This window comes from Nerophis ophidion, linkage group LG22 (genome assembly GCF_033978795.1).
Source record: "Nerophis ophidion isolate RoL-2023_Sa linkage group LG22, RoL_Noph_v1.0, whole genome shotgun sequence".
In the NCBI taxonomy this organism is placed as follows: Eukaryota; Metazoa; Chordata; class Actinopteri; order Syngnathiformes; family Syngnathidae; genus Nerophis; species Nerophis ophidion.
The window spans coordinates 10,177,833-10,299,015 of record NC_084632.1 but is presented as its reverse complement, the minus strand read 5'-3'; the positions used below and the strand labels follow the sequence as shown (position 1 = coordinate 10,299,015).

At 41.2% G+C, this 121,183-nt stretch overlaps 1 protein-coding gene across 4 annotated transcripts; it reads right to left on the bottom strand.

Annotated features, from left to right (window-relative positions):
* Positions 1–8,183: 8,183 nt before the first annotated feature.
* Positions 8,184–104,635, bottom strand: tpm4a (tropomyosin 4a). 4 transcript variants are annotated; one of them, XM_061883236.1, is made up of 9 exons: positions 104,374–104,635; positions 97,980–98,105; positions 34,013–34,146; positions 31,734–31,851; positions 31,596–31,666; positions 25,178–25,253; positions 21,338–21,400; positions 17,761–17,830; positions 8,184–10,318 (listed from the first exon to the last, which is right to left on the bottom strand). In XM_061883236.1, exons 1-9 carry the CDS (start codon positions 104,485–104,487, stop codon positions 10,236–10,238), a joined length of 855 nt encoding a protein of 284 aa, XP_061739220.1. In that variant the 5' UTR covers positions 104,488–104,635; the 3' UTR covers positions 8,184–10,235. The 4 variants fall into 4 exon arrangements, with proteins under 4 accessions (XP_061739220.1, XP_061739223.1, XP_061739219.1 ...); XM_061883235.1 differs by lacking the exon at positions 8,184–10,318 and adding an exon at positions 14,641–14,769 and having other exon boundaries at positions 104,374–104,634; XM_061883239.1 differs by lacking the exons at positions 97,980–98,105; positions 104,374–104,635 and adding an exon at positions 75,558–75,975.
* Positions 104,636–121,183: the final 16,548 nt, after the last annotated feature.

The following is a 121,183-nucleotide window of genomic DNA, read 5'->3' as shown; positions in this document are numbered from 1 at the left end:
AATGTTAACCAAATCAGTTTGGAAGTGATCAACTCGTGCAAATAAGTGATGAACATAATAGTTCTACATTCCTTAAATAGGCTCCACTGTCACCATCACTGGTGGAAACTATTATTACATTCTGGTATGTTCTTTTATTTTTGTTTACCTTCTTTTTTGCCATTATACTTGTCCTCTCTGAGTGCTGGCTCCCTCACCTGTCCCAGGTTGGCAATCAGGATGCATAGGATGTGGCGAGATCATTTTGGCTTTGTTCCTTAAGATGCAGAGCTTCCCCTATGCTTCCTGTGCACTTCCTTGCTGCACTATCGTCTTGTTTTTTTGTCCACAAGTACATTCTCCCTGCACTCCGCCTGCTGTCGTAACATCCACTTCTGCAGATGATGTCATACCTAGAAGGGTATGGAGTCTGGCAATGGAAAAGCAATTGCAGTTAGGTAGGTGATTAGGCAGGAAGTCACTGTGACTACTGTAACTGTACAGCAACTTATCAAGTACATTTGGATCCAAACACCAGGCTGCTACCAGATCATCACCGTCTTGTGCTTTTCACAGGCATGTGATTTTTCCGTCCAACGTCGGAATTCCGTCTTTTTTAATCTAGGGGAAAAAAAAAAAATCTTCCGTTTTTTTCCCGACCCTAAGTCAAGATTCGTTTACTTGTTGATTCGTCTTTTGTAATCGAGACGTAGCTTATATTACGCCGTAGTTGATTGGTCGATACAGTTGTGATCAAAATTTTTCAACCCCCACACAATTTTGGTGTTTTAGCAAGTTGGACATTTAAGTCTCACCTTAAAACTCATCTGTATACTCTAGCCTTTAAATAGACCTCCTTTTTAGACCAGTTGATCTGCCGCTTCTTTTCTTTCTCCTATGTCCCCCCCTCCCTTGTGGAGGGGGTCCGGTCCGATGACCATGGATGAAGTACTGGCTGTCCAGAGTCGAGACCCAGGATGGACCGCTCGCCTGTATCGGTTGGGGACATCTCTACGCTGCTGATCCGCCTCCGCTTGAGATGGTCTCCTGTGGACGGGACTCTCGCTGCTGTCTTGGATCCGCTTGAACTGAACTCTCGCGGCTGTGTTGGAGCCACTATGGATTGAACTTTCACAGTATCATGTTAGACCCGCTCGACATCCATTGCTTTCGGTCCCCTAGAGGGGGGGGGGTTGCCCACATCTGAGGTCCTCTCCAAGGTTTCTCATAGTCAGCATTGTCACTGGCGTCCCACTGGATGTGAATTCTCCCTGCCCACTGGGTGTGAGTTTTCCTTGCCCTTTTGTGGGTTCTTCCAAGGATGTTGTAGTCGTAATGATTTGTGCAGTCCTTTGAGACATTTGTGATTTGGGGCTATATAAATAAACATTGATTGATTGATTCCGTATTTTGTTTATAGTCATATCTAATAAAGATGTGTCAAATAGACAAATGCAACTTAAATTGTAACACTGTATTTTACAAAATACCAAAAAAGGACATTTTTCTTAATATCTCATTGACAAAAATGATTCAACCCCCTAGTTACATGCATCTTTAGTACTTAGTAGAACACCCTTTGGCAGTAATGACATCCTTCAAAGGTGACACAAGCTTCTTGCAACCATCTACAGGTATTTTAGCCCATTCCTCTTGGGCAAATGCCTCCAGTTCATTCATATTCTTGGGCTTGCGTGCTGCAACTGCCTTCTTCAAGTCCCACCACAGGTTTTCTACAGGATTTAGGTCTGGCGACTGTGAAGGCCACTCCAGAGTCTTCCAGCCCTTCTTCTGCAACCACTCTGATGTTGATTTGGAGGTATGCTTGGGATCGTTGTCCTGTTGGAAGGTCCAAAGTCTCCCAAGCCTCAGCTTCGTCACTGACTTCATGACATTTGCAGCTGATATATCCTGCTAGGAAATAGAATTCATAATGCCTTTAACGCGCTGGAGATTCCCGGTACCTGAGGCAGAGAAACAGCCCCAGAGCATGATTGACCCCCCACCATGCTTAACAGTAGGCAAGGTGTTCTTCTCTTTGTAAGCTTCATTTTTTCTCCTCCAGAAATAACGTTGATTCATAAGCCCAAAGAGTTCCAGTTGTGTCTCATCACTCCATAGAACAGTTTCCCAAAACCTTTGGGGTTTGTCCAGATAATTTTTGGCATACTGGAGTCTGTTTTTCTTGTGCCTGGTAGTCATAAGTGGGGTGCGCCTGGGAGTTCTGGCATGGAGGCCTTCATCTCGCCTTATTGTCTGGGACGAAACCTGCGTTTCCCCCTCTGCAAAGTCCTGTTGTAGTTCCTCAGCTGTTACCCGGGGGTTTTTATCCACTGTACGCTTCAAATACCGGACAGCAGTTGCACACAGCATCCTCTTTCTACCACGCCCAGGTAGTGTTTCCATTGTGCTTTTAGCTTTAAACTTGCAAATTATGCTCCTAACTGTGTCTCTTGGAATATGTAATGTCTTTGCTATTTTCTTATATCCATATCCTTTCTTATGAAGAGAAATTACCTCCTCTCTTGACTTCTTTGACCACTCCCTGGACTTCACCATGTTGCAAATACACCATTGACCATCTACAAGAAGCTGAGCGTCACAGTCTTTTTCAATCAGTTTAATTGTTGCTCGTTATGGTTCTAATCACATCTACAGGTGTTTTCAACACCTGATTGAAAAGACCTTATTCAAATTCTGTTCTTAAGAGTTATGATCTTCAAGGGGTTAAATGATTTTGTCAATGAGATATTAAGAGAAATTACAATGTTTGGTATGTTACAAAATATAATGTTGTAATTCAAGTTGCATTTGTCTATTTAACGCATCTTTATTTGATATGACTATAAACAAAATACGGAATAAATGTCCAACTTGCTAAAACACCAAAATTGTGTGGGGGTTGAATCATTTTGATCACAACTGTATGTTCCTTGTGACCAATCAGGACATCTGTTATGAATGATGACGTTATTACCGACATTTTTCAAATGTAAACAATGTCGGTTTTCGAGAGAAAGGACGCTTCATGAGTAAAAGAAATTGATAAAATTGTCAAAAATAAGTTTCGATGGGACTGGATGGAAAGGGAAATCACTGGTACTGTTGGGAAGAAGGAAGTTACGACTTTGTTCGGCGGTTTTATTCGGAAAATCGATCGTCCCGGAAAAAGTTTTGATAATATTGACTATGGATCACAAGGTTTCAAGGCTTTGGAAGTACATGCGAAACGGCAAAAACATATGAAACAACTTGAAGCAAGGAAAACTAACTTTTCACTAGCTGGTACTTTTGGATGTCAACCGAAAGTGAGCAAACCTTACGGACTTTCATCCTTTGTTTACATCGACCACTGCCGTAGACATCGAGAGGAAAGATCCACCCAAACAACCCACTTCAGTTGCAGACAGGGTAGTTAATAATGAGGTAAGCTAAAAGATATCTGCTTGCGAAATACGCATGTTTGTTTTAAATATTAACTAATTATTCCTTGCTAGACCTACTCAGTGGCCTGGTGGTTGGAGTGTCCGCCCTGAGATCGGTAGGTCGTGAGTTCAAATCCCGGCCGAGTCATACCAAAGACTATAAAAATGGGACCCATTAACTCCCTGCTTGGCACTCAGCATTAAGGGTTGGAATTGGGGGTTAAATCACAATCACCATAAATTATTCCCGGGCGCGGCATTGCTGATGCCCACTGCTCCCCTCACCTCCCAGGGGGTGATCAAGGGTGATGGGTCAAATGCAGAGAATAATTTCGCCACATGTAGTATATGTGTGACAATCATTGGTACTTTAATTTTTTAACTTTAACTTTGCGAAATATAAATGTTTTTTTCTAAAAATAAAAAGCCACGTGAAAATATATTATGAAATTACAGAAATTCAAAGAGTCGCATTATTGATTCCAAATTGGCCTTCGTCCCCCAGGCCCCTGGAAATTTTTTCAGTCTTTTTCATTGTGGTCAAATCAAATGTATGTTTGCAAACCAACCACAGGTGACACTGCATGACATCAGGTTGACTGCTAGGCTAACGTGCTTGAAAAAAATGATGATTCCTGTAAGCTACGGGTGTCAAACTCTGGCCCGCGGGCCAAATTTGGCCCGCCGTGTAATTTAATTTGGCCCTTGAGGCTATATCAAATCAACATTAGATCTGGCCCGCCGGTATTATACAGCGGCGGTGCTGCTAATACTCATACTTGCCAACCCTCACGATTTACCCGGGAGACTACCAAATTTCAGTGCCCCTCCCGAAAATCTCCGGGGGCAATCATTCTCCTGAATTTCTCCCGATTTGCACCCGGTACTGCTTTTAACATGCTCTACAACCTGTCATCACATCTGCTTTTCCTCTTTACAAACAGCGTTCCTGCCCAATCACGTAATATACGCGGCTACTACACTCACATAAGTGAATGCAAGCATACTTGGTCAACAGCCATAAAGGTCACACTGAGGGTGGCCCTATAAACAACTTTAACACTGTTACGAATATGCGCCACACTGTGAACCCACACCAAACAAGATTGACAAACACATTTCGGGAGAACATCCGCACCGTAGCACAACATAAACACAACAGAACAAATACCCAGAACCCCTTGCAGCACTAACTCTTCCGGGATGCTACAATACACCCCCACCCCCAAAATGTATTAGCCTGTGGAAAAAGTTAATGTTGATATGTACCCCAGAAGGCTGCAAATAGAAAGGAGACATTACATTTTTTTATTTACATTTTATTTAATATACCATTGATGTTTTTTAATTTGTTTTTTGAAAGTTGATTTTGTACTATGAAGTTATATAAGCGTTGCTTGTTCCATTGTCAGTGTTAAAGCAAATCAGTGTAGCAAACTGAGCAATAATTAACATTTTATTCATGCATTTTATCTTGCTACTTCAAGGCTTGACTGTTTGATTCATTCATTATTGTTATTTTATTTTCAAATTTATTGTTAGCCTGTGGAAAAAGTTTATTTCGATATTTACCTCAGAAGGCTGCAAATAGAAAAGAGGCATTCAATTTTTTATTAAAATTGTATTTGATATGCCATTGATATTTTTTTATTATTAATAATATTATTTGAAACTCGATTTTGCATGTCACTATAAAGATATATAAGCCTTGCTTGTTCAATATTCATTGCAAAACTTGTTTGGGTCCCTATTAAAATGTTAATTTGTTCAACCTCGGCCTGCGACTTTGTTCAGTTTTAAATTTTGGCCAACTTTGTATTTGAGTTTGACACCCCTGCTGTAAATGCTAGTTGCACACCCGCGGCTGCAACGCTCACAAGCAGCCATATTTCTTCCATAATCAAACTCTAGTGCAGCAGGAAAGTTGGAAATACTTTTTGGGAAACACTGAGATTTTACGGGAATTAAATACAAATATATATGTCAATCAATCAATCAATGTTTATTTATATAGCCCCAAATCACAAATGTCTCAAAGGACTGCACAAATCATTACGACTACGACATCCTCGGGAAGAACCCACAAAAGGGCAAGGAAAACTCACACCCAGTGGGCAGGGAGAATTCACATCCAGTGGGACGCCAGTGACAATGCTGACTATGAGAAACCTTGGAGAGGACCTCAGATGTGGGCAACCCCCCCACTCTAGGGGACCGAAAGCAATGGATGTCGAGCGGGTCTAACATGATACTGTGAAAGTTCAATCCATAGTGGCTCCAACACAGCCGCGAGAGTTCAGTTCAAGCGGATCCAAGACATATGTGTGTATACAGTGTATACATATGTGAACATGGCATCAAAGTTTTTACACCCTAGAATCAATCAAGGAATGTGACAATAATCGTTTTAAAAAATGAAGAAAAGTTAGCATTTAGCGAAAAATAAACATTATGTTGATTAGTTTATTCATGTTATAAGTTAATAATAAACTACGAGGGATTTGAATCCTGCAACAACTCGATTCTTGCAATGTATTACATATATCGATGAGCTTGAAGAGGTAGTCATCTGAAATGATTTTCCAACAGTCTTGAAGGAGTTAGCTCACAGAGAGAATGCCAGGAGTGTGCAAAACAGTAATCAGAGCAAAGGGTGGCGATTTTGAAGAAACTAGAATATAAAACATGTTTTTACTTATTTTTGTCACGCTTAGCTGGCATCGTGGTGCGGGTTTTGTTCTCTCGTGGATGCAGTCGGAGAATGGACACAGCATGAAAGGTAAGAATGAAGATTTATTTAACAACAAAACAAACTAAGAATAGAAATACTTGCACAAAGGCAAGTATTTCTACCAACCGAGCTATACTGGGGCGGTATAGCTCGGTTGGTAGAGCCGCCGTGCCAGCAACTTGAGGGTTGCAGGTTCGATCCCCGCTTCCGCCATCCTAGTCCCTGCCGTTGTGTCCTTGGGCAAGACACTTTACCCACCTGCTCCCAGTGCCACCCACACTGGTTTAAATGTAAAAATTATATATTGGGTTTCACTATGTCAAGCGCTTTGAGTCATTAGAGAAAAAGCGCTATATAAATATAATTCACTTCACACTTCACTACAGAAAAAACCCAACATAACTAGCATGTGAGCTAGAAAGAACAAAAGATGCTAGCATGTGAGTTAGGGAAATAAACAAATGACGGAATAGCGTGGAAGCTAAAGTACAAAAAGAGTTTTACCACAGGCGCGGATAGCGACGTCACCTGTTGCATTGAATAGCAAATAAGAATCCGAGAGCGAGTAACGAAAAAGGCAGGCTTAAGTAGAGACAGAAATTAGGTGGCAAGTGCGTTGAAAACACAAGGCAGGTGACACTAATATGAAACTATGGCAACGGAACAAAACAGGAAGTGCCACCAGGAACTAAGGAAGTCAAATAACAACAAGACGAGATACAAAACAGAACCAAACCAGAACATGACATGATCCAAGTAGAGCAGGGGTGCCCACACTTTTTCTGCAGGCGAGCTACTTTTCAATTGACCAACTCGAGGGGGTCTACCTCATTTATATATATAATTTATATTAATTTATTTATGAAAGAGACATTTTTATAAACAAGTTAAATGTGTTTAATGATAATACAAGCATGTGTAACACATATAGATGTCTTTCTTTCATGAAGACAAGAATATAAGTTGGTGTATTACCTGATTCTGATGACTTGCATTGATTGGAATCAGACAGTAATGATGATAACGCCCACATTTTCAAATGGAGGAGAAAAAAAGTTGTCCTTTCTGTACAATACCACATGAAAGTGGTTGGTTTTTGGCATCTAATTCATCCAGCTTCCATACACTTTACAAGAAAAACATTGGCGGCAAATTCCGTAGCTTGCTTGATTGACATTCACGGCACCCGAGGGTCTTGTGAGATGACGCTGGCTGCTGCCAGTTCATTATTATGAAAAAATGACAGAGAGGAAGGCGAGAAACACTTTTTATTTCAACAGACTTTCGCGCCGTCCCTTCCGTCAAAACTCTAAAGGCCGACTGCACATTTCCTATCTTCACAATAAAAGCCCTGCTTCATGCCGCCTGCGCTAACAAAATAAGAGTCTCGGAAAGCTGGCGTGCACAAGTGATGTGCACGCCAGCTTTCTGAGGGATCGCTTGTGCACGCCAGTTTTCCGAGACTCTGTATTTAGTTAGCGCAGGCAGCATGAAGCAGGGCTTTTATTGTGAAGATAGGAAATGTGCAGTCGGCCTTTAGAGTTTTGACGGAAGGGACGGCGCGAGAGTCTGTTGAAATAAACAGTGTTTCTCGCCTTCCTCTCGGTCATATTTTCATAATAATGATCTTGCAGCAGCCAGCGTCATCTCACAAGACCCTCCGGTACCGTGAATGTCATTTAAGTGACGTCTTGGTGAAGATTGATGATCACTAATTTTTAGGTCTATTTTTTTTAAAAGCCTGGCTGGAGATCGACTGACACACCCCCCGCGGTCGACTGGTAGCTCGCGATCGACGTAATGGGCACCCCTGAAGTAGAGGATCATGACAATTTTTCCACATGTGTTCATTCATAGTTTTGATGTGACAATCTACAATGTAAATAGTCATGAAAATAAAGAGAAGGTGCGTCCAAACTTTTGGCCTGTACTGTATATTTTTGATATATATTTCAATAATGATGTTAATATGTTCCAAAAATGACACAAAAGTGAGATGGAAAGTATTGTTCACGTAAATTGAACACAAAAGTACACAAATCACTGCGTATTTCTGTAAAACATTTATTCGGTGACATTGAAGAACTTCATCGTAATGAGATGACATTAAAACTCGCTCAATTTGGTTCCCGACGCCCCGTAAAATATTACTAACCAACATTTTTATTGACATATATCAATAATGATGATGTTTTTTGTATCTTCCAGGAATGACACAAATGTCCATAATTGTGCAGGAAAGTAGTGTCCAGGCAAATGTTAATAACATCCTTAAGTGAACATAAAATGAACAATCAAGGGTCCAAAATCACCGTGCAATTCTGTAAACATTTATTACGAAAAAAAATTGGCAGCTTTATCGGAATAATGGCCTCGGCATGAGGTGACATCCAAAAAAAAATGTTCCAAATTAATTGCGCGAGTTTTCTTTGGTGTTGAAAGTCCCCCTGGCATCAAAAAGTAATAAAAAAAGACTCCAAAAAGCAAGATTATTCTGATATATACATGAAGTAAGGTTGAGGAAACTTGATTCCAGTTATTTGGGGAATGCTCACATTATAACAAAGTCATTAAAAAAAAGACTAAATTGTAGCAATTAAAAAAAAAAGTTGATCAAATAAGCTAACATGTATAAAATACAAATACTTTATTTCTTGAATTGTAGCAGGCCTTGGGGATTGATCATGAATTGATGAAGGAGGACCCCGACTTAAAGAAGTTGAAAAACTTATTGGGGTGTTACCATTTAGTGGTCAATTGTACGGAATATGTACTGTACTATCAATCAATCAATCAATCAAGTCACCACTGGGGGGCGCTGCAGGAGTTAAATCACCTTATTTTCCCTTTTTGTGAACTCTTGCCTCCTATGTTTCTGTTTTGTGGGCTTCATTATGGGGACACGTTGAATGGGGTTTGACTTCCGTTTTTTCAAAATAAAATAGACTCATTTAAAGGCCTACTGAAATTAGATTTTCTTATTCAAACGGGGATAGCAGGTCCATTCTATGTGTCATACTTGATCATTTTGCGATATTGCCATATTTTTGCTGAAAGGATTTAGTAGAGAACATCGACGATAAAGTTTGCAACTTTTGGTCGCTAATAAAAAAGCCTTGCCTGTACCGGAAGTAGCAGACGATGTGCGCGTGACGTCACCGGTGTGAGGTTTCCTCACATCCTCACATTGTTTATAATGTGAGCCTCCAGCAGCAAGAGCTATTTGGACCGAGAAAGCGACAATTTCCCCATTAATTTGAGCGAGGATGAAAGATTCGTTGATGAGGAAATTTAGAGTGAAGGACTAAAAAAAAAAAAAGCGATTGCATTGGGAGCCATTCAGATGTTTTTAGACACATTTACTAGGATAATTCTGGGAAATCCCTTATCTTTCTATTGTGTTGCTAGTGTTTTAGTGAGTTAAATAGTACCTGATAGTCGGAGGAGTGTGTCCACGGGTGTGTTGACGCCAGTCTCTGAGGGAAGTCACGAAGCTGCAGCAGGACATAAACTCCGCTGATCCCCGGTAAAAGGCGACTTTTTACCACAATTGTCTCACCGAAAACTGTGGTCGGGATCCATGTTCGCTTGACCGCTCTGATCCATAGTAAAGCTTCACCTCCGGGAATTTCAAACAATGAAACACCGTGTGTTTGTGTGGCTAAAGGCTAAAAGCTTCCAGCCTCCATCTTTCTACTTTGACTTCTCCATTATTAATTGAACAAATTGCAAAAGATTCAGCAACACAGATGTCCAAAATACTGTGTAATTGCGCGATGAAAAGAGACGACTTTTAGCCGTAAGTGGTGCTGTGCTAATATGTCCGCTACAACCAATAACGTCATTCAGCGACGTTTTCAACAAGAAACTCAGCGGGAAATTTAAAATTGTAATTTAGTAAACTAAAGCGGCCGTATTGGCATGTGTTGCTATTTTAATATTTCATCATTGATATATAAACTATCAGACTGCGTGGTCGGTAGTTGTGGGTTTCAGTAGGCCTTTAATTTAACCCCCCCCCCCCCCAAAAAAAAGATTCTACTTCTGGGAATGGAGTGGAACTTAAATGGAATGTTACATCTCATCTTTTGTGTCTGAGTTTATAAGCTGTTCAGTTCCTGCAGGGTCTGGTCCAGGACTTGATGCATACCCACATTCTCCTCTTTGGCGTGTGACAATTTCTCTGCAGAGAAGACAAGCAAATAGAAAGTGGTGAAGGACAAAAAACCGACATGTGTGATCAAACACAAAGTACACAACAGGGTCATGTTGTTGGGCTGCTTGAGTTGTGTAATGTGCAGACAATCTCGAAACTTGTATTAGTAGATTGCACAGTACAGTACATGTTCCCTACAATTGACCACTAAATGGTAAAACTCCAATATATTTTTCAACTTGTTTAAGTCGGGGTCCTAGTTCATCAATTCATCCAACCACGATGGTGCAAAACACCAGCAGACATATTTGGACTCCCACTTGTTAATCGACTCTGTCGGACAATGACAACAAATGCGCTGCAGCGGAACAAAATTTATGTCGACAACAAGTCAGCGTGCACAAGCTGATGGAGTCCCAGGAAGGTCAACATAGGCAGGTTGTGGACAAAAAGGTGTTCCCCCCCCCCCGTAGACAAATGTTGTATGAATAGACTACAGTAGCTATTCCTGCAAAATGCTACATTTGCTAATGCTAACCATTAGGGGTGTGGGAAAAAATCAGTTCGAATTTGAATCGCGATTCTCACGTTGTGCGATTCAGAATCGATTCTCATTTTTAAAAAATCGAATCTTTTTTTTTTTTAATCAATCCAACCAAACAATACACAACAATACCATAACATCCATCCATCCATCTTCTTCCGCTTATCCCAGGTCGGGTCGCGGGGGAAGCAGCCTAAGCAGGGAAGCCCAGACTTCCCTCTCCCCAGCCACTTCGTCTAGCTCTTCCCGGGGGATCCCGAGGCGTTCCCAGGCCAGCCGGGAGACATAGTCTTCCCAACGTGTCCTGGGTCTTCCCCGTGGCCTCCTACCGGTTGGACGTGCCCTAAACACCTCCCTAGGGAGGCGTTCGGGTGGCATCTTGACCAGATGCCTGAACCACCTCATCTGGCTCCTCTCGATATACAATACAATGCAATGCAATACCATAACAATGCAATCCAATTCCAAAACCAAACCTGACCCAGCAACACTCAGAACTGCAATAAAGACACAAACACGACACAGAACAAACCAAAAGTAGTGAAACAAAAATGAATATTATCAACAACAGTATCAATATTAGTTATAATTTCAGCATAGCAGTGATTAAAAGTCCCTCATTGACATTATCATTAGACATTTATAAAAAATAAAAAAAAGGAACAATAGTGTCACACTGTGTCCAAAATTATCACAAAGTCATAAGTCATAAGTCATATTTTGGTTCGTTTAATTGTTAAAACAAATAACAACACACAACAACAGCAGTAACGTTTTCATCTGCCGTAAAGCAGTTTGTCTGCCGTAAACAGCAATGTTGTGACACTCTTAAACAGGGCAATACTGCCATCTACAAGTAGTGAAACAAAAATGAATATTATCAACAACAAAATCAATATTAGTTTTAATTTCCTTATAGCAGTGATTAAAACTCCCTCATTGACATTATCCTTAGACTTTTATAAAAATAAAAAAAAGAACAATAGTGTCACAGTGGCTTACACTTGCATCGCATCTCATAAGCTTGACAACACACTGTGTCCAATATTTTCACAAAGATAAAATAATTCATATTTTTGGTTTGTTTAATAGTTCAAACAAATTTAAATTATTGCAATCAGTTGATAAAACATTGTCCTTCACATTTATAAAAGCTTTTTACAAAAATCTACTACTCTGCTAGCATGTCAGCAGACTGGGGTAGATCCTGCTGAAATCCTATGTATTGACTGAATAGAGAATCCTTTTAAATCGGGAAAAAAATTGTTTTTGAATCGAGAATCGTGTTCAATTGAAAAAAAAAATAGATTTGGAATCGAATCGTGACCCCTAGAATCGATATTGAATCGAATCGTGGGACACCCAAAGATTCACAGCCCTACTTACCACACATTTATGGTTATTGAGTCAGGGTTCATTAGGCATGGGTACCGTTCACATTTGAACCTATACGGTAGCAATTATCACTACAAGTGTGTGTGTTGATAAATATTATGGCTTTTAATAATAACATCAAATTTTTTTATTGCAACATTTAAAAATGAGCTGATGGTCATGACTGCTGTCTAATTGTTATATCTTGTTTTATTATTATCATTTGCAAGTATGAATTTAAGTTGTTAGATGTCAGTAGTGTTTATTATTTTTGGTTTTGTTGTTGCACCCTAAAAAGTGTTAATACTGTAATTATTGTATGTATTACGCAGCAGCTGTTTGATTGTATCGTGCATCTTAGTTTTCATGAACAAATTTGGAGGTGTTGAAATTGCTGTGTAAAATCGCTAATGCTAATCAGCAGCATGTCAATAGGAAAGCCAATGTATATTAGCATCAAGCTGGCGCATTTTTTTTGGAAAAGTGGAGTTTTAGTTGACTTTTTTGGGTCCGTTTCTTTGTTGGCATCGCAAATTGAAAAACGTATTCAGGTGTTACCATTCAGTGGTCAATTGTACGGAATATGTACTGAACTGTGCAATCTACTAATAAAAGTTTCAATCTATCAATACACAAAAAATTGTTATTGTACAAACCCTGTTTCCATTTGAGTTGGGAAATTCTGTTAGATGTAAATATAAACGGAATACAATGATTTGCAAATCCTTTTTAACCCATATTCAGTTGAATATGCTACAAAGACAACATATTTGATGTTCAAACTCATAAACTTTATTTTTTTTTGCAAATAATAATAAACTTAGATTTTCATGGCTGCAACACCTGCCAAAGTAGTTGGGAAAGGGCATGTTCACCACTGTGTTGCATCACCTTTTCTTTCAACAACACTCAATAAACGTTTGGGAACTGAGGAAACTAATTGTTGAAGCTTTGAAAGTGGAATTCTTTCCCATTCTTGTTTTATGTAGAGCTTCAGTCGTTCAACAGTCCGGGGTCTCCGCTGTCGTATTTTACGCTTCATAATGCGCCGCACATTTTTGATGGGATACAGGTCTGGACTGCAGGTGGGCCAAGAAAGTACCCGCACTCTTTTACTACGAAGCCACGCTGTTGTCACACGTGGGTTGGCATTGTCTTGCTGAAATAAGCGGGGGCGTCCATGATAACGTTGCTTGGATGACAACATATATTGCTCCAAAACCTGTATGGACCATTCAGCATTAATGGAGCCTTCACAGATGTGTAAGTTACCCATGCCTTGGGCACTAATACACCCCCATACCATCACAGATGCTGGCTTTTGAACTTTGCGCATATAACAATCCGGATGGTTATTTTCCTCTTTGTTCCGGAGGACACCACGTCCACAGTTTCCAAATATAATTTGAAATGTAGACTTGTTTTCAAAATATAATTTGAAATGTGGACTCGTCAGACCACAGAACACTTTTCCACTTCGCATCAGTCCATCTTAGCTGAGCTCGGGCACAGAGAAGCCGGCAGCGTTTCTGGGTGTCATTGATAAATGGCTTTCGCTTTGCATAGTAGAGTTTTAACTTGCACTTACAGATGTAGCGACCAACTGTAGTTACTGACAGTGGTTTTATGAAGTGTTCCTGAGCCATGTGGTGATATCTTTTACACGCTGATGTCGGTTTTTGATGCAGTACCGCCTGAGGGATCAAAGGTCCGTAATATCATCGCTTACGTGCAGTGATCTCTCCAGATTCTTTGAACCTTTTGATGATTTTACGGACCGTAGATGGTAAAATCCCTAAATTCCTTGCAATAGCTCGTTGAGAAATGTTGCTCTAAAACTGTTCGACAATTTGCTCAGAAATTGGTGACCCTCACCCTATACTTGTTTGTGAAGTACTTAGCATTTCATGGAAGCTGCTTTTATAGCCAATCATGGCACCCACCTGTTCCCAATTAGCCTGCACACCTGTCCGATGTTCCAAATAAGTGTTTGTCGAGCATTCCTCAACTTAATTAGTATTTATTGCCACCTTTCCCAACTTCTTTGTCACGTGTTGCTGGCATCAAATTCTAAAGTTAATGATTGTTTGCACAAAAAAAAAATGTTTATCAGTTTGAACATCCAATATATTGTCTTTGTAGCATATTCAACTGAATATGGGTTGAAAAGGATTTGCAAATCATTGTATTCTGTTTATATTTACATCTAACACAATTTCCCAACTCATATGGAAACGGGGTTTGTATGTATTAAATATGGCCATGTTTAGATGGCCAGATGACCTGACAGTGTCAAACATGCATTGTCGATGCATTAGTGATGAAATGTTTTTATTGGATGTCATGAGGTGTAAAGGCGGAGAATGAAGTAGTCTCACCTTGGACAAACTTGTGTACACTGCAGTAATATTGCAAGAAGCAGAGGAAGACATGAGGAAAGAGAAAGCGTTTAATGGACAGAAGGCACGTGATGGAAGCTACAGAGATGTCATGTCATTGAGGGCATGGTCCAGCTCCTCACTAATGGCTTTGTACTTCAGCTTCTGAGCGTAGAGCTCGTCTGGAGGTCAGAGGTCAGCGGCCACACGGACAAGGTGGAAAAGCGCGGCGAAGCAGAAGCAGACAGAGACGTAGCGGCAAGAAGGAGAGGAGAACAAAACAGGACAGGTCAGCCATTTTAGAGGAAAGCATGGATGGTGGAGGATATATACTTCATATACACTACATCAGGGGGCACCAACGTGGTGCCCGCTGGCCTGTTCTAAAAATAACTCAAATAGCAGCACTTACCAGTGAGCTGCCTCTAATTTTTTATTTATTTATTTATTTACTAGCAAGCTGGTCTCGCTTTGCTCGACATTTTTAATTCTAAGAAAGACAAAACTCAAATAGAATTTGAAAATCCAAGAAAATATTTTAAAGACTTGGTCTTTACTTGTTTAAATAAATTCATTTATTTTTTTTACTTTGCTTTTTATAACTTTCAGAAAGACATATGGAAACATAAATAAACACATATACCTTTTTACCTTTTAAATTCCTTCCTTTTCTTTCCTGACAATTTAAATCAATGTTCAAGTTTTTTTTTTTTATTGTAAAGAATAATGAATACATTTTAATTTAATTCTTCATTTTAGCTTCTGTTTCTTCGACGAAGAATATTTGTGAAATATTTCTTCAAACTTATTATGATTAAAATAAATCAAAAAATATTCTGGCAAATCTAGAAAATCTGTAGAATCAAATTTAAATTTTATTTCAAAACTCTTTTGAATTTCTTTTAAACATTTGGTCTGGAAAATCTAGAAGAAATAATGATTTGTCTTTGTTAGAAATATAGCTTGGTCCAATTTGTTATATATTCTAATAAAGTGCAGATTGGATTTTAAGTTATTTAAAACATGTCATCAAAATTCTAAAATTAATCTTAATCAGGAAAAATTACTAACGATGTTCCGTAAATTATTTTTTTAATTTTTTCAACAAGATTCGAATTGGCTAGTTTTTCTCTTCATGTTTTTCGGTTGAATTTTGAATTTTAAAGAGTCGAAATTGAAGAAAGACTATGTTTCAAAATTTAATTTTCATTTGTTTTGTGTTTTCTCCTCTTTTAAATCGTTCAATTAAGTGTTTTTTCTTCATTTATTCTCTACAAAAAACCTTCCGTAAAAGGAAAAAAATGTATGACGGAATGACGGACAGAAATACCCATTTTTTTAATATATATATATTTATTTATTAAAGGTAAATTGAGCAAATTGGCTATTTCTGGCAATTTAAGTGTGTATCAAACTGGTAGCCCTTCGCATTAATCAGTACCCAAGAAGTACCTCTTGGTTTCAAAAAGGTTGGTGACCCCTGCACTACATTATACGTCTGCAAAATACTACATTCATATCAAGCATCTGCATTCTCCTCCTCTAGACTGACATGCTCACATGTGTTAGCTTAATGGGACCAAATTCAATCATTAATTACATATTCAAATCATTACTTCAATGAATCACTATTTCATTATAATTGGAAGTGAATACATACATGTGGTATGAATTTATTTAATCTAAGAGTACATTTATTCATTCATTGTTTCAATAATGAATGTATCATTTAATTGACCATTAAAATTATTCATCTATAAATTTCAATACATGATAATACATATTTTAATGATTTTTTATATACATACATACCTATATATCTTGATTGGATTATCCAGAGAATAGTGCTCGATACCGTGGTAGAGCGCAATATGTAGGTGTGGAAAAATCACACAGAACTGTTTCATGAGGGGTTCCCTCAATCATCAGGAGATTTTTTTTTTCTCCTGATGATTGAGGGAACCCCTCATGAAACAGTTCTGTAGAGATGAAGTAGTCTTGTGATTTTTCCCACACCTACATACATACATATATATATATTTATAAATATATATATATATACATACATATATATATATACCGTATTTCCTTGAATTGCCGCCGGGGCGCTAATTAATTTAAAACCTCTTCTCACTCCTGCGCTTACCAATGTCATGCGGTAAAAGTAAGCATGCGCTAATTATTTTAAAACCTCTTCTCATTCCGGCACTTACCAAAGGTATGCAGTCAAAATTTTAGTGTGATGTAAGCTTGGACCTTAGATCCTACTGAATAGCTCTTGATCTTCTTCCCATTATACGATTTCAAATTACCGGTATTGAAATCAGCCTCCTCTATTTTGAAAATGATGACAGGGGAAATGTGCTTAGTATTACCAGGGGGTAATACTAAGCATGCGCTAATTATTTTGGGAATCGAGTTTGCCCTGTGGCAATTCAAGGAAATACGGCATATGCATATATATATATATATATATATATATATATATATATATATATATATATATATATATATATATATATATATATATATATATATATATATATATATACACACACCCCAGAGGGAATAAGCGGTAGGAAATGGATGGAAATATATATATATATACACACACACACACACGATTATATATATGTATATATAAATGTATATATATATAAATCATAGATGAATTTGTAGTTTTTTCATGATTCATTGAGATTAATTTAATGACTTCATTGATTAAATCCTGAAATAAGTAAATTTACATAATTACACCAATAATGTATTATCAATAATCATGATAAAATGTATTAAATCATAAATGATTAAATACATTAATCAATTTAATGATTTCAATTATTAAATTGTGACATACCTAATACATTGAAATCAATACTTAATGAAATGAATAAATAATGTACTCTCACATGAAATAAATAAATGACACATTTGTTAACACATTTATGTACTTATTTTCCCATTTAAATTAATTATTGACTCATTTAAGTAAATATTTAAAGATGTATTTTGACGCTCCTTGGATAGGTAGCAATGTTTGCAGAGATGATGAAATAGGGCGCCCCCTACTGGATGTCAGAAAAAGCTTTGCAGCGACGGCTTGCATGCGCACAACTGCTCACCTCGGCGCTTTTCACAGAAAATAATATTATTTGGGTACAGCAAATTCATACCTTCCAGGTCATCGATGGACTTTTCCAGTTTGGCAACGGACCTTTCTGCAAACTCTGCACGGGTCTCAGCCTGATAGTTCAAACACAGCACACGTACAGTTAGATAGATAGAAAGGGACAAGCGGTAGAAAATGGATGGATGGATGGATGGATGGATAGTACTTTATTGATTCCTTCAGTTACTACAACGTTTATCTTGTGCTATGTGGGATATTTATTTGACACAAATGATGAAGGTATGGTCAACCAGGACCACTGATGAGAGTGCATGTTTAAATATGACAACAAAAGGGACAAGCGGTAGAAAATGGATGGATGGAGGACTGAACAGTCGTTTACTGGATGACACAAAACATTGACTGGCTCATAAGTTGACGAAATGAAAGCAGTGTGAACACACAAAATGTGGCTAGGCTTCTACTCATAAATAGCCACTTTCTCTGCTTTGTGAGTGACGGGAAGAAAAGCTTTACCCTGCCTAATGCTAAACCTGGCGACCTCAGGCTTTTTTCTTCCCCACATCTAATAGCATTTTTGGATCTATGTGGGACATGTATTTTTTTAAATCATTGCTTATTGCATAACAATATGAAGTGAAGTGAATTATATTTATATAGCGCTTTTCTCTAGTGACTCAAAGCGCTTTACATAGTGAAACCCAATATCTAAGTTACATTTAAACCAGTGTGGGTGGCACTGGGAGCCGGTGGGTAAAGTGTCTTCCCCAAGGACACAACGGTACTGACTAGGATGGTGGAAGCGGGGATCGAACCTGGAACCCTCGGGATGCAGGCAAGGACGCTCTACCAGCCGAGCTATACCGTAACTAACATAGGCTGTCCAGTTGATAGCCCGCACTTTTAGCTCGGTAGTTAGCACGTTCACCTTTCATGCCGGTGACCAGCAGGAAAAACACAACGCAGCCGAAAGAGAGACTACACAACTGTCAGGCTTGCCACTGACAGTTTGTTTGTGTTTTAGTTTTTCCTCTGTGTGTTTAGTATTTCCTGTCCTTAGTTCCTATCAGCACTCTTATTTTGGTTCAGCTTCCTGTTTGTCTCCTTGAGTGCTTTGTTTCCCCTCAGCTGCGGCTGATTGGCACCTGGCCACACCTGGTGTCAATCAGCCCGTCCTATTTGTACCTGCTTTATCTTCCAGTCAGTGCTAGATTATTGATTTGTCTTGTCGATGACTTCCATATTGTTGCTCCTGTCGTGTCGTTTCATGTCGAGTCATTGCAGCGTAGCGGTAAGCTATCTTTCGGTATCTATTTGTAGCTTACTGTTTTTTGTTCCCTGCTTCCGTTTTGTTTTCACACTACAAGTAACGACTTATGTTTTCTTGTTTGCTACCCGCAAGCTTCCACGCTAGGCCCCTTTTTGTTTCTTGCTAGCTTCCATGCTAAAGACTATTTTAGTTTGTTATCCGCCTCATGCGCGTCCTTTGTTAGTACCCTTTTGTTTGCCTATTTCTGCCTCCTTCTCTGCATCTTGGGGTTCGTCACAAACTAACTCTGACAACAACCGCTAGAATGGCATCTACTTGAATGTAATAAGCCCACAGAGCACCTTTGCCGATCCTGAAAAAGTATTTGAAGGACCAACGCTAAATATTGCCTTTCAATTCCGATCAGAAAGAAGCATACTGACGCTGTATTTAAGTCTGATCCGCCAGCTAACTGAGGTAATAATCTTCCATTGCTGCAACTAAAGTATATTATCACTGGAGGATGAGGTTAAACATATTACACACTGAGTAAGAGGAGACAAGAAGGCATGCTAACTGCTAAGCTAGCTGCTAGGCCTTGTAAATGGAAGCGCATCCGAACAGGAAGTAATCGGCTAGTAACAGGTTTGTACCAGCGAGAGGAGGGAAGGTCAATCCATATATCGGTGCCGATATCAAGGTGATCCATATCAGATTAGATCAGGGGTCACCAACACGGTGCCAGCTGGCACCAGGTCGCCCGTAAGGACCAGATGAGTCGCCCGCTGGCCTGTTCTAAAAATAAATCAAATAGCAGCACTTACCAGTGAGCTGCCTCTATTTTTTTTTATTTACTAGCAAGCTGGTCTCGCTTTGCTCGACATTTTTAATTCTAAGAGAGACAAAACTCAAATAGAATTTGAAAATCCAAGAAAATATTTTTAAGATTTGGTCTTCACTTGTTTAAATAAATTAATTTTTTTTTTTTACTTTGCTTCTTATAACTTTCAGAAAGACAATTTTAGAGAAAATACAACCTTAAAAATGATTTTAGGATTTTTAAACACATATACCTTTTAAATTCCTTCCTCTTCTTTCCTGACAATTTAAGTCAATGTTCAAGTTTTTTTTTTTTTTATTGTAAAGAATAATAAATACATTTTAATTTAATTCTTCAATTTAGCTTCTGTTTTTTCGATGAAGAATATTTGTGAAATATTTCTTCAAACTTATTATGATTAGAGTTCAAAAAAATTATTCTGGCAAATGTAGAACATTTGTAGAATCAAATTTAAATCTTATTTTAAAGTCTTTTGAATTTCTTTTAAAATTTTTGTTCTGGAAAATCTAGAAGAAATAATGATTTGTCTTTGTTAGAAATATAGCTTGGTCCAATTTGTTGTATATTCTAACAAAGTGCAGATGGGATTTTAACCTATTTAAAACATGCCATCAAAATTCAAAAATTAATCTTAATCAGGAAAAATTACTAATGATGTTCCATAATTTTTTTTTTTAATTTTTTCAAAAAGATTCTAATTAGCTATTTTTTCACTTCATTTTTTTCGGTTGAATTTTGAATTTTAAAGAGTCAAAATTGAAGATAAACTATGTTTCAAAATTTAATTTTCATTTTTTTCGTGTTTTCTTCTCTTTTAAACCGTATAATTAAGTGTTTTTTTCATCATTTGTTCTCTACAAAAAACCTTCCCCAAAAGGAAAAAAAATGTACGGCGGAATGACAGACAGAAATACCCATTTTTTTATATATTTATATTTGTTTATTAAAGGTAAATTGAGCAAATTGGCTATTTCTGGCAATTTATTTAAGTGTGTATCAAACTGGTAGCCTCTTCGCATTAATCAGTACCCAAGAAGTAGCTCTTGGTTTCAAAAATGTTGGTGACCCCTGAATTAGATCATGTTGCTATTTTCATGAAATCATTTTCTATTGGTTTTTCGAAACTTAGGGGAATAATTCCTTGAACACAGGAGAACTTTGAGGGCAAAACCCCCAATAATTTAAAAGAGCAGCAGATAATAGTTTTCGACTTTTCTTTGGTTTTTGCGTTCTAATGACTTTTTTCGATCAAGCGATTGTAAGTAATGAAAGAGAATAAGCAGCTAGTATCAATATTGTTACACAGTCAATAACACTCATCATAAATCAATAAAACAATGCACAGATAACACATGTGATCGCTATCGGTATCGGCCGATCTCACTGATTGGTGATCGGTATGGGAACGGGCAGCACAAAACCCTCGTATTTAGCCGTGTGGATATTTAAATGGTAAGTTGTATGTTACAGAAGGAATACTTATAAAGACTAAAATGTTCTTTATGAGAGTACTAATCAGAAGAAACTCACCTCCTTCAGCTTGTCAGTCAGAACTTTGATCTCCTCCTCGTACTTGTCCTCTTTTTCAGAGTACTGTTCACCAACACAACACGTACAAAAACCTATAACTCGACTACCACTGTATATTGTATCACACAGTTTACTATTATTCTAGACACAGCACAGGCCACACACCTTCTCCTCATTCAATGCATATTTTAATGACAATTTACATTGTAGTTTGTCACATCAAAACTATCAAGAGTTGTGTACTTACCGTATTTCCTTGAATTGCCGCCATGGCGCCAATTAATTTAAAACCTCTTCTCACTCCTGCGCTTACCAAAGGCATGCGGTAAAAGTAAGCATGCGCTAATTGTTTTAAAACCACGTGAAGTGAAGTGAATTATATTTATATAGCGCTTTTCTCAAGTGACTCAAAGCGCTTTACATAGTTACATTTAAACCAGTGTGGGTGGCACTGGAAGCAGGTGGGTAAAGTGTCTTGCCCAAGGACACAACGGCAGTAACTAGGATGGCACAAGCGGGAATCGAACCTGCAACCCTCAAGTTGCTGGCACGGCCACTCTACCAACCGAGCTATGCCGCCCCACGTCTCACTCCAGCACTTACCAAAGAAATGCAGTAAAAAAATTGAGTGTGATGTACTGTAATGATACACATTTAATAAAAAAAATGTTACTATGGTCTTCCCTTTACTTATAAATATAGTCCATGCCAGCTCCTTCTGATCAAAAGCATCGATAACTTGTTTATAGAAGTCTTCCTTATCTTTCTTCAGTTTTAAAAGTCTCGATGGAGATCTTCCTTTATTACCACCTCCAGCACATGTCACGTCACTCATTTCACTTCTTCTGGAGCTGACTATTCGCAAGAAGGATCACTAGCGCCCTCTACCACCAAGAGGCGGGAGTCATTTAATGACTCATATTTGACAGGCGCAGCTACGGTATTGTGACGGTCTCAAGCCGTCGTCTTGCGGGTTCCCAGGACCACCAAGGAAGGACATGGCTTGAGCAGTTTGACTTGGTTTATTTTTCAATAAAACGTCAGTCCAGGTCGCTTTTCTGCTCCTCCTCGCCGCCATCTCGGGCCGGGCTCCAGGTATATTAATAAAACTTACTGTTCTTTTTAGCATACCGGTATTCAATAGCTTGGACCTTAAATCCTACTGAATAGCTCTTAATCTTCTTCCCTTTATGCGATTTCAAATTACCGGTATTGAAATCAGCCTCCTCCATTTTGAAAATGATGACAGGGGAAGTGTCACTCGCGACGTCACGAGTTTGACCAGGCGGTAATTCAAGGCAGGTGCATACTATATGCCCGGCGACAATTCAAGGAAATACAGTAACAAAAAAAGGTGAAGTAACGGAAAACATGTTTTATGTGAAGTGAATTATATTTAAATGTGCGCTTTTTTAGGGACCGAATGTCTCTTTGGGACAGAGGACCCTATTGTATTTCTAAGGTTGTATTATTATTATACCGCCGCCTGTTTGAGCTGTAATTTGACTCCCTTAACATGCTTCAAAACTCACCAATTTTAACACACACATCAGGACGGGCAAAAATTGCAATATAATCAAAAAACCAAAACCCAAAATTGCACTCTAGCACCCCTTAGGAAAAAACAAAGACAAAACTGTTTGTAACTTCCGTTAGGAATGTCGTAGAGACATCAAACAAAAACCTCCATGCAGGTCTGACGTAGACCTAGATTTCATACACTGACTTCCTTCAGCAAAAATCAACAGGAATTTGGCAAAAAACCCTTCAAAACAAAATCTTCCTAAAAATGTAATTCTTGCCTCTTTGAGCTGTAATTTGACCTCCTTAAAATGCTTCAAAACTCACCAATTTTAACACACACATCAGGACTGGCGAAAATAGCGACGTAATCAAAAAAAACAAAACCCAAAATTGCACTCTAGCGCCCCCTAGGAAAAAACAAAGACAAAACTGCTTGTAACTTCCGTTAGGAATGTCGTAGAGACATGAAACAAAAACCTCTATGCAGGTCTGACTTAGAACTAGATTTCATACGCCGACCTCCTTCAGCAAAAATCAACAGGAAGTTGGCGAAAACCCCTTCAAAACAAAATGTTCCTAAAAACGTCATTTTTGCCTCTTTGAACTGTAATTTGACCTCCTTAAAATGCTTCAAAACTCACCAATTTTAACACACACATCAGGACTGGCGAAAATAACGACGTAATCAAAAAAACCAAAACCCAAAATTGCACTCTAGCGCCCCCTAGGAAAAAACAAAGACAAAACTGCTTGTAACTTCCGTTAGGAATGTCGTAGAGACATGAAACAAAAACCTCTATGCAGGTCTGACTTAGAACTAGATTTCATACGCCGACCTCCTTCAACAAAAATCAACAGGAAGTTGGCGAAAACCCCTACAAAACAAAATGTTCCTAAAAAGGTCATTTTTGCCTCTTTGAACTGTAATTCGACCCCCTTAAAATGCTTCAAAACTCACCAAACTGGACACAAACATCAGGGCTGGTGAAAATTGCGATCTAATAATAATAATAAAAATTAAAAAAACTCAAAATTGCGCTCTAGCGCCCCCTAGGAATAAAACGCAGACAAAACTACTCCTAGAAAGAAAACAGACAAAACTGCCAGTAAATTCAAGTAGGAATGTTGTAGAGACATGAAACCTCTATGTAGGTCTCACTTAGACCTACATGTCATTCATTCACATCCTTCCTCAAAAATCAACAGGAAGTTGCAATAATCCCGGGTATGTTTAATTCACCCTGCAAATTCGTTAATAAATATGCATGAACTGGACTCCCGACTGGACCTCACTTCATTGCAAAGTTTGCTGCTGCGTAGGATCACTCCCTCAAACCTGTTGCGTAGTGACAATAAATTTGAACATTTGAAGGTGAAGATTGCCACTACATCTGCAATTACCCCTTCAAAAGAAAAGTTTTGTAAAAACCCGTCACCTTTTTTCAAACATTAACTCCTCTGAGCGCGTTTGCTGTGTCGGCTTCAAACTCGCACAGGAAAGAGATTGAACCCTTGTGATTAAAAGTTGCGCAAAGAGTTTTTCTAACTGATCCGGTTTTGATTGTACGAGCCTTCGAAGAACTGCTGCGTTGCTGCCGTCTCAAGATGGCCGCTTAAAAGCAGGAAGCACCAGCGTGACCACACAATGCAGAGAAGGTAGGTAATGTGCGGGTAAAGATATGGTGTCTGGGTGATGGCAGGAAGCACCAGCATGTATGGGAGAAAGAAAGAAGCACCAATTTGACCCCGGGATGCAGGGAAGGTAGGTAAAGTGCAGGTAAAAATATGTTGAATGGGTAAAGGCAGGAAACAACAGCAAAAGTCGGTATTTCTTTAGAGACTCAAAGCACTTTTACATAGTGAAAGCCGACATCTAAGTTCCATTGAAAGCAGTGTTGGTGGCACTGGGAGCAGGTGGGTCAAGTGTCTTGCCCAAGGACACAACGGCTAGGATGGCAGAAGCGGGGATCGAACCTGGAACCCTCAAGTTGCTGGCATGGCCACTCTACCAACCGAGCTATACCGCCCATACCGTTTTTTAACTAGTTTCTTCAAAACAGCCACCCTTTGCTCTGATTACTGCTTTGCACACTCTTGGCATTCTCTCCATGAGCTTCAAGAGGTCGTCACCTGAAAGGGTTTTTACTTCCCAGGTGTCATAGTTTTGATGTGACAATCTACGACGCAAATAGTCATGAAAATAAAGAAACTACATTGAATGAGGAGAAGGTGTGTCCAAACGTTTGGCCCGCACTGTACATATTGTACATAAGTAGATTCTACTCTGCGTGTTTCATTCGGACGTAACTTCCTCACCTTTTCAGATTGGGCTTCTAAGGACTTCAGGTTGTTGGTCACATTTTTCAGCTCCTCCTCCAAGTCGCCGGCTTTACTGTGGAAACATTGAGAGTGAGGGCGGGGTCAAAGGTCAGCGGGCAGACAGCATTGATGGAAATGTGGTGACGTTTCAATGATGTCTACTGAGGTCACGCCCACACCAATACAAATATATGGAAAATATTTCGTCCAATCACATAGTGTCAGGCTTGCCACTGACAGTTTGGTTGTGTGTTAGTTTTTCCTGTCTTTAGTTCCTGTCAGCACTCTTGTTTTGTTTCTGTTTCCTGTTCCCCTCAGCTGTGGCTTATTGGCACCTGGCCACACCTGGTGTCAATCAGCCAGTCCCTATTTGAGCCTGTTTTTTCTTCCAGTCAGATGCTGGATTATTGTCGTGTCGTGTGGTGTCGTGTCGATGTCACCAGTACCTGTCTTGTCGCTTCTAGCTTTGTCTACTTCTGTTCACTCTGTTCATGCCGTAGTTCCGTCGTGTCACTGTAAGTGTTTTAGTTTTTCCTCTGTGTGTGTGTAGTATTTCCTGTCTTTAGTTCCTGTCAGCACTCTTATTTTGTTTCTGTTTCCTGTTTGTCTCCCTGAGTGCTTTGTCCCCTCAGCTGTGGCTGATTGGCAATTGGCCACACCTGGTGTCAATCAGCCAGTCCCTATTTGAGCCTGTTTTTTCCTCCAGTCAGATGCTGGATTATTGTCGTGTTGTGTTGATGTCACCACTACCTGTCTTGTCGCTTATAGCTTTGTCTACTTCTGTTCACTCTGTTCATGCCATAGTTCCGTCGTGTCACAGTAGGTGTTTTAGTTTTTCCTCTGTGTGTGTAGTATTTCCGGTTTTTAGTTCCTGTCAGCACCCTTATTTTGTTTCTGTTTCCTGTTTGTCTCCCTGAGTGCTGTGTCCCCTCAGCTGTGGCTGATTGGCAATTGGCCACACCTGGTGTCAATCAGCCAGTCCCTATTTGAGCCTGTTTTTTCCTCCAGTCAGATGCTGGATTATTGTCGTGTCGTGTCGATGTCACCACTACGTGTCTTGTCGCTTCTAGCTTTGTCTACTTCTGTTCACTCTGTTCATGCCATAGTTCCGTCGTGTCACAGTAGGTGTTTTAGTTTTTCCTCTTTGTGTGTGTAGTATTTCCTGTCTTTTGTTCCTGTCAGCACTCTTATTTTGTTTCTGTTTCCTGTTTGTCTCCCTGAGTGCTGTGTCCCCTCAGCTGTGGCTTATTGGCACCTGGCCACACCTGGTGTCAATCAGCCAGTCCCTATTTGAGCCTGTTTTTTCCTCCAGTCAGATGCTGGATTATTGTCGTGTCGTGTGGTGCCGTGTCGATGTCACCACTACCTGTCTTGTCGCTTGTAGCTTGGTCTACTTCTGTTCACTCTGTTCATGCCATAGTTCCGTCGTGTCACTGCAAGTGTTTTAGTTTTTCCTCTGTGTGTGTGTAGTATTTCCTGTCTTTAGTTCCTGTCAGCACTCTTATTTTGTTTCTGTTTCCTGTTTGTCTCCCTGAGTGCTGTGTCCCCTCAGCTGTGGCTGATTGGCACCTGGCCACACCTGGTGTCAATCAGCCAGGCACTATTTGAGCCTGTTTTTTCCTCCAGTCAGATCCTGGATTATTGTCATGTGGTGAGGTGTCGTGTCGATGTCACCACTACCTGTCTTGTCGCTTGTAGCTTGGTCTACTTCTGTTCATGCCATAGTTCCGTCGTGTCACAGTAAGTGTTTTAGTTTTTCCTCTGTGTGTGTGTGTAGTATTTCCTGTCTTTAGTTCCTGTCAGCACTCTTATTTTGTTTCTGTTTCCTGTTTGTCTCCCTGAGTGCTGTGTCCCCTCAGCTGTGGCTTATTGGCACCTGGCCACACCTGGTGTCAATCAGCCAGGCACTATTTGAGCCTGTTTTTTCCCTCCAGTCAGATGCTGGATTATTGTCGTGTCGTGTGGTGTCATGTCGATGTCACCACTACCTGTCTTGTCGCTTCTAGCTTTGTCTACTTCTGTTCATGCCATAGTTCCGTCGTGTCACAGTAAGTGTTTTAGTTTTTCCTCTGTGTGTGTGTAGTATTTCCTGTCTTTAGTTCCTGTCAGCACTTTTATTTTGTTTCTGTTTCCTGGTTGTCTCCCTAAGTGCTGTGTCCCCTCAGCTGTGGCTGATTGGCAATTGGCCACACCTGGTGTCAATCAGCCAGTCCCTATTTGAGCCTGTATTTTCCTCCAGTCAGATGCTGGATTATTGTCGTGTCGTGTGGTGTCGTGTCGATGTCACCACTACCCGTCTTGTCGCTTCTAGCTTGGTTTACTTCTGTTCACTCTGTTCATGCATAGTTCCATCGTGTCACAGTAAGTGTTTTAGTTTTTCCTCTGTCTGTGTGTGTAGTATTTCCTGTCTTTAGTTCCTGTCAGCACTTTTATTTTTTTTCCGTTTCCTGTTTGTCTCCCTGAGTCTTGTGTCCCCTCAGCTTTGACTGATTGGCAATTGGCCACACCTGGTGTCAATCAGCCAGCCCCTATTTGAGTCTGTTTTTTCCTCCAGTCAGATGCTGGATTATTGTCGTGTCGTGTTGTGTCGTGTCGAAGTCACCACTACCTGTCTTGTCGCTTGTAGCTTGGTCTACTTCTGTTCACTCTGTTCATGCCATAGTTCCGTCGTGTCACAGTAGGTGTTTTAGTTTTTCCTCTTTGTGTGTGTAGTATTTCCTGTCTTTTGTTCCTGTCAGCACTCTTATTTTGTTTCTGTTTCCTGTTTGTCTCCCTGAGTGCTGTGTCCCCTCAGCTGTGGCTTATTGGCACCTGGCCACACCTGGTGTCAATCAGCCAGTCCCTATTTGAGCCTGTTTTTTCCTCCAGTCAGATGCTGGATTATTGTCGTGTCGTGTGGTGCCGTGTCGATGTCACCACTACCTGTCTTGTCGCTTGTAGCTTGGTCTACTTCTGTTCACTCTGTTCATGCCATAGTTCCGTCGTGTCACTGCAAGTGTTTTAGTTTTTCCTCTGTGTGTGTGTAGTATTTCCTGTCTTTAGTTCCTGTCAGCACTCTTATTTTGTTTCTGTTTCCTGTTTGTCTCCCTGAGTGCTGTGTCCCCTCAGCTGTGGCTGATTGGCACCTGGCCACACCTGGTGTCAATCAGCCAGGCACTATTTGAGGCTGTTTTTTCCTCCAGTCAGATCCTGGATTATTGTCATGTGGTGAGGTGTCGTGTCGATGTCACCACTACCTGTCTTGTCGCTTGTAGCTTGGTCTACTTCTGTTCATGCCATAGTTCCGTCGTGTCACAGTAAGTGTTTTAGTTTTTCCTCTGTGTGTGTGTGTAGTATTTCCTGTCTTTAGTTCCTGTCAGCACTCTTATTTTGTTTCTGTTTCCTGTTTGTCTCCCTGAGTGCTGTGTCCCCTCAGCTGTGGCTTATTGGCACCTGGCCACACCTGGTGTCAATCAGCCAGGCACTATTTGAGCCTGTTTTTTCCCTCCAGTCAGATGCTGGATTATTGTCGTGTCGTGTGGTGTCATGTCGATGTCACCACTACCTGTCTTGTCGCTTCTAGCTTTGTCTACTTCTGTTCATGCCATAGTTCCGTCGTGTCACAGTAAGTGTTTTAGTTTTTCCTCTGTGTGTGTGTAGTATTTCCTGTCTTTAGTTCCTGTCAGCACTTTTATTTTGTTTCTGTTTCCTGGTTGTCTCCCTAAGTGCTGTGTCCCCTCAGCTGTGGCTGATTGGCAATTGGCCACACCTGGTGTCAATCAGCCAGTCCCTATTTGAGCCTGTATTTTCCTCCAGTCAGATGCTGGATTATTGTCGTGTCGTGTGGTGTCGTGTCGATGTCACCACTACCCGTCTTGTCGCTTCTAGCTTGGTTTACTTCTGTTCACTCTGTTCATGCATAGTTCCATCGTGTCACAGTAAGTGTTTTAGTTTTTCCTCTGTCTGTGTGTGTAGTATTTCCTGTCTTTAGTTCCTGTCAGCACTTTTATTTTTTTTCCGTTTCCTGTTTGTCTCCCTGAGTCTTGTGTCCCCTCAGCTTTGACTGATTGGCAATTGGCCACACCTGGTGTCAATCAGCCAGCCCCTATTTGAGTCTGTTTTTTCCTCCAGTCAGATGCTGGATTATTGTCGTGTCGTGTTGTGTCGTGTCGAAGTCACCACTACCTGTCTTGTCGCTTGTAGCTTGGTCTACTTCTGTTCACTCTGTTCATGCCATAATTCCGTCGTGTCACAGTAAGTGTTTTAGTTTTTCCTCTTTGTGTGTGTAGTATTTCCTGTCTTTTGTTCCTGTCAGCACTCTTATTTTGTTTCTGTTTCCTGTTTGTCTCCCTGAGTGCTGTGTCCCCTCAGCTGTGGCTTATTGGCACCTGGCCACACCTGGTGTCAATCAGCCAGTCCCTAATTGAGCCTGTTTTTTCCTCCAGTCAGATGCTGGATTATTGTCGTGTCGTGTGGTGCCGTGTTGATGTCACCACTACCTGTCTTGTCGCTTGTAGCTTGGTCTACTTCTGTTCACTCTGTTCATGCCATAGTTCCGTCGTGTCACTGCAAGTGTTTTAGTTTTTCCTCTGTGTGTGTGTAGTATTTCCTGTCTTTAGTTCCTGTCAGCACTCTTATTTTCTTTCTGTTTCCTGTTTGTCTCCCTGAGTGCTGTGTCCCCTCAGCTGTGGCTGATTGGCACCTGGCCACACCTGGTGTCAATCAGCCAGGCACTATTTGAGGCTGTTTTTTCCTCCAGTCAGATCCTGGATTATTGTCATGTGGTGAGGTGTCGTGTCGATGTCACCACTACCTGTCTTGTCGCTTGTAGCTTGGTCTACTTCTGTTCATGCCATAGTTCCGTCGTGTCACAGTAAGTGTTTTAGTTTTTCCTCTGTCTGTGTGTGTAGTATTTCCTGTCTTTAGTTCCTGTCAGCACTTTTATTTTTTTTCCGTTTCCTGTTTGTCTCCCTGAGTCTTGTGTCCCTTCAGCTTTGACTGATTGGCAATTGGCCACACCTGGTGTCAATCAGCCAGTCCTTATTTGAGCCTGTTTTTTCCTCCAGTCAGATGCTGGATTATTGTCGTGTCGTGTTGTGTCGTGTCGATGTCACCACTACCTGTCTTGTCGCTTGTAGCTTGGTCTACTTCTGTTCACTCTGTTCATGCCATAGTTCCGTCGTGTCACTGCAAGTGTTTTAGTTTTTCCTCTGTGTGTGTGTAGTATTTCCTGTCTTTAGTTCCTGTCAGCACTCTTATTTTGTTTCTGTTTCCTGTTTGTCTCCCTGAGTGCTTTGTCCCCTCAGCTGTGGCTGATTGGCAATTGGCCACACCTGGTGTCAATCAGCCAGTCCCTATTTGAGCCTGTTTTTTCCTCCAGTCAGATGCTGGATTATTGTCGTGTCGTGTGGTGTCGTGTCGATGTCACCACTACCTGTCTTGTCGCTTCTAGCTTTGTCTACTTCTGTTCACTCTGTTTGTGCCATAGTTCCGTCGTGTCACAGTAAGTGCTTTCGTTTTTCCTCTGTGTGTGTGTAGTATTTCCTGTCTTTAGTTCCTGTCAGCACTTTTATTTTTTTTCTGTTTCCTGTTTGTCTCCCTGAGTGCTGTGTCCCCTCAGCTGTGACTGATTGGCAATTGGCCATACCTGGTGTCAATCAGCCAGTCCCTATTTTTTGCAAATACCCAAAGGATTTGGGGTATTTGTTGTGTTACTGGGAGGATGTTCTCCCGAAATGTGTTTGTCTATGTTGTTTGGTGTGGCTTCACAGCGTGGCACACATTACTAAGAGTGTTAAAATTGTTTATATCACAACCATTAGTGTACTCTGTCATCCAGTATGCCTTGCAGTCGTGTGCGTCGTGATGCGGAAGCCACACACAACATGTTGCTGGACTGACAAACGGTTCGAACATGTTGTTGAAGGCGACAAAGCCAATGGCTTCATAGCACGTCCTAATATTTATTATCTGGGTGACTGCCGGCAGTCATTCTAGAGAATATTAGCATCTCCTATCGTCTTCTTCGCTTTGTGACACGGGTCTTATATGGCTCTTTGAATGGTAAAGGATTCCGATCCCAGAACCATGTATATCAAATATTTCCGGATGGTTCAACCGCCACCTGCCCGGATCTAATTAAACTCAATTTTTTTCGTCATGTCACCCGCCTGACCTGCGGTTTATCCGCGGACTCTGCGGATGAGACCGCAAACCGCGCATCTCTATTGGTTATGGTTTGAATTCATATCCAACAATTGCGAGAACTGCTTTTTAATGTCAATATCGGCTGCTAAGTTCTTAATTTTTAAAAATGTTTTCTGCTGGTGGTGTGCCTCTGGATTTTTTTCAATGAATAAAAATGTGCCCCGGCTCAGAAAAAGTTGAAAAACACTGGTCTATCGGACCAGTCTAGTTTGTATTTGAAGAGTTTTACCATTCTGAGAGCTCGGCCCGCTCCTCGGCTCTCTCCAAGTCTAACTCCAGGATCACCAGCTTGCGAGCCACCTGAAAGAAGAGTTCCGGGCATGTTGAGCAACTCCAACGACGCCTTCTGCTCCTATGCACTTTTTACCTCTTCATATTTACGGTCGGCCTCTTCTGCGATGTGCTTGGCCTCCTTCAACTGCATCTCCTGAATCTCCATCTTCTCCTCGTCCTTCATGGCTCGGGTTTCGATCACCTTCATTCCTCTGAAAGGGTGCAAGTCGGGTGGGAGGACCACAGGAAACATTTCATTAGGAGACAAAGGTGGTCTTACGTGGTTTAGTTTTTAACATCAGGACTACTCAACTACAGAGGGCCACAGTTTCAAAAACCCAAAGTCTCAGGGGCCAGACATCGAAATTAGGATGTTTATTTTGAAAGTGCCTTTGCAAGTTATCTAACTAACTAACTAACTTAGATTTATATCGCGCTTTTTCTAAACACTCAAAGCGCTCACAGAGACGTGGGACTCAACATTAATTCACACCTGGTGGTGGTAAGCTACATCAGTAGCCACAGCTGCCCTGGGTTAGACTGACTGAAGCTTGGTTATATTCCTTTGAGACTGTTTTTACTTAATTGCACTATCAATTAATCCCTTATTCTGCCCCCGCTACTTATTTCCAGCGTGTGCAGCTTGACAGATAGTTAACAGCATGAAGAAACGGAAACTACGCAAGTTTTGATGATGGATGTTTCTTCTTTTGTTCAAACCCCGTTTCCATATGAGTTGGGAAATTGTGTTGGATGTAAATATAAACAGAATACAATGATTTGCAAATCATTTTCAACCCATATTCAGTTGAATGCACTACAAAGACAAGATATTTGATGTTCAAACTCATAAACTTCATTTTTTTTGAAAATAATAATTAACTTAGAATTTCATAGCTGCAACACGTGCCAAAGTAGTTGGGAAAGGGCATGTTCACCACTGTGTTAAATCGCCTTTTCTTATAACGACACTCAATAAATGTTTGGGAACTGAAGAAACTAATTGTTGAAGCTTTGAAAGTGGAATTCTTTCCCATTCTTGTTTTATGTAGAGCTTCAGTCGTTCAACAGTCCGGGGTCTCCGCTGTCGTATTTTACGCTTTATAATGCGCCACACATTTTCGATGGGAGACATGTCTGGACTGCAGGCGGGCCAATTAAGTACCTGCACTCTTTTACTACGAAGCCACGCTGTTGGCTTGGCATTGTCTTGCTGAAATAAGCAGGGGCGTCCATGATAACGTTGCTTGGATGACAACATATGTTGCTCCAAAACCTGTATGGACCATTCAGCATTAATGGTGCCGTCACAGATGTGTAAGTTACCCATGGTTTGGGCACTAATACACCCCCATACCATCACAGATGCTGGCTTTGGAACTGTGCGCCTATAACAATCCGAATGGTTATTTTCCTCTTTGTTCCGGAGGACACCACGTCCACAGTTTCCAAATATAATTTGAAATGTGGACTCGTCAGACCACAGAACACCTTTCCACTTTGCATCAGTCCATCTTAGGTGAGTTCGGGCCCAGCAAAGCCGGCGGCGTTTCAGGGTATTGTTGATAAATGGGTTTGGCTTTGCATAGTAGAGTTTTAACTTGCACTTACAGATGTAGCGACCAAATGTAGTTACGGACAGTGGTTTTATGAAGTGCTCATGAGCCCATGTGGTGATATCCTTTACACACTGATTTCAGTTTTTGGAGCAGTACCGCCTGAGGGATCAAAGGTCCGTAATATCATGGCTTACGTGCAGTGATTTCTCCAGATTCTCTGAACTTTTTGATGATTTTACGGACCGTAGATGGTAAAATCTCTAAATTCCTTGCAATAGCTCGTTGAGAAATGTTGTTCTAAAACTGCTCAACAATTTGTTTACAAAGTGGTGACCCTCGCCCCATCCTTGTTTGTGAATTACATAGCATTTCATGGAAGCTACTTTTATACCCAATCATGGCACCCACCTGTTCCCAATTAGCCTGCACACCTGTGGCATGTTCCAAATAAGTGTTTGATGAGCATTCCTCAACTTTATCAGTATTTATTGCCACCTTTCCCAACTTCTTTGTCACGTGTTGCTGGCATCAAATTTTAAAGTTAATGATTATTTGCACACAAAAAAAAAGTTTATGAGTTTGAACATCAAATATGTTGTCTTTGTAGCATATTCAACTGAATATGGGTTGAAAATGATTAGCAAATCATTGTATTCTGTTTATATTTACATCTAACACAATTTTCCAACTCATATGGAAACGGGGTTTGCACTTGGAGTTGTGAAAAATGTCTCAAATATGTAGTTTTGCACAATCAAGGTAGTGTTTTTGGTGTGTAATAGTCTGGATGAAGTGCGGCACTTATGCGACTAACCTCTCGCTCTCGTCTGCAGCCTTTTCCGCCTCCTCCAGTTTCTGCAGCGCGGTGGCCAGCCTCTCCTGGGCCCGGTCCAGCTCCTCCTCCACCAGCTGGATGCGACGGTTCAAACCTGCAACATCACCCTCTGCCTGAAAGAAAATAGCACGTGGTGTCATTCCTGAAGCTGGTAAGAGTGAGCATGCTTCTGCTACAAACCCCGTTTCCATATGAGTTGGGAAATTGTGTTAGATGTAAATATAAACGGAATACAATGATTTGCAAATCATTTTCAACCCATATTCAGTTGAATATGCTACAAAGACAACATATTTGATGTTCAAACTGATAAACATTGATTTTTTTGCAAATAATCATTAACTTTAGAATTTGATGCCAGCAACACGTGACAAAGAAGTTGGGAAAGGTGGCAATAAATACTGATAAAGTTGAGGAATGCTCATCAAACACTTATTTGGAACATCCCACAGGTGTGCAGGCTAATTGGGAACAGGTGGGTGCCATGATTGGGTATAAAAGCAGCTTCCATGAAATGCTAAGTAATTCACAAACAAGGATGGGGCGAGGGTCACCAATTTGTAAGCAAATTGTCAAACAGTTTAAGAACAACATTTCTCAACGAGCTATTGCAAGGAATTTAGGGATTTGACCATCTACGGTCCGTAAAAGCATCAAAAGGTTCAGAAAATCTGGAGAAATCACTGCACATAAGCGATGATATTACAGACTTTTGATCCCTCAGGCGGTACTGCTCCAAAAACCGACATCAGTGTGTAAAGGATATCACCACATGGGCTCAGGAACACTTAATAAAACCACTGCCAGTAACTACAGTTGGTCGCTACATCTGTAAGTGCAAGTTAAAATTCTACTATGCAAAGCGAAAGCCTTTTATCAACAACACCCAGGAATTCCGCCGGCTTCGCTGGGCCCGAGCTCATCTAAGATGGACTGATGCAAAGTGGAAAAGTGTTATGTGGTCTGACGAGTCAACATTTCAAATTGTATTTGGAAACTGTGGACGTGGTGTCCTCCGGAAGAAAGAGGCAAATAACCATCCGGATTGTTATAGGCGCAAACTTCAAAAGCCAGCATGTGTGATGGTATGGGGGTGTATTAGTGCCCAAGGCATGGGTAACTTACACATCTGTGAAGGCACCATTGATGCTGAATGGTCCATACAGGTTTTGGAGCAACATATGTTGTCATCCAAGCAACGTTATCATGGACGCCCCTGCTTATTTCAGCAAAACAATGCCAAGCCACGTGTTACAACAGCGTGGCTTCGTAGTAAAAGAGTGCGGGTACTTTCCTGGCCCGCCTGCAGTCCAGACATGTCTCCCATCGAAAATGTGTGACGCATTATGAACAACTTCAGCTGTACATCAAGCAAGAATGGTTAATAATTCCAGTTTCAATGCTTCAACAAATTGTTTCCTCAGTTCCCAAACGTTTATTGAGTGTTGTTAAAAGAAAAGCTGATGTAACACAGTGGTGAACATGCCCTTTCCCAACTACTTTGGCACGTGTTGCAGCCATGAAATTCTAAGTTAATTATTATTTACCAAAAAAAAAAATTTATGAGTCTGAACATCAAATATCTTGTCTTTGTAGTGCATTCAACTGAATATGGGTTGAAAATGATTTGCGAATCATTGTATTCTGTTTATATTTACATCTAACACAATTTCCCAACTCATATGGAAACGGGGTTTGTACTTCTCCAGCCCATCAAAAAAAAGAGGGAAAGGGAAAAGAGCGAGTGGACGTTGGGAGGAAGACAAGACTAAAGGACAGCAGGAGGACATCTTGCTTTATTTTTATGTTCTGGACCGCATAGTCATTTCAATTTCCAGCACACACTTTTAGTGGATGTCGACATCTAAATGAGGAAATTGATAGTTTTGTAGCTTTCTGGTGCTTTTTTTTTTCCTCTCCTTCCATGACCAACCAGGAGAAAGTTCAACTTTTGGTTTCAATTAGTGACAGAATGATACTGGCGTAATCAGTTCACTGGGAAGGAATTGTGTGGGATTGATTACTGACCCATCATGTCTTGGAGCCACTGAGTCAAAATGGAATGCTCTACCAGCAACAAGAACAATATGACACTGACAGTGTATAATACAGGAGTTCAGAACTTTCAGAGAAAGCTTCTCCTATGCCACTGAAAAGTTGATATCTAAAAAAATAAACATCCGTATTTGAAATGAGGATTCAAATATGGAGTTACCACAAGTAGGGATAGGTAAGGAATTTGGAACTTTTTTAGGCAATGACTAATTTTCATTGGTAATCAAACGGTGCCACATTTGGTTATCTTTGTTGCTCGTGACTAAACACGGACTCAGCCAAACTCCCTCTAAGTTATGCAATTGCAAAATATTAACGCCACAAAGCAAGTACGCTTGGTAGAAAACACTCGAACGTAAACTGAGGCTCTACTCTTCCAAAATGCGCTAGCTTGGTGCTAATTTACAAACCCCGTTTCCATACGAGTTGGGAAATTGAGTTAGATGTAAATATAAACGGAATACAATGATTTGCAAATAATTTTCAACCCATATTCAGTTGAATATGCTACAAAGACAACATATTTAATATTCAAACTCATAAACTTTATTTTTTTTGCAAGTAATAATTAACTTAGAATTTAATGGCTGCAACACGTGCCAAAGTAGTTGGGAAAGGGCATGTTCACCACTGTGTTAAATCACCTTTTCTTTTAACAACACTCAATAAACGTTTGGGAACTGAGGAAACTAATTGTTGAAGCTTTGAAAGTGGAATTCTTTCCTATTCTTGTTTTATGTAGAGCTTCAGTCGTTCAACAGTCCGGGGTCTCCGCTGTTGTATTTTACGCTTCATAATGCACCACACATTTTCGATGGGAGACAGGTCTGGACTGCAGGGGGGACAGGAAAGTACCCGCACACTTTTTTTACGAAGCCACGCTGTTGTAACACGGGCTGAATTGGCTTGGCATTGTCTTGATGAAATAAGCAGGGGCGTCCATTAAAAGGACGACGCTGAAATGGCAGCATATGTTGTTCCAAAACCTGTATGGACCTTTCATCATTAATGGTGCCTTCACAGACGTGTAAGTTACCCATGCCTTGAACACTAATACACCCCCATACCATCACAGATGCTGGCTTTTCAACTTTGCGTCTGGATGGTTCGCTTCCCCTTTGGTCTGGATGACACGATGTCGAATATTTCCAAAAACAATTTGAAATGTGGACTCGTCAGACCACAGAACACTTTGCCACTTTGCATCAGTCCATCTTGGATGATCTCGGGCCCAGAGAAGCGGGCGACGTTTCTGGAATTTGTTGATAAATGGCTTTCGCTTTACATAGTAGAGCTTTAACTTGCACTTACAGATTTAGCGACAAACTGAATTTAGTGACACTGGTTTTCTGAAGTGTTTCTGAGCCCATGTGGTGATATCCTTTAGAGATTGATGTCGGTTTTTGATACAGTCTGACGGATGGAAGGTCACGGTCATTCAATGTTGGTTTCCGACCATGCCGCTTATGTGGAGTGATTTCTCCAGATTCTCGAAACCTTTTGATGATATTATGGACCTTAGATGTTGAAATCTCTAAATTTCTTGCAATTGCACTTTGAGAAACGTTGTTCTTAAACTGTTTGACTATTTGCTCATGCAGTTGTGGACAAAGGGGTGTACCTCGCCCCATCCTTTCTTGTGAAAGACTGAGCATTTTTGGGAAGCTGCTTTTATACCCAATCATGGCACCCACCTGTTCCCAATTAGCCTGCACACCTGTGGGTTTTTCCAAATAAGTGTTTGATGAGCATTCCTCAACATTATCAGTATTTTTTGCCACCTTTCCCAACTTCTTTGTCACGTGTTGCTGGCATCAAATTCTAAAGTTAATGCTTATTTGCAGAAAAAGAAATGTTTATCAGTTTGAACATCCAATATGTTGTGTTTGTAGCATATTCAATTGAATATGGGTTGAAAATGATTTGAAAATCAATGTATTCCGTTTATATTTACATCTAACACAATTTCCCAGCTCATATGGAAACGGGGTTTGTACATTGGATTTTCCAAAGTCAGGCTGCTATTAGCATCAGCATTTTTACATGGCGATTTCAACAGCTCCAAATTTGGTAATGCAAATTACAAATAGGATGAATTAATAATCGAACAGCTGGTCTGTAATAAGCACGGTACTTTCAGTATACACACTTTGTAGGGCGCAACATCACACATTCAACTTCACAGTAAAAGCTCTTCTTCATTTGAGAACATACTGCCACAAGCGGTGGAAAAGTGTTTTACAACTTAGCACCCCGGTGGCCTATACGGACCACCACTGAGAAACATCCATCCATCCATTTTCTACCGCTTGTCCTGTTCGGGGTCGTAGGGGGCGCTGGTGCCTATCCCGGCTGCATTTAGGGTACACCTTGGACAAGTCGCCACCTCATCGCAGGTGACAGACAACATTCCCACCAACATTCACATACTGGGGCCAAACATATATTTTTTTTAATAAATAGGGTCTGTCAAAACCTAAATGAATCTTCAATAAAGGATTTAAAGGTCTACTGAAATTAGATTTTCTTATTTAAACGGGGATAGCAGGTCCATTATATGTGTCATACTTGATCGTTTCGCGATATTGCCATATTTTTGCTGAAAGGATTTAGTAGAGAACATGGATGATAAAGTTCGCAACTTTTGGTCGCTAATAAAAAAGCCTTGCCTGTACCGGAAGTAGCAGACGATGTGCGCGTGACGTCACGGGTTGTGGAGCTCCTCACATCCTCACATTGTTTACAATCATAGCCAGCAGCAGCTAGAGCTATTTGGACCGAGAAAGCGACAATTTCCCCATTTATTTGAGCGAGGATGAAAGATTTTTGGATGAGGAAATTTAGAGTGAAGGACTAGAAAAAAAGGCGAGAGGGGGGGGTTGCCCACATCTGAGGTCCTCTCCAAGGTTTCTCATAGTCAGCATTGTCACTGGCGTCCCACTGGATGTAAATTCTCCCTGCCCACTGGGTGAGTTTTCCTTGCCCTTTTGTGGGTTCTTCCGAGGATGTCGTAGTCGTAATGATTTGTGCAGTCCTTTGAGACATTTGTGATTTGGAGCTATATAAAAAAACATTGATTGATTGATTGCAGTGGGAGCGATTCAGATGTTATTAGACACATTTACTAGGATAATTCTGGAAAATCCCTTATCTGCCTATTGTGTTACTAGTGTTTTAGTGAGATTAAATAGTACTTGAAGGTCGAAGGAGTGTGGCCACGGGTGTTTTGACGCCAGAGTCTATGAGGGAAGTCACGGCAGCAGCAGCAGGACGGGAGCTTCGCTGATTTCTCCGGTAAGAGCCGACTTATTACCACAATTTTCTCACCGAAAACTGCCGGTTGACATGGAGTCGGGATCCATGTTCGCTTGACCGCTCTGATCCATAGTAAAGCTTCATCTTCGGGAATTTTAAACAAGGAAACAACGACTGTGTTTGTGTGGCTAAAGGCTAAAAGCTTCCCACCTCCATCTTTCTACTTTGACTTCTCCATTATTAATTGAACAAATTGCAAAAGATTCAGCGACACAGACGTCCAGAATACTGTGTAATTATGCGATTAAAGCAGACTGCTTATAGCTTGGATCGGGCTGGAAAATAAAGTCCGCTACAACCCGAGACGTCAAACGCACGCGTCATTATACCACAACGTTTTCAACACGACACTTTGCGGGAAATTCAATTTAGTAAACTAAAAAGGCCGTATTGGACCGAGAAAGCGACGATTTCCCCATTAATTTGAGCGAGGATGAAAGATTTGTGGATGAGGAAAGTGAGAGTGAAGGACTAGGAAAAAAATAAAAATTAGACGGCAGAGCGATTCAGATGTTATTAGACACATTTACTAGGATAATTCTGGAAAATCCCTTATCTGCTTATTGTGTTAGTAGTATTTTAGTGAGATTATATGGTCGTACCTGTACAACCTGAAGTTTGGCCCTGCAACTTTCTTCAGCACGAGTCGACGGGTTTTGGCGATGCCCATCTCTGCCCTTCGCAAGGGACCCTCTTCGAAACACGATCTTTCGAAATGATTGCTACATAATAAATTGCACTTTGTGTGTGGTCCAATCCAACCGTGTTCGCTTGACCGCTCTGTTTTATAGTAAAGCTTCACCGTCATCTTTCGGTAATACAAACAATAAAACACCGGCCGTGTTTTTGTTGCTGAAGACGGCCGCAATACACCGCTTCCCACCTACAGCTTTCTTCTTTGACGTCTCCATTATTCATTGAACAAATTGCAAAATATTCAGCAACACAGAGTCCAGAATACTGTGGAATTATGCGATGAAAACAGACGACTTATAGCTTATACCACGACGTTTCAGCAGGATACTTCGGCGCGAAATTTAAAATTGCAATTTAGTAAACGAAAAAGGCCGTATTGGCATGTGTTGCAATGCATCATTGATATATAAACTATCAGACTGCGTGGTCGGTAGTAGTGGGTTTCAGTAGGCCTTTAAGGTACAAGTCATGTCAATTTCCGCCAACTTTGCACGTGCAATTAGAGGACAATGGACGTCTCCTTATCTTTCTCTCCTTCCAAAACAAAAGCAGGAGGAGGAAAAAGAAAGCAAATAAATTCAGGCATTTCCTCTCAGTTGTGCAGAGTATTTGTCAAGCCACCACCACCACTATCTTTTGGGGTGGGGGGTGGGCTGCCAACTGAGAACCATCAATGACTGCCCAGAAGGAGAGAGCGGGTCTTAAACACATCACTATTTCTGCAGAGAAATTGCTAGCTACTAAGAGCTCCAAGCACTACAAATGTACTTCAGACTGTGGACTGTGAAAAGAAGCAGCTTAGACAAACATGACTTTTTGTGTCGCGTTGCAGGGCGGCGGTTAGTAGGTCAGTGACTCATTAAGCTGCTCACAGAAGTCAGTCTGAAGCACACATCTGCAGCTTCGTCCTTCTTTCCACACTGATAGGAAGACGAAAGCAAACACTGCTCGACAGACCCCAACCTTCTTCCTCTATGTCAAGAAATACATGGATAGTACAAACCCCGTTTCCATATGAGTTGGGAAATTGAGTTAGATGTAAATCTAAACAGTGATTTGCAAATCCTTTTCAACCCATATTCAATTGAATGCGCTACAAAGACAAGATATTTGATGTTCAAACTCCTAAAACGGCTGCGAAGACGCACTGCGTGAGGCACCTGTTCTCCCGCCTCATGGTGATAGATCAGGGGTGCCCATTACATCGATCGCGAGCTACCAGTCGACCGCGGGGGGTGTGTCAGTCGATCTCCAGCCAGGCTTTTAAAAAAAATAGACCTAAAAATTAGTGATCATCAATCTTCACCAAGACGTCACTTAAATGACATTCACGGTACCGGAGGGTCTTGTGAGATGACGCTGGCTGCTGCAAGATCATTATTATTAAAATATGACAGAGAGGAAGGCGAGAAACACTTTTTATTTCAACAGACTCTCGCGCCGTACCTTCCGTCAAAACTCTAAAGGCCGACTGCACATTTCCTATCTTCACAATAAAAGCCCTGCTTCATGCTGCCCGCGCTAACTAAATACAGAGTCTCGGAAAACTGGCGTGCACAAGCGATCTCTCAGAAAGCTGGCGTGCACTTCATTTGTGCACGCCAGCTTTCCGGGACTCTGTATTTAGTTAGCGCAGGCAGCATGAAGCAGGGCTTTTATTGTGAAGACAGGAAATGTGCAGTCGGCCTTTAGAGTTTTGACGGAAGGGACGGCGCGAAAGTCTGTTGAAATAAAAAGTGTTTCTCGCCTTCCTCTCTGTCATTTTTTCATAATAATGAACTGGCAGCCGCCAGCGTCATCTCACAAGACCCTCGGGTGCCGTGAATGTCAATCAAGCAAGCTACGGAATTTGCCGCCAATGTTTTTCTTGTAAAGTGTATGGAAGCTGGATGAGTTAGATGCCAAAAACCAACCACTTTCATGTGGTATTGTACAGAAAGGACAACTTTTTTTCTCCTCCATTTGAAAATGTGGGCGTTATCATCATTACTGTCTGATTCCAATCAATGCAAGTCATCAGAATCAGGTAATACACCAACTTATATTCTTGTCTTCATGAAAGAAAGACATCTATATGTGTTACACATGCTTGTATTATCATTAAACACATTTAACTTGTTTACAAAAAAGTCTCTTCCATAAGTAAATAAATATAAATGATATATATAAATGATGTAGATCCCCTCGAGTTGGTCAATTGAAAAGTAGCTCGCCTGCAGAAAAAGTGTGGGCACCCCTGCCATAGATCATTCTTGCTATTACTCGGCTGCAGAATAAGTGACAGCAAAGCAAGTCAAGTGCAGCGGCAGCGATCGTTTATTTGTTCCTCTCTCCTGGACTTTTAACATGGAGGATTACCGTACATATCGAAAATAACACGGTTTTCTAAACTGGACTTTCAATCGAAGCAGGAGGTAAAAATTAAAGCATGGGTGTCAAACTCTGGCCATTTGGCCCTTGAGGTAATATCAAATTAACATTAGAGCTGGCCCGCCGGTAACACCACATTCACCGCTAATACTCATACTTGCCAACCCCGAAGTTTAGTGCCCTTCCCGAAAATCTCCCTGGGCAACCATTCTCCGGATTTCCACCCGGACAACATTATTGGGAGCGTGCCTTATTATAGGCACTGCCTTTAGCGTCCTCTACAACATGTCGTCACGTCCTCTTTTCCTCCATATAAACAGCGTGCCGGCCAAGTCACATAATATATGCGGCTTTCACAAACACATACTTGGTCAACAGCCATACAGGTCACACTGAGGGTGGCCGTATAAACAACTTTAACATTGTTACAAATATGCGCCGCACTGTGAACCCACACCAAACAAGAATGACAAAACACATTTAGGGAAAACACCCGCACCGTAACACAACATAAACACAACAGAACAAATACCCAGAACCCATTACAGCACTAACTCTTCCGGAATGCTACAACATACACCCCCCCGCTACCACCAAACCCCGCCCACCTAATTTTTATTTTATTTTCAAATTTATTAGCCTGTGGAAAAAGTTCATGTTGATATTTACCTCAGAAGGCTGCAAATAGAAAAGAGGCTTTCATTTTGTTTTATTACATTTTATTTAATATACCACTGATGTTTTTTCGTTTGTTTTTTGAAAGTTGATTTTGCACTATTACGTCATATAAGCTCTGCCTGTTCCATGGGAGGAAGCCCGAGTACCCGGAGGGAACCCACGCAGTCACGGGGAGAACATGCAAACTCCACACAGAAAGCTCCCGAGCAGATGCACTAACCCCTGTCCCACCGTGCTGCCATATTTAAGCCTTGCTTGTTCAATATTCATTGCAAAACTTGTTTGGGTCCCTATTAAAAGGTTAATTTGTCCAACCTTGGCCCGCGGCTTTGTTCAGTTTAAATTTTGGCCCACTCTTTATTTGAGTTTGACACCCCTGAATTAAAGGAAGACTAACGCCGGAGCTAAAATGTTTGCTTCAGAAAGTGATCTCCATCAAGACGGAGAGACTTTTAAAACTGAAGAAAGATAAGGAAGACTTCTATAAACAAGTTATTGATGCTTTTGTTCAGAGGAGCGGCGCATGGACTTCATTTATAAGTAGAAGTAAGACCATAACTAGGTTTTTTTTTTATTAAATGTGCTTTTTGTGTGCTACAGTTTGTATGTGTAAAGAATGCTGGTATGAGCTTTTAAACATAACCCGTTAACTGCTGCCAATCAAAAGGTGAATAAGATACTCTTAGGGTTTTTATGTTTATAAATCTGACTGTGATGAAGTCAGTGCCTCACCAGCCATGAACTTCACCGCACGTCACTGATATGTAGTTACTTTATATGAAGTCAGCTTTCAGCCCCCAAGTCAAAAAGTGGGTCCAATCACTTCTGCAATGTGGAATATTTCAGAAAGTAAAGACCTGGTTTCCTTCTAGGACAGGGGTAGGGAATCTATGGCTCTAGAGCCAGAAGTGGCTCTTTTGATGACTGCAGGCTCTTAGATTATTCTTATCTTACATTGCTTAACACAATAATCAATGAATAATTCCACTGGTAATCAGTGTTAAAAATAACGTTCAAAATGTAAAAAAATTCTCGTGCATTTTTATCCCTCCATCCGTTTTCTACCGCAGTGTTTTTCAACCTTTTTTGAGCCAAGGCACATTTTTTGCGTTTAAAATATCCGGAGGGACACCACCAGCAGAAATGTATTAAAAATGTAACTCAGTTGACAGTAAAAAGTCGTTGTCACAACTGTTGGAAACAAATTTAAAGCATAACCAAGCATGCATCAATATAGCTCTTGTCTCAAAGTAGATGTACTGTCACCACCTGTCACATCACGCCGTGACTTATTTTGAGTTGTTTGCTGTTTTCCGGTGTGTCGTGTTTTAGTTCTTGTTTTGTGCTCCTATTTTGGTTGCTTTTTCTCTTTTTTTTGGTATTTTCCTTTAGCAGTTTCATGTCTTGCTTAGAGCGCTTCTTCCCGCATTTACTTTGTTTTAACAATCAAGAATATTTCAGTCGTTTGTATCCTTCTTTGTGGGGACATTGTAGATTGTCATGTTCGGATGTACATTGTCTTTGCTCTACAGTAAGTCTTTGCTGTCGTCCAGCATTCTGTTTTTTGGTTTACTTTGTAGCCAGTTCATTTTTAGATTTGCTCTGCATAGCCTTCCCTAAGCTTTAATGCCTTTTCTTAGGGGCACTCACCTTTTGTTTATTTATGTTTTAAGCATTAAACACCTTTTTTTTTTTTTTTTTTTACCTGCACCCTGCCTCCCGCTGTTTCCGACATCTACAAAGCAATTAGCTCTAGACATCACCGACCACTCAACAACACCACATTATTTTCAGACTGTAATTACTAAATTTGCAAAAAATATTTTTAACCCATCCATCCATTTTCTACCGCTTATTTATCCCCTTTTGGGGTCGCGGGGGGCGCTGGCGCCTATCTCAGCTACAATTGGGCGGACTGTCCAGGGTGTACCCTTCCTTCCGCCCAATTGTAGCTGAGATTTTTAACCCATATAGGTGAAATTAGATAATCTCCCACGGCACACCAGACTGCATCTCACGGCACAGTGGTTGAAAAAGATTGTTCTACCGCACTTGTTCTAGAAGTCAAGAATGGTAAGAAGTATTTTATTCATTATTAGTTAGCTTCAAAAAAAAGTTATTAAAAAGAATAGCATACGTGTTATACCCTAATGTTGGTTTTACATAAAAATGCACACATTTAGTTGTATTTAGTGTTTAAAAAACATTATATGGCTCTCACGGAAATACATTTTAAAATATTTGGCTTCCATGGCTCTCTCAGCCAAAAAGGTTCCCGACCCCTGTTCTTAGGAGCAATTCATCCATCCGTGTTGTTTCAAAGAGCTTGTCTGTTTTGCAGCAAGTCAGTCCTTCCAACCTCACTTTGTCTTTTTCCAGCATTGAAAGGCCGGGCTGCAGCCCTGCCGGGGGAGACTAAGGCACCGGGCAGGAAACGTCTGTCCAAGCAGAGCCCACCTGTGTTAAACCGCTTAGAAGCTGATAAGCCACCCTGGGATGAATGAAAAGCCCTGAATGGGTTTCACATCTCCTGTGAAATCTGTGGACGGCACATCTGGCTGCTGAGGACAGAATGTGAACGGGAGCTGAAATAACAGAAATGAGCTACTATTTCCTGCTAGAGCGGCTAAGAATACCGTTGGCGCACAAAGGGACTAATCATGAGGTCAGCGAGAATGCACATCAGACTCATTAGACCAGGGGTCACCAACCTTTTTGAAACCAAGAGCTACTTCTTGGGTACTGATTAATGTGAAGGGCTACCAGTTTGATACACACTTAAATAAACTGCCAGAAATAGCCAATTTGCTCAATCTACATTTAATAAATAAATCTATGTATATAAAAAATGGGTATTTCTGTCCGTCATTCCGTCGTACATTGTTTTCCTTTTACGGAAGGTTTTTTGTAGGGAGTAAATGACGGAAAAAACACTTAATTCTTCCCCTCAGCTGCGGCTGATTGGCACTTGGCCACACCTGGTGTCAATCAGCCCGATTCCTATTTTTACCTGCTTTTGTCCTCCAGTCAGTGCTGGATTATTCCGTCAGAATTTGTTGTAGACGAACCCCAAGATGCAGAGATGGAGGCAGGCATGGAGTGAGAAAACGTGATTTAATAAAAATACTAAAACAAGAACAAACCAAAGGGGTACCACAAAAAGCGCGCACGAGGCGGATAACAAACAAAGAGAGCTAGCATGGAAACTAGAAAATAAACGGAGCTTAGCATGGAAGCTAGCAAAAACAAAAAGGCCTAGCGTGGAAGCTAGCAGGTATCGAGCAGGAAACAGAAGTCGTACATGTAATATGAAAACAAACTTGGAAGCAGGGAACAAAAGGCAGTAAGCTAAAAACCACAATCAAATATAGCTTACCGTAACGATGCATTGACAAGACATGATACGACACGACACGACAGGTAGCAACGACAAGAGCGAAAATAATCCAGCGCTGACTGGAAGTCAAAAGCAGGTAGAAATAGGACTGGGCTGATTGACACCAGGTGTGGCCAGGTATTTCTGTCTGTCATTCCGTCGTACATTTTTTTCCTTTTACGGAAGGTTTTTTGTAGGGAATAAATGACGAAAAAAACACTTAATTGAACGGTTTAAAAGAGGAGAAAAGGCGGAAAAAATGAAAATTAAATTTTGAAACATAGTTTATCTTCAATTTCGACTCTTTAAAAGTCAAAATTCAACCGAAAAATATGAAGAGAAAAACTAACTAATTCGAATCTTTTTGAAAAAATTTAAAAAAGAATTTATGAAACATCGTTACTAATTTTTCCTGATTAAGATTATTTTAAAAATTTTGATGACATGTTTTAAATAGGTTAAAATTCAAATCTGCACTTTGGTAGAATATATAACAAATTGGACCAAGCATTTAAGTCTCACCTTAAAACTCATTTGTGTACTCTAGCCTTTAAATAGACCTCCTTTTTAGACCAGTTGATCTACCGCTTCTTTTCTTTTTCTCCTCTGTCCCCCCCTCCCTTGTGGAGGAGGTCTGGTCCGATGGCCATGGATGAAGTACTGGCTGTTCAGAGTCGGGACCCAGGATGGACCGCTCGCTTGTGTATCGGTTGGGGACATCTCTACGCTGCTGATCCGACTCCGCTTGGGATGGTTTCCTGTGGACCGGACTCTCGCTGCTGTCTTGGATCCGCTTTGAACTGAACTCTCGCGGCTGTGTTGGAGCCACTATGGATTGAACTTTCACAGTATCAAGTTAGACCCGCTCGACATCCATTGCTTTCGGTCCCCTAGAGGGGGGGGTTGCCCACATCTGAGGTCCTCTCCAAGGTTCTCATAGTCATCATTGTCACTGGCGTCCCACTGGATGTGAGTTCTCTGTGCCCTTATGTGGGTTCTTCCGAGGATGTCGTAGTCGTAGTGGTTTGTACAGTCCTTTGAGACATTTGTGATTTTGGGCTATATTAATAAACATTGATTGATTGATTGATTGATATTTCTAACAAAGACAAATCATTATTTCTTCTAGATTTTCGAAGCAAAAATTTTCAAATAAATTCAAAAAACTTAGAAATAAGATTTAAGTTTGATTCTACAGATTTTCAAGATTTGGCAGAATAATTTTAATCATAAGTTTGAAGAAATATTTCACAAATATTCTTCGTCGAAAAAACGGAAGCTAAAATTAAGAATTAATTAAAATGTATTTATTATTCTTTACAATGAAACAAATAAATTTACTTGAACGTTGATTTAAATTTTTAGGAAAGAAGAGGAGGGTATTTAAAAGATAAAAAGGTATATGTGTTTAAAAATCCTAAAATAATTTTTAAGGTGTATTTTTTCTCTAAAATTGTCTTTTTGAAAGTTATAAGAAGCAAAGTAGAAAAGAAAAATGAAGTGAAGACCAACTCTTTAAAATATTTTCTTGGATTTTCAAATTCTATTTGAGTTTGGTCTCTCTTAGAATTAAAAATGTCGAGCAAAGCGAGACCAGCTTGCTAGTAAATAAATACAATTTAAAAAATAGAGGCAGCTCACTGGTAAGTGCTGCTGTTTGAGCTATTTTTAGAACAGGCCAGCGGGCGACTCATCTGGTCCTTACGGGCTACCTACGCGTTGGTAACCCCTGAATTAGACACTTGCACAGCCCAAACAAACACTCTTTCCGCCTCCCTCCAAGGCCAGCTGTGTCGCACGTCGTTAAACGTTGGTTGCCATGCACACACACGCTGACACCAACACAAAGAACAAACATCACCACGGTGGTGCATGACGTCACTAATTGCTGATAAGGTGTGTAAAAGAAAGAGAGGAGGAAGTTATGTGAAGAGATAAGACCTCCATACAAGCTGGACTATCTATTTGATCTGAGATTTATTGATCCCTCAGAACATTCCACAGACATTGTTGACAGCATTTGCCCAAAGTCCACCAACAAAAAGAGAAATGGACGAGAGAAGCTACTAAAGTAAGAAATGAGTCAGTCTTTCACTTCCTTATGTCGGTGGTTCTTTTTCTCAAACATGAGTCTTTCTGTGACCACGCCTTTTCCTCCGAAACCACGGTGTGCCCCACCGCCAAAAGTAGCAGGACTCTAATTGATATTACTATTTCTGAACTATAAAGCCCACCAAATTTAGAAGAACATTTTCCCCGCACATAATAGCCGAAAACCTGACTATAAGCTGCATGTATATACCGTTTTTTCTTTTATTTGCCCCTGAGGCGCTAATTAATTTAAAATCTCTTCTCACTCCGGCACTTACCAAAGGCATGCGGTAAATTTAGGTCTGCGCTTAAAAATTTGAGTGTGATGTAAGTATACCATCATGAAAAACACATTTAATTAAAAAAAACATTTTTATGGTTTTACCTTTACTTATAAATGAAGTCCATGTCCTGCTCCTTCTGATTTTATTTTCATCCATCCATCTTCTTCCGCTTATCCGAGGTCGGGTCGCGGGGGCAACAGCCTAAGCAGGGAAACCCAGACTTCCCTTTCCCCAGCCACTTCGTCTAGCTCTTCCCGGGGGATCCCAAGGCGTTCCCAGGCCAGCCGAGAGACATAGTCTTCCCAACGTGTCCTGGGTCTTCCCCGTGGCCTCCTACCGGTTGGACGTGCCCTAAACACCTCCCTAGGGAGGTGTTCGGGTGGCATCGTGACCAGATGCCCGAACCACCTCATCTGGCTCCTCTCGATGTGGAGGAGCAGCGGCTTTACTTTGAGTTCCTCCCGGATGACAGAGCTTCTCACCCTATCTCTAAGGGAGAGCCCCGACACACGGCGGAAGAAACTCATTTCGGCCGCTTGTACCCGTGATCTTATCCTTTCGGTCATGACCCAAAGCTCATGACCATAGGTGAGGATGGGAACGTAGATCGACCGGTAAATTGAGAGCTTTGCCTTCCGGCTCAGCTCCTTCTTCACCACAACGGATCGATACAGCGTCCGCATTACTGAATACGCCGCACCGATCCGCCTGTCGATCTCACGATCCACTCTTCCCTCACTCGTGAACAAGACTCCTAGGTACTTGAACTCCTCCATTTGGGGCAGGGGCTCCTCCCCAACCCGGAGATGGCACTGCACCCTTTTCCGGGCGAGAACCATGGACTCGGACTTGGAGGTGCTGATTCTCATTCCGGTCGCTTCACACTCGGCTGCAAAGCGATCCAGTGAGAGCTGAAGATCTCGGTCAGATGAAGCCATCAGGACCACATCATCTGCAAAAAGCAGAGACCTAATCCTGCGGTCACCAAACCGGAACCCTTCAACGCCTTAACTGCGCCTAGAAATTCTGTCCATAAAAGTTATGAACAGAATCGGTGACAAAGGACAGCCTTGGCGGAGTCCAACCCTCACTGGAAATGTGTTCGACTTACTGCCGGCAATGCGGACCAAGCTCTTATTTATTTTCACTCGCATACAAATCATTCTAACTTGGATTGTTTCCCTGGCTTCCGGACTCTCCCGAAGGACACTGTAGCGAAGACACAACAAACTCACTTCTTGTCTCTCATGGACACACACCTGTTGTTGTTGACTTTGGACGAGCGACTGCACAATACGTCAAGGCCGCGGAACAGAGACACACTACGGGCTCATACACACACACACACATCCACAAAAAAATATACGCCACGCATACACCCCCCCCAACCCAACGCCCTTGACGCAAATCCCATAGGGGTGATGAATGGATGATGGTCAGCGCTTGAGAGCTGCAGCCTACCACCATGACCTTGAACTACCTTCCTTCTGTTGCTAAATATCTCGAGATGTACGTTGTAATATGTATATGTGCTTTGCTATGGAGTTTTTTTCCCACTCCAGACTTGGCCCCCTTAGGAGCCCAGTCTAGATTGTATTTTTTTACTCATCCTTCCCCAGCGTTTACCTTTTTCCCATCTCTTACGGGGCGCCTTATGGCGACCCATCAGCGTTCTTGTTCTGTAACCCTGTACACTGTTTGTTTGTCTAATCTTGAACAGGTTTGTGCTGAAAACAAAGTTTTGTTGTACTTGTGCAATGACAATAAAGACCTATCCTATCCTAAAAGCATGGATAACTTGTTTATAGAAGTCTCCCTTATCTTTCTTCAGTTTTAAAATTATCTCTGTCTCGATGGAGATCTTCCTTTATTACCTCCTGCTTCGATTGAAAGTCCAGTTTAGAAAACTGTTTTATTTTAGATATGTAATCCCCCATGTTAAAAGTGCAAGCGAAAGGACAAAATAAACACACGCTGCTCACTCTTGCTGCTTGTTGTCACTTCTTCTGCAGCCGAGTAGTCGCAAGAAGATTCACTAGCGCCCTCTACCACCAGGAGGCGGGAGTCATTTAATGCCTAATATTTGACACACGCAGCTACGGTATATTAATAAAACATAGCTGTTTACTGTTCTTTTTAGCATACTCAATAGCTTGGACCTTAAATCCTACTGAATAGCTCTTAACCTTCTTCCCTTTATGCGATTTCAAATTATTGAAATCAGCCTCCTCCATTTTGAAAATGATGACAGGTTGTATTGGTTGATTAGTATGAAGTTTTAGGCATTGGCTTGAATAAAATAATGAACATCATTATTATACAGTAAACTTTACAGTACATCCTCCTGAGCAGGACAAATAACAGTAAAATGGATAAGAGGGGTACCATTCACATTTGAACCCATTAGGTACCAATATTTGTGAATCGATACCGGTACTCACTGGTACACATTTTTAGTACTTTTTTTTATATTATTTGTGAGTCTCAATTACAGTTGACAGTAAGGATGTCTACCAAGTACCAGTATTTTGGTTCCTAAAGAGTGAAGATTCTGGACTAAGGATACAGCTAACGGTATTTTTTGGTTCCAGCTGATCGACGTCGTTATGACACGCTGTCACATTCAGTTCAGCTGCCACTGCTATACATTAAAATCAGCTTGGAGTGATGACAAATAAGGGAGCAACACCACACCAAAGTTTGTAAGAATATTTCCTTCTCAAAAGTTCCTGGAAGTCACGCATTTTGTCAGTTTCAAGTAAACGCACTTTACTCACAACCGCGTATTATCAATATAGCTTCCGGTCCGTCACTCAAATACGTCTTGTGTGCAACATGAACACAAATAATTCCTATTGTTACAAAATGCACACCCACATGACATGCTAATTGATTGTAATGATCGATATGATACATGATGTAAAAAGTCTGTGTTTTGCACATCCATGTCTTAAATAAATATTATTTCCATCTGAGTGTAATTGTAATGAATAGAAAGAGAAATGGATTTGTGTGGTCTTCACCAAGAGATGATATAACTGCATTTCACATTGCACTGCACACATAGTCGACCACTTTAAGACTTCAAAAAGCAGCTGTTGATAAAAGACTCTGAGATGTCACATAGGGCTGGGCGATACGGCCTTTTTTTAATATCGCAATATTTTTAGGCCATATCGCGATACACGATATATATATCTCGATATTTTGCCTTAGCCTTGAATGAACACTTGATACATATAATTACAGCAGTATGATGATTCTATGTGTCTACATTCAAACATTCTTCTTCATACTGCATTCATATATGCTACTTTTAAACTTTCATGCAGAGAAGGAAATCACAACTAATAAAATCAAAATTTTTTTCATACGGTGTTGATCTAGAAATGTTTGCTTCGGTACTTTGATGGCCTGAGCGTGTGGTACCGAACGGAGATGTTGACATGCGGAGTAAGCACTCTTCATTCTCGAGCAGGTGACTTTTCAAATGATGCTACAAATTAGCAGTAATGCTGCTTTTTGTAGCAACGCTTTTCCCCCGCACTTCACAAATTACGGTTGTCTGTTCGACATCTTCCAACTCGAAGCCAAACCACCGCCAGACGATGGACCCCCTGCTGTTTTTCTTGGGAATCAATTCTTCCTTCATTTGTTAACAGATTGGCACCTTCTTTCTATCGCATTACCAATCGCATCACAGCTAAAGTTACCCATGCTGCTACCTCTCTGCTGGGCGAGGGCGTATACGTATGTGACGTATGATGTGACAGTATGTGACGTATGAGGTGACAGTATGTGACGTATGAGGTGACAGTATGTGACGTATGAGGTGACAGTATGTGACGTATGAGGTGACAGTATGTGACGTATGAGGTGACAGTATGTGACGTATGAGGTGACAGTATGTGACGTATGAGGTGACAGTATGTGACGTATGAGGTGACAGTATGTGACGTATGAGGTGACAGTATGTGACGTATGAGGTGACAGTATGTGACGTATGAGGTGACAGTATGTGACGTATGAGGTGACAGTATGTGACGTATGAGGTGACAGTATGTGACGAATGAGGTGAAAGTATGTGACGTATGAGGTGAAAGTATGTGACGTATGAGGTGACAGTATGTGACGTATCAGGTGACAGTATTTGACGTATGAAGTGACAGCATGTGACGTATGAGGTGACAGTATGTGACGTGTGAGGTGACAGTATGTGACAAATGACGTGACAGTATGTGATGTATGAGGTGACAGTATGTGATGTATGAGATGACAGTATGTGACGTACGAGGTGACAGTATGTGGCGTACAAAGTGACAGTAAGTGGCGTATGAAGTGACAGTATGTGACGTATGAGGTGACAGTATGTGACGTATGAGGTGACAGTATGTGATGTATGAGGTGACAGTATGTGACGTATGAGGTGACAGTATGTGACGTATGAGGTGACAGTATGTGACGTGTGAGGTGACAGTATGTGACAAATGAGGTGACAGTATGTGATGTATGAGGTGACAGTATGTGATGTATGAGATGACAGTATGTGACGTACGAGGTGACAGTATGTGGCGTACAAAGTGACAGTAAGTGGCGTATGAAGTGACAGTATGTGACGTATGAGGTGACAGTATGTGACGTATGAGGTGACAGTATGTGATGTATGAGGTGACAGTATGTGACGTATGAGGTGACAGTATGTGACGTATGAGGTGACAGTATGTGACGTATGAGGTGACAGTATGTGACGTATGAGGTGACAGTATGTGACAAATGACGAGACAGTATGTGACAAATTGTGTGACAGTATGTGACGTATGAGGTGACAGTATGTGACGTATGAGGTGACAGTATGTGACAAATGATGAGACAGTATGTGACAAATTATGTGACAGTATGTGACAAATTATGTGACAGTATGTTACGTATGAGGTGACAGTGTGTGACAAATGAAGTGACATTATGTGACGTATGAAGTGACAGTATGTGATGTATGAAGTGACAGTATGTGATGTATGAGATGACAGTATGTGACGTACGAGATGACAGTATGTGGCGTACAAAGTGACAGTAAGTGGCGTATGAAGTGACAGTATGTGACGTATATGGTGACAGTATGTGACGTATGAGGTGACAGTATGTGACGTGTGAGGTGACAGTATGTGACAAATGACGTGACAGTATGTGACAAATGACGTGACAGTATGTGATGTATGAGGTGACAGTATGTGATGTATGAGATGACAGTATGTGACGTACGAGGTGACAGTATGTGGCGTACAAAGTGACAGTGTGTGACGTGTGAGGTGACAGTATGTGACGTGTGAGGTGAGAGTATGTGACAAATGACGTGACAGTATGTGATGTATGAGGTGACAGTATGTGACATATGAGGTGACAGTATGTGACGTATGAGGTGACTGTATGTGACGTATGAGGTGACAGTATGTAATGATGACGTGACAGTATGTGATGTATGAGTCATTCATTACCATTACACATCTGTGTTATTCATCATAAGTTGTATGTGCAGCGTCACATTGTATTTCCATGTAAGTCATTCATTACCATTCTACTTCTGCGTTATTCATCATAAGTTGTATGCAAAGAGCCAGTTTGTATCTCCATTAAGTCATTCATTACCATTCTACATCTGTGTTATTCATCATAAATTGTATGCGAAGAGCCAGTTTGTATTTCCATGTAAGTCATACATTACCATTACACATCTGTGTTATTCATCATAAGTTCTATGTGAAGAGCCAGTTTGTATCTCCATTAAGTCATTCATTACAATTCTACATCTGTTATTCATCATAAGTTGTATGCAAAGAGCCAGTTTGTATCTCCATGTAAGTCATTCATTACCATTTTACATCTGTGTTATTCATCATAAATTGTATGTGAAGAGCTAGTTTGTATCTCAGATAAAGGGGAACATTATCACAATTTCAAAACGGTTAAAAACAATAAAAATCAGTTCCCAGTGGCTTGTTGTATTTTTTGAAGTTTTTCTCAGAATTTTACCGGTCTCGGAATATCCCTAAATAAAGCTTTAAAGTGCCTTATTTTCGGCTCTCTGCGAAGACACTGGCCATTTCCCTGTGACGTCATACAGTGCTGCCAATGTAAACAAACAATGGGAATACCACAGCAAGCTATAGCAACATTAGCTCGGATTCAAACTCGGATTTCAGCGACTTAAGCGATTCAACAGATTACACATGTATTGAAACAGATGGTTGGAGTATGAAAGTATTGGAAGAAGAAACTGAAGCTATTGAGCGAATAGCTATTGACGCTATTCATAGCCATAGCATGGCCGAATAGCTGCGTTAGCATCGCCGGTAAAATGTGCGGACCAAACGATCAGGACTTTCGCATCTTTTGACAGTGGAGCAACTTAAATCCGTCGATTGGTAAGTTTTTTTTTTCGCATTAAATGTGGGTGGAAGGAAACGTAATATAGTTGCAAATGCATCTGCAAGTTATCCATACATCTCTGTGCCATGTCTGCTTTAGCACCGCCGGTAAATAGCATGTTAGCATCGATTAGCGTAGCATGTTAGCATCAATTAGCTGGCAGTCAAAATCAACAAAACTCCCCTTTGTGATTTCGTTGACTATCGTTGCAAATGCATTTGCAGATTATCGATAAATCTCTGTGCCATGTCTGCTTTAGCATCGCCGGTCAAATGTGGAGACACTCCGGCACATTCAATGGGGGTCTGGCGCCAGACACTTTGGCATCTTCGGGCCAGTGGTGCAACTTGAATCCCTCCCTGTTAGTGTTGTTACACCCTCCGACAACACACCGACGTGGCATGATGTCTCCAAGGTTCCAAAAAATAGTCGAAAAAACGGAAAATAACAGAGCTGAGACCCGGTGTTTGTAATGTGTTGAAAATGAAAATGAAAATGGTGGGTGTGTTACCTCGGCGACGTCACATTCTGACGTCATCGCCTCCAGCGCGATAAACAGAAAGGCGTTTCATTCGCCCAAATTCACCCATTTAGAGTTCGGAAATCGGATAAAAAAATAGATGGTCTTTTTTCTGCACCATGAAGGTATATATTGACGCTTACATAGGTCTAGTGATAATGTTCCCCTTTAAGTCATACATTACCATTACACATCTGCGTTATTCATCATAAGTTGTATGCGAAGAGCCAGTTTGTATCTCCATTAAGTCATTCATTAACATTACACATCTGTGTTATTCATCATAAGTTGCATCTGATGAGTCAATGCGTATCTCCATGTAAGATGTGTCTCTGAAGAGTCAATTTGAGTCCACAGTCTCTGGTGGGCACAATCACGTCATTATTTGGCCACCACAAGCCACCGAGGTGGGAGTGTTCCCCAGAATGCCTTCCACTGAGGACGGCCGCCACAATGCTACGTTATATTTGGAAAGTGGAGCAAGTCCAAATGAGAACTTCCAAAGAAAACACCAGGAAGTCTTTCTTTTTTTTTTTCCACAGCATGCAAGAGGCTGACTGATGTACTCCTGTGGACACTTTCAAGTCCACGCAGTCAGGAAATGTCTGCTTGAAATGGAAAATGGCGTTTTTTTTTTGTTTGTTTTTTCCAGCCCACTTCTGCATATTTTGGGCGTAAATGATTGATAGTGGAACGAATAACTGGAATTGTTGAATAATTGCGCAAGAAGGCATGGAGTTATTGGACTTGAAATGCTCCCACTTTGTGATACGCGACAAATAATTCAAATAACGGCATACTTGGTGATCGGTCGATGCTAGAAGCTGAAGGAGCAGTGAGTGAAGATGAAGGTTGCTACCTTGTTTGTCATCGCAATCTTACGAGTCGTTTACCACTCAGGCGCTACGATTCCATTATAAATCAGTTATTTATTCAACTTTAAATTGCATGTGCAATTCTACACCATTTCTCAAGCTTTTTTTTTATTGCTAACATTCAGAGGTGGGTAGTAACACGCTACATTTACTCTGTTACTTTAGTAACTTTTGGGATAAATTGTAGTTCTAAGAGTAGTTTTAATGCAACATACTTTGACTTTTACTTACTTTTACTTTATCTACATTCAGCTCACTATTCGCTACCGATTTTTATCGATCTGTTAATGCACGCTTCGTTTTTTTTTGTCAGAAAGACCCTCAAGGTAGGATCCATCACATGCCCGCGTTTAACCAATCAAATGCAGTCACTGGTGACGTTTGACTCCGTTTCACCAATCAAACAGAGCCAGGCGGTCACATGATTAACTGCACTTTTTTTTTTAATAAAACTTTGTTTATAAATACTCCTCTCTGAGCTGCTACCTTACCGTGGTAGAGGAGTTTGCGTGTCCCAATGATCCTAGGAGCTATGTTGTCTGGGGGTTTTCATGCCCCCTGGTAGGGTCTCCCAAGACAAACAGGTCCTAGGTGAGTGATCAGACAAAGAGCAGCTCAAAGACTTCTATGGAATTACAACGAAATGAACCCAGATTTCCCTCGCCCGGACGTGGGTCACCGGGGCCCCGCTCTGGAGCCAGGCCCGGAGTTGGGGCACGATGGCGAGCGCCTGGTGGTCGGGCCTGTTCCCATGGGGCCCGGCCGGGCACAGCCCGAAGAGGCAACGTGGGTCATCCCTCCAATGGGCTCACCACTCATAGGAGGGGCCATAGAGGTCGGGTGCATTGTGAGCTGGGCGGCAGCCGAAGGCAGGGCACTTGGCGGTCCGATCCTCGGCTACAGAAGCTAGCTCTTGGGACGTGGAACGTCACCTCACTGGGGGGGAAGGAGCCTGAGCTAGTGCGCGAGGTAGAGAAGTTCCGGCTGGATATAGTCGGACTCACCTCGACGCACAGCAAGGGCTCTGGAACCAGTTCTCTCGAGAGGGACTGGACCCTCTTCCACTCTGGCGTTGCCGGCAGTGAGAGGCGACGGGCTGGGGTGGCAATTCTGGTTGCCCCCCGGCTCAAAGCCTGTACGTTTGAGTTCAACCCAGTGGACGAGAGGGTAGCTTCCCTTCGCCTTCGGGTGGGGGGACGGGTCCTGACTGTTGTTTGTGCTTACGCACCAAACAGCAGTTCAGAATACCCACCCTTTTTGGGTACACTCGAGGGAGTACTGGAAAGTGCTCCCCCGGGTGATTCCCTTGTCCTACTGGGAGACTTCAACGCTCATGTTGGCAACGACAATGAAACCTGGAGAGGCGTGATTGGGAAGAATGGTCGCCCGGATCTAAACCCGAGTGGTGTTTTGTTATTGGACTTTTGTGCTCGTCACAGTTTGTCGATAACAAACACCATGTTCAAACATAAGGGTGTCCATATGTGCACTTGGCACCAGGACACCCTAGGCCGCAGTTCCATGATCGACTTTGTAGTTGTGTCATCGGATTTGCGGCCTTATGTTTTGGACACTCGGGTGAAGAGAGGGGCGGAGCTTTCTACCGATCACCACCTGGTGGTGAGTTGGCTGCGATGGTGGGGGAGGATGCCGGACAGACCTGGCAGGCCCAAGCGCATTGTGAGGGTCTGCTGGGAACGTCTGGCAGAGTCTCCTGTCAGAGAGAGTTTCAATTCACACCTCCGGGAGAACTTTGAACATGTCACGAGGGAGGTGCGGGACATTGAGTCCGAGTGGACCATGTTCCGAACCTCTATTGTCGAGGCGGCTGATTGGAGCTGTGGCCGCAAGGTTGTTGGTGCCTGTCGTGGTGGTAATCCCAGAACCCGTTGGTGGACACCAGCAGTGAGGGATGCCGTCAAGCTGAAGAAGGAGTCCTATCGGGTTCTTTTGGCTCATAGGACTCCGGAGGCAGTGGACGGGTACCGACGGGCCAAGCGGTGTGCAGCTTTAGCGGTCGCGGAGGCAAAAACTCGGACATGGGAAGAGTTCGGGGAAGCCATGGAAAACGACTTCCGGACGGCTTCGAAGCAATTCTGGACCACCATACGGCGCCTCAGGAAGGGGAAGCAGTGCACTATCAACACCGTGTATGGTGCGGATGGTGTTCTGCTGACTTCGACTGCGGATGTTGTGGATCGGTGGAGGGAATACTTCGAAGACCTCCTCAATCCCACCAACACGTCTTTCTTTGAGGAAGCGGTGCCTGGGGAATCTGTAGTGGACTCTCCTATTTCTGGGGCTGAGGTCGCTGAGGTAGTTAAAAAGCTCCTCGGCGGCAAGGCCCCGGGGGTGGATGAGATCCGCCCGGAGTTCCTTAAGGCTCTGGATGCTGTGGGGCTGTCTTGGTTGACAAGACTCTGCAGCATCGCGTGGACATCGGGGGCGGTACCTCTGGATTGGCAGACCGGGGTGGTGGTCGCTCTCTTTAAGAAGGGGGACCGGAGGGTGTGTTCCAACTATCGTGGGATCACACTCCTCAGCCTTCCCGGTAAGGTTTATTCAGGTGTACTGGAGAGGAGGCTTCGCCGGATAGTCGAACCTCGGATTCAGGAGGAACAGTGTGGTTTTCGTCCTGGTCGTGGAACTGTGGACCAGCTCTATACTCTCGGCAGGGTTCTTGAGGGTGCATGGGAGTTTGCCCAACCAGTCTACATGTGCTTTGTGGACTTGGAGAAGGCATTCGACCGTGTCCCTCGGGAAGTCCTGTGGGGAGTGCTCAGAGAGTATGGGGTATCGGATTGTCTTATTGTGGCAGTCCGCTCCCTGTATGATCAGTGTCAGAGCTTGGTCCGCATTGCCGGCAGTAAGTCGGACACGTTTCCAGTGAAGGTTGGACTCCGCCAAGGCTGTCCTTTGTCACCGATTCTGTTCATAACTTTTATGGACAGAATTTCTAGGCGCAGTCAAGGCGTTGAGGGGTTCCGGTTTGGTGGCCACGGGATTAGGTCTCTGCTTTTTGCAGATGATGTAGTCCTGATGGCTTCATCTGGCCGGGATCTTCAGCTCTCACTGGATCGGTTCGCAGCCGAGTGTGAAGCGACCGGAATGAGAATCAGCACCTCCAAGTCCGAGTCCATGGTTCTCGCCCGGAAAAGGGTGGAGTGCCATCTCCGGGTTGGGGAGGAGACCCTGCCCCAAGTGGAGGAGTTCAAGTACCTAGGAGTCTTGTTCACGAGTGGGGGAAGAGTGGATCGTGAGATCGACAGGCGGATCGGTGCGGCGTCTTCAGTAATGCGGACGTTGTATCGATCCGTTGTGGTGAAGAAGGAGCTGAGCCGGAAGGCAAAGCTCTCAATTTACCGGTCGATCTACGTTCCCATCCTCACCTATGGTCATGAGCTTTGGGTCATGACCGAAAGGATAAGATCACGGGTACAAGCGGCCGAAATGAGTTTCCTCCGCCGGGTGGCGGGGCTCTCCCTTAGAGATAGGGTGAGAAGCTCTGCCATCCGGGAGGAGCTCAACGTAAAGCCGCTGCTCCTCCACATCGAGAGGAGCCAGATGAGGTGGTTCGGGCATCTGGTCAGGATGCCACCCGAACGCCTCCCTAGGGAGGTGTTTAGGGCACGTCCAGCTGGTAGGAGGCCACGGGGAAGACCCAGGACACGTTGGAAAGACTATGTCTCCCGGCTGGCCTGGGAACGCCTCGGAATCCCCCGGGAAGAGCTAGACGAAGTGGCTGGAGATAGGGAAGTCTGGGCTTCCCTGCTTAGGCTGCTGCCCCCGCGACCCGACCTCGGATAAGCGGAAGATGATGGATGGATGGATGGATGTTTATAAATTTCAACATTTACAAACACAAATAATAATCAAAGTAAGTACGAAAACAGTACAAAACAGTATAAAAAACGTACAAAACAGCGCCAGAGGGTTGTAAATTCAAAGTAACTCAAATAAAATGCAAAAAAATATATATATTTTATATATATATATATATATATATATATATATATATATATATATATATATACATATGTATATAAAATATATATATTTTTTTTTATATATATATATATCAGTAAATAATTTAAATTTGGAACACAGTATCATCGTTTTCACGGCTTTTTGGTTGTTAGAGGTAGAGTGTTTTAATGTAGAGTTCTAAATCTTTTTTAAAGGCACAAAAAACAAGTCGGGTATTGAGAAACTTACATTTATGAATATAAAACCTAGCCAATAGTATAATGAGGTTGCAAAAGTAAAATTCATTTTCTAATTTTTTTCAGTACAGTATAAAACCAAAAATATATTATTAAATATATATTATTGTTTTAGTTGTTTTAGATATTCCTGGCTCTGAATTTGTTCATTGGTATTTTTATGTTTTTGTGCATTACTTGTTGCCGTTCTAATTAAACGAACAGGTTACTCATTAGTTAGTCAGTACTCGAGTAGTTTTTTCACAACATACTTTTTACTTTTACTCAAGTAAATATTTGGATGACTACTCCTTACTTTTACTTGAGTAATACATCTCTAAAGTAACAGTACTCTTACTTGAGTACAATTTCTGGTTACTCTACCCACCTCTGCTAACATTTTATGTAACAATTTTAGCTATTTTTAATGTTTCAGCCTAATAATCATGGATTTTGTGACTTGGTGCCATCTTAAAAGCTACCATGCTAATGTAAGCATGTTAACCTTCTGTGCTTGCATTTTAGCTAACTGTGTGCTTTTTAATCAAATAAGTATGGATTTTGATACTTGCCGCCGTCTTAGAAGTATGCTAGCTGTTTCCCCTGTTATAATGCTGATGTAATGCTAACCTTTTATGCTAGCATTTTAGCTGACTTTGTACTTTGGTACCAAATAAATTTGGACTTTGTTACTTGCCGCCATCTTAGAAGTATGCTAGCTGTTCCCCTGTTACAATGCTAATGTAATGTGAACATTTTATGCTAGCATTTCAGCAGAATTTGTACTTTGTAACCAAATAAATATGGATTTTGTTACTTGCAGCCATCTTAGAAGTATGCTAGCTGTTCCCCTGTTGGCATGCTCACTTTGTATATTAGCATTTGAGCTAGGTTCAAACATTTAGAGCTAATATTAATGGATTATGTTACTTTGTACCCTCTTGAAAGTATGCTAAGTCTTCTAATGATACGAACATTTATCATTTCAAGCATACTTGCCAACCTTCAGAACTCCGATTTCAGGAGGTGGGGTGTGGGGTCTTAGTGGTTGGGGGCGTGGTTAAGAGGTGAGGAGTATGTTTACCGTTAGATTCATAGATTCACCAAGTCAAGTATTTCATATACATATACACACATATATATATATATAAGAAATACTTGATTTCCAGTTAAATCTAGCTATATATATATATATATATATATATGTATATATATATATATATATAAATAAAAGAAATACTTGAATTTCAGTGTTGATTTATTTACATATTTACACACACATAACACTCATCTACTCATTGTTGAGTTGAGGGTTGAATATTCCATTTCTAACCATATGCATGTACACTAGATGGCAGTATTGTCCTGTTTAAGAGTGTCACAACACTGCTGTTTGGCAGACGAACTGCTTTAGGTAGACGAATTCGGACTGGTGTTGTTGTGTGTTGTTTTACCCCGCTGGGAGGACGATAATGAAACTGCCTAACAATAAACCCACATAAGAAACCAAGAACTCGCCCTCGATCATTCCACAGTTATAACGTCATTGGGCAGACACGCTCTTTGTACACATCACTCAGGTACGCATTGAGCTGGAGGAGGCGTGGCCTCCAGCTTTGCCTGAATTTCGGGAGATTTTCGGGAGAAAATTTGTCCCGGGAGGTTTTCGGGAGAGGCGCTGAATTTCGTGAGTCTCCCGGAAAATCCGGGAGGGTTGGCAAGTATGATTTACATTGCAGTACAACTTCTGGTCTTCACCTTTCAAAACATATTGTTTACTTTTAAACTATTTCCACCTTCAAACCATAACTCCAGTACACTGGGATTTCAGTTCGTCAACACTCATAACATTTCAACATTCAAACCATACAAGCATTACCATAGGAATTATTATTATTCTTATCATGGGATCAGCTTGGGGGTCGGTATTTGCCTTTTTTAACTGATTGGCAATTGGCTGATGAGCTGTTTCGCAGTCTTGACATGCTAAAGATTGAACTCCTGAGAAAGATTCCTTTAAAATGGATGAACGCTCAGGGAGATACAATTATATTTCGGTATGCCTCGTTACACACATGCAGGAGTTCCGGGAGTGTGCGTGTCTTGCCACAACACCGGCTCAACGCGTTGTTTATCCACAGTGAGAAGCCGCTTCTCAGATACTAATTGTCACCACGGTTTTGGCAAATAAACTATGTTTCTTCCAATATCACTGGAGGACTAGAGAAAAAGGAATGGCTAAGCATGCGAGACTCACACAACGACCAAAACAACAACACAAGAAGGTAAATGCTAAAGTTTCAATGTATAGTAGCGTTGACCGATACAGACGTCGATACTACCGATAATACACACAAAAGTGCCAATTATTGGTACTTTTGTGTGCGTAAAATTATTTGATGATTACATTTCATTCTTAAATGCAAATATCTTGTTCCATTATTACTAGGGCTGGGCAACGATTAAAAATTTTAATCGAAGTTAATCGCACAATTTCTCCGATTAACCGTGATTAACTGCATTGTACACGCAAGGCCCAATAATGAATTCAAAAGTAGTGTGTAATGCACCTTTATTGGAATATTCTCTCACATGAACAAAAGCGCCAAAACATTTGTTGTGCAAACACAATTTAAATCAGTCCTTGTTAAACAGTAGCAGTTAAATAGCATATTTTATGAAAATCAACTCAAAAAATGTAAATACAAACATTTAAGCTTATTGCCACTGCCAGGGTATTTAAGTTATCCTGTTTGTTATGGAAAATAAATATAATCTACATACAAATCTCTGAGCCACAATCATAACATCTGAACAGGCAATTTCTGAGGTAAGAGCAGAAACATTTTTTTTATCAGGGATCTTATGTTTGAAAAGCCTATATTATAGGTAGTGGGCAGTTTTAGGGATTTTTTGGTCAAATTATCCGTAGTAGCAATATTAATAATGTTGTGTTTATTCTGCGTAGTGCACTTAAAATAATTATGACCATATCTAGGAATTGATATGATGGGAATTTTCCGATTGTTTGCTTGGTGCTTTGATAAACTGAACGCATATACATGGTACTATATTGTGATGTTATGAGCCAGGGAAAAAAAGAACTACCCTACCCAGCATGCAACAGGAGTGACGAGCATGCGCGGTAGCCCGGTATAGGTTGTATGTCGCCATGACGGCATCTTGTATGTTGTGATATGCACGCTCTGAAAGCAAACGTTAAGAACTCAGCCAACACTCCTCGTCTGCATTATTCATAAATAAACAGACAACACATATACTGCTTCACAGGCCGCTGGATGTAGCCGGCAAAGTATTCCCATGCTAGCTAGCCGGTCTAGCAAGCACGCGTCATTCAGTCCAAAACGGCCCGATCTATCCACATCCAGAATTGTCTGGCAGTCGTAAGTGATCCCGGGGTGACCACGCTGTAAGCCAGCCATGAAATTTGCAGAATTGTCCGGTATTTTTGCCAAATGTTCCATCTTTACCAAGAGCCCCTCAACGCAGAAGCCCATCCGGGCGACGCCATCTTTTTAAGAAAAGGCGTTAACAAAATAAAAGTATGTAAACAACATACGCAAATGTGCGATAAAATAATTGTCGGCGTTAATAAATTGATGAGTTAACTCATAATTAACGCATTAATTTGCCCACCCCTAATTATTACATTTCTGTGTCATATGTAATGCAGTTGCACTTTCAAGTTATCAGATGGCAGTACTGTATAGGCATTAGAGATGCGCGGTTTGCGGTCTCATCCGCGGAGTCCGCGGGTAAACCGTGGGTCGGGCGGTTGACATGACGGAAAAATAGTTTTTAATTAGATTCGGGCGGGTGGCGGTTGAACCATCCGGAGACATTTGATATACATGGTTCTGGGATCGGTATCCTTTGCCATTCAAGACCCGTGTCATAAAGCGAAAAAGTCAATAGGAGACGCTATTATTCTCTTAAATGACTGCCGGCAGTCACCCAGATATTAAATATTAGTGCGTGCTATGAAGCCATTGGCTTTGTCGCCTTCTACAACATGAGGAATGCTCATCAAACACTTATATGGAACATCCCACAGGTGTGCAGGCTAATTGGGAACAGGTGGGTGCCATGATTGGGTATAAAAGCAGCTTCCATGAAATGCTAAGTAATTCACAAACAAGGATGGAGTGAGGGTCACCACTTTGTAAGCAAATTGTCGAACAGTTTTAGAACAACATTTCTCAACGAGCTATTGCAAGGAATTTAGGGATTTTACCATCTACGGTCCGTAAAATCATCAAAAAGTTCAGAGAATCTGGAGAAATCACTGCACGTAAGCGATGATACAACAGACCTTCGTTCCCTCAGGCGGTACTGCATCAAAAAGCGACATCAGTGTGTAAAGGATATCACCACATGGGCTCGGGAACACTTCAGAAAACCACTGTCAGTAACTACAGTTTGTCGCTACATCTGTAAGTGCAAGTTAAAACTCTACTATGCAAAGCCAAAGCCATTTATCAACGACACCCAGAAACGCCGCCGGCTTCGCTGGGCCCGAGCTCATCTAAGATGGACTGATGCAAAGTGGAAAAGTGGTCTGTGGTCTGACGAGTCCACATTTCTAATTGTTTTTTGGAAACGGTGAACGTCGTGTCCTCCGGACCAAAGAGGAAAAGAACCATCAGGACTGTTCTAGGTGCAAAGTTGAAAAGCCAGCATCTGTGATGGTATGGGGGTGTATTAGTGCCCAAGGCATGGGTAATTTACACATCTGTGAAGGCACCATTAATGCTGAAAGGTACATCCAAGCAACGTTATCATGGACGCCCCTGCTTATTTCAGCAAGACAATGCCAAGTCACTTGTTACAACAGCGTGGCTTTATAGTAAAAGAGTGCGGGTATGAGACTGGCTTGCCTGTAGTCCAGACTTGTCTCCCATTGAAAATGTGTGGCGCATCATGAAGCCTAAAATACCACAACGGAGACCCCGGACTGTTGAACGACTGAAGCTCTACATAAAACAAGAATGGGAAAGAATTCCAGTTTCAAAGCTTCAACAATTAGTTTCCTCAGTTCCCAAAGGTTTATTGACTGTTGTTAAAAGAAAAGGGGATGAAACACAGTGGTGAACATGCCCTTCCCCAACTACTTTGGCACGTGTTGCAGCCATGAAATTCTAAGTTATTATTTGCAAAAAAAAATAAAGTTTATGAGTTTGAACATCAAATATCTTGTATTTGTAGTGCATTCAACTGAATATGGGTTGAAAAGGATTTGCAAATCATTGTGTTCCGTTTATATTTACATCTAACACAATTTCCCAACTCATATGGAAACGGGGTTTGTAGTTTATATGTTTCTACCATTTGACACTCAGTGTTGAATTCAAGACTAAATAATTATAGGCCTCCATTTTCAGGTATGACTGCAGTCCAAGGGGGTATATAAAAGGCTGTCAAGGTAACGTTATTGATGTGGTGACCAGTTAACACCTGCATGGCAGCCAGACAATAAAACAATAACTGGCAGTGAGAACAAAGTACATCACAATCCAAAAGTCAAACAGGAAGGAGTACAGATCAGGGGTGTCCAAAGTCCGGCGTAGGGGCCAACTGGTGGACTGACACAGCAATAAGATGCTGGTTACTACTTGCTCAGTCGGCACATGAGCTGGAAATGACATTGGTCCCGCCCCCAGTGTGTTGTGGATAGGGCTGCAACAGATGAATCCATTAGAAAAAAAACGTAATTTATCTTACGTTCTTTTGAGAATACAAATTTTTAAAATCCGGACAGCATAAAAGTGGGTAAAAGTAAAATAAAAGGTAACATAAGGTACATACAATGTAAAATAAGGTAAATAAAGGGTGAAAAGGGTAAATGAAAAGGTAAAAACAGGTAAAAGAAGGTGAATGGAAGCTAAATAAAAGACAAATAAGAGGCAAATAAAGTAAATATAAGGAGGTAAAGGTAAATTTGAAGGTAAACAAAAGGTACAAACCCCGTTTCCATATGAGTTGGGAAATTGTGTTAGATGTAAATATAAACGGAATGCAATGATTTGCAAATCCTTTTCAACCCATATTCAGTTGAACGCACTACAAAGACAACATATTTGATGTACACACTCAGAAACTTTTTTTTTTTGCAAATAATAATTAACTTAGAATTTCATGGCTGCAACCCAAGTCAAAGTAGTTGGGAAAGGGTATGTTCACCACTGTGTTACATCACATTTTCTTTTAACGACACTCAATAAACATTTTGGAACTGAGGAAACTAATTGTTGAAGCTTTGAAAGTGGAATTCTTTCCCATTCTTGTTTTATGTAGAGCTTCAGTCGTTCAACAGTCCGGGGTCTCCGCTGTCGTATTTTGCGCTTCATTATGCGCCACACATTTTCGATGGGAGACAGGTCTGGACTGCAGGCGGGCCAGGAAAGTACCCGTACTCTTTAACTACGAAGCCACGCTGTTGTAACATGTGCTGAATGTAGCTTGGCATTGTCTTGCTGAAATAAGCAGGGGCGTCCATGTAAAAGACAGCGCCTAGATGGCAGCATATGTTGTTCCAAAACCTTGGTGTACCTTTCAGCATTAATGGTGCCTTCACAGATGTGTAAGTTACCCATGCCTTGGGCACTAATGCACCCCCATACCATCACAGATGCTGGCTTTTGAACTTTTAGTCGATAACAGTCTGGATGGTTCGCTTCCCCTTTGGTCCGGATGACCCGATGTCGAATATTTCCAAAAACAATTTGAAATGTGGACTCGTCAGACCACAGAACACTTTTCCACTTGGCATCAGTCCATCTTAGATGATCTCGGGCCCAGAAAAGCAGGCAAAGTTTCTGGATGTTGTTGATAAATGGCTTTCGCTTTGCATAGCCGAGGTTTAACTTGCACTTACAGATGTAGCGACCAGCTGTATTTAGTGACAGTGGTTTTCTGAAGTGATATCCTTTAGAGATTGATGTCGGTTTTTGATACAGTGCTGTCTGAGGGATAGAAGGTCACGGTCATTCAATGTTGGTTTCCGGCCATGTCGCTTACGTGGAGGGATTTCTCCAGATTCTCTGAACCTTTTGACGATATTATGGACCGTAGATGTTGAAATACCTATATTTCTTGTAATTGCACTTTGAGAAACGTTGTTCTTAAACTGTTTGACTATTTGCTCACGCAGTTGTGGACAAAGGGGTGTACCTCGCCCCATCCTTCCTTGTGAAAGACTGAGCATTTTTTGGGAAGCTGTTTTTATACCCAATCATGGCACCCACCTGTTCCCAATTAGCCTGCACACCTGTGGGATGTTCCATATAAGTGTTTTTTGGTTGGGGGCGTGGTCAGGGGCGTGGTTGGGGCAGGGGGCGTGGTTAAGAGGGAGGAGTATATTTACATCTACAATTCACCAACTCGAGTATTTCATATATATATATATATATATATATATATATATATATATATATATATATATAAATGTATGAAATACTTGACTTTCAGTGAATTCTAGCTATATATATTTATTTTATTGTACATATAAATAAAATGAATAGTTGAATTTCAGACGGCACCTATCAAATACACAGTAATAAAAACACAGTTGTTCTACTAACTGTACTGTGCTTGCTGGTTACTAAAAAAACAACAACAACATTTACCTTTCACTATTTGAGTAACCTTTGTTCTGCCATTTGCATACTGGCGAGAGTCAGTTGCCGTCAGGTGCGCAACACCACGTAAATCGTTGGCCAGTCAAAAAGCAACCCCATAACGCTATAGCCAACATTCACCAGGAGATGGCAACAGACAACATAGAATCACTCTGTGACTTCACTCTGTAACTTCCTCGTTCTTCTGCTTCGTCTCCTTGTCTGTGCAGTTTTTTATTAAAATCCGTAGATGTAACGTGATTGGGCAGGCAAGCTGTTTATATAGTGGGAAAGCGGACGTGAAAACAGGCTGTCCCCACTCAGGTCCGCATGGAGCTGGAGGGGGCGTGGCCTCCAGCTGCACTGAATTTCGGGAGAAAAATTTCTTCCGGGAGGTTTTCGGGAGAGGCGCTGAATTTCGGGAGTCTCCCGGAAAATCCGGGAGGGTTGGCAAGTATGAGTAGAATGTTGCGGACATAAATCGAGAAGTTAGACAACTTTTGACACAAAAAAAAGGCTCATTTGTAGCACTCTTTTTTTATGTAAACATCTCATCAGTCGGCATCCCAGTGAGAGCAGACATTGTACGGTAAGTGATTGTTTTATTTTGTTTATAGTTTGTATCTCTTGTTGAGCGCTTAGCAATACTGCTACATGATGCTTAGTGTTTGACTAAAGCTGGGTCTGTTTAGCACTCAGCGTCTAAAACATGTAGCTCATCCTCCTTATATCCAAAATTAAGGTTCTGGATCATACTTTGTTGTCTCTTGTGAAGTCTAAAATGATTAGTAGTGTTGTTGTTGAAGGGAAAAAGAACATTGTGATGTGTCTCTGTATTTAATACGCTGGCGTCTGCTTATGATGAGCAAAATACGTAAGTATTACGTGTTATTATGAATGTGCCTGTTACTACATTACATATAAACTTACGCCCTGTATGTAAAACATTAATGAAGGTTTTGGATATTTTTGGAGGGCTTTACAGGTGGAATAGAGCGACTCTTATTGCTCCGTTGTTAGCTGACTTTTGCTAGCCCATATTTAGGAGTTAGAATGCATACGAAAGGAAAACCCCAGGTTTTATTGTCAGACATAAGGACTGTGAATGATAGACACAGTTCCCCTTTAAAAATTCCTTGACAAATTAGAAGGTAAGATTTGTGTCTTAACATGTAAACAGGGCCCCACTTTCAAATAAAAGTACCAATTCTGCAGAAAATTGGTTTGGCTATGCCAAAGTGCAGCGCAGTGATCTCACTCCACTTAATCAGAACCATCAGCTGGCCTGGAGAAGCCACCGCCGTCTAAATCTGACAACCACATCTCAGGCCCCAGGGTGCATTATGGGTAACGGAGCTGCCAAGTGTTAGAGGATGATGAATTTGCGCAGTATAAAAAAATGCTGTCTCCATCAGAGAGCGAGAGTTTAAAGCGCTTGAAATAAATGGCGGTGAAGCCGCAGCACATGCATTCATGTCACAGGAAGTGGAGAGCAGATTTTGGCAGACGACATCCTGGGCGTAAACTAGCGTGCTTAAAGGGGAACATTATCACAATTTCAGAAGGGTTAAAACCCCAAAAAATCAGTTCCCAGTGGCTTATTTTATTTTTTGAAGTTTTTTTAAAAATTTTACCCATCACGCGATATCCCGAAAAACAGCTTCAAAGTGCCTGATTTTCACCATCGCTATATCCACCCGTCCATTATCCTGTGACGTCACAGCGTGATGCCAATACAAACAAACATGGCGGGTAGCACAGAAAGATATAGCGACATTAGCTCGGATTCAGTCTCGGATTTCAGCGGCTTAAGCGATTCAACAGATTACGCATGTATTGCAACGGATGGTTGGAGTGTGGAGGCAGGTAGCGAAAACGAAATTGAAGAAGAAACTGAAGCTATTGTGCCGTATCACGACAGACAGCGGCAACGAGGACGAATTCAGCGATCGCCTTCTAACCAACGATTGCATCTTTTGATCACTGGTGCAACTTGAATCCGTCGATTGGTATGTGTTTGTTTGGCATTAAATGTGGGTGGAGGGAAAGGCTGGATGCAAATATAGCTACAAATGAGGCATACTGATGCGATATGTACATACAGCTAGCCTAAATAGCATGTGAGCATCGATTAGCTTGCAGTCATGCCGTGACCAAACATGTCTGATGAGCACATAAGTCAAAAACATCAACAAAACTCCCCTTTGTGATTTCGTTGACTTTATCGTTGGAAATGCATCTGCTTTGAGTGTCGCAGGATATCCACACATCTCTGTGCCATCTCTGTCGTGGCATCGCTATCGTCGGTAAAGTGTGCATAACAAACGAGGTACTTTCCCATCTTTTGACCACTGGTGCAACTTGAATCCGTCGATTGGTATGTGTTTGTTTGGCATTAAATGTGGGTGGAGGGAAAGGCTGGATGCAAATATAGCTACAAATGAAGCATAATGATGCAATATGTACATGCAGCTAGCCTAAATAGCATGTGAGCATCGATTAGCTTGCAGTCATGCCGTGACCAAACATGTCTGACTAGCACATAAGTCAATAACATCAACAAAACTCCCCTTTGTGAATTTGTTGACTTTATCGTTGGAAATGCATCTGCTTTGAGTGTCGCAGGATATCCACACATCTCTGTGCCATCTCTGTCGTGGCATCGCTATCGTCGGTAAAGTGTGCATAACAAACGAGGTACTTTCGCATCTTTTGACCACTGGTGCCACTTGAATCCGTCGATTGGTATATGTTTGTTTGGCATTAAATGTGGGTGGAGGGAAAGGCTGGATGCAAATATAGCTACAAATGAGGCATAATGATGCAAAATGTACATGCAGCTAGCCTAAATAGCACATTAGCATCGATTAGCTTGCAGTCATGCCGTGACCAAACATGTCTGATCAGCACATAAGTCAATAACATCAACAAAACTCCCCTTTGTGATTTCGTTGACTTTATCGTTGGAAATGCATCTGCTTTGAGTGTCGCAGGATATCCACACATCTCTGTGCCATCTCTATCGTGGCATCGCTATCGTCGGTAAAGTGTGCATAACAAACGAGGTACTTTCGCATCTTTTGACCACTGGTGCAACTTGAATCCGTCAATTGGTATGTGTTTGTTTGGCATTAAATGTGGGTGGAGGGAAAGGCTGGATGCAAATATAGCTACAAATGAGGCATAATGATGCAATATGTACATGCAGCTAGCCTAAATAGCATGTGAGCATCGATTAGCTTGCAGTCATGCCGTGACCAAACATGTCTGACTAGCACATAAGTCAATAACATCAACAAAACTCCCCTTTGTGATTTCTTTTACTTTATTGTTGGAAATGCATCTGCTTTGAGTGTCGCAGGATATCCACACATCTCTGTGCCATCTCTGTCGTGGCATCGCTATCGTCGGTAAAGTGTGCATAACAAACAAGGTACTTTCGCATCTTTTGACCACTGGTGCAACTTGAATCCGTCAATTGGTATGTGTTTGTTTGGCATTAAATGTGGGTGGAGGGAAAGGCTGGATGCAAATATAGCTACAAATGAGGCATAATGATGCAATATGTACATGCAGCTAGCCTAAATAGCATGTGAGCATCGATTAGCTTGCAGTCATGCCGTGACCAAACATGTCTGACTAGCACATAAGTCAATAACATCAACAAAACTCCCCTTTGTGATTTCGTTGACTTTATCGTTGGAAATGCATCTGCTTTGAGTGTCGCAGGATATCCACACATCTCTGTGCCATCTCTGTCGTGGCATCGCTATCGTCGGTAAAGTGTGCATAACAAAACGAGGTACTTTCGCATCTTTTGACCACTGGTGCAACTTGAATCCGTCGATTGGTATGTGTTTGTTTGGCATTAAATGTGGGTGGAGGGAAAGGCTGGATGCAAATATAGCTACAAATGAAGCATAATGAAGCAATATGTACATACAGGTAGCCTGGATAGCATGTGAGCATCGATTAGCTTGCAGTCATGCCGTGACCAAACATGTCTGACTAGCACATAAGTCAATAACATCAACAAAACTCCCCTTTGTGATTTCGTTGACTTTATCGTTGGAAATGCATCTGCTTTGAGTGTCGCAGGATATCCACACATCCCTGTCGTAGTATCGCTATCGTCGGTAAAGTGTGCAGAGGGACTTTCGCATCTTTTGACCACTGGTGCAACTTGAATCCGTCGATTGGTATGTGTTTGTTTGGCATTAAATGTGGGTGGAGGGAAAGGCTGGATGCAAATATAGCTACAAATGAGGCATAATGATGCAATATGTACATGCAGCTAGCCTAGATAGCATGTTAGCATCGATTAGCATGCCGTGACAATTGATATGTCTGATTTGCAAACTCCACGTAAGTCAAATTGAATCCGTCTCTGTTCGTGTTGTTACACCCTCCGACAACACACCGACAAGGCATAATGTCTCCAAGGTACGGAAAATAACAGAGCTGATTTGACTTGGTGTGTGTAATGTGTTTGAGAAAATGCCGGATTGCTTCCTGTTGTGACGTCACGGGTGAAAGGTCATCGCTCCGACAGCGAACAATTGAAAGGCGTTTCAATCGCCAAATTCACCCTTTTAGAGTTTGGAAATCGGTTAAAAAAACATATGGTCTTTTTTCTGCACCATCAAGGTATATATTGACGCTTACATAGGTCTGGTGATAATGTTCCCCTTTAATGGTAGACGGGGAAAATGGCGCTTTAAGGTTAAAAATAACAAGTCATCTATGGCTACTCAACTGCACCAAAGAGTCAACAACAATCATGAAAATGTTACTTCAGATGTGAAACAAGATTGATCTCCCCCGTTCTCCGATGAAGGCGCTTTTGTGCCCAGGAATAAACTGCGGCTCGCCATAATTATTCCCTGGTGGCGGCACGGCACGCTCACTTCCACCTTCCACGCCGTCACGCCACAATACATTCATGTGCGCAGTAAAGAGGGGCCAAAAGAAAAGTAACTCTGTGATAACTCATCTCGCAAGCTAGCCGGCCAGGACGATGGAGCCAACTTGCCCTGACCAGTGACGCCAAGAAGAAGTGTTGGCCACTTCGGCGTGAAGCCATGAATAGAAGAGTACAAGTGCCGGAAAAATATCCATTTACTTCTGATTCTTACATCTCATCATCCTCAATCCATTCATCAATTTTAGGAATCATTTTTTAAAGGCCTACTGAAACCCACTACTACCGACCACGCAGTCTGATAGTTTATATATCAATGATGAAATATTAACATTGCAACACATGCCAATACGGCCTTTTTAGTTTACTTAATTGCAATTTTAAATTTCGCGCCGAAGTATCCTGCTGAAACGTCGTGGTATAAGCTATAAGTCGTCTGTTTTCATCGCATAATTCCACAATATTCTGGACATCTGTGTTGCTGAATCTTTTGCAATTTGTTCAATGAATAATGGAGACGTCAAAGAAGAAAGCTGTAGGTGGGGAGCGGTGTATTGCGGGCGTCTTCAGCAACACAAACACAGCCGGTGTTTTATTGTTTACATTCCCGAAAGATGACGGTGAAGCTTTACTATAAAACAGAGCGGTCAAGCGAACACGGTTGGATTGGACCACACACACAAAGTGCAGTGTATTATGCAGCGGTCATTTCGAAAGATCGTGTTTCGAAGAGGGTCCCTTGCGAAGGGCAGAGATGGGCATCGCCAAAACCCGTCGACTTGTGCTGAAGAAACCTTCAGGTTGTACAGGTACGACTATATAATCTCAATAAAATACTACTAACACAATAAGCAGATAAGGGATTTTACAGAATTATCCTCGTAAATGTGGCTTCACGGTGGCAGAGGGGTTAGTGCGTCTGCCTCACAATACGAAGGTCCTGCAGTCCTGGGTTCAAATCCAGGCTCGGGATCTTTCTGTGTGGAGTTTGCATGTTCTCCCCGTGAATGCGTGGGTTCCCTCCGGGTACTCCGGCTTCCTCCCACCTCCAAAGACATGCACCTGGGGATAGGTTGATTGGCAACACTAAATTGGCCCTAGAGTGTGAATGTTGTCTGTCTATCTGTGTTGGCCCTGCGATGAGGTGGCTACTTGTCCAGGGCGTACCCCGCCTTCCGCCCGATTGTAGCTGAGATAGGCGCCAGCGCCCCCCGCGACCCCAAAAGGGAATAAGCGGTAGAAAATGGATGGATGGATGGATCCTCGTAAATGTGTCTAATAACATCTGAATCGCTCTGCCGTCTATTTTTTTTTTTTCCTACTCCTTCACTCTCACTTTCCTCATCCACGAATCTTTCATCCTCGCTCAAATTAATGGGGAAATCGTCGCTTTCTCGGTCCGAATCGCTCTCGCTGCTGGTGGCTATGATTGTAAACAATGTGAGGATGTGAGGAGCTCTATAACCAGTGACGTCACGCGCACATCGTCTGCTACTTCCGGTACAGGCAAGGCTTTTTTATTAGCGACCAAAAGTTCTCAACTAAATCCTTTCAGCAAAAATATGGCAATATCACGAAATGATCAAGTATGACACATAGAATGGACCTGCTATCCCCGTTTAAATAAGAAAATCTCATTTCAGTAGGCCATTAAAACTCTGATTGGAACATTATGTCATTGATACATGTTGATACTTGTGATATCTGATACAGTTGATACATGTGATATCTGAATCAGCTCCATTAAAACCCCGATTGGAACATCATGTAATGCGTTCAGTCCTTGACTTTATGTCGCAATTACTACACAATAAATCTGCGCTACATGTTTAAAATGTGCTTCTAAATGAAGAAAAATGTTAGTGTTGGACTTTGAAAAAGGATCCGGCTTCGCTGTACGCATGCGCAATCACCTCCAGAAAGCCCTACTTTGTTTCGTCCTGCCCTAAAATGACCAACGCCTTGCATGTGGCACGTCCTCAAATCGCCGAATAACGGAACCCCGCTCATCCCCGAACAGTTGAAAAAAAAAAAGCATATTGACGGCGACGTAAAGGTGAGAAGAAGGTAATTTGTCTCACTTTCTCGCGGAGCTCTCGCTCGCTGTCCAGTTCTCGCTGCAGGAGCTGCGCGCGCACCTCGGCCTCGTCCGCCTGCTGCTGCAAACTCTGAATCTTCCTCTTGACGGCGTCCAGAGAGTTCAAACCTGCCATTCTAAATACGAGCCTGCTCCTTTTTCAACTCAAACTTAATGGTCGAGAAATACAAAAAAGGTGGGTGGGGGAAAAAAAAAAGTCTCCCTCCGAAGTCTCGTTGTAAAAAAAAAAAAAAAAATAGAAGCAGGAAGTACGAATGTTCAGGTGGTCCTTAAATGTTTCTTTGTGCCGAGGAAGGTTGAGAAAAGTAAGTTTAAAGTCCTGGGATTGGAACACTTTGTCGGTGTGGAAGCTAAAGGATAAAGCGAGCTGACTGGGGGACAGACATGATGGGGCGATGACGTCACAGAGGGCGGGGCCTATGGCTGTGTGTGTGTGTATGTGTGTGTGTGTTTTGATTGAAACTTGTATTAGTAGATTACACAGTACAGTACATATTCCGTACATCCATCCATTTTCTACCGCTTATTCCCTTTTTTGGTCGCGGGGGGCGCTGGTGCCTATCTTAGCTACAACCGGGCGGAAGGCGGAGTACACCCTGGACAAGTCGCCACCTCATCGCAGGGCCAACACAAACAACATTCACACTCACATTCACACACTAGGGCCAATTTTAGTGTTGCCAATCAACCTATCCCCAGGTGCATGTCTTTGGAGGTGGGAGGGGCCTATCCCCAGGTGCATGTCTTTGGAGGTGGGAGGGGCCTATCCCCAGGTGCATGTCTTTGGAGGTGGGAGGGGCCTATCCCCAGGTGGGAGGAAGCCGTAGTACCCGGAGTAGAACCCACGCAGTCACGGGGAGACATGCAAACTCCACAGAGAACCAGGACTACCCAGGACCTTCGTATTGTGAGGCAGATGCACTAACCCCTCTTCTACCGTGCTGCCCATCTAATTTATCATGTTAACATTATTTTATTCCAATATTTTTAATATTTTTTTTATTAGAATGATTTTATTTCAATATTTAATATTATTTGTATGATTATTTATAGTGTTTTATTATATTTATTTTATTCCAATATTTAATATTATTATGATTATTTATACTGTTTTATTGTAATTCATTAATTCCAATATTTAATAGTATTGTTATACTTGTTTATGGTGTTTTATTGTACTTATTTTATTTTAATATTATTATTATGATTATTTTTTTGTTTCTTATTATCATCCATTTATATCAATATTGATTCATGTTTATTTTTCTACCTTATTTGTCCGGTAAACTAGGTTAGGGTTAGGGTTATATTCCGTACAATTGACCACTAGATGGTAACACACCAATAAGTTTTTCAACTTGTTTAAGTCGGGGTCCACCTTCATCAATTCATGGTAGTCATAAGTACTCGCATGTGTGTGTGTGTGTGTGTGTGTGTGTGTGTGTGTGTGTGTGTGTGTGTGTGTGTGTGTGTGTGTGTGTGTGTGTGTGTGTGTGTGTGTGTGCGACATGACTCCTGAGTGGTCTTATAGATGTTAGGACATGACTCCTGAGTGGTCTTATAGATGTTAGGACATGACTTCTGAGTGGTCTTATAGATGTTAGGACATGACTTCTCAGTGGTCTTATAGATGTTAGGACATGACTTCTGAGTGAGCTTAGTGATTTTAGTACATGACTTCTGAGTGGTCTTATAGATGTTAGGACATGACTTCTGAGTGGTCTTATAGATGTTAGGACATGACTTCTGAGTGGTCTCATAGATGTTAGGACATGACTTCTGAGTGGTCTCATAGATGTTAGGACATGACTTCTGAGTGGTCTTATAGATGTTAGGACATGACTTCTGAGTGGTCTTATAGATGTTAGGACATGACTTCTGAGTGGTCTTATAGATGTTAGGACATGACTTCTGAGTGGTCTTATAGATGTTAGGACATGACTTCTGAGTGGTCTTATAGATGTTAGGACATGACTTCTGAGTGGTCTTATAGATGTTAGGACATGACTTCTGAGTGGTCTTATAGATGTTAGGACATGACCTCTGACTGGTCTTATAGATGTTAGGACATGACTTCTCAGTGGTCTTATAGATGTTAGGACATGACTTCTGAGTGGTCTTATAGATGTTAGGACATGACTTCTCAATGGTCTTATAGATGTTAGGACATGACTTCTGAGTGGTCTTATAGGTGTTAGGACATGACTTCTCAGTGGTCTTATAGATGTTAGGACATGACTTCTGAGTGGTCTTATAGATGTTAGGACATGACTTCTGAGTGGTCTTATAGATGTTAGGACATGACTTCTGAGTGGTCTTATAGATGTTAGGACATGACTTCTGACTGGTCTTATAGATGTTAGGACATGACTTCTCAGTGGTCTTATAGATGTTAGGACATGACTTCTGAGTGGTCTTATAGATGTTTGGACATGACTTCTGAGTGGTCTTATAGATGTTGGGACATTACTTCTGAGTGGTCTTATAGATGTTAGGACATGACTTCTGAGTGGTCTTATAGATGTTAGGACATGACTTCTGAGTGGTCTTATAGATGTTAGGACATGACTTCTGAGTGGTGTTATAGATGTTAGGACATGACTTCTGAGTGGTCTTATAGATGTTAGGACATGACCTCTGACTGGTCTTATAGATGTTAGGACATGACTTCTGAGTGGTGTTATAGATGATAGGACATGACTTCTGAGTGGTCTTATAGATGTTTGGACATGACTTCTGAGTGGTCTTATAGATGTTTGGACATGACTTCTGAGTGGTCTTATAGATGTTAGGACATGACTTCTGAGTGGTCTTATAGGTGTTAGGACATGCCTTCTGAGTGGTCTTATAGATGTTGGGACAGGACTTCTGAGTAATCGTACCGATATTACGACAGGACTTGTGAAGGGTCTTAGTGATGTTAGGACAGGACTTGTGAGGAGTCTTACAGATGTTAGGACAGGACTTGCGAGGGGTCTTATTGGTGTCTAGAGAGAAAGCCAGAGAATAGGATTATGATGATAAGGATGAAGGGGGTTGTTCAGGAATGCTAGGAATGCAGCGACGGCACACAGGGAAGCCAGGACTCTTGTCTCTAATGAAACTTGGGCTTCATGCATTCCTGCTGCAAATCAGACAGAGAGGAGGAGGATGAGGAGGAGGAGGAGAAGGAGGAGGAGGAGGAGGAGGAGGAGGAGTAAGAGGAGATGAGCTGGTTAAAAGTGGGTCAAGCTAAGACGTGCTGGCCTACTTGACAGGTAAGAGGACAATTTTAGCTCTATATATTTATTTTATTGTATGTATAAATAAAATAAATAGTTGAATTTCACACGGCACCTATCAAATACACAGTAATAAAAACACAGTTGTTCTACTAGCTGTACTGTGCTTGCTGGTTACTAAAAAAACAACAACAACACTTACCTTTCACTATTTGAGTAACCTTTGTTCTGCCATTTGCGCACTGGCGAGAATCGTTTGCCGTCAAGTGCGCCACGTATATCGTTGGCCAATCAAAAAGCAACCCCGTAACGCTATAGCCAACATTCACCAGGAGATGGCGACAGACAACATAGAATAACTCTATTACAGATGGCTGTAACGTCCTCGTTCTTCTGCTTCGTCTCCGTGTGTGTGCAATTTTTCAGTAAAATCTGTAGATGTTGTAACGTGATTGGGCAGGCAAGCTGTTTATATAGTGGGAAAGCGGACGTGAAAACAGGCTCTCCCCACTCAGGTCCGCATGGAGCTGGAGGGGGCGTGGCCTCCGGCTCCGCTGAATTTCGGGAGATTTTCGGGAGAAAATTTCTTTCGGGAGGTTTTTCAGGAGAGGCGCTGAATTTCAGGAGTCTCCCGGAATATCCGGGAGGGTTGGCAACTACGGTCCTGATACGGACTATTCTGTTAACTAGCAGTAATTATGTCCTGATGTGGACTATTCTATTAACTAGCAGTAATTATGTCCTGATACAGACTATTCTGTTAACTAGCAGTAATTATGTCCTGATACAGACTATTCTGTTAACTAGCAGTAATTATGTCCTGATGCAGACTATTCTGTTAACTAGCAGTAATTATGTCCTGATACAGACTATTCTGTTAACTAGCAGTAATTATGTCCTGATACAGACTATTCTGTTAACTAGCAGTAATTATGTCCTGATGCAGACTATTCTGTTAACTAGCAGTAATTATGTCCTGATGCGGACTACTCTGTTAACTAGCACTAATTATGTCCTGATGCGGACTATTCTGTTAACTAGCAGTAATTATGTCCTGATACAGACTATTCTGTTAACTAGCAGTAATTATGTCCTGATACAGACTATTCTGTTAACTAGCAGTAATTATGTCCTGATGCAGACTATTCTGTTAACTAGCAGTAATTATGTCCTGATACAGACTATTCTGTTAACTAGCAGTAATTATGTCCTGATGCGGACTACTCTGTTAACTAGCACTAATTATGTCCTGATGCGGACTATTCTGTTAACTAGCAGTAATTATGTCCTGATACAGACTATTCTGTTAACTAGCAGTAATTATGTCCTGATACAGACTATTCTGTTAACTAGCAGTAATTATGTCCTGATACAGACTATTCTGTTAACTAGCAGTAATTATGTCCTGATGCGGACTACTCTGTTAACTAGCACTAATTATGTCCTGATGCGGACTATTCTGTTAACTAGCAGTAATTATGTCCTGATACAGACTATTCTGTTAACTAGCAGTAATTATGTCCTGATGCGGACTATTCTGTTAACTAGCAGTAATTATGTCCTGATACAGACTATTCTGTTAACTAGCAGTAATTATGTCCTGATACAGACTATTCTGTTAACTAGCAGTAATTATGTCCTGATACAGACTATTCTGTTAACTAGCAGTAATTATGTCCTGATGCGGACTATTCTGTTAACTAGCACTAATTATGTCCTGATACAGACTATTCTGTTAACTAGCAGTAATTATATCCTGATACAGTCTATTCTGTTAACTAGGACTAATTATGTCCTGATGCAGACTATTCTGTTAACTAGTAGTAATTATATCCTGATACAGACAATTCTGTTAACTTGCAGTAATTATGTCCTGATACAGACTATTCTGTTAACTAGCAGTAATTATGTCCTGATGCGGACTATTCTGTTAACTAGCAGTAATTATGTCCTGACACAGACTATTCTGTTAACTAGCAGTAATTATGTCCTGATGCGGACTATTCTGTTAACTGGCAGTAATTATGTCCTGATACAGACTATTCTGTTAACTAGCAGTAATTATGTCCTGATGCGGACTATTCTGTTAACTAGCAGTATTATGTCCTGATGCGGACTACTCTGTTAACTAGCAGTAATTATGTCCTGATGCGGACTATTCTGTTAACTAGCAGTAATTATGTCCTGATACAGACTACTCTGTTAACTAGCAGTAATTATGTCCTGATACAGACTATTCTGTTAACTAGCAGTAATTATGTCCTGATACAGACTATTCTGTTAACTAGCAGTAATTATGTCCTGATGCAGACTATTCTGTTAACTAGCAGTAATTATGTCCTGACACAGACTATTCTGTTAACTAGCAGTAATTATGTCCTGATGCGGACTATTCTGTTAACTAGCAGTATTATGTCCTGATGCGGACTACTCTGTTAACTAGCAGTAATTATGTCCTGATGCGGACTATTCTGTTAACTAGCAGTAATTATGTCCTGATACAGACTACTCTGTTAACTAGCAGTAATTATGTCCTGATACAGACTATTCTGTTAACTAGCAGTAATTATGTCCTGATGCGGACTATTCTGTTAACTAGCAGTAATTATGTCCTGATACAGACTACTCTGTTAACTTGCAGTAATTATGTCCTGATACAGACTATTCTGTTAACTAGCAGTAATTATGTCCTGATGCGGACTATTCTGTTAACTAGCAGTAATTATGTCCTGACACAGACTATTCTGTTAACTAGCAGTAATTATGTCCTGATACAGACTATTCTGTTAACTAGCAGTAATTATGTCCTGATGCGGACTATTCTGTTAACTAGCCGTATTATGTCCTGATGCGGACTACTCTGTTAACTAGCAGTAATTATGTCCTGATGCGGACTATTCTGTTAACTAGCAGTAATTATGTCCTGATACAGACTACTCTGTTAACTAGCAGTAATTATGTCCTGATACAGACTATTCTGTTAACTAGCAGTAATTATGTCCTGATGCGGACTATTCTGTTAACTAGCAGTAATTATGTCCTGATACAGACTACTCTGTTAACTAGCAGTAATTATGTCCTGATACAGACTATTCTGTTAACTAGCAGTAATTATGTCCTGATGCGGACTATTCTGTTAACTAGCAGTAATTATGTCCTGATACAGACTACTCTGTTAACTAGCAGTAATTATGTCCTGATACAGACTATTCTGTTAACTAGCAGTAATTATGTCCTGATACAGACTACTCTGTTAACTAGCAGTAATTTTGTACTGATGCGGACTATTCTGTTAACTAGCAGTAATTATGTCCTGATACAGACTACTCTGTTAACTAGTAGTAATTATGTCCTGATACAGACTATTCTGTTAACTAGCAGTAATTATGTCCTGATGCGGACTATTCTGTTAACTAGCAGTAATTATGTCCTGATACAGACTATTCTGTTAACTAGCAGTAATTATGTCCTGATGCGGACTATTCTGTTAACTAGCAGTAATTATGTCCTGATGCGGACTATTCTGTTAACTAGCAGTAATTATGTCCTGATACAGACTATTCTGTTAACTAGCAGTAATTATGTCCTGATACAGACTACTCTGTTAACTAGCAGTAATTTTGTCCTGATGCGGACTATTCTGTTAACTAGCAGTAATTATGTCCTGACACAGACTACTCTGTTAACTAGTAGTAATTATGTCCTGATACAGACTATTCTGTTAACTAGCACTAATTATGTCCTGATGCGGACTATTCTGTTAACTAGCAGTAATTATGTCCTGATACAGACTATTCTGTTAACTAGCAGTAATTATGTCCTGATACAGACTATTCTGTTAACTAGCAGTAATTATGTCCTGATGCAGACTATTCTGTTAACTAGCAGTAATTATGTCCTGATACAGACTATTCTGTTAACTAGCAGTAATTATGTCCTGATGCGGACTACTCTGTTAACTAGCACTAATTATGTCCTGATGCGGACTATTCTGTTAACTAGCAGTAATTATGTCCTGATACAGACTATTCTGTTAACTAGCAGTAATTATGTCCTGATACAGACTATTCTGTTAACTAGCAGTAATTATGTCCTGATACAGACTATTCTGTTAACTAGCAGTAATTATGTCCTGATGCGGACTACTCTGTTAACTAGCACTAATTATGTCCTGATGCGGACTATTCTGTTAACTAGCAGTAATTATGTCCTGATACAGACTATTCTGTTAACTAGCAGTAATTATGTCCTGATGCGGACTATTCTGTTAACTAGCAGTAATTATGTCCTGATACAGACTATTCTGTTAACTAGCAGTAATTATGTCCTGATACAGACTATTCTGTTAACTAGCAGTAATTATGTCCTGATACAGACTATTCTGTTAACTAGCAGTAATTATGTCCTGATGCGGACTATTCTGTTAACTAGCACTAATTATGTCCTGATACAGACTATTCTGTTAACTAGCAGTAATTATATCCTGATACAGTCTATTCTGTTAACTAGGACTAATTATGTCCTGATGCAGACTATTCTGTTAACTAGTAGTAATTATATCCTGATACAGACGATTCTGTTAACTTGCAGTAATTATGTCCTGATACAGACTATTCTGTTAACTAGCAGTAATTATGTCCTGATGCGGACTATTCTGTTAACTAGCAGTAATTATGTCCTGACACAGACTATTCTGTTAACTAGCAGTAATTATGTCCTGATGCGGACTATTCTGTTAACTGGCAGTAATTATGTCCTGATACAGACTATTCTGTTAACTAGCAGTAATTATGTCCTGATGCGGACTATTCTGTTAACTAGCAGTATTATGTCCTGATGCGGACTACTCTGTTAACTAGCAGTAATTATGTCCTGATGCGGACTATTCTGTTAACTAGCAGTAATTATGTCCTGATACAGACTACTCTGTTAACTAGCAGTAATTATGTCCTGATACAGACTATTCTGTTAACTAGCAGTAATTATGTCCTGATACAGACTATTCTGTTAACTAGCAGTAATTATGTCCTGATGCAGACTATTCTGTTAACTAGCAGTAATTATGTCCTGACACAGACTATTCTGTTAACTAGCAGTAATTATGTCCTGATGCGGACTATTCTGTTAACTAGCAGTATTATGTCCTGATGCGGACTACTCTGTTAACTAGCAGTAATTATGTCCTGATGCGGACTATTCTGTTAACTAGCAGTAATTATGTCCTGATACAGACTACTCTGTTAACTAGCAGTAATTATGTCCTGATACAGACTATTCTGTTAACTAGCAGTAATTATGTCCTGATGCGGACTATTCTGTTAACTAGCAGTAATTATGTCCTGATACAGACTACTCTGTTAACTTGCAGTAATTATGTCCTGATACAGACTATTCTGTTAACTAGCAGTAATTATGTCCTGATGCGGACTATTCTGTTAACTAGCAGTAATTATGTCCTGACACAGACTATTCTGTTAACTAGCAGTAATTATGTCCTGATACAGACTATTCTGTTAACTAGCAGTAATTATGTCCTGATGCGGACTATTCTGTTAACTAGCCGTATTATGTCCTGATGCGGACTACTCTGTTAACTAGCAGTAATTATGTCCTGATGCGGACTATTCTGTTAACTAGCAGTAATTATGTCCTGATACAGACTACTCTGTTAACTAGCAGTAATTATGTCCTGATACAGACTATTCTGTTAACTAGCAGTAATTATGTCCTGATGCGGACTATTCTGTTAACTAGCAGTAATTATGTCCTGATACAGACTACTCTGTTAACTAGCAGTAATTATGTCCTGATACAGACTATTCTGTTAACTAGCAGTAATTATGTCCTGATGCGGACTATTCTGTTAACTAGCAGTAATTATGTCCTGATACAGACTACTCTGTTAACTAGCAGTAATTATGTCCTGATACAGACTATTCTGTTAACTAGCAGTAATTATGTCCTGATACAGACTACTCTGTTAACTAGCAGTAATTTTGTCCTGATGCGGACTATTCTGTTAACTAGCAGTAATTATGTCCTGATACAGACTACTCTGTTAACTAGTAGTAATTATGTCCTGATACAGACTATTCTGTTAACTAGCAGTAATTATGTCCTGATGCGGACTATTCTGTTAACTAGCAGTAATTATGTCCTGATACAGACTATTCTGTTAACTAGCAGTAATTATGTCCTGATGCGGACTATTCTGTTAACTAGCAGTATTATGTCCTGATGCGGACTACTCTGTTAACTAGCAGTAATTATGTCCTGATGCGGACTATTCTGTTAACTAGCAGTAATTATGTCCTGATACAGACTACTCTGTTAACTAGCAGTAATTATGTCCTGATACAGACTATTCTGTTAACTAGCAGTAATTATGTCCTGATGCGGACTATTCTGTTAACTAGCAGTAATTATGTCCTGATACAGACTATTCTGTTAACTAGCAGTAATTATGTCCTGCTACAGACTACTCTGTTAACTAGCAGTAATTATGTCCTGATGCGGACTATTCTGTTAACTAGCAGTAATTATGTCCTGATACAGACTACTCTGTTAACTAGTAGTAATTATGTCCTGATACAGATTATTCTGTTAACTAGCAGTAATTATGTCCTGATGCGGACTATTCTGTTAACTAGCAGTAATTATGTCCTGATACAGACTATTCTGTTAACTAGCAGTAATTATGTCCTGATGCGGACTATTCTGTTAACTAGCAGTAATTATGTCCTGATACAGACTATTCTGTTAACTAGCAGTAATTATGTCCTGATGCGGACTATTCTGTTAACTAGCAGTAATTATGTCCTGATACAGACTATTCTGTTAACTAGCAGTAATTATGTCCTGATGCGGACTATTCTGTTAACTAGCAGTAATTATGTCCTGATACAGACTATTCTGTTAACTAGCAGTAATTATGTCCTGATACAGACTATTCTGTTAACTAGCAGTAATTATGTCCTGATACAGACTATTCTGTTAACTAGCAGTAAGTATGTCCTGATGCGCACTTTTCTGTTAACTCGCACTAATTATATCCTGATGCGGACTATTCTGTTAACTAGCAGTATTATGTCCTGATGCGGACTATTCTGTTTACTAGCAGTAATTATGTCCTGATGCGGACTATTCTGTTAACTAGCAGTAATTATGTCCTGATGCGGACTATTCTGTTATCTAGCAGTAATTATGTCCTGATGCGGACTATTATGTTAACTAGCAGTAATTATGTCCTGATACAGACTATTCTGTTAACTAGCAGTAATTATGTCCTGATGCGGACTATTCTGTTAACTAGCAGTAATTATGTCCTGATACAGACTATTCTGTTAACTAGCAGTAATTATGTCCTGATGCGGACTATTCTGTTAACTAGCAGTAATTATGTCCTGATGCGGACTTTTCTGTTAACTAGCACTAATTATCTCCTGATGCGGACTATTCTGTTAACTAGCAGTATTATGTCCTGATGCGGACTATTCTGTTTACTAGCAGTAATTATGTCCTGATGCGGACTATTCTGTTAACTAGCAGTAATTATGTCCTGATACAGACTATTCTGTTAACTAGCAGTAATTATGTCCTGATACAGACTATTCTGTTAAATAGCAGTAATTATGTCCTGATACGGACTATTCTGTTAACTACCAGTAATTATGTCCTGATACAGACTATTCTGTTAACTAGCAGTAATTATGTCCTGATGCGGACTATTCTGTTAACTAGCAGTAATTATGTCCTGATACAGACTATTCTGTTAACTAGCAGTAATTATGTCCTGATACAGACTATTCTGTTAACTAGCAGTAATTATGTCCTGATGCGGACTATTCTGTTAACTAGCAGTATTATGTCCTGATGCGGACTACTCTGTTAACTAGCAGTAATTATGTCCTGATGCGGACTATTCTGTTAACTAGCAGTAATTATGTCCTGATACAGACTACTCTGTTAACTAGCAGTAATTATGTCCTGATACAGACTATTCTGTTAACTAGCAGTAATTATGTCCTGATACAGACTATTCTGTTAACTAGCAGTAATTATGTCCTGATACAGACTATTCTGTTAACTAGCAGTAATTATGTCCTGCTACAGACTACTCTGTTAACTAGCAGTAATTATGTCCTGATGCGGACTATTCTGTTAACTAGCAGTAATTATGTCCTGATACAGACTACTCTGTTAACTAGTAGTAATTATGTCCTGATACAGATTATTCTGTTAACTAGCAGTAATTATGTCCTGATGCGGACTATTCTGTTAACTAGCAGTAATTATGTCCTGATACAGACTATTCTGTTAACTAGCAGTAATTATGTCCTGATGCGGACTATTCTGTTAACTAGCAGTAATTATGTCCTGATACAGACTATTCTGTTAACTAGCAGTAATTATGTCCTGATGCGGACTATTCTGTTAACTAGCAGTAATTATGTCCTGATACAGACTATTCTGTTAACTAGCAGTAATTATGTCCTGATGCGGACTATTCTGTTAACTAGCAGTAATTATGTCCTGATACAGACTATTCTGTTAACTAGCAGTAATTATGTCCTGATACAGACTATTCTGTTAACTAGCAGTAATTATGTCCTGATACAGACTATTCTGTTAACTAGCAGTAATTATGTCCTGATACAGACTATTCTGTTAACTAGCAGTAAGTATGTCCTGATGCGCACTTTTCTGTTAACTCGCACTAATTATATCCTGATGCGGACTATTCTGTTAACTAGCAGTATTATGTCCTGATGCGGACTATTCTGTTTACTAGCAGTAATTATGTCCTGATGCGGACTATTCTGTTAACTAGCAGTAATTATGTCCTGATGCGGACTATTCTGTTATCTAGCAGTAATTATGTCCTGATGCGGACTATTATGTTAACTAGCAGTAATTATGTCCTGATACAGACTATTCTGTTAACTAGCAGTAATTATGTCCTGATGCGGACTATTCTGTTAACTACCAGTAATTATGTCCTGATACAGACTATTCTGTTAACTAGCAGTAATTATGTCCTGATGCGGACTATTCTGTTAACTAGCAGTAATTATGTCCTGATGCGGACTTTTCTGTTAACTAGCACTAATTATCTCCTGATGCGGACTATTCTGTTAACTAGCAGTATTATGTCCTGATGCGGACTATTCTGTTTACTAGCAGTAATTATGTCCTGATGCGGACTATTCTGTTAACTAGCAGTAATTATGTCCTGATACAGACTATTCTGTTAACTAGCAGTAATTATGTCCTGATACAGACTATTCTGTTAAATAGCAGTAATTATGTCCTGATACGGACTATTCTGTTAACTACCAGTAATTATGTCCTGATACAGACTATTCTGTTAACTAGCAGTAATTATGTCCTGATGCGGACTATTCTGTTAACTAGCAGTAATTATGTCCTGATACAGACTATTCTGTTAACTAGCAGTAATTATGTCCTGATACAGACTATTCTGTTAACTAGCAGTAATTATGTCCTGATGCGGACTATTCTGTTAACTAGCAGTATTATGTCCTGATGCGGACTACTCTGTTAACTAGCAGTAATTATGTCCTGATGCGGACTATTCTGTTAACTAGCAGTAATTATGTCCTGATACAGACTACTCTGTTAACTAGCAGTAATTATGTCCTGATACAGACTATTCTGTTAACTAGCAGTAATTATGTCCTGATACGGACTATTCTGTTAACTACCAGTAATTATGTCCTGATACAGACTATTCTGTTAACTAGCAGTAATTATGTCCTGATGCGGACTATTCTGTTAACTAGCAGTAATTATGTCCTGATACAGACTACTCTGTTAACTAGCAGTAATTATGTCCTGATACAGACTATTCTGTTAACTAGCAGTAATTATGTCCTGATGCGGACTATTCTCTTAACTAGCAGTAATTATGTCCTGATACAGACTACTCTGTTAACTAGCAGTAATTATGTCCTGATACAGACTATTCTGTTAACTAGCAGTAATTATGTCCTGATACAGACTACTCTGTTAACTAGCAGTAATTATGTCCTGATGCGGACTATTCTGTTAACTAGCAGTAATTATGTCCTGATACAGACTACTCTGTTAACTAGTAGTAATTATGTCCTGATACAGACTATTCTGTTAACTAGCAGTAATTATGTCCTGATGCGGACTATTCTGTTAACTAGGAGTAATTATGTCCTGATACAGACTATTCTGTTAACTAGCAGTAATTATGTCCTGATGCGGACTATTCTGTTAACTAGCAGTATTATGTCCTAATGCGGACTACTCTGTTAACTAGCAGTAATTATGTCCTGATGCGGACTATTCTGTTAACTAGCAGTAATTATGTCCTGATACAGACTACTCTGTTAACTAGCAGTAATTATGTCCTGATACAGACTATTCTGTTAACTAGCAGTAATTATGTCCTGATGCGGACTATTCTGTTAACTAGCAGTAATTATGTCCTGATACAGACTACTCTGTTAACTAGCAGTAATTATGTCCTGATGCGGACTATTCTGTTAACTAGCAGTAATTATGTCCTGATACAGACTACTCTGTTAACTAGTAGTAATTATGTCCTGATACAGACTATTCTGTTAACTAGCAGTAATTATGTCCTGTTGCGGACTATTCTGTTAACTAGCAGTAATTATGTCCTGATGCGGACTATTCTGTTAACTAGCAGTAATTATGTCCTGATACAGACTATTCTGTTAACTAGCAGTAATTATGTCCTGATGCGGACTATTCTGTTAACTAGCAGTAATTATGTCCTGATACAGACTATTCTGTTAACTAGCAGTAATTATGTCCTGATGCGGACTATTCTGTTAACTAGCAGTAATTATGTCCTGATACAGACTATTCTGTTAACTAGCAGTAATTATGTCCTGATACAGACTATTCTGTTAACTAGCAGTAATTATGTCCTGATACAGACTATTCTGTTAACTAGCAGTAAGTATGTCCTGATGCGCACTTTTCTGTTAACTCGCACTAATTATATCCTGATGTGGACTATTCTGTTAACTAGCAGTATTATGTCCTGATGCGGACTATTCTGTTTACTAGCAGTAATTATGTCCTGATGCGGACTATTCTGTTAACTAGCAGTAATTATGTCCTGATGCGGACTATTCTGTTAACTAGCAGTAATTATGTCCTGATGCGGACTATTCTGTTAACTAGCAGTAATTATGTCCTGATACAGACTATTCTGTTAACTAGCAGTAATTATGTCCTGATGCGGACTATTCTGTTAACTAGCAGTAATTATGTCCTGATACAGACTATTCTGTTAACTAGCAGTAATTATGTCCTGATACAGACTATTCTGTTAAATAGCAGTAATTATGTCCTGATACGGACTATTCTGTTAACTACCAGTAATTATGTCCTGATACAGACTATTCTGTTAACTAGCAGTAATTATGTCCTGATGCGGACTATTCTGTTAACTAGCAGTAATTATGTCCTGATGCGGACTTTTCTGTTAACTAGCACTAATTATCTCCTGATGCGGACTATTCTGTTAACTAGCAGTATTATGTCCTGATGCGGACTATTCTGTTTACTAGCAGTAATTATGTCCTGATGCGGACTATTCTGTTAACTAGCAGTAATTATGTCCTGATGCGGACTATTCTGTTAACTAGCAGTAATTATGTCCTGATGCGGACTATTCTGTTAACTAGCAGTATTATGTCCTGATGCGGACTATTCTGTTTACTAGCAGTAATTATGTCCTGATGCGGACTATTCTGTTAACTAGCAGTAATTATGTCCTGATGCGGACTATTCTGTTAACTAGCAGTAATTATGTCCTGATACAGACTATTCTGTTAACTAGCAGTAATTATGTCCTGATGCGGACTATTCTGTTAACTAGCAGTAATTATGTCCTGATACAGACTATTCTCTTAACTAGCAGTAATTATGTCCTGATACAGACTATTCTGTTAACTAGCAGTAAGTATGTCCTGATGCGCACTTTTCTGTTAACTCGCACTAATTATATCCTGATGCGGACTATCCTGTTAACTAGCAGTATTATGTCCTGATGCGGACTATTCTGTTTACTAGCAGTAATTATGTCCTGATGCGGACTATTCTGTTAACTAGCAGTAATTATGTCCTGATGCGGACTATTCTGTTAACTAGCAGTAATTATGTCCTGATGCGGACTATTCTGTTAACTAGCAGTAATTATGTCCTGATACAGACTATTCTGTTAACTAGCAGTAATTATGTCCTGATGCGGACTATTCTGTTAACTAGCAGTAATTATGTCCTGATACAGACTATTCTGTTAACTAGCAGTAATTATGTCCTGATACAGACTATTCTGTTAAATAGCAGTAATTATGTCCTGATACGGACTATTCTGTTAACTACCAGTAATTATGTCCTGATACAGACTATTCTGTTAACTAGCAGTAATTATGTCCTGATGCGGACTATTCTGTTAACTAGCAGTAATTATGTCCTGATGCGGACTTTTCTGTTAACTAGCACTAATTATCTCCTGATGCGGACTATTCTGTTAACTAGCAGTATTATGTCCTGTTGCGGACTATTCTGTTTACTAGCAGTAATTATGTCCTGATGCGGACTATTCTGTTAACTAGCAGTAATTATGTCCTGATACAGACTATTCTGTTAACTAGCAGTAATTATGTCCTGATACAGACTATTCTGTTAAATAGCAGTATTTATGTCCTGATACGGACTATTCTGTTAACTACCAGTAATTATGTCCTGATACAGACTATTCTGTTAACTAGCAGTAATTATGTCCTGATACAGACTATTCTGTTAACTAGCAGTAATTATGTCCTGATACAGACTATTCTGTTAAATAGCAGTAATTATGTCCTGATACGGACTATTCTGTTAACTACCAGTAATTATGTCCTGATACGGACTGTTCTGTTAACTACCAGTAATTATGTCCTGATACAGACTACTCTGTTAACTAGCACAAATTATGTCCTGATGCGGACTATTCTGTTAACTAGCAGTAATTATGTCCTGATGCGGACTATTCTGTTAACTACCAGTAATTATGTCCTGATACGGACTATTCTGTTAACTACCAGTAATTATGTCCTGATACAGACTACTCTGTTAACTAGCACAAATTATGTCCTGATGCGGACTATTCTGTTAACTAGCAGTAATTATGTCCTGATGCGGACTACTCTGTTAACTAGTACTAATTATGTCCTGATGCGGACTATTCTGTTAACTAGCAGTAATATTGCATTGAAAAATACTTGACGTTTCAAACATGAATCAGAACAGTTCTCTGAGTTTATTTCAAAAACAAGGATGGCTTCATCTCTGTCACGCCTGTAAGTTTATGTTTTGGTCAGGTTATGTTTAGTTTTTTTGGACATTTAAGTTCTGTCTTGGCACTTCCTGGTTTGTTTTCGTCTCCATGCCAACTCATTAGTTTTCACCTGTCACGTCACGTCCCTGTTCTCAGCCTCACACCTGTTTTCCCTAATCATCATAGCTACTTAAGTCACTCTTTCTCTTGTCTGCTTTCTGGGATCTTCACACTCGCACGCACCCTACCCATGCTGCACCTGCGTCACGACCTCGATAATCCGCTTCATGCCTTGCTGTTCGTTTTGCTTCACGCCGAGTAAGTTTTGTTTTTCATGCCATAGATAGTATCTTTTGTTAGTGTGTGAATTATATTTATATAGCGCTTTTCTCAAGTGACTCAAAGCGCTTTACCTAGTGACACCCAATATCTAAGTTACATTTAAAGCAGTGTGGGTGGCACCGGGAGCAGGTGGGTAAAGTGTCTTGCCCAAGGACACAACGGCAGTAAATAGGATGGCACAAGCGGGAATCGAACCTGCAACTCTAAAGTTGCTGGCACGGCCACTCTACCAACCGAGCTATGCCGCCCCACGGTTTATTTGTATATAGTCATGCCATTGTGCTGTTTTGATTTAATTTTAGTATAGATTATTATCCGCCACAGAGCGCGTCCTTTTTGTAGTTTGCCTTTGCCTTTTTGTAGTTTGCCTTTTTGTAGTTTGTTTGTTTATTAAATAAATATCATGTACTCACGTCCACGCCTCGCTCGTGCTGATTCTCATCTGCGTCGCAGAAACAATCCACGTCCAATCTATGTTGTGACAATCTCAGCCTTCTTTCACTCACACACACACACTTTCCTTTTCTTTGTGTCTGACTACTCTGCATTTCCCTGGGATGTCCTCCACACACACACACACACACACACACACTTGTCACACAACTTATTGTCCTGATGGACACGACGTAGACACAATCAGCCGTTCACTATCACTGTAACATCTTTCATATTGCATGTGTGCCGCTGTGGTCCACACACAACCTATATTGTGTGCACATCTGGCAACACAAGTCACATGATCATTGTGGCACGAGTGCTGCCGGTACCAGAGCGCTACGGTTCACACAGTGTTCTCTGTCTTGAGGGTCCCGCTAGACCTCAAACCTTCATCTTTAAAGGGGAACATTATCACCAGACCTATGTAAGCGTCAATATATACCTTGATGGTGCAGAAAAAGGACTATATATTTTTTTTTACCGATTTCCGAACTCTAAATGGGTGAATTTTGGCGAATTAAACGCCTTTCTGTTCATCGCTCTGGAGGGGATGACGTCAGAACGTGACGTCGCCGAGGTAATACAGCCGCCATTTTCATTTTCAACCCATTACAAACACCGGGTCTCAGCTCTGTTATTTTCTGTTTTTTCGACTATTTTTTGGAAATTTGGAGACATCATGCCTCGTCGGTGTGTTGTCGGAGGGTGTAACAACACTAACAGGGAGGGATTCAAGTTGCACCACTGGCCCGAAGATGCCAAAGTGTCTGCCGCCAGACCCCCATTGAATGTACCAAAGTGGCTCCACATTTTACCGGCGATGACAGACATGGCACAGAGATGTATGGATAACCTGCAGAGGCATTTGGAATGATAAAGTCAACGAAATCACAAAGGTGAGTTTTGTTGATGTTGACTTATGTGCAAATCAGACATATTTGGTCGCAGCGTGACTGCCAGTTAATCGATGCTAACATGCTATGCTAATCGACGCTAACTTGCTATTTACCGGCGGTGCTAAAACAGACATGGCACAGAGATGCATCGATAACCTGCAGATGCATTTGTAACGATTAAGTCACAGAAATCACAAAGGTGAGTTTTGTTGATGTTGACTGCCAGCTAATCGACGCTAACATGCTATTTACCGGAGGTGCTAAAGCAGACATGGCAAAGAGATGTATGGATAACCTGTAGATGCATTTGCAACTATATTACGTTTCCTTCCACCCACATTTAATGCGAAAAAAACACTTACCAATCCACGGATTTAAGTTGCTCTAGTGTCACAAGATGCGAAAGTCCTGATCGTTTGGTTCGCACATTTTACCGGCGATGCTAACGCAGCTATTCGGCCATGCTATGGCTATGAATAGCGTCAATAGCTATTCGCTGAATAGCTTCAGTTTCTTCTTCAATACTTTAATACTCCAACCATCCGTTTCAATACATGCGTAATCTGTTGAATCGCTTAAGCCGCTGAAATCCGAGTCTGAATCCGAGCTAATGTCGCTATATCTTGCTGTGCTATTCGCCATTGTTTGTTTACATTGGCAGCACTGTATGACGTCACAGGGAAATGGATAGTGGCATCGCAAATAGCGAAAATCAAGCACTTTAAAGCTTTTTTTAGGGATATTCGGAGACCGGTAAAATTTTGAAAAAAAAATTAAAAAAATACAACATGCCACTGGGAACTGATTTTTATTGTTTTTAACCCTTTTGAAATTGTGATAATGTTCCCCTTTAAATGAGATTTGAAGCAGGAGAACCGGTTAGGAAACAGATTCTTGTAAGGTCAGTTCATTGACCACCCATGTGAAATACGAGCATTTGTCAGTCCATGATCCCCTAGGTCAATGGTTCTTAACCTTGTTGGAGGTACCGAACCCCGCCAGTTTCATATGCGCATTCACCGAACCCTTCTTTAGTGAAAAATAAAATGTTTTTTCTTAATTTAATGATGTTACTACATTAAAGAAATACTAATTTCCATTCTGTCCACTAAAGACGCCGAGATCATTATCCATGCGTTTGTTACGTCTCGTTTTGATTACTGTAACGTAATATTTTCGGATCTGCCCATGTCTAGCATTAAAAGATTACAGTTGGTACAAAATGCGACTGCTAGACTTTTGACAAGAACAAGAAAGTTTGATCATGTTACGCCTGTACTGGCTCACCTGCACTGGCTTCCTGTGCACTTAAGATGTGACTTTAAGGTTTTACTACTTACGTATAAAATACTACACGGTCTAGCTCCAGCCTATCTTGCCGATTGTATTGTACCATATGTCCCGGCAAGAAATCTGCGGTCAAAGGACTCCGGCTTATTAGTGATTCCTAAAGCCCAAAAAAAGTCTGCGGACTATAGAGCGTTTTCCGTTCGGTCTCCAGTACTCGGGAATCCCCTCCCGGTAACAGTTCGAGATGCTACCTCAGTAGAAGCATTTAAGTCTCACCTTAAAACTCATTTGTATACTCTAGCCTTTAAATAGACCTCCTTTTTAGACCAGTTGATCTGCCGCTTCTTTTCTTTTTCTCCTATGTCCCCTCCTCCCTTGTGGAGGGGGTCCGGTCCGATGACCATGGATGAAGTACTGGCTGTCCAGAGTCGAGACCCAGGATGGACCGCTCGTCGGGACCCAGGATGGACCGCTCGCCTGTGTATCGGTTGGGGACATCTCTACGCTGCTGATCCGCCTCCGCTTGGGACGGTTTCCTGTGGACGGGACTCTCGCTGCTGTCTTGGATCCGCTTTGAACTGAACTCTCGCGGCTGTGTTGGAGCCACTATGGATTGAACTTTCACAGTATCATGTTAGACCCGCTCGACATCCATTGCTTCCGGTCCCCTAGAGGGGGGGGGGGGTTGCCCACATTTGAGGTCCTCTCCAAGGTTTCTCATAGTCAGCATTGTCACTAGCGTCCCACTGGATGTGAATTCTCCCTCCCGAATGGGTGTGAGTTTTTCTTGCCCTTTTGTGGGTTCTTCCGAGGATGTCGTAGTCATAATGGTTTGTACAGTCCTTTGAGACATTTGTGATTTGGGGCTATATAAATAAACATTGATTGATTGATAATAAAGATATATCTTACAAACAGAAAGTTACAGGAATGTACACGTGATCCCATGTTTACATCTCATTGTGCAACATGTGAATGTTTTACTGGGACCTAAATGCGATATCTGAAAGGGGTACAAATTATTTCCAACCCCACCTTGTACAGAGCTCATGAAAAACAATGTTTTGTTTTTTTTGTCATTGTAAGTGTGCCAAAACACTTCTATTAGAAAATAATCTCATGGAAATGATTGCTGTCATTTGATTATAATAATAAAATATTGAACTTGTTATTTAGTCAGGTTTGGACGGTGGCTCCGTCGAACCCCTGAGGCCGACTGACCGAACCCCTAGGGTTCGATCGAACCCAGGTTAAAGGGGAACATTATCACCAAAACTATCCAAGCGTCAATATATACCTTGATGTTGCAGAAAAAAGACCGTGTATTTTTTTAACCGATTTCCGAACTCTAAATGGGTGAATTTTGGCAAAGTAAACACCTTTCTGTTTATCGGTCTTTTAGCGATGACGTCAGAACGTGACGTCACCGAGGTAACACACCCGCCATATTCATTTTCACATTACAAACACCGGGTCTCAGCTCTGTTATTTTCCGTGTTTTCGACTATTTTTTGGAACCTTGGAGACATCATGCCTCGTCGGTGTGTTGTCGGAGGGTGTAACAACACTAACAGGGAGGGATTCAAGTTGCACCACTGGCAAGAAATCTGCCGCCAGACCCCCATTGAATGTACCAAAGTGTCTTCACATTTGACCGGCGATGCTAAGACAGACATGGCACAGAGATGTATGGATAACCTGCAGATGCATTTGCAACGATTAAGTCAACGAAATCACAAAGGTGAGTTTTGTTGATGTTGTTGACTTATGTGCTAATCAGACATATTTGGTCGCGGCATGACTGCCAGCTAATCGATGCTAACATGCTACGCTAATCGAGGCTAACATGCTATTTACGCCAGCTGTATGTACATTTGAAACTAGATACCCACATTTAATGCGAAACAAACACTTACCAATCGACGGATTTAAGTTGCTCCAGTGTTACAAGATGTGAAAGTCCTGATCGTTTGGTCTGCACATTTTACCGGCGAAGCTAATGCTATGGGCCACTTCATTAGGTACACCCACGCTATAGCCGAATAGCGTCAATAGCTATTCGCTCAATAGCTTCAATTTGTTCTTCAATTTCGTTTTCGCTATCTGCCTCCATACTCCGACAATCTGTTTCAATACATGCCTAATCTGTTGAATCGCTTAAGACGCTGAAATCCGAGTCTGAATCCGAGCTAATGTCGCTATATCTTGCTGTGGTAACCGCCATGTTGTTTGTATTGGCAGCCCTGTATGACGTCACAGGGAAATGGACAGTGGTTTCGAAGATAGCGAAAATAAGGCACTTTAAAGCTTTATTTAGGGATATTCCGGGGCCGGTAAAATTTTGAAAACATTTTCAAAAAATACAACAAGCCACTGGGAACTGATTTTTATTGTTTTTAACCTTTTTGAAATTGTGATAATGTTCCCCTTTAAGAACCACTGTCCTAGGATGTGTAATTGTGTGCGTGTGTGTGTGTGTGTGTGTGTGTGTGTGTTTTTGACTATCATCTTTCAGTGGTTTTTGCACAGGAATGCAAAGAGTGTCTGAAGTAATATCCACAGCGGATGAAAGGGAAACCAATGCTAGTTGTGAGGAGTCCAGCTGTGGAATAACAGAGCTTGTAGCTGACAAAAGAGCTTTGACGGAAGAAAAGTAGATTCAGTAAAGTTTTACCATGAACAAAAAACTGCTTGTGCTTCTCTGACTCCTGAAGGCAAGTTTTCTTTTACCCCGTCAGTGGACTAGAGAGAGTATTATCTAACCGCCCATAAGTGTGTGTGTGTGTGTGCGTGTGTGTGTGTGTGTGTGTGTGTGTGTGTGTGTGTGTGTGTGTGTGTGTGTGTGTGTGTGTGTGTGTGTGTGAGCTCACATCCGCAGCTTTCTTTTCCGACAGTTCCAGTTTTTCCTGAGCGTCCTTCAGGCCCTCGGAGAACTTATCTAATTCATCCTCCGTCTGCTTCATCTTCTTCTGGAGGTCCATCAGCTCTTCTTCCAGCTGAACAGGGAGACAAAAAAATAATGATAATAATGAATATAGTATCAAAGTAGAAACCTTGTTATACACACACAAACACACACACACACACACACACACTCCCTTTTTAGACCAGTTGATCTGCCGTTTCTTTTCTTTTTCTCCTATGTCCCACTCTCCCTTGTGGAGGGGGTCCGGTCCGATCCGGTGGCCATGTACTGCTCGCCTGTGTATCGGCTGGGGACATCTCTGCGCTGCTGATCCGCCTCCGCTTGGGATGGTTTCCTGCTGGCTCCGCTGTGAACGGGACTCTCGCTGCTGTGTTGGATCCGCTTTGGACTGGACTCTCGCGACTGTGTTGGATCCATTATGGATTGAACTTTCACAGTATCATGTTGGACCCGCTCGACATCCATTGCTTTCCTCCTCTCCAAGGTTCTCATAGTCATCATTGTCACCGACGTCCCACTGGGTGTGAGTTTTCCTATGTGGGCCTACCGAGGATGTCGTAGTGGTTTGTGCAGCCCTTTGAGACACTAGTGATTTAGGGCTATATAAGTAAACATTGATTGATTGATTTTTCCTGTTACATACTTTACATTTAATACAGAGCATTACTGAAAGACAAAACAGAAGCAAAAGTTTGGACACATCTTCTCCTCGTTGAATGCAATGTTTTCTTTATGTTCATGACTATTTACATCAGGGGTGTCAAACTCAAATACAGAGCGGGCCAAAATTTAAAACTGAACAAAGCCGCGGGCCGAGGTTGAACAAATTAAACCCTTTAATAGGGACCCAAACAAGTTTTGCATTGAATATTGACCAAGCAAGGCTTATATAACTTTATAGCGACATGCAAAATCCAGTTTTAAATAATAATCATTTAAAAATATCAATGGCATATCAAATAAATTAAAAATACAAATTGAATGCCTCTTTTCGGCAGCGGGTTTGAGTTGGGGCGGGGTTTGGTGGTAGCGGCGGTGTATATTGTAGCTTCCTGGAAGAGTTAGTGATGCAAGGGGTTCTGGGTATTTGTTCGGTTGTGTTTATGTTGTGTTACGGTGCGGATGTTCTCCCGAAATGTGTTTGTCATTCTTGTTTGCCGTGGGTTCACAGTGTGGCGTATATTTGTAACAGTGTTAAAGTTGTTTATACGGCCACTCTCAGTGTGACCTGTATGGCTGTTGACCAAGTATGCCTTGCATACACTTGTGTGTGTGTATGAGCCGCATATATTATGTGAGTGGGCCGGCACCCTGTTTGTATGGAGGAAAAGCGGACGTGGCGACTTGTAGAGAACGCCAAAGGCAGTGCTTTTACGGGACGCCCCCAATATTATTGTCCGGGTGGAAATCGGGGGAAATTCGGGAGGGGCACTGAACTTCGGGAGTCTCCCAGGAAAATCGGGAGAGTTGACGAGTATGAGTATTAGCGGGGAATGCGGTGTTACATATGCGGTGTTGATATTGCCTCAAGGGCCAAAATGAAATTACACGGCGGGCCATATTTGGCCCGCGGGCCAGAGTTTGACACCCATGATTTACATTGTAGGTTGTCGCAACAAAACTATGAATGAACACGTGTGTCAGGTTCGTCCCTGACAGTTTGGTTATGTTTTAGTTTTTTCCACTGCATTTGTCTTGGTTTCCTCTGTGTGTGTAGTATTTCCTGTCAGCGCTCTTATTTTGTTTGTTTCCTGTGTTTCCCCTCAGCTGTGGCTGATTGGCATCCGGCCACACCTGGTGTCAATCAGCCCACTCCTATTTTAACCTGCCTTCCCATCCAGTCCGTGCTAAATTATTGTCGTTGCTACCTGTCTCTCCTGTCGTGTCAAAGTCATTTTCTACTGGTCGTGTGATTGCGGCGTAGCGGTAAGCTATATTTGGTAGATGTTTCTAGCTTACTGTTTTTTGTTCCCTGCTTCCGATTTGTTTGTCCATAGCCTAGTTTGTTATCCGCCTCGTGCGCACCTTTTGTTTGTACTCTTTGTTTGGTTTTGTTTTAGTGTTTAAATTAAAACCATGTTTTTCTTACTCAATGCCAGCCTCCTTCTCTGCATCTTGGGGTTCGTCACAAACTAACTCTGACAATGTGGAGTTATGTACTTCACAAAAAAATAACTGAAAACAGGTTTTATGTTTTAGTTTCTTCAAAATAGCCACCCTTTGCTCTGATTACTGCTTTGCACACTCTTGGGATTCTCTCCATGAGCTTCAAAAGGTCCTTAGCCTTCCGCAGGGTGTCTATGGAGACGCTGGTGAGGCATCCACACGAGATGCCCCAATAAATAAAAAGGAACATAACTGTACAGTAAACATTCAAATATGTAAACCTGCCAAATGAGTTCTAGTTGTGGGGTAAGTTTAGTGGTGTTCCCCTTGGCAATAAGACAAGTGGTAGATAGATAGCACTTTAAGGATCTATTTATTGGTCTGGTGTTGCATATACAAACACTGCAGGAGATTAAATGAGTTGTAGTACTTTGTCTAAGCCAGGGGTCGGCAACATTTACCACTCAAAGAGCCATTTTGACCCGTTTCACAAAATAAAGAAAATAATGGGAGCCACAAGACTCTTGAAATTTATAATTAAATAACACGGTATACAGAGTTTTCTTTTGCTTTTTGCTATGAATTAATCAGTGGTCTTAGACACGCGGCCCGCAATTAAACATGAAGATTTGATGTTAGTGCGTCCAGTAAGTTTTAAATGAATGCCGCTTATTAGCATCGCGCATACAATTCCTCCTGATTTGTCCGGGAGACTCGCGGGTTACAGAGTGATTATTCCCTCGGACGTCTGCTGAGCAATATCCAGTCAACATAATAAAGGCGTGTTACGATGGCACTATCTTTAGTGCCCTCCACAACTTGTACAAACAGCTTACCAGTCAAGTCACGCGTTTTATGTGGCTTCTGCTGACGCACATAGGCGACTGCAAGGCATTCTTGTTCAACAGCCATACAGGTTACACTGAGGGTTGCTATATAAACAACTTTAACACTGTTACAAATATGCGCCACAGTGTGAATCCACACCAAACAAGAATGACTAACACATTTCGGGAAAACATCCGCACTGTAACGCAACATAAACACAACATAACAAATACCCAGAAACCCATGCAACCCCCCTCCCGCCACCTCCTGCGTCGATTGAGGTGGGCGGTGTGGGGGGGTTGGTGGTAGCGTGGTGTATAATGTAGCCTGGAATAGTCAAGGTTGCATGGGATTCTGGGTATTTGTTATGTTGTGTTTATGTTGTGTTACCATCCATCCATCCATTTTCTACCGCTTATTCCCTTTTGGGGTCACGGGGGGCGCTGGCGCCTATCTCAGCTACAGTCGGGCGGAAGGCGGGGTACACCCTGGACAAGTCGCCACCTCATCGCAGGGCCAACACAGATAGACAGACAACACTCACATTCACACACTAGGGCCAATTTAGTGTTGCCAATCAACCTATCCCCAGGTGCATGTCTTTGGAGGTGGGAGGAAGCCGGAGTACCCGGAGGGAACCCACGCATTCACGGGGAGAACATGCAAACTCCACACAGAAAGATCCCGAATCCTGGATTTGAACCCAGGACTGCAGGACCTTCGTATTGTGAGGCAGACGCACTAACCCCTCTTCCACCGTGAAGCCTATGTTGTGTTACAGTGCGGATAATTTCCCGAAATGTGTTTGTCATTCTTGTTTGGTGTGGGTTCACAGTGTGGCGCATATTAGTAAGAGTGTTAAAGTGGTTTATATCTCAACCCTCAGTGTAACCTGTATGGCTGTTGAACAAGTACGCCTTTCAATCGCTTAAGGATTGTAATCGCGGTTTTACTCAATCCGCGACCGGCCGGCATGCACATAGTGTCGTGTAACAGCGGGCACTACTACATGTGTAAGGAGATGTTATGGGTAATGCCCGCCCTCAATGTGGCTGACCGAGTGAAAATCGCAGTTAGCGTACCTCAGACAATTTTAGGGAAAGGCATTGAGGTCGGAAATCTATCAGATAGATAGATAGATAGATAGATAGATAGATAGATAGATAGATAGATAGATAGATAGATAGATAGTACTTTATTGATCTGGTGTTGCATATAGGAATACTGCAGGAGAGTAATGTGAAAAGTACTTAGAGTACTGACTGTCTTCCCCGTCAAGTAAATATACTTACTTATGTTCAGAGGTGGGTAGAGTAGCCAGAAATTGTACTCAAGTACGAGTACTGTTACTTTAGAGATGTATTACTCAAGTAAAAGTAAGGAGTAGTCACCCAAATATTTACTTGAGTAAAAGTAAAAAGTATGTTGTGAAAAAACTACTCAAGTACTGAGTAACTGATGAGTAACCTGTTCATTTAATGATGACGGCAACAAGTAATGCACAAAAACATAACAATAGCAATGAAAAAATTCAGAGGCAGGAATATCTCTTAAGCAACTAAAACAATAATATATATTAAATAATATATATTTGGTTTTACACTGTATTGAATAAAAATTTGAAAATGAATTTTACCTTTGCAACCTCATTATACTCTTGGCTAAGTTTTATATTCATAAATGTAAGTTTCTCAATATCCGACCTGTTTTTTGTGCCTTTAAAAAAGATTTAGAACTCTACATTAAAACGCTCTACCTCTAACAACCAAAAAGCTGTTAAAAAGATGACGCTGTGTTCCAAATTTAAATTATTTACTGAGATTGAGTGAGCCTATGGCTTATTTGCACTTAGTTTATTTTATTTATATATATTTTTTTGCATTCTATTTTAGTTACTTTGAATTTACAACTGCCTGGCGCTTTTTTGTACTGTTTTTATACTGTTTTGTACTGTTTTAGTACTTACTTTGATTATTATTTTCAAGTGTTAGTAAATGTTGATTTTATAAACAAAGGTTTATAAAAAAAAGTGCATTTAATAATGTGACCACCTGGCTCTGTTTGATTGGTGAAACGGAGTCAAACGTCACCAGTGACTGCATTTGATTGGTGAAACGCGGGCATGTGATGGATCCTACTTTGAGGGTCTTTCTGACAAAACAAAACAAAGCGTGCATTGACAGATCGATAAAAATCTGTAGCGAGTAGCGAGCTGAATGTAGATCCAGTAAAAGTAAAAGTATGTTGCATTAAAACTACTCTTAGAAGTACAATTTATCCCAAAAGTTACTCAAGTAGATGTAACGGAGTAAATGCAGCGCGTTACTACCCACCTCTGCTTATGTTTTAGCGCAGGGGTCGGGAACCTTTTTGGCTGAGGGAGCCAAAAAGCCAAATATTTTAAAATGTATTTCCGTAAGAGCCATTTAATATATTTTTCAACACTAAACACAACTAAACGCGTGCATTTTTAAGTAAGACCAACATTTTTAGAGTATAATAAGTCTCTTATTCTTTTTAAAAACACTGTTATTCTGAAGCTAACCAATAATAAACAAAATCTCATATCTGTTGATCATGTTTTTGTTTGTCCATGTGCTGTTTGTCCTTTGGACTCTTTAAGTTCCTGTTTTTTTCCACTCCCTTGTCTGGTTTCCTTGGTTACTCATTTTGTCCACCTGTTTTTGGTGGACAAACCGCCGCTCACCTGCTTCCCGAGCACTAATCAGAGGCAGTATTTAAGCTCGTCATTGCCAGTCAGTCGCCCTGTGCTGACTTTGCCATAGTTTCGTGCTTCACGCCATGCCAAGTAAGTTTTGTTTGATTTACGTTCTTAGTCTGTTTATGCGTTAGCTTTGTTCTTTAGCCCAACTTGTGCCTCCGCTGTGCGCGATTTTTGTTTGTATATTTTTTTAGTTAAAATCAAATCACGTTTTTACCTAAATGCCATGTGCCGAGTAGTCCGTCTGCCTTCCTGGGAGAACGACCCCGCAGCAAGCTGCAAACCCCACACCCCACCGTGACATAAAATACTTCTTAACATTAATGCGACTTCTTGAACAGGTGCGGTAGAAAACGGATGGATGGATATAAATGCATGAGAATGTTTTATGTTTTGCACGTTATTTTTAGCACTGTGATTACCAGCGAAATTATTCATTACTTATTGTGTTAAGCAATGTCAGGTAAGATTTATCCGAGAGCCAGATGCTATCATCAAAAGAGCAACATCTGGCTCTAGAGCCACAGGTTCCCTACCCCTGTTTTAGCATATGTGCACATTTCTTCTCGAGAAAAACTAACTTATTTTTTCCCAAAGAATGAAGTTTTTCCATCCGGGACAACAGCAATTGAAGATACTAAGGTTTTTTTGCTACGTGTGATTGTGTCTCCAAAAAGGTCACCTGCTTGCATTTGTCCTCGGCCGCCTTCTTGTCCGTCTCGGCCTGCTCCGCCCTGTCGATGGCGTTCTCCTTGTCCAGCTTCAGCATCTGCATCTTCTTCTTGATGGCCTCCATGGTGGCTGGGGGAGATGTGCAAAAGAAAAGACGGGGGAGATGTCGGCGCTGCAGAAGGGAGACTGAAGACCGAGAGAAGCGAGGGCGATGGAGATGCTATAAGGGGGGGCACGGAAAGTGCAACATGCCATACGGGGAGGCATGTAAAGTGCAACACCCTTCACCACTTGCCGCACACCAGCTGACATCTGCCAGACTATCACTTCACATTATCAGGACACTTTCCATGAAGGAGTGGCCATCTTGCACCATCTCCTTATTTGGGGTCGCTGTGCTCCGAGCAGACAAAAAGACCCTGAAGGAGAGCGAAGGAGATTATTTTAAACGCGCCTCTAAGAGCTCGTGAACAAGGGAAAAAGAGATAAAAGATGGGTGTCCAAAGTGCACATTTTTAAATGTATATATTAAAGTTAAAGTACCAATGATTGTCATACACACACTAGGTATCAATCAATCAATCAATGTTTACTTATATAGCCCTAAATCACTAGTGTCTCAAAGGGCTGCACAAACCACAACACAAACTACTACGCATCCTCGGTAGGCCCACATAAGGGCAAGGAAAACTCACACCCAGTGGGACGTCGGTGACAATGATGACTATGAGAACCTTGGAGAGTAGGAAAGCAATGGATGTCGAGCGGGTCTAACATGATACTGTGAAAGTTCAATCCATAGTGGATCCAGCACAGTCGCAAGAGTCCAGTCCAAAGCGGATCCAACACAGCAGTGAGAGTCCCGTTCACAGCGGAGCCAGCAGGAAAACATCCCAAGCGGAGGCGGATCAGCAGCGCAGAGATGTCCCCAGCCGATACACAGGCAAGCAGTACATGGCCACCGGATCGGACCGGACCCCCTCCACAAGGGAGAGTGGGACATAGGAGAAAAAGAAAAGAAACGGCGGATCAACTGGTCGAAAAAGGGAGTCTATTTAAAGCAGAGGTGCCCATTACGTCGATCGCGAGCTACCAGTCGACCGCGGGGGGTGTGTCAGTCGATCTCCAGCCAGGCTTTTAAAAAAAATAGACCTAAAAATTAGTGATCATCAATCTTCACCAAGACGTCACTTAAATGACATTCACGGTACCCGAGGGTCTTGTGAGATGACGCTGGCTGCTGCAAGATCATTATTATTAAAATATGACCGAGAGGAAGGCGAGAAACACTTTTTATTTCAACAGACTCTCGCGCCGTACCTTCCGTCAAAACTCTAAAGGCCGACTGCACATTTCCTATCTTCACAATAAAAGCCCTGCTTCATGCTGCCTGCGCTAACTAAATACAGAGTCTCGGAAAACTGGCGCGCACAAGCGATCCCTCAGAAAGCTGGCGTGCACATCACTTGTGCACGCCAGCTTTCCGAGACTCTTATTTTGTTAGCGCAGGCAGCTGAAGCAGGGCTTTATTGTGAAGATAGGAAATGTGCAGTCGGCCTTTAGAGTTTTGACGGAAGGGACGGCGCGAAAGTCTGTTGAAATAAAAAGTGTTTCTCGCCTTCCTCTCTGTCATTTTTTCATAATAATGAACTGGCAGCAGCCAGCGTCATCTCACAAGACCCTCGGGTGCCGTGAATGTCAATCAAGCAAGCTACGGAATTTGCCGCCAATGTTTTTCTTGTAAAGTGTATGGAAGCTGGATGAATTAGATGCCAAAAACCAACCACTTTCATGTGGTATTGTACAGAAAGGACAACTTTTTTTCTCCTCCATTTGAAAATGTGGGCGTTATCATCATTACTGTCTGATTCCAATCAATGCAAGTCATCAGAATCAGGTAATACACCAACTTATATTCTTGTCTTCGTGAAAGAAAGACATCTATATGTGTTACACATGCTTGTATTATCATTAAACACATTTAACTTGTTTACAAAAATGTCTCTTTCATAAATAAATAAATATAAATGATATATATAAATGAGGTAGAACGCCTCGAGTTGGTCAATTGAAAAGTAGCTCGCCTGCAGAAAAAGTGTGGGCACCCCTGATTTAAAGGCTAGAGTATACAAATGAGTTTTAAGGTGAGACTTAAATGCTTCTACTGAGGTGGCATCTCGAACTGTTACCGGGAGGGCATTCCAGAGTACTGGAGCCCGAAATGAAGATATGGTGAGATGTGTCCTCTGCATTTGACCCATCCCCTTCTTGAAGTGAGGGGAGCAGTGGGCAGCAGCGGTGCCGCGCCCGGGAATCATTCATGGCAGTGGGCCCAACCTTTTTGTAGCTGCGGACCGGTCAACGCTAGAAAATTTGTCCCACGGACCGGGGTGGGTTCATAAATAAACACAATCATGTGTGCTTACGGACTGTATCCGTTGGATTTATTATGTGTATTTGCAGAGGTGGGTAGTAACGCGCTACATTTACTCCGTTACATCTACTTGAGTAACTTTTGGGATAAATTGTACTTCTAAGAGTAGTTTTTATGCAACATACTTTTACTTTTACTTGAGTATATTTATAAAGAAGAAACGCTACTTTTACTCCGCTCCATTTATCAACAATCAGCTCGTTACTCGCTACTTTTTTTTTATTGATCTGTTAATGCACGTTTTGTTTGTTTTGATTTTGTCAGACACGCATTCAAAGTAGGAACTACGCATGCCTGCGTTTCACCAATCAAATGCAGTCACTGGTGACGTTGGACCAATCAAACAAAACCAGGCAGTCACATAACCGTCACATGTCGAATCCGACCTAAAAAAGTTGAAAAACTTATTTGGGTGTTACCATTTAGTGGTCAATTATGCAGAATATGTACTGTACTGTGCAATCTACTAATAAAAGTTTCAATCAATCAATCATAAGTGTAAAGGAAAAAAGACACTTTTTATTTCAACCGTACTTCCCGTCAAAAGCCTAAAGACTGATCGCACAGTTCCTGTCTTCACAATAAAAGCGCCGCTCCATCGCGCCTGTGCTAACAAAATAAGAGTCTACGGAGTTTGCCGCCAATGTATTTCTTGTAAAGTGTATAAAAACGAACATGGAAGCTGGACAAATAAGATGCCAAACACCAACGACTTTCATGTGGTATTAGACAGAAAAGGGGGACTTTTTTTCTCCTCCATTTGAAAACATGGACATTATCAGCACTATACTGTCTGATTCCAATCAATGCAAGTCATCAGAATCAGGTAATACACCAACTTATATTCTTGTCTTCATGAAAGATAGGAATCTATATGTTAAACATGCATGTATATTCATTAAAACACCTTTAACATTTCAACAAAAACGGCAAAATAAAAAACTATGAATTATATACTGTATATATACATATATATATATATATGTATATATATATATGTATATATATATATATATGATATGTGTGTGTATGTATATATGAGGTAGATCACCTCGACTTGGTCATTTACTAAGTAATTCATTAACGTTGAAAAACTTATTGGGGTGTTACCATTTAGTGGTCAATTGTACGGAATATGTACTGTACTGTGCAATCTACTAATAAAAGTTTCAATCAATCAATCAATGCCTACTGAGCCTATGGTGCTGTTAAGTTATTGTGGCTCAATTTGCCTTATTTTTTTTATTTTAATGTATTATTATTCAATATATATTATTGTTTTAGTTGCTTAAGAGATATTCCTGGCTATGAATTTGCTCATTGCCATTTTTTTGTTTTTGTGCATTATTTGTTGACGTAATTATTAAACAAACAGGTTATTCATCAGTTACTCAGTACTTGAGTAGTTTTTTCACAACATACTTTTTACTTTTACTCAAGTAAATATTTGGATGACTACTCCTTACTTTTACTTGAGTAATAAATCTCTAAAGCAGGGGTGCCCACACTTTTTCTGCAGGCGAGCTACTTTTCAATTGACCAACTCGAGGGGATCTACCTCATTTATATATATCATTTATATTTATTTATTTATGAAAGAGAAATTTTTGTAAACAAGTTAAATGTGTTTAATGATAATACAAGCATGTGTAACACATATGGATGTCTTTCTTTCACGAAGACAAGAATATAAGTTGGTGTATTACCTGATTCTGATGACTTGCATTGATTGGAATCAGACAGTAATGATGATAACGCCCACATTTTCAAATGGAGGAGAAAAAAAGTTGTCCTTTCTGTACAATACCACATGAAAGTGGTTGGTTTTTGGCATCTAATTCATCCAGCTTCCATACACTTTACAAGAAAAACATTGGCGGCAAATTCCGTAGCTTGCTTGATTGACATTCACGGCACCCGAGGGTCTTGTGAGATGACGCTGGCTGCTGCCAGTTCATTATTATGAAAAAATGACAGAGAGGAAGGGGAGAAACACTTTTTATTTCAACAGACTTTCGCGCCGTCCCTTCCGTCAAAACTCTAAAGGCCGACTGCACATTTCCTATCTTCACAATAAAAGCCCTGCTTCATGCTGCCTGCGCTAACAAAATAAGAGTCTCGGAAAGACTTGTGCACGCCAGCTTTCTGAGGGATCGCTTGTGCACGCCAGTTTTCCGAGACTCTGTATTTAGTTAGCGCAGGCAGCATGAAGCAGGGCTTTTATTGTGAAGATAGGAAATGTGCAGTCGGCCTTTAGAGTTTTGACGGAAGGGACGGCGCGAAAGTCTGTTGAAATAAAAAGTGTTTCTTGCCTTCCTCTCGGTCATATTTTAATAATAATGATCTTGCAGCAGCCAGCGTCATCTCACAAGACCCTCCGGTACCGTGAATGTCATTTAAGTGACGTCTTGGTGAAGATTGATGATCACTAATTTTTAGGTCTATTTTTTTTTAAAAGCCTGGCGCGAGATCGACTGACACACCCCCCGCGGTCGAATGGTAGCTCGCGATTGACGTAATGGGCACCCCTGCTCTAAAGTAACAGTACTCTTACTTGAGTACTAATTCTGGCTACTCTACCCACCTCTGTGTATTTGTTATGTGCATATGTATTTATGGCGGGCTTGCTTGGGAGTTGTAAGATGGGCGTGGCTACCACTGTCAGGTGACTACTTGGGTAGCTTTTAAAAATGGTGTCATTGTTCGTTCGGGAAAATACCCCACTGGTAAGATCATTTTATTATGTCCGCTTTTCTTGGTTGGATCAACTGAACTATTGTTTAAAATCCATGTTTGCTCGCTTCCTTTCTTTTTCTGTTTGTTGTGTGTTCGCTAAAAACAGCCCTAGCAAACACGCACTGTTTTAGCTTTTGAACGACATCGGCAAAATTATTAAGTTAAAGAGTACAACCACAAGTAATGTGCGGATTGAAATCTGTTGTCTTAGAGTATTGTCACGTTGTGTGTGTGTCTGGATGAATTTGAGTGATCGTAGGTTTATTCTTGGCTTGGGTTCGAAAATACCGGCACTTTACTTCCTGGTTTGGCTGATGGGATTTGTAGTTCTTTAATGTAGTTCAGCTTAAATGTGTAATGTGTGGCTCAAACAGAGCGCCTTTGTTTATGTTCTTTTTTTAGTATGCTTGTCCGTGAATCATGGCGACTTTATAAATGATTCTGATCACATTTAAAACATTATATGACATAAATTAATGATGATAATACAATGTAATGCTAAAATTAATAAGTTAGGATAAAATCACAGTGATTGATAATATGTCATATCATGGTTGACAACAATATGGTTCAATTGATTAATTCAATCAATCAATGTTTATTTATATAGCCCTAAATCACAAATGTCTCAAAGGACTGCACAAACCATTACGACTACAACATCCTCGGAAGAACCCACAAAAGGGCAAGGAAAACTCACACCCAGTGGGCAGGGAGAATTCACATCCAGTGGGACGCCAGTGACAATGCTGACTATGAGAAACCTTGGAGAGGACCTCAGATGTCCTCTAGGGGACCGAAAGCAATGGATGTCGAGCGGGTCTAACATGATACAATTCATGTCTCTTATTTACATTATGATGATTCAAAAATAGATACATTGTTTTGTTGTGTTCATGTTTACTTTTAGGTTATTACCTGCTGCTACTACTGCTATGGCTGCTGCTGCTATTGCTGCTGCTGCTATTGCTATTGCTACTGCTACTGCTGCTATTGTTGCTGCTGCTATTGCTACTACTACTGCTGCTGCTGCTATTGCTGCTGCTGCTAGTGCTACTGCTGCTAGTGCTACTGCTGCTATTGCTACTGCTGCTATTGCTACTGCTGCTATTGCTGCTGCTGCTAGTGCTGCTGCTGCTAGTGCTGCTACTGCTGCTGCTAGTGCTACTGCTGCTATTGATGCTGCTGCTATTGCTGCTGCTGCTATTGCTGTTATTGCTACTACTGCTGCTGCTAGTGCTACTGCTGCTAGTGCTACTGCTGCTATTGCTGCTGCTGCTATAGCTGGTGCTGCTATTGCTACTACTGCTGCTGCTATTGCTACTACTGCTGCTGCTATTGCTGCTGCTGCTACTGCTGCTATTGCTGCTGCTGCTATTGCTACTGCTACTGCTGCTATTGCTGCTGCTACTGCTATTGCTACTGCTGCTACTGCTACTGCTGCTATTGCTGCTGCTGCTACTGCTGCTATTGCTGCTGCTGCTATTGCTACTGCTGCTATTGCTGCTGCTACTGCTATTGCTACTGCTGCTACTGCTACTGCTGCTATTGCTGCTGCTGCTACTGCTGCTATTGCTGCTGCTGCTATTGCTACTGCTACTGCTGCTGCTACTGCTATTGCTACTGCTGCTACTGCTACTGCTGCTATTGCTGCTGCTATTGCTACTGCTGCTAGTGCTGCTGCTGCTGCTATTGCTGCTGCTGCTTTTGCTACTGCTACTGCAACTGTTGCTGCAATAGTACCAAATAAAAGAAGCAAAAAGTGCACAGCGAGTAATTCCTTTTATGAGTGACGACCCCTATTCAGAGGGCCAATACGGAAAAAACTGAACAGTATTCCTGCAGACTGTATTGATATATAATGTATATATTGTGTTTTTTATGTTGATTTATAATTTTAAAAAGAACAATATATATATATAGATTTTTTTTTTTAATTTCTTGTGCGGCCCAGGACCTATTTGTCACGCCTGTAAGTTATGTTTTGGTTTTGTTCATGCTATGTTTAGTTTTTGGACATTCAGTCACGTTTTGCACTTCCTGGTTTTCTTTGTTTCCATGCCAGCTCATTGGTTTTCACCTGTCACGTCCCTGTTCTCAGCCTCACACCTGTTTTCACTAATGATCATAGCTATTCAAGTCACTCTTTTTCTTGTCTTCGTCCTGGGATCTTCACACTCGTACACACGCTACCCACGCTGCACCTTCTTCACGCCCTCGTTTATCTGCTTCATGCCTTGCTACGCTGTTCATTTTGATCCACGTAAGTTTTGTATTTATGCCACAGTTCACTCTTTTGTTTCATGTCTTTAGTGTTGCCATCGTGCTGTTTAAGTTTATAGTTAAATTGTCTTTCATGCCATTGAGCAAGTGTTTTTGTTTTCCCTGTTTTGTATATATTATATAATAAACAATTATGTACTCACGTCCACGCCTCGCTCGTGTTGATCCTCATCTGCATCGAAGAAATAATCCATGTCCAAGCCTAGTTGTGACACCATTAAACTGGACCGATTGGTACCGGGCCCCGAATTGGTACCGGGCCGCGGTTAGGCACCACTGATTTATGGTGATTTAACCCCCAATTCCAACCCTTGATGCTGAGTGCAGAGCAGGGAGGCAATGGGTCCCATTTTTCTTTATAGTCTTTGGTATAACTCGGCCGGGGTTTGAACGCACAACCTACCGATCTCAGGGCGGACACTCTAACCCAGGGGTCGCTAACCTTTTTGAAACCAAGAGCTACTTCTTGTGTACTGATTAATGCGAAAGGCTAGCAGTTTGATACACACTTAAATAAATTGCCAGAAATAGCCAATTTTCTCAATTTACCTATAACTCTATGTTATTATTAATAATTAATGACATTTATCTTTGTGGAAACACTGATCATCTTAACGATTTCTCACAATAAATATATATGTTTTGATGACATGTTTTAAATAGGTTAAAATCCAATCTGCACTTTGTCATGATAATGTCATAACAAATTGGACCAAGCTATATTTCTAACAAAGACAAATCATTATTTCTTCTAGATTTTCCAGAACAAACATTTTCAAATAAATTCCAAACACTTTGAAATAAGATTTAAATTTGATTCCACAGATTTTCTAGATTTGTCAGAATATTTTTTTTGAATTTTAATCATAATAAGTCTGAAGAAATATTTCACAAATATTCCTCGTTGAAAAAACAGAAGCTAAAATGAAGAATTAAATTAAAATTTATTTATTATTCTTTACAATAAAAAAATAAATCTACTTGAACATTGATTTAAATTGTCAGGAAAGAAGAGGAAGGAATTTAAAAGTTAAAAAGGTATATATGTTTAAAAATCCTAAAATCATTTTTAAGGTTGTATTTTTTCTCTGAAATTTTTTTTCTGAAAGTTATAAGAAGCAAAGTAAAAAAATGAATGAATTTATTTAAACAAATGAAGACCAAGTCTTTAAAATATTTTCTTGGATTTTCAAATTCTATTTGAGTTTTGTCTCTCTTAGAATTAAAAATGTCGAGCAAAGGGAGACGAGCCTGCTAGAAAATAAATAAAATTTAAAAAATAGAGGCAGCTCACTGGTAAGTGCTGCTATTTGAGCTATTTTTAGAACAGGCCAGCGGGCGACTCATCTGGTCCTTACGGGCAACCTGGTGCCTGCGGGCACCGCATTGGTGACCCCTGCTCTAACCACTAGGCCACTGAGTAGGTTGTATATCATGTCAAAAATGTTATCATTTTTTTTAATTTTCAAATGTTAATTTATTTATTTATGTAGTTCCTAAACTTGCAAAAACAAAAATGTTTTTATTTGTGTATTCATTTATGTATTTATTTCATTTTTAAAAACATAAATGATATTCATTAATTATTGTTTATCTATTCATGTATTTACTAAAATAGTTATTTATTAAAAAAAACTAAATAGTATTACATAATTATTGTTCATGTATTTTAAAAAAAAGTATTATTGTTTATGTATTTATGTATTCACTTATTTTATTTTAAAAAACAAAAATAGTGTTAATTAAATATGTATTTATTTTAATCAAAAAACTAAAATAGTATCAATTAACAATTGTTTATTTTCTTAATGTAGTCATTTAAAAAAATAGTATTAGTTATTGTTTATTTATGTAACATTGTGTGGACATTGAGGGCGGTACCTCTGGATTGGCAGACCGGGGTGGTGGTCCCTCTCTTTAAGAAGGGGAACCGTAGGGTGTGTTCCAACTATTGTGGGATCACACTCATCAGCCTTCCCGGTTACGTTTATTCAGGTGTACTGGAGAGGAGGCTATGCCGGATAGTCGAACCTCGGATTCAGGAGGAACAGTGTGGTTTTCGTCCTGGTCGTGGAACTGTGGACCAGCTCTATACTCTCGGCAGGGTTCTTGAGGGTGCATGGGAGTTTGCCCAACCAGTCTACATGTGCTTTGTGGACTTGGAGAAGGCATTCGACTTTGTACCCCGGGAAATCCTGTGGGGAGTGCTCAGAGAGTATGGGGTATTGGACTGATTGTGGCGGTCCGCTCCCTGTACGATCAGTTTTAGAGCTTGATCCTCATTGCTGGCAGTAAGTCTGACACGTTTCCAGTGAGGGTTGGACTCCGCCAAGGCTGTCCTTTGTCACCGATTCTGTTCATAACTTTTATGGACATAATTTCTAGGCGCAGTCAAGGCGTTGAGGTGTTCCGGTTTGGGGGCCGCGGGATTGGGTCTCTGCTTTTTGCAGATGATGTGGTCCTGATGGCTTCATCTGGCCGGGATCTTCAGCTCTCACTGGATCGGTTCGCAGCCGAGTGTGAAGCGACCGGAATGAGAATCAACACCTCCAAGTCCGAATCCATGGTTCTCACCCGGAAAAGGGTGGAGTGCCATCTCCGGGTTGGGGAGGGGACCCTGCCCCAAGTGGAGGAGTTCAAGTACCTCGGAGTCTTGTTCACAAGTGAGGGAAGAGTGGATGGTGAGGTCGACAGGCGGATCGATAAGGCGTCTTCAATAATGCGGACGCTGAATCGATCCGTTGTGGTGAAGAAGGAGTTGAGCCGGAAGGCAAAGCTCTCAATTTATCGGTCGATCTTCGTCCCATCCTCACCTATGGTCATGAGGTTTGGGTCATGACCGAAAGGACAAGATCACGGGTACAAGCGGCTGAAATTAGTTTCCTCCGCCGGGTGGCAGGACTCTCCCTTAGAGATAGGGTGAGAAGCTCTGCCATCCGGGAGGAACTCAAAGTAAAGCCGCTGCTCCTTCACATCCAGAGGAGCCAGATGAGGTGGTTCGGGCATCTGGTCAGGATGCCACCCGAACGCCTCCCTAGGGAGGTGTTTAGGGCACGTCCGACCGGTAGGAGGCCACGGGGAAGACCCAGGACACGTTGGGAAGACTATCTCTCCCGGCTGGCCTGGGAACGCCTCGGGATCCCGGCTATCTCTCCCGGCTGGCCGGGGAGAGGGAAGTCTGGAATAAGTGGACGAAGATGGATGGATGGACATCATTTACTTTTATTGAGACCACCACAAAAATAGACATTCATTCATTTTCTATGCCGCTTACTAATTAGGGTTACAGAGCCTGGAGCCGGAGCCTATCCCAGCCGATTTTGGGCGAGAAGCGGGGTCAACCACAGATTTCTGGGCAGCAAATCACACGGCACATTTAAAGCCAAAATAACTTTTCACCGGCACGTTCACACCTGTGGACAATTAAAACCACTGTTAACCTGCACATTCACACCTGAGGACAATTCAGTCGCCAACTTGCATATTCGAACATTTCTCTTATTCTGGAATGAAATCATGACATCACCAGCGTCTATTTTAGGGGGGTAAACATATTCAAGTTCACTGACAGCATACAGCGGAGCAGCAAGACCGTGGAAGATGTGCGGAGCAGCGAGAACGTAGATAATGTGCAGACCAACAAAGATAGGATAGGTCTTTATTGTCATTGCACAAGTACAACAAAACTTTGTTTTCAGTACAAACCTGTTCAAGATTAGACAAACAAACAGTGTACAGGGTTACAGAACAAGAACGCTGATGGGTCGCCATAAGGCGCCCCGTAAAAGATGGGGAAAAGGTCAACGCTGGGGAAGGATAAGTAAAATAATACAATACAGACTGGGCTAATAAGGGGGCCCAGTCTGGAGTGGGAAAAAACCTCTATAGCAAAGCACATATACATATTACAACATACATCTCGAGATATCCAGCAACAGAGGGAAGGTAGTTCAAGGTCATGGTGGTAGGCCGCAGCTCTCAGGCGCTGACCATCCATTCATCACCCCAATGGGATTTGCTTCGAGAGCGTTGGGTCGGGGGGATGGGGTGTGTATGTGTGAGGTATATTTGTAACAAGACCGTGTATGATGTGCGGAGCAGCAAGACCGTGGATGGTGTGCGGAGCAGCAAGAACGTGGATGATGTGTGGGGCAGCAAGACCGTGGATGATGTGCGGATCAGCAAGAACGTGGATAATGTGCAGAGCAACAAAGATAGGATAGGTCTTTATTGTCTGGGCAAAAGTACAACAAAACTTTGTTTTCAGCACAAACCTGTTCAAGATTAGACAAACAAACAGTGTACAGTGTTACAGAACAAGAACGCTGATGGGTCGCCATAAGGCGCCCCGCAAAAGATGGGAAAAAGGTAAACGCTGGGGAAGGATGAGTGAAAAAATACAATACAGACTGGGCTCCTAAGGGGGCCCAGTCTGGAGTGGGAAAAAACCTCTATAGCAAAGCACATATACATATTACAACATACATCTCGAGATATCCAGCAACAGAGGGAAGGTAGTTCAAGGTAGGCCGCAGCTCTCAGGCGCTGACCATCCATTCATCACCCCTACGGGATTTGCATCGAGAGCGTTGGGTAGGGGGGTGGGGGGATGGGGTGTGTATGTGTGGCGTATATTTGTAACAAGACCGTGTATGATGTGCGGAGCAGCAAGACCGTGTATGATGTGCGGAGCAACAAGAACGTGGATGATGTGCAAAACAGCTGTCAGCAGTGGTGAGGTGGAAGAAGCCAACCACAAGCACTTGGCCACGCCTCCAGTGGTGGACTTAAAGGCCTGCAGCTGCTGCCAAGTCTGAAAGGCCTACTGAAACCCACTACTACCGACCACACAGTCTGATAGTTTATATATCAATGATGAAATATTAACATTGCAACACATGCCAATACGGGCTTTTTAGTTTACTAAATTACAATTTTAAATTTCACGCGGAGTTTCTTGTTGAAAATGTCGCGTGTTTGTGACGTTATTGGTTGGAGGGAACATATTAGCCCAGCACCACTTGCGGCTAAAAGTCGTCTCTTTTCATCGCATAACTACACGGTATTTTGGACATCTGTGTTGCTGAATCTTTTGCAATTTGTTCAATTAATAATGGAGAAGTCAAAGTAAAAAGATGGAGTTGGGAAGCTTTTAGCCTTTAGCCACACAAACACACAGTGTTTCCTTGTTTAAAATTCCCGGAGGTGAAGCTTTACTATGGATCAGAGCGGTCAAGCGAACATGGAACACGAATACATGTCGACCGGCAGTTTTCGGTGAGAAAATTGTGGTAATAAGTCGCCTCTTACTGGAGATCAGCTGCAGCTGCCGTGACTAATTCCCTCAGAGACTGGTGTCAACACACCCGTGGACACACCCCTCCGACTATCAGGTACTATTTAACTGACTAAAACACTAGCAAAACAATAGAAAGATAAGGGATTTCCCAGAATTATCCTAGTAAATGTGTCTAATAACATCTGAATGGCTCCCTTAACTTTTTTTTTTTTTTCTATTCCGTCACTTTTATATTTCCTCATCCACGCTCAAATTAATGGGGAAATTGTCGCTTTCTCGGTCCGAATAGCTCTTGCTGCTGGAGACTCACATTATAAACAATGTTCAGATGTGAGTAGCTCTACAACCAGTGACATCACGCGCACATTGTCTGCTACTTCCGGTAAAAGCAAAGTTTTTTTATTAGCGACCAAAAGTTGCAAACTTTATCGTCGATGTTCTCTACTAAATCCTTTCAGCAATTAACCATTTTGTTACTTTCATGCCAAACTCACCTTATGTAATTTATAAGAGGAGTAAAATGCTAACAGGATAGGGGAGTAAAATGCTAACGAGGCTGAGCCTAAAATGCTAAACTACTAACTAGCTTGACATGACGGAAATTAAGACTCACGTGGTTTTGGAAACACCCAGAAACACTTTGCTGGGTCCGAGCTTATCTAAGATAGACTGATGCAAAGTGGAAAAGTATTCTGTGGTCTGACGAATCCACATTTCAAATTGTTTTTGGAAACTGTGGACATTGTGTCCTCCGGAACAAAGAGGAAAACAAACATTTGGATTGTTCAAAGTGTAAAAGCCAGCATCTGTGATGGTATGGGGGTGTATTAGTGCCCAAGGCATGGGTAACTTACACATCTGTGAAAGGTACAAAACAGCTTTTGGGGCAACATATGTTGTTATCATGGACGCCCCTGCTTATTTCAGCAAGACGATGCCAAGCCAGGTGTTACAACAGCGTGGCTTCATAGTAAAAGAGTGCGGGTACTAGACTGGCCTCCCTGTAGTCCAGACGTGGGAAATGTGTGAAGGATAAAATAGGAGAAGGGAGACTGTTGAACAACTTTAGCTGTACATCAAGCAAGAACAGGAAAGAATTCCACTTCAAAAAAACAAGTTGTCTAGTAAGTTCACTATCTTATTTAAGGACAAACTTGCAATAATAAACATATGTTTCATGTATTCTAAGATTTTTTGTTCAAATAAAGACAATAATGACATTTTTTTGTAGAGCCCTTTATTTATAAAAGTATGGAAATACTTGTTAGTAGCGTGTGGAGAGGCGGGGCCGACGGCGGGGCGGGACACGCTTTGGCCCGGCTCAAGATGGCGGCCAGGAGGCGGAGAATGCAGCGGAACGGAGAGACGGGACGTGCCTGGAGCGACACTGCAGCGATATAAATCAGGTGTGTGACAAACACACTGGCTCACAATCTGCCTATCTCCTGTCAGTATATAAAAGGGGAGAGGGAGGACTGCAGCACGGCAGAAGCAACCAAAACCAGAATGATCTGAAAATGAGCCCCAGAGGAAGATGACACCAGCCGTCACTGTGTGGGTTGCATGGACCATTTAGGAAGGACATCATGTCGAGCAGGTTTGACTGTTTTATTTTTTCAAACATGCAAGGGTCTGCGTCGATCGGGTCGCTTTTCAGCTCCGCCTCCTCCGCTGCTCGTCTCGGTCGGCTTTTCAGCTGCCGGTGGCGTTGTCTTCCTCTGGGGCTCATTCTCCGATCGTTCTGGTTTTGGTTGCTTCTGCCGTGCTGCAGTCCTGAGGCCACCCCACCTCTTTCTCCTCATCTATCCTCCCTCTCCCCTTTTATATACTGACAGGAGATAGGCAGATTGTGAGCGTCCTGATTTGGATTGCTGCAGGCACTCCCCGCCTCTCTGTTCCGCTGCATTCTCCGCCTCCTGGCCGCCATCTTGACCCGGGCCAAAGCGTGTCCCGCCCCGCCGTCGGCCCCGCATCTCCACAAAGCGGTACCAGAATATTGGTATGGGCACAACCTGAGCACGTACATAATCATGACATCATCATTTTGGCTCTCACAGTTTTGACGAGACAGGGGCGGCGGAACATCGGCGTGAGTTCCTAAAACATTTTATTGTCAGCTGTTTTTTCTCAACTATTTGTTTTAATAGTCTATTTGGGGGGAAATACTTTGATGATGTCATGGTGGGATGAGTGCAAAACCATGTTTTTTGCAATACAGAAAATATTTCCATCCACACACGGAAGAGGCCCAGGTGGGATTTAAAAAAATTGGGAATTGTACTTTTCTCAGGGACATGAAAACATCCCACTCAGGTGGCATATGAAGAAGAAGAATGGGAATTGATTGCTACTTTGTGTCCCTCCCTCCCTCATGCTGCTGTGTAAACACTCTGCTTTGTAGTGAAAACTGCTCATACTGGAGCTGCTCAGGGTCATTTGCAAAAATAGCATGAAAAATGTGACAATTAAAGGTTTATGGAAACAAGCGTAAACAGTTTAGTGTAAAAAGATTAAAGAGGAATTGCACTTTTTTTGAAATCTGGTCTCTCATGCACAATCCTTATGTAAAACAAAAACATGTTTGTCTTTTTTTTATGCATTCTAACTAGTAAATAAATGCTAGCAAAAGTCAGCTAACAATAGAGCCATGGGAATCCCTATATCCTGCCTATAAAGTGTGCTAAAAAAACATCCAAAAACCACCATTGTCATTTTATATACACGCTGTAAGTATATTTGTAATGTAGTACAGGTGTTTGCTCTTCATTCATCAACAAACACTAAGCATTTTTTAGCACAGGCGTGTCCAAACTTTTTGACCTGGGAGCCGCATTGGGCTAAATATCATTTGGCCAGGGGCCGAAAGCCGATTGTATAACGACATATATATGTATGTATATACAAACCCCGTTTCCATATGAGTTGGGAAATTGTGTTAGATGTAAATATAAACGGAATACAAGGATATGCAAATCGTTTTCAACCCATATTCAATTGAATGCACTACAAAGACAAGATATTTGAGGTTCAAACTCATAAACTTTATTTGTTTTTGCAAATAATAATTAACTTAGAATTTCATGGCGGCAACATGTGCCAAAGTAGTTGGGAAAGGGCATGTTCACCACTTTGTTACATCACATTTTCTTTTAACAACACTCAATAAACGTTTGGGAACTGAGGAAACTAATTGTTGAAGCTTTGAAAGTGGAATTCTTTCCCATTCTTGTTTTATGTAGAGCTTCAGTCGTTCAACAGTCTGGGGTCTCCGTTGTCGTATTTTGCGCTTCATAATGCGCCACACATTTTCGATGGGACACAGGTCTGGACTGCAGGCGGGCCAGGAAAGTACCCGCACTCTTTGACTACGAAACCACGCAGTTGTAACACGTGGCGTGGCATTGTCTTGCTGAAATAAGCAGGGGCGTCCATGATAACGTTGCTTGGATGACAACATATGTTGCTCCAAAACCTGTATGGACTATTCAGCATTAATGGTTCACAGATGTGTAAGTTACCCATGCCTTGGGCACTAATACACCCCCATACCATCACAGATGCTGGCTTTTGAACTTTGCGCCTATAACAATCCGGATGGTTATTTTCTTCTTCGTTCCGGAGGACACCACGTCCACAGTTTCCAAGTATAATTTGAAATGTGGACTCGTCAGACCACAGAACATTTTTCCACTTTGCATCAGTCCATCTTAGATGAGCTCGGGCCTAGCGAGGCCGGCAGTGTTTCTGGGTGTTGTTGATAAATGGGTTTGGCTTTGCATAGCAGAGTTTAAACTTGCACCTACAGATGTAGCGACCAACTATAGTTACTGACAGTGGTTTTATGAAGTGTTCCTGAGCCCATGTGGTGATATCCTTTACACACTGATGTCGGTTTTTGATGCAGTACCGCCTGAGGGATCAACGGTCCGTAATATTCTCTGAACCTTTTGATGAGTTTACGGACCGCAGATGGTAAAATCCCTAAATTCCTTGCAATAGCTCGTTGAGAAATGTTGTTCTAAAACTGTTCGACGATTTGCTTAAAAATTGGTGACCCTCACCCCATCC

Coding starts and splice junctions, on each gene's coding strand:
- tpm4a (XM_061883236.1), bottom strand. CDS start 104,487: ATGGAGGCCATCAAGAAGAAGATGCAGATGCTGAAGCTGGACAAGGAG. Junction 25,254..31,595: donor CGGGCCGAGCTCTCAGAATG/GTAAAACTCTTC, acceptor ATGTTTCCACAG/TAAAGCCGGCGACTTGGAGG. Junction 21,401..25,177: donor TAGAAGCCCAATCTGAAAAG/GTGAGGAAGTTA, acceptor GTTGGTGAACAG/TACTCTGAAAAAGAGGACAA.